The sequence below is a fragment of the Silene latifolia genome, chromosome 3, assembly GCF_048544455.1.
Source record: "Silene latifolia isolate original U9 population chromosome 3, ASM4854445v1, whole genome shotgun sequence".
NCBI lineage: Eukaryota > Viridiplantae > Streptophyta > Magnoliopsida > Caryophyllales > Caryophyllaceae > Silene > Silene latifolia.
Window position 1 is genome coordinate 148054788 of NC_133528.1, and position 134529 is coordinate 148189316.

At 40.2% G+C, this 134529-nt stretch overlaps 14 protein-coding genes across 20 annotated transcripts; 10 read left to right on the plus strand and 4 right to left on the minus strand.

The window, feature by feature from the left end:
- Positions 1 to 382: 382 nt before the first annotated feature.
- Positions 383 to 1916, plus strand: LOC141648375 (putative acetyltransferase At3g50280). The gene has a single exon (XM_074456981.1). It carries the CDS (start codon positions 464 to 466, stop codon positions 1766 to 1768), a length of 1305 nt encoding a protein of 434 aa, XP_074313082.1. The 5' UTR covers positions 383 to 463; the 3' UTR covers positions 1769 to 1916.
- Positions 1917 to 5191: 3275 nt separating this feature from the next.
- On the minus strand, positions 5192 to 9285 carry LOC141648376 (putative disease resistance protein RGA1). Of its 2 annotated transcripts, none has more exons than XM_074456983.1 (2): positions 5761 to 9285; positions 5192 to 5650 (listed from the first exon to the last, which is right to left on the minus strand). In XM_074456983.1, exon 1 carries the CDS (start codon positions 9062 to 9064, stop codon positions 5771 to 5773), a length of 3294 nt encoding a protein of 1097 aa, XP_074313084.1. In that variant the 5' UTR covers positions 9065 to 9285; the 3' UTR covers positions 5192 to 5650; positions 5761 to 5770. The 2 variants fall into 2 exon arrangements, with proteins under 2 accessions (XP_074313084.1, XP_074313083.1); XM_074456982.1 differs by having other exon boundaries at positions 5192 to 5668.
- A 93-nt stretch (positions 9286 to 9378) lies between these two features.
- Positions 9379 to 12833, minus strand: LOC141648377 (uncharacterized). The gene is made up of 6 exons (XM_074456984.1): positions 12327 to 12833; positions 11500 to 11575; positions 10600 to 10730; positions 10429 to 10499; positions 9789 to 9870; positions 9379 to 9621 (listed from the first exon to the last, which is right to left on the minus strand). The coding sequence occupies exons 1-6, from the start codon at positions 12738 to 12740 to the stop codon at positions 9601 to 9603; spliced, it is 795 nt and encodes a 264-aa protein (XP_074313085.1). The 5' UTR covers positions 12741 to 12833; the 3' UTR covers positions 9379 to 9600.
- A 12239-nt stretch (positions 12834 to 25072) lies between these two features.
- LOC141648379 (cysteine protease XCP2-like) lies at positions 25073 to 26762 on the plus strand. The gene is made up of 4 exons (XM_074456986.1): positions 25073 to 25582; positions 25659 to 25891; positions 26113 to 26250; positions 26353 to 26762. The coding sequence occupies exons 1-4, from the start codon at positions 25135 to 25137 to the stop codon at positions 26566 to 26568; spliced, it is 1035 nt and encodes a 344-aa protein (XP_074313087.1). The 5' UTR covers positions 25073 to 25134; the 3' UTR covers positions 26569 to 26762.
- A 14404-nt stretch (positions 26763 to 41166) lies between these two features.
- LOC141646441 (exopolygalacturonase) lies at positions 41167 to 43028 on the minus strand. Its single transcript, XM_074454328.1, has 6 exons — positions 42781 to 43028; positions 42559 to 42699; positions 42271 to 42447; positions 41890 to 42179; positions 41573 to 41801; positions 41167 to 41468 (listed from the first exon to the last, which is right to left on the minus strand). The coding sequence occupies exons 1-6, from the start codon at positions 42943 to 42945 to the stop codon at positions 41241 to 41243; spliced, it is 1230 nt and encodes a 409-aa protein (XP_074310429.1). The 5' UTR covers positions 42946 to 43028; the 3' UTR covers positions 41167 to 41240.
- Positions 43029 to 43430: 402 nt separating this feature from the next.
- LOC141648391 (uncharacterized) lies at positions 43431 to 47491 on the minus strand. Its single transcript, XM_074457013.1, has 2 exons — positions 47067 to 47491; positions 43431 to 43978 (listed from the first exon to the last, which is right to left on the minus strand). The coding sequence occupies exons 1-2, from the start codon at positions 47244 to 47246 to the stop codon at positions 43805 to 43807; spliced, it is 354 nt and encodes a 117-aa protein (XP_074313114.1). The 5' UTR covers positions 47247 to 47491; the 3' UTR covers positions 43431 to 43804.
- A 7281-nt stretch (positions 47492 to 54772) lies between these two features.
- LOC141648380 (pentatricopeptide repeat-containing protein At2g03880, mitochondrial) lies at positions 54773 to 59975 on the plus strand. The gene is made up of 4 exons (XM_074456987.1): positions 54773 to 57126; positions 57514 to 58461; positions 59041 to 59199; positions 59381 to 59975. Exon 1 carries the CDS (start codon positions 54818 to 54820, stop codon positions 56753 to 56755), a length of 1938 nt encoding a protein of 645 aa, XP_074313088.1. The 5' UTR covers positions 54773 to 54817; the 3' UTR covers positions 56756 to 57126; positions 57514 to 58461; positions 59041 to 59199; positions 59381 to 59975.
- Positions 57607 to 59729, plus strand: LOC141649928 (F-box/FBD/LRR-repeat protein At1g13570-like). The gene is made up of 5 exons (XM_074458595.1): positions 57607 to 58447; positions 59054 to 59199; positions 59337 to 59412; positions 59471 to 59586; positions 59691 to 59729. Exons 1-5 carry the CDS (start codon positions 57607 to 57609, stop codon positions 59727 to 59729), a joined length of 1218 nt encoding a protein of 405 aa, XP_074314696.1.
- Positions 59976 to 66841: 6866 nt separating the features above from the next.
- Positions 66842 to 67687, plus strand: LOC141649929 (uncharacterized). Its single transcript, XM_074458596.1, has one exon. The coding sequence runs from the start codon at positions 66842 to 66844 to the stop codon at positions 67685 to 67687; it is 846 nt and encodes a 281-aa protein (XP_074314697.1).
- Positions 67688 to 68698: 1011 nt separating this feature from the next.
- Positions 68699 to 91763, plus strand: LOC141648382 (F-box/FBD/LRR-repeat protein At1g13570-like). Of its 5 annotated transcripts, none has more exons than XM_074456989.1 (4): positions 68699 to 68892; positions 70264 to 71144; positions 71434 to 71592; positions 91361 to 91763. In XM_074456989.1, exons 2-4 carry the CDS (start codon positions 70269 to 70271, stop codon positions 91634 to 91636), a joined length of 1311 nt encoding a protein of 436 aa, XP_074313090.1. In that variant the 5' UTR covers positions 68699 to 68892; positions 70264 to 70268; the 3' UTR covers positions 91637 to 91763. The 5 variants fall into 5 exon arrangements, with proteins under 5 accessions (XP_074313090.1, XP_074313092.1, XP_074313094.1 ...); XM_074456991.1 differs by lacking the exons at positions 70264 to 71144; positions 71434 to 71592; positions 91361 to 91763 and adding exons at positions 80374 to 81242; positions 81521 to 81679; positions 81865 to 82395; XM_074456992.1 differs by lacking the exons at positions 68699 to 68892; positions 70264 to 71144; positions 71434 to 71592; positions 91361 to 91763 and adding exons at positions 79131 to 79358; positions 80346 to 81242; positions 81521 to 81679; positions 81865 to 82395.
- LOC141648381 (F-box/FBD/LRR-repeat protein At1g13570-like) lies at positions 71900 to 74043 on the plus strand. The gene is made up of 3 exons (XM_074456988.1): positions 71900 to 72892; positions 73172 to 73330; positions 73496 to 74043. Exons 1-3 carry the CDS (start codon positions 71900 to 71902, stop codon positions 73769 to 73771), a joined length of 1428 nt encoding a protein of 475 aa, XP_074313089.1. The 3' UTR covers positions 73772 to 74043.
- Positions 91764 to 101239: 9476 nt separating the features above from the next.
- LOC141646442 (F-box/FBD/LRR-repeat protein At1g13570-like) lies at positions 101240 to 104756 on the plus strand. Its single transcript, XM_074454329.1, has 4 exons — positions 101240 to 101695; positions 102709 to 103624; positions 103903 to 104061; positions 104246 to 104756. Exons 2-4 carry the CDS (start codon positions 102758 to 102760, stop codon positions 104519 to 104521), a joined length of 1302 nt encoding a protein of 433 aa, XP_074310430.1. The 5' UTR covers positions 101240 to 101695; positions 102709 to 102757; the 3' UTR covers positions 104522 to 104756.
- Positions 104757 to 109918: 5162 nt separating this feature from the next.
- LOC141648384 (F-box/FBD/LRR-repeat protein At1g13570-like) lies at positions 109919 to 113390 on the plus strand. 2 transcript variants are annotated; one of them, XM_074456996.1, is made up of 4 exons: positions 109919 to 110358; positions 111343 to 112239; positions 112518 to 112676; positions 112862 to 113390. In XM_074456996.1, the coding sequence occupies exons 2-4, from the start codon at positions 111376 to 111378 to the stop codon at positions 113135 to 113137; spliced, it is 1299 nt and encodes a 432-aa protein (XP_074313097.1). In that variant the 5' UTR covers positions 109919 to 110358; positions 111343 to 111375; the 3' UTR covers positions 113138 to 113390. The 2 variants fall into 2 exon arrangements, with proteins under 2 accessions (XP_074313097.1, XP_074313096.1); XM_074456995.1 differs by having other exon boundaries at positions 109922 to 110358; positions 111371 to 112239.
- A 5053-nt stretch (positions 113391 to 118443) lies between these two features.
- On the plus strand, positions 118444 to 121983 carry LOC141648388 (F-box/FBD/LRR-repeat protein At1g13570-like). Its single transcript, XM_074457010.1, has 4 exons — positions 118444 to 118640; positions 119655 to 120526; positions 121073 to 121231; positions 121419 to 121983. The coding sequence occupies exons 2-4, from the start codon at positions 119660 to 119662 to the stop codon at positions 121692 to 121694; spliced, it is 1302 nt and encodes a 433-aa protein (XP_074313111.1). The 5' UTR covers positions 118444 to 118640; positions 119655 to 119659; the 3' UTR covers positions 121695 to 121983.
- The last annotated feature ends 12546 nt before the right edge of the window (positions 121984 to 134529 follow it).

Here is a 134529-nt window from a genome sequence, read left to right on the forward strand (position 1 = left end):
ATATTTTAATAATATTCAATGCTAACATTAATTATATTGAAATAATTAGAGAAATTAAGTTATTTAATACTTATTCTATGATTAAAGGTAATATAAGTTATATAAAATTGATTTATTAATTATATTTATAATTTAAAGTACTAAAAACTAAAAAAAAAAATTAATTATTATTTCAAATATATAAATATAAATATTTTAATTACAAATTTCAATATTAACCGTTTATTTCAGGTTTGGGTCAAACGGGCACAGTTCGAGACTTCCCGGGAAAAAAACGACCCAGGTTTACGGGTCGGGGCAGATATGGACAAGTCTAGGAATATTAGTGCTATCATAAACCACGCTATAAATCACAAGTCATAAACTCACAATCATTAATCATATACATGTTAGATTGTTAGATTAGCCTAAATCTTAAAAAAAAATAAAAAAAAAATAAAAGCCTACAAACAAATTTGAAAGGATGAATTCAGCAAATGTTAAGCAAGTATCCCAAAGTTTCATCAAACCAAAGTATAATGTCCAAAACTCTAAAGAACCTTACTACTTGGCTCCAATGGACTTATCCATGCTATCCTTACAATACATTCAACAAGATTTAATGTTCCTTAAACCTTCACATTTCACTAATAATGGTCAACTATTTTCCATCTACAAATTCCTTGACACTCTCAAAGACTCACTTTCCCAAACATTGGTTCATTTCTCTCCATTAGCGGGTCGACTCGTTACACATGTAGACGAAAATCGACATGAAAGCGTAATCTTTGTGGATTGTGTCAAAGGACCTGGGGCTAGGTTCATTCATGCCACCCTAGACCTAACAATATCTCATGTACTTCCGGTAAGTAATGATATTCCGTCAGTGGTTCATTCATTTTTCGACCACAATGAGGCCGTGAACCATGACGGTCATGACCAACCTTTGTTATCGGTTCAAGTCACTGAACTCTTAGATGGCGTGTTTATTGGTTGCTCCATAAACCATACTATACTAGACGGAACCTCATATTGGCATTTCATGAACTTATGGTCTGAAATACATAATAATTATAATAAGGGTAGTAATAAAAGCGTGTTAAACTCGCACCTACCGGTCCATAACCGTTGGTTTCCTGACAATTGCGAGAAAATATTCAAATTTTCGTCTAGGGCCGTGGCAAGATTAAAATCGCAAGCTCGTAACCAAAGTGGAAACAATAAAATTTCGTCCTTACAGGCCTTAACAGCTTTGGTTTGGAGAACAATTGTTCGGTCCAAACCCGGTCTGACCCATGATCACCTCTTAAAATGCGTCTTTGTGGGAAATTACCGGTCTAGGTTAAACCCTAAATTACCCGAAAATTATTTTGGTAATTGCACAGGTGACATTGAGTGCAAAGTAACAGTAAAAGAAATGGTTGAGCAGGACTTAGGCTGGGTAGCTTCTTTGTTGAACCAAGCTGTAGGAAAGCATAACGACTCGTCGTGTTTTCGTGAAAGTATCAAGGCATGGTTGAACTCTCCGTCTGTATTACAAGCGGCTAACCTGTTTGATTCCAACAGCTTGACGATCACACATTCACCACGGTTTGATATGTATGGAAATGAATTCGGGTTGGGTAAGGCTGTAGCAGTTAGGAGTGGGTATGGTTATAAATTTGGAGGGGTTGTTGCTGCTTACCCAGGTTGTTATGGAGAAGGGTCTATTGATCTTGAGATTTGTTTACCTTTGAATACTATGATTGCAATCCAATCTGATGAGGAGTTCATGGATGCTGTCTCTTGATAATCACAACTAGGGGTGTTAATGAGACGAGACAGCTTGCGAGCTACTCGAGATCGGCTTGGCCAAAGCTCGACTCGGGCTCGACTCGGGTTTGGCTCGAGAGCTTAACGAGTTAAGCCGAGCAAAGGCTGACTCAACTCAAAAAACTCGCGAGCGGCTCGAACTTGTGTGATTACATAAGATATTGCTCATATTTTATAAAAAAAAAAAACATTTATCATGATTTTATTTTCGTATCACACATATCAAATGTCTCGCTGATTTGCCAAATATTTTTACATGTAACTTTCGAGCCTTGTTATTGAAAATATCGAAGAAAAAAATATAAAAAATAAACAGTTTTATATATAGGCTCGATTTGGACTCGAGTTTGGCTCGAGCTCGCGTTAAAACTCGCAAGCTTTATAACGAGCACATTTTTTTCAAGCTCGGGTAAGCTCGAGTTCGGCTCGAGCTCGAATTTTGGTTCTTGAGCACAAGCCGAGCAAGGCCAAGCTCGGGCTCGGCTCGTTAACACCCCTCACAACCTCCTCATATCATGTGAAAAAATATGAATGAATAAAAATGGAGAAAAACCGAGTTAAAGTATGTAATCTTTGATTTTGTGCAAGTCAAACTAAGAAGATTATTATGGAACGAAGGGAGTATCATAATAAATAGGAGTAGAACTAGCAAACAGGTCAACTCGGTCGGGTTTGGGTTTGCAAAATTTCGGGTTAGGTAATTTCGAATTCGTATATGTTATTTTTAAGTTATTTATGGATAATGGTCAGTTTATCATAATAAATATTTAGATCGGATTATACAGGCTTTGGGTCAAGTTCGGGAGTTGAATTGGGTTATTCAAGTCGAGTCATTATGATCGGGTTATTTTATTATTCAAGTCGAGACATTATAATTATACAATGATCAGTACTATATTTGGCGGTCCATTTATGAAGTCATGCTCATGACAAGGTTGTCCAAGGTTCATTGTGTCTTTTTTGCGTTTACGGGAGTACATTGTACTATTGTAGCAAGGCAAATTTGCTAGGTGTCAATTTTTTGTTGATCTTCTTACGTTTGTGCCAACCTATGAGTTCTAACACGACAAATTGATCAAGCCTAAAAATAACCGCTTTTTTCAACCTGAACTTGAAAAAGACAATATGATGATAACCGCCCATTTAGGGTCAAGTCCCACCCAATCTGTGGCCCAAATTGTGTAAATAGGTAAGTTTATTAAAAACTTGTATTTAAATAAGGTAAGAATAATATAAAACACAAATTCTTGTTTGTGACGGCACATATCCGTCACTCAAGAGTGACGGATACCATTTTACCTCACAAAGTACCCACTTTTTCTCTCTCTGCAACACTATTCATGTGGTCCCCTTCCTCCATTAACCCATTTTATTACCATTTTTACTCACAAAATATCCGCCACAAATGGTAACCCGTCACAAGGGAGACCAATTGAATATAAAATGATAAAAAAAAATATAGTCTGAATTTGTAGAATTTTGAAATAAAATGTACCCCCTTCTATTCTTAATAACCCTCCTCTTTCATGGAGGGCACGGGAATTAAGGGAGTGGAGTATTATATGGTAAAGTATTGTAGTGGGGTAGGAGATTAGAGAGAGGGAAGGTATTGTGTGATTAAAATAAGTATTGTTGTGGGTTAAGGTGATTAAAATAAGATAAAGTATGAGTATTGTGGGTATTGTTGTGGGGTGGGATGATTAAAATAAGTATAAAAGTTTGCCAAATAAGGAAATGAGGAGAGTATTGTGAATAGACGAAAAATGAAATAGGGAAAGTTATTTAGAATAAGAGGGAGTACTTATTTTTGTTTTAAAGCATGAGTATTAGTAGAACTTTATATAAAGTTTTTCACATGTCATGTCATAATACCACAGCCCCAATTTCTTACAATTTTTTTCACAATAGAAGAACTTTATTAGATGAAAAAAAAAACTATAGAATGAATAATGTTAAATGGTTTAACACATTTTACAAAGCTATATTTATTGTTGTACATTTTTCAATATTTATAAACTTAGTTCTTATTTTAGAACTTGGTTCTTAAAAATAAGAACGAACTTTTAAATCCAATAAAAGAACTTTTAAAATAAAATAAAATTCTTGATAACAAGACTAACAACTCCAAGTCTCCAATACTAAGAACTACTATTGTTATTGCTCAACCTCGTAAGTTTTTTAACAAATGCATGGGCAGGGCCACAGGGGGAAATTATTTTGTCCTTTAATTTCTCCTATTTTTTTGTGGTGCTTCCATTCTTTTTACTGTAGTCAAAACTTGAAAGTCAGAACAGGTGGCACGTTAAAATTGTTATCAGTAGAGAAATGAAAATGTTAACTGTTGATGATGTCTTTGTAATATTCAGTAATGAACATGGTCATGAGAGTCGATAACTCATACTCAAGGAGAAACTAATGAGGATTATTACTGTAAATGCAGAATTCATCAATTGTACCCATTTCTTGCATCTAATCGAAATACTTCGTATCAATGTTATACAAAGTACAATTTTTTGGACATGTAAAGAGTGACAAGTTCAGTTTTAGTGTTGACGGGTTCAAACCCGTTTCATGAATCATCAAATTTATACTTGTATATTTGCTTTCAATCTTGTAACAGACAAAAATGATCAACACCATTTTGAAGCATAAATAGTTTTTTTTTTTTTTTTTTTTTTTTTTTTTTGGCAGCTGTAAAAAAAGTGGATTACATGCTCATTGCCCTTTTAGCTAAGCAATGAGCTCGTTTATTAAGATTCCTAGGTACAAAACTAAAACATAAACAGTGAAAAGATGGGAGTAAGGTAGCAATATCTCCAAGCACCCCTTTAGCAAGATGATGTTCTTGTTCAATCCCTGCAATTTGGTAGAGCACCTGTAGACAGTCAGCCGAAATGTTCAAATGAAATATCCTATTACGGATGGCCCATTCGAGAACATTCCTGATACCAAGAGCTTGACTTGACTTTCGATTGACCTTGAACTTGCTTCTCCCCTCAAACAAAATACTTCCTTCATTACTATAAGCTACCCAACCGGCAGAAGCCTCCAAATTATCGAACCAACTAGCATCAACCTTAATGCGAGTTATCAGGCATGACGATTCCTTACCGATGAGATAGAAAGGGATAAAGTTTTTAATTTTATACCTGAGATCTTCCTTTGGACTTAGCTCATCCACCCTCCCCCCTTTTAAGTCAACATTACCCAGCTGAATTGCTTCTGAAGCATAGTAAGATGATTGTGAAACTAACTTGAAAAATACATCTGGAACTAGTCTCGCACCTCTAAAAATGATATTATTTCGTAGCACCAATATATTCCATATAATAGCCAGAAACTGAACAATTCTGTTAACCGCATCATCCATTTTCCCAAGGTAGCCAATCCAACTTATGATCCAATCATAAGTACTTTGAATTATATTAAAATAGACACAAATTTTTGCACCTTACGTTTACAAAAGGGCATTAATACCGTATCAGACTATCAGTATTCATACATTTAGGAATCATTACAATAACTTTATTGGATATTACCGAGTAATTTTAATTTTGCTTCACACACGAAAAAAAACGTCTACTGATATTCAATACCACGCAAATGTTCCATACAAACATCAATAGACGTGGCTGGAACACAAAATGAAACAGAGAATTCAAGTTGTCAGGTCCCTCACTTCCTCGTCAAAGTCAGTCGCCAAAACTTCCAGGGGAACGAGTAATTGCCTTGACTCAGCGCCTCACACATCTGCGCATATCCCACAACTTAACCAGCCGATGCCAACTGAACATCAATATCCTCCCAATGTTTATGACGAAGTCAGTCAAACACAAACCTCCCGAAATCAAATCTCATGCTGGAGGACGGACGAGAGCTATGCAGGTGAATATATCAGATTGAAAACCAAACATTTTTCATAAGAAGATTACACAATTAGTGAAGGGCAAACATCCATATGAAGATTACCTTTATTTATTCACTGCTCGGTGATGAAGACGTGCGGGATGTCTCGAATTTTTGGCCACTCCTTGCCGATTGGTTTTTGACATTCATTGCTTAGGCTTGTACAGTCTTTGATAGTAAGTTTCTGAAGGGAAGTGATGTATTGAATCGTGCCTAGTGATTTGAGCTCGGGGCAATAATCCAACGTGAGGCACTGAAGTGATGATAAGTATCTTATCCACTCCGGTAGTCTTTTCAACGAGTACCAATAACCAATATAGAGGTTTTCAAGGGCGGTTAAGTGCATCATCTCCTTGGGCAGATCTCGCAGGGTGCGAAAATACTTCAACTCGAGGGAACGGAGATTCTGATGTAGGAAGCTCCAAGGCATGTGACCTAAGTCCAATTCAGCATCTATATCTACAAGTGAAAGCGACTCCAGGGCAGTGAGATGCTCTAACGCTCCTAAAACACTTGTCAATCCTCTGCACTCATTGATCTTAAGGCTTCGTAAGGAAGAACAGTTCTTGATATCTAAGTTTCCATCTCCTTTTGATATGCTCAACAAATCTTTGATGTCCCTCATCTCAAGAAATTCTAGGGTCGGACAAGGAGGAAACGATGTCAACTTGGGGCACGAGTAGATTTTTAATGTTGAGAGGCGAGGAAATGGTGGTAGCCAATGTGACTTGCTACTGCTGCTATCACTTTTACCGACCCCTTTCCGCCATCCTTTCAACCTGTCCAAACTCCAAATATTGAGATACTCGAGGGATGGGAAAAATGGTATATTATTTGACCCGGAACCACCACTAATCTCCACATACTCCAAATTCAACTTGAAAAGAGACAATTCTTTAAGATGCTTCAAATTACTCAACAATGGGATTCCATGCAACTTCTTACACCAAATAAGCTCAATCTTGACAAGTTTGGGAAGAATAATCGCCCAGTCATCATGTGCTCTTCCCCACCTTGGAATTTCGGTACCATTATATCCGTTCAACTGCAACTGCATGAGATATTCACTTGGCTGCAGCTTTGCAATCAGAGTCTCTTGATTGGTTAGACGAGGTCTGGCAGGTATCCGTATAATTACCGCCTTCAGGTTCGTAATGTGCTTTAGATAACTGTCTTCACATTCACTTTCGTTCTCACTTGGAAGGTTTCCATGAATCGCCTCCAGGTTCTTAATGTGCTTTAGATAACTGTCTTCACTTTCATCTTCGTTCTCACTTGCACAGTTTCCACGAATTGCGATATTAATCTGGCCCCTTAAATTAATGAGGGATTTTAAATCTTTCAACTGCCCTCTATATTGCTCCTTGATTGAACTCACACCACCAACCTCGAAGTTGGTTAGGTCACGCAGGTTAATCAGTTTGTCTATACCAAAAGGCATGGACGTTAACTTTATACACTCGCGTATATCCAAGAGCCTAAGATTCACCAAATTGCAAAAATCTTTTGGCCACTCGCTAAACCCACGACAGTCACGCATAACTAAACACTGTAAATTATATAATTTACCAATTGAGTTTGGGAGTGTCTTGAGCTTCTTATTTTGAGAGAGATCGAGATATCTTAAGTGTAACAATTCCCCAATCGACTCCGATAAAAATTCAGAATCTGGCACAAATAAGCATAATGATCTTAGCCAATACCAATTAACTACTAGAGTTTTCACCATGTTTCTTTCATGAAAAGAGTTGCTGGTCCATTCTCTCCCATCAAGAAATAAATGGCGATTTTTTCTGCTTAAGATGTTTGGTAGACTATTTGCCGCAATTATCTCATCCTCGACGACTTCTAGAGCAAGATCATGCATTAAATCATGCATTTTAACTGATATGACATCACCACACACATTTCTTTCCACATTTTGGAAAAAACACCGTTTTAGTAAGACTAAAAAGTAGTCCTCACTCTTATCAGTGTAACCTTGTGCATACCAAAGACTAATTAAGTTCCGTTTGTCTATTTCAAAATCCTTGGGGAATAAAGCACAACACCTGAAACAATGTTTCATTGAAGGTTCAAGATTGTCATAACTGACCTTTAAGATGGACATAATTGGATTTTTGGTAGTTTCAATTTGAGGTAACCTATTCTTTTCAAATGATTCCCATCTATCTCTTTGACCATATAATAGAGTTCCTAGAACTTTTACAGCAAGGGGGACATTCGAGCATTTCTTAACAATATTTTTGCCAATCTTAATCAATTCATGGTCGTTTGCTTCATCGGGTTCTCGATCGAACGCAGTCAACAAAAACAAACGCCATGAATTTTCATCAGACAAACCTTTTAACATATACTTTTTAGAGTGAGTAGCTTTTCCTAATATAACTTCAGCCGTCTTTTCTGAACGGGTAGTAATGACAACTCTGCTGCCTCTTCTAGCAGTTGTCAAATATTTTTTCAGCTCCTTCCACTCATACGGATCTTCTGTCCATACATCATCTAATATAAGCAAATATGTCTTTTTTCCTAATTCCTCTTGAAGTCTGGCTTGCACAGATTGCATGGTCGGGACTGACGAGACATAAGAGGGCTTTTTAGTTAATGATTCTATCATGTTCCTTAAAATTTTTTTCACGGGTAATCCTTTTCCATGTTGGTCGGAGACACATACCCATAACTTGTTCTCAAACATAGTTTGGATCCTATTGTGACTATATACAAGTCGGGCAAGAGTGGTTTTCCCTAAGCCCCCTATTCCCACAATAACAACAAACCCAATATTTTCCTCAACATTAGGGTCAAGGAGCATATCTACAATAACCTTCATATCATCGTCTCTTCCAATTATATTCTCATCTAAAACGGAATCAGTGTCCGCTCTCCTTTCCAAATGGTTAACAAACTCATAATCACGAGACTGAGGGTCAGCATTAGACTTATACCTATCGTGATTACTGGCTATAACATTCAACTTTTGATGGACGCTCTTAACCTCTTGAGAAGTATTATAACTAAGAAGGATACGATTCTTAGACGAAAAGAAACGACTCACCTTATGTAAGACCTTCTTTAAGAACCAAGCTCTCTCATCATCAAGTTGTTTCATCTTGGCGATAGTGATAACCTTATCAAAAAGGTCATCAACTTCATACAGAACTTCCTTGAGCTCCTCAACCCAGGTTTGCTCTTCACGGGAGAGCTGCTGCTTCGCATCCAAGTCAAACAGCATTTTCTTGATGGAGGTGATTGACTTGTTCAGGATTCCGAGATCGGAATCCCTGTCTTTCATGTCTTTGATAACCAGAGTTTGTAAAAGTTGAAAGACCTTGTCCGCAATGCTAATCAAGGTTCCCAAATCAGCCATATTTTTGCAGAGATGAGAATGAAATGTGAGAGAATGAAATGTATAGAATGAAATATGATAAAATGAAAGGAGAGTCAAAGAGGGAATGAAATGTGATACAAGAATGATATGTGTATATATAACATGCCACCACTCAACTTGTAATTGTTCGACTGATTCAAGGATGATACGGAAGAAAGGAGCTCACATCTCCACTTCTACAATTATTTTACGATAATAATTGTAAGTAAACGGCAACACTGGCACCCGCAAAGCCGAGTATTTGTTAATGCGTTCGAATAATATGACCCTTCTAAAATCCATAGCAACTATTAGAACATGTCAACAATACTTCTGTTATTATAAATAATCTTGTACTGTATATTATATTATCCACTTGTATTAGTTAGAATTGTTATATGACTAGTTGCGAAATACTACTCCATCCAGTCAATTGTTATCATTTGCTTTTTAGACACAAATGAAGAGAATCTTCATCATAATTTCTAAAATATAACACTCTCTTTCACTAGATCGAAAGATCTCAAATTGCCTCGCTACTTGAGAGGCTTCATCCCCTGCAAATTCAGAGATAATATACATTTAATAACACGATCCGATCTTAGCAAAGTAGAAGGCAGAGATAATTTTTAAGAAAAAAAAAAAAAAAGTGGTGTGGAAATGCAAATTATTAGGGCCATTTGAATTTGGAAATGACATGAAAACAAGATTGAGTTGGTAGTACCTTGGAAGCTCGTAATTCGTTCACAGTTAATCGAAGGTTGTCATCAGAGAGTATGATCCGGGATAAAGCCCCTGTACTTAACCTACAAAAGCAACGAGAGTAAGGCTAGACTTGCAAATTGCTATTTAATATTCTCTCCGGCTCACTCATTTGTTTACGCTGTGCTTTTGGATAATTTTTTTATGCAAGTTGCAGAAGTACATAGAGGTTAGATTGAAATGATGGGCGGGTACACCAGTCACAGGGTATAACTCATAACAAAATGAGGGTAAAACAGTTTTGTTGACAAGAGGAAAAAAATAAATAAATAGGAAACATAAACAAATGCGAGTACTAGCCAAGAGTCTAAGATGGGCCAGAAAAATACAATTGGGTGAGACATAGGGGCATACAATTTCGAGATCCTCCTAAAGGCAGCCTAGTCTGCTATCATGAAATGCTTTATTACATCTTTACACAGGTTTTATGCCTTTCACACTATAAGAAATGATAAGAAAGGAGCACCAGAAGCACAACCAAGTGCCTCAAAAGGGAGTTGGTTGTGTGTTTGTTGTATGAATTGTTAAAGTCGCCCGTCACATAACAAATGGTGCAATTTAGGCATGAAGTTTAAGCGATAAAAATTATAATATGAAATTACCCCAAATATTTAGAAGCATCTGCTACTGAGCCGTTAACTGCATAGATTAAATCCAACAATGCTTGCATTCCCTGAACGTGAAAAGAGATCACTCCTCTTAGACTGTGAAATCAGTTTACATGTCGCACTGCAACATACATCGAATTGATGCTCAAAAGAAAGAGAAGTAACCTCAACAAATTTGGGATTTTTTGCTCTAATTTGTGAACCACTGTCTGAACCTCTGACTGTGGATTTTGGAGGAAGAATCTGAAGCAACTGCTTTGGAGGAGAATAAGCTTCGAGATCCACAGGTCTTCTCACTATAAACAATACCGACAACAACAATAAAGCATCTATTCAAAAAATATTGTCGGCTAACACGAACTCTCACTCTTAAGGTGGGTAAAACACAGATGGAAAACAGAAATACAGAGGCAACTTCAGTAAACTTAAATTCAGCTAAAACTTAGCATACGAGATCAATGTCATGGGATAAGGATTCTTCACACCGCCATTAACCATTTCCTAACCCAAATGAATGTCGTAACATAAGGGGAAATAAACTAATCCAAAATCAAATACTATAAAACTATAGACGGGGACAGAGGGTGTATTTTTTGGTTGTCAGACCTTCAAAGTAATGTAGACAAATAATATAACTGTACAAAGTAAAGCCTTCAAACAGTCACAGATTGCCATCCTTCATTACAGATATATGTCCGACTTATACGGGGTATAACCTAATCAGATGCATCTGTAGAGTCTACAATCACAAAAAGATGTCATGAAATACTATGGAGTCCAAACAGTCTGCTTTTCTCCATGTGAAGCTATAATTGGCATTTCTCCATGACTCGGTTACTATCATTCAAATTAAAACTCGAATCTCAACTAAAAGGAACAATACATAATCCAACAAGACCCAGTTCTCTGGACTTAATTTCAGCTCACTTCATTTCAATTCATTTTTGTTCAGTATTTCAGTTCAATTCATTTCCCCTCGACAAATTTCAGTCCAAAAGAACATGGCCAAAATCAATCAATGAAGAATACTTCAGTGCTTCCAGGTAAAAATTCTCAAGACTTTACCTTTAAGAGCTATAAGTACCCTTAATCGCGCCAATGCAGATGCCCTATTCATATGTTGGGACCTATCTTCAGAAGCCTAACATTCATCAAATTTCACACTTACATTCAAACCACCAAATCAATAACAATATGCACCCAACAACAACGACAACAACATTACCCCAGTGACTCAATATTCCCGCAAATTGCAGGACAATAGGTCAGATATACGCAACCTCACCCCTACCGGCTACAACCCCCTACTACCAACACAACAAACCATCTCCAAATGACCCGAAATGAAAATTAGGCCGAACAATAAACAACAAACCCAACAACAAAACACAAAGATAATACGCCTGACCAATAAATTACCCCAGTGACTCAATATTCCTGCAAATTGCAGGACAACAGGTCAGATATATGCAACCTTACCCCTATAACCCCCTAATTAGCAAGACCTGAGCAATAATTACCCCAGTTACTCAATACTCCTGCAAATTGCAGGACAACAGGTCAGATATACGCTACCTTAGCCCTACAACCCCCTAATTAGCAAGACCTGAGCAATAATTACCCCAGTTACTCAATATTCCTGCAAATTGCAGGACAACAGGTCAGATATACGCAACCTTACCCCTACAACCCCCTAATAGCAAGACCTGAGCAATAATTACCCCAGTGAATCAATATTCCTGCAAATTGCAGGACAACGGGTCAGATATACGCAACCTTACCCTGAAACCCCTAACAGCTACACCAAAAGACGGCTTCCAAATGACCCAAAATGAAAATTACGCAGAAAAACACACAACAAACCCAACAACAAAACACAAAAGATAATCAACCTGAGCAATAATACCAGTAGGACGATGCTTAAGACGAACAGCAGACTCTCTTTTATTCCTATGTTGACCACCTGGACCAGAAGTCTTAAATGTTCCCATTTCACATTCATTCAATAGTTCTTCATCTGATAATTCCAAAAACCCCTTTTTATAATCACCTTCATTAACATTATCATTACCAAAAGTTCCAATCTTTTCACTAGAAATCGATGAAAACAGCTTAAATCTTTGGTGGGTATGATTTAATTCTTGCAAATTTGTTCTAAATACTGGGATTGAGGATAAATTAGATGAAATTGAAAGTGGGTATGGTGATTTTTGGGTGATTATTGATAGTGATGATTGATTAAGAGGAAAATGTGTGGAATTTAAGAGATTAAGACCTAATTTTAAGCATATTGGTAATCTAATCATTATTTGGAATTGTAATTATTGAGAGAGAGTAATGAATTTGGGTTTTGATGAATGCAAATTGAATACTCCCTCCATTCAACTCCACTTTGCAAGTTTGCTTTATCACGTTTGTCAACGCAGCTTTTACGCGATAAATATCATTAGCTGCGTATTTGCAAAAATTATAAAAGTTAGATATTTTTAATGTACTCTTAAAGACGAATTAAATAAGATCCCACATGAATATATTTTCACTTATGTATCGAGAGAAAATTGAAGTTGAATGTCCGCTTGTGAATAGTGCGCAAAAGAGAAACTTGCAAAGTGGAGTTGAATGGAGGGAGTATGAATCAATTGATATACAAGGATTTCTGTTTTCAGGTGTGTAAAGAGAATGTTGTAGGAAATTAGGGAGAGATGATGAATGCTACAGTGAATGCTACAGTAAATGTCTGTATTTTTCTGGGACTGGGAGGACTCGCGGGAGTGAGCAGCTCTCGCCTCTCGGGGTTGCCTTGGAGAGTTGTACGCAATTGCGGATCCAGAAAAATTTGTTTACGAGATGTTATGGAAAGTATTTGAGTTATTATTGAAAAAATTAGAGATTATCGCGTCAAAATGAGGTAATATCTACGGAGTATAAATAATTTAGATTTAGGATGTCCCAAAATCTAACTGATGGGGCATATTCTGCACCCGCTGACCAGTCAACATATTGAACAAGGTCAAAGATATCCACAGCAAGTCAACGGCTTAGACAGCCTAACCTACGAGGCCTGTCGGCCCGTCAGATGGGTCCTACGGGCAACCAACCAAATGGGCACACATCAGCGAGCTCATATCCAAGACCCCTCGGCGGTGAGTCAACAGCCCGCCGGCCTGCCATAGGTCCCTCGGCCGAGGGGTAGATCAGTCTTTCCACCTGCTAGCCACTTGGCCACTTAGCCACTACGTGACAAAAGGTGAAAGCCTATAAATACTCCTCAACTCTCATTGAGTAAAGGATCCACAATTTAACCTAAGAATCACTATTCATCTGGTAATATTTTCCTTATCTCTCTACAATACGCACTTTGCTAAGTAACAACAACTTACCTCTCTAAGTTACTGACTTGAGCGTCGGAGTGAGTTCGCTCGGCCCAAAGCCGAGCCCTCAGTTTGTTCATCGTTTCAGGAGACCGCAAGGAGGATTCAACTAAGGACGTCATTCTACAAGCACGGGTGGTGACAAATAACTACTCTGGAATTACACCCGGAACAATTGGCGTCGTCTGTGGGGAAGAGTACTAGAAGCTAGTCACATTCATTCCCAAACAAAAAAAAAAAGAAACAAAACAAAAACCCACCCAAAAAGCTAAGAAGATGTCGAAACAACCAGAGAAGGTGTTGGTGGAAAACAAATTCTACCAAGACGACACATTCCACAACTCAGAAATCGGGCAGTCCCCCACCGGCCGTATCACTGATACGACGAACGGGACGCCAAAGGAACAAGATACGCCGCTGCCCGCCGACCAGGTCACCGTCATGGGACATGTGGTTAATGCAGCAAAGCTGAAGCTACTCCTGGACATAATTGCTAGTACGCCGGCTCACACTGTCACACCGACAAGAGCGGCGGAACCCGTCCAGGAGACCAGGGCCCAAAATGTGACTCCAAGAGACTTGAATGGAGCACTGGAAGAAGCCGGCCCTGTCAAGACGCCGGGGGAGCCCAGAGCGCTAGTGGTAGACCTTAGTCCTCCCCGCACTCGCGGGAGGATGGCGTCGCCGCAGCGCCGACGAGGCACCTCCCAGAGGAGTGAAAGAAGTCCCACTCACCAGAGTCGGAGAAGAAGCCTGACTCACCAGAGTCGGAGAAGAAGCCCTTCCCGCCACGGGGAGAGGAGCCGGACTAGGGATGCGAGGAGCCGATCGCCGCGTGGCATTCGACACGTGGTCAGACAGCCCCTCAGCGCCTTACGTCCTAGATACCCCGGTGCCGACTAAGCTGAAATTGCCACTTATAGCATACAAAGGAGAAGGCGACCCAACTGACCACGTCGAGGCTTACGAGTCTCACATGTCAGTATGGGAGCAACCCGATGAGGTTTGGTGCCGAATCTTCCCAACGACACTGCACGGGATGGCACAAAGTTGGTACAAGGGGCTACCCGACGGGTCGGTATCTTCGTTACGCCGACCTAAAGGACACGTTCCTAGCCCGGTATTCCGCAACAAGAGGAGGGCCGTGGAGACCTCGGACCTCCCGACTATCGACAGGAAGGAGGCGAATCTCTCCGGTTATGTGAAGAGGTTCGACGCCAAGGTTCAGCAGATTCGTGAGTGAGCAATGAACCGGGCGACCTTCGCGGCGATAAAAGGCCTCCCGAGAGGAGACCTAAAGAATGAGCTCATCAAGTGCGGCGGCGGAGATTAGACTCGCCGGGAAAATGGCCGATCAAGCCATTAAGGTGGAGGACTACCACAAAACACGGGCAGGCCCAGCCGAGGCCGAGCACTCGGAAAGAAAAAGGCGCCGGGAGGACAACCCGGATGAAAGACGCCGTGACGATAATAGGTCACGGTCTGACAGGTCCACCAGGAAGCAGAACTCGGCGGACGCGGGGGGGAGTTCGGGAACGAACCGCCAAAGGCGGTACAATGATCACACCCCCCTGGCCGTGTCTGCCGCTGAGGTTTTCGCCCTGAGCAAGAACGAGTGTCAGAAGTGGGAGAGGCCACCCAGGCCGAGGAGTGACGGTGACACGAGCCAGTACTGTGAGTACCACGGCCACACCGGTCACCTTACGGACAACTGCCGACATCTGAAAAATGCCATTGAAGAACTGATCCGGAAGGGGAGCCTCGTCAAGTATGTCGCCAAAGGCCAAAAGACTGATGTCGGCGGTTCAGATAAGAAGTCCGTCTTCGAACGGATAGGAGTAATACATGTTGTCATCGGGGGCAACGAGAACGGTGGGTCCGCTCATGGGCACAAACGACACCTGAACGAGCTGTATCAGGCCATCAACTTTGTGCCCAACACAGCGACTCCCACTTCCAGCATCCCCGATATAACTATTAGGAAGAGGGACTACGAAGGAGTCATCGCCCCTCACAGCGACCCACTCGTAGTTCACTTGAACATAGCCCACCACCTGGTGAAGAGGTGCCTGGTCGACACAGGCGCCTACACAAACATTATGTACAACGAATGCTTTCTCAACCTCGGTCTGAAGGTTGAAGACTTGAGCCCCTGCACCAACCCGTTGTACGGACTTTTTCCGGGGCCTACTGGTACTCCTAGGGTCAATCAGTGCTGCGGCGAGGTTCGGCGAGGGAAGTGCGGCCAAGAACGTTATGTCCGAGTTCGTGGTCATTGACGGCTCGTCCGCCTACAACGTTCTCATAGGCCGAGTCACCCCGAGCGAGGCCGATGCAGTAATGTCCATCCGGCTCGACATTGATGTACGTCTCGGACCGGGGAAGCGCATAAGCTCGTTTCAAAGAACGAAAAGGACGAAGTGGTCAATGTCCAAGTGTCCGCCAAAGGGTGCAACATGCAATCCTTCAAAGTGGCGAAGAAGTCGAAAGGGGAAGAGTCCGTCCTTGCAACAGGGGGCGAGCGCATGGATACCACCGTCGGCATGGTCGAAGGAGCGGAGACCGAAGAGGTAGAGATTGACCCAGGCCGCACCGTAACTATCGGTGTTAACCTGGAGCCAAAATTTGAGCCGCACTCCTAGATCTGCCGAGAAAGAACAAAGACGACTTCGCCTACTCGGCGGGCCGAGATGACGGGCGTGAGTCGGGAGGTAATTGTTCACAAGCCGAACGTACTCCCCACCGCTCGCCCTGTCAAGCAAAGGATGAGGAACTCCTCAACCGAGAAGGATGAGGCCATCAAAGCCGAGATAGATAAATTCTTTGCGCGCAGGTTTCATCATGCCTTGTACCTATCCCGAGTGGTTAGCTAATGTTGTAATGGTGAGGAAATCATCGGGGCATGGAGGATGTGCGTAGATTTTACCAATCTTAATAAAGCATGCCCCAAAGATTGCTATCCCTTGCCTCGAATAGATAGTTTAATCGACGCGACGGCAGCTACACTATCCGAGCCTGCCGGACGCCTTCTCGGGTACCATCGGTGTTCATGGCCGAGGAAGACATGCCCAAATGCGCATTCATCACGCTAACGGCACATACATGTACAAAATGATGCCGTTTGGTTTAAAGAACGCCGGTGCAACTTACACAAGACTGGTGGACAAAGTGTTCCAAAATCAAAAAGGGCGAAACATTGAGGCTTACGTCGACGATGCTATTGTAGAAAGCAAGTCCGACAGCGAGCACTTAGCCGATTTGCACGAGACATTTTGTTCACTAAGGAAGTACAAGATGAAGCTCAACCCAATGAAATGCAACTTGTCAGCGCCAGGGGAATTGACGCCAATCCAGACAAAGTCCAGGCGATCCTAGACCTGCCGGAGCCGAGGAATCGAAAAGAGGTCATGATGCTGACCGGGAGGATGGCGGCTCTAGCCCGTTTCATCTCTCGGTCAGCCGACAAGGGCACCCCATTCTTCAAGGTGTTGAAGGGAAATAAAGACTTGGTGGGGGAGGAGCAGAGCGCGACTTTTCAAACAACCGAAAGCTCATCTTCGGACTCTCCCAACCCCGTCGGCCGATGATGGGGGAAACACTATATCAGTACATAGCAGATTACCTCGGCCACGGTCGAAGGCCGTGATCGTCGAGAGAAGAGGACAAGCAACAAAGACCCAATCTACTTTGTCACCATACATTGTTGCCCGCCGAGAGAAATTACCCGCCGATTGAAAAAGCAGCCTTTCTTTGTCGTCGTCGCCGCTGCAAGGAAACCGAAACCCTACTTCGACGCACATCCCGTGACGGTCCTAACCGACCAGCCGTTGGAGAAAGCATTGGAAAAATTTGAGCAATCCGGCAGGCTCATCAAATGGGCAGTAGAGCTATCCGGCTTCGGCATTCAATACAAGCCGAGGCCCTCGATAAAAGGACAGTGCACCGCAGATTTCTGGCCGAATGCACATACCAAGAAGAGCAAAACCCGGAGTATGGGAGGTATACACCGACGGGTCCTCCACGACGAACAGCTCAGGAGCCGGCATACTTATCATCAGCCCAAACGGGGACGAGTTCGAGTACGCCTTGAAATTTACCTTCTCGGCCTCAAACAACGAATCCGAATACGAGGCGGTGATAATCGGAGTCGAGCTAGCTAGGGCCGCAGGGGCGGAGCACATCATTTTGAAAACAGATTCACTTTTGGTGGCTAATCAAATCAGAGGAGAGTACGAGACTCGAGACGACGGAATGGTAAGATACCCGGAAAGGGTAAAAGCGACACCTCAAAGTTAAAATCTTTTCGAGATACAATGCATTCCTGTGTCCGAGAACAACCGAGCCGACGCTCTCTCAAAACTCGCCACCAACCATCAAGAATGTCACCGAACCGTCTTTGGTGGACATCAGGAATGCCAAGAGCATTACTGAGGCCGTCGGCATGGTGGGTAACATAGAGACCGAGACAACGTGGATGACTCCGATAATGAAATACAAATTGACAAGTGAACTACCGGAGAACCGCAGTCTCTCGCAGAAAATAAAGAGGATCGCAGCAAGGTACTTGGTGTTTGAAGGGGAATTGTACAGGAGGTCCGTGACAAGGCCACTCTTAAAATGCGTCGGTCCAGCCGACGCGGAGCTAATACTGACAGAGATCCACGAAGGCATCTGCGGCCATCACATGAGGGCAAGAACACTAGCCCACAAAGCTCTCCGAGCCGGCTACTTCTGGCCCACCATGCTTGCGGATTCCAGAGCCAAGACCAAAAAATGCAACAACTGTCAAATGCATGCTCCGGTGATACATGCGCCTTCCCGAGACCTGCAACCGGTACTTAATCCCCTTCCTTTCGCACAGTGGGGGATGGATCTGCTAGGGCCATTTCCAACGGCATCCGACGGAAGAAAGTTCTTGATTGTCGCCGTTGACTACTTCACCAAATGGGTTGAAGCTGTAGCAGTACCTGCAAAGACGACGGCAGCCGTAAGAAAGGTAATCTGGGAAAATGTCATAACTCGTTTTGGGCTACCCCAAGTCATGGTATTCGACCACGGCCGGGAGTTTTGGAGTGACACAATAATGAGCTGGCTGGAAGAACTCGGTATTAAATTTGCATACTCCTCCGTCTATCACCCACAGAGCAACGGACAGGCGGAGGCAGCCAATAAAACAATCCTCAATGGTTTGAAGAAGACAGTTGAAGATCTAAAGGGAAGATGGGCCGATGAACTACCCGGCGTCCTATGGTCCCTGCGAACCACGGAGAAGGAAGCAACGGGGTACAGTCCGTTCCACTTAGTCTATGGGTCCGAAGCAGTCCTGCCAATTGAAGCAACGGTGCCGACATTCAGAACGACCACCTTTAACCCGGTTGAAAATGAGGAAGGCTTAAGAACCTCCCTAGACCTAGTTGAAGAAAGCCGAGATACAAAGACGCCTCAACTTGGCGGTATACCAAAACCGAATGAGAAGAGCTTACAACCGAAGAGTCCACAAAAGGGACTTGAAAGTAGGGGATCTAGTCCTAAGAAAGTCGGCCGCCACCAACAAGGGAAACGTTCATGGTAAACTAACGGCCAACTGGGAGGGTCCCTACAAAGTGGTTGAAGAGATGAGGCTGGGTACATACCGGCCGACCGACATGGAGGGTATGCCTCGATGAGCCATTGGAACACCGACAATCTCGGGAAATACTTTGTGTAGCGGCGGAGGTGTCCAAAACAATTGTTGGCACCCCAACGCATGTTTACATCTAATGAAGAATCACCCAATCTTTCCATCAAAGTGTTTACCCCCCCCCCCCCCCCCCGCGGTCATATCGAGGTAGACGCCCCGACCCAAGCCGGGCAGTCACCCCAAGAATGCTGTCGCGTCGTAACCCCTAGTCGCCTCGGTCCGCCGAAGGCCTGGCAAGGGACACAACGATCGATACGCCAACTTACGCTGTCGCGTCGTAACCCCTAGTCGCCTCGGTCCACCGAAGGCCTGGCAGGGGACACAACGATCGATACGCCAACTTACGCTGTCGCGTCGTAACCCCTAGTCGCCTCGGTCCGCCGAAGGCCTGGCAGGGGACACAACGATCGATACACCAACTTACGCTGTCGCGTCGTAACCCCTAGTCGCCTCGGTCCGCCGAAGGCCTGGTAGGGGACACAACGATCGATACGCCGACTTACGCTGTCGCGTCGTAACCCCTAGTCACCTCGGTCCGCCGAAGGCCTGGCAGGGGACACAACGATCGATACGCTAACATGTTCACAACGGCGGTTGGGAAGCACAAATCCGACACCTCGGTCAGACCGAGAGTGAAAGAGGAAGCGGCCAACGCGCTAACATGTTCAAAGAAAAAGACGTTAAACGCAGTTGAGATACGCATTCTAGCTGCCTCGGCTAGGCTGAAGGTAAAAATGAAAAAGCGCTCAATTAATAACACAAGAAGACAAGAAAAGACCTCGGCCAAGCCAGAGGCAAAACAAGCAAACTTTCATTAATGACAACAGGTTACAAACGAGAAGAATGCAGACGACGACCGTCCCCATAGGGATAAGCCAAAACGCAACCTACCAAAGTCTTACATAAACAAGGAAAAGAAAAGCAAAAGATTACAGACATGATATTTGAAACGCCAAAAGGTGGCAGGGAGGAAAGGCTCAGTAGTTGGCCCCCGAACAGCTAAAGCTATCCGAGATGCCGGGTGAGTCTGGTGACGACCGCCCGTCTCCCTACGCTGATCCGCCTACCATCGGCAAGCAGCAGCAGCGTCAACTTCGTGGCCCGCCCCAGGAAAGCTTGCCATCTCCACATGCCTTGACCTTTCGACCTCCTCCTCGGCCTCCTTCACCTTTGCATCATAGGCCGCCTTGGCCTCGGCTATCTGAGCCGCCTTCGCCGCCTCCTCTTTTTCCGCAACCGCCTTTTCCGCGGCATCTGCCATCTCGTCCAGAAGCTGTTCAAATTTCTCCCACGGAAAGGAGTCTTCAGGAATGAGCCTCTTGATTGCCTCCCTGGTCGCTTCCTCGGCTTGATCCCGGAATTGAGCGCACAGGTCAGGGAAGATCTTATATTGAAGCACCTCAATGTCCTTCTCCCTTTGGGCAAGAACAGCCCTAGTGTCCGCGAGAGCCTCCGACTGAGCCTCATACATCCCCCTCCATTCTTCCCTTTTGGCAACAACGGCGTCATAGCCACCCTTATACCTGTCCCGCTCCTCCAGCAACCGAGCAGAGGTGGCATCAGCAGCCTCAACTTTGGCCTTCTCGGCCGATGAGTCGCTTCTCAACTTCCTCTCGCACGCTTCCGAGCAGCCGGGAGGTCAAGCTTAGCCTTCCGGCTTCTCCCTTTGCAGCGGAGAGATCAAGCTTGAGCCGTTGGATCGTGGCCCACACGGGCCATGGCCTGTTCTTGCTCCATAATGTAGGAGTCGGCCAGTTGAGTCCACTTCGACCTCTTGGATATTTTTGTACCCTCCGCCACAAGCTCGGCGGGGGAACCTTCGGGAGTGCGGAGTCAACGGTGACATTCCTATCACCCGCCTTCTCAGTCGCTTCTCTAATTGCCGATCGAAGAACGGCGGCCGCCGACGGCGGATCTACAAAAAATTTACACAGCGCATCCATGTCAACATTCATCGACACATCGAGAGTCGTCATCGGGAATGCATAATGAACCAGCTAAGTCGAACCACGAGTTAGGTCCGTACCAGTCTGGACCCTCTTAGTTGGAGGACCGGGTGAATCGGTCTTTTCAAAGCGAAATGCAGGAAGCAATGGCTCTTTTCTCTTCTTGGGAGAAGGAGGGCCCTTCGCAACGGTCACCATCTCCTCGGAGACATCGATGACCTCCACATGCTCCTTATGGACCGTTGGGGTTGAAGAGGGAGCTGGGATCGACAACGTCGCGCACTGGACCTTGCCTTTGATGTTCTCTTCGGCACACCCCCGAGAACCCGTGCTTGAGCCGCTCGATCCAGCGCCTTCACCGCTTGTCCATAAGTTCGTTGGGAGCCAATCTACGATCACGCGTGTCGACTGAAGGTGTCTTTGCTCAACGACGTTCCCGTCCTTATCAAGCCCCAACCTCTTCAAGGTCTCCTCAGACAGATCCTGGCCGAACCGGTCAAGCAAGAAACCGACAAGAGTTACATAAAAGAAGTAAAACAAAGCTCTAAAAAAAAGGAGCGTAATAGGCAAAGATGGGCCTCACACCGACCCTACTCACCCTGGTTGAGGGCCGGTATGAGGCCGACGCGGCAAAGCAGCTCATCCTGAAGAATAATCTGAGTCGGGGCACCCATCCCTTCTCAAAGCATCAAACAACAGACGCCGCTCCTCGTCAAAGACTAAGAGCAACCCCGCTGGCATCCATCTTGTGCTTACTCGGGAGACTCATTTTTCACGCTCCCTTTTACTACTCGCACCGTAAGGTGACTTGGTGCTGGAAGGACCGGGGCAACGGATAGTCATCCGGCACTTTGACATACACCCACCGCCCCTTCCAGTCCTTGCAAGAAGAAAGCTTATCAACGGAGAGGACGCCCGACTCCATCTGCACGCTGTACCACCCCACCTTACCGGGGGTCGATGCCCGAAGATGATGAAGCCGGCGGAATAAATTAACTGTAGGTACCTCCCCCTTGAAAAGACAGAGCCACACGAAGCCAACTATCGTCCTAACAGCCAACGGATGCGGTGAGCCACGCAACGTTCATAGCTTTGACGATGGCCGCGACGTATTTATTCAAAGGAAACCGGAGGCCATACTCCGGATGCCCGATATATACGCCGATATGCCCCGGAGGAGGGCAACAGACCGCCCTGACCCTTCCTGGGGATAACAATTTTGTACCCATCACCGAAGTAGAAATGACCCTCGAATAGAGTTCCACCGAACAATCGGCGAATTTATTGGTCCAGCACGGTCAGACCGATCGCGCACGCCTCGCCGTGGTCCAGGATATGCGGCCTCTCTCACCGGAAGGAATCCCTTCCTCACAGCCATCATCAACATCATCATCCTCCCCACCCTCCGGAGCTTTTGGATCGACTTCAGGAGACGGAGACCTAGGGCCCCCAAACCTTATCGGGATGGCGTTTAGTATCTCCTCCACGTCAAGACGCGACGGGGAACCCCCCGGCGCAGGCTTACTAGGTCCAGAACCAGCAGAAGACATGTTACAACAAAACTTACGAGTTAAAGAGAGAATTTAATTGTTTACCTTGAAGAAAACTGCCACGCCGGAGTAATGATTCTGAAAGCTAGAAAGAGGTTTCGTCACAAGGGCTAGAAAGAAGAAAATTTTTGAGAAAATGAAATTGGTGGCCAATTTCAGGGACTAAGTACCCTATTTATAGAGGAAAGCCCATGAAGAGGGACCAATCAGGGCACAGCCCATGAAACGTCAGCCAATCAGCAAACAGACACGTGTCGGACATGCAACCACGGAATGTCAATCGTTGCAACAGTTGAATGTCAATCAATGCAACAGTGACCAAGCGTCTTCAACACGCCCCTTCATATCTCTCTGCCTGTTCATCTTCCTCAACAAATTCCTAAGTATCCGTCTCTCCGCCGGCCACATGATCAACCAAGCCAGAAAGCACCGGCCAGGGGGCAATCAGAAACAACCGGCACTCTCAACCCTGGTCTCAGCCAGCGTCATTGCCTTTTCCACATCAGATGTCCATTGCACAACCATGTGGAGGGGGGATATGGTACGGCCTAAGCAGAGCCACGCCGAGGTAGAAGAAGCCGAGGCATATCCAAGACCCCTCGGCGGTGAGTCAACAGGGCCCGCCGGCCTGCCATAGGTCCCTCGGCCGAGGGGTAGATCAGTCTTTCCACCTGCTAGCCACTTGGCCACTACGTGACAAAAGGTGAAAGCCTATAAATACTCCTCAACTCTCATTGAGTAAAAGATCCACAATTTAACCTAAGAATCACTATTCATCTGGTAATATCTTCCTTATCTCTCTACAATACGCACTTTGCTAAGTAACAACAACTTACCTCTCTAAGTTACTGACTTGAGCGTCGGAGTGAGTTCGCTCGGCCCAAAGCCGAGCCCTCAGTTTGTTCATCGTTTCAGGAGACCGCAAGGAGGATTCAACTAAGGACGTCATTCTACAAGCACGGGTGGTGACAAATAACTGCTCTGGAATTACACCCGGAACACTAACTAATTTAGGGTATCCCGAGATCTAATTGGGTCTTGACATAGGATAACTCAACCACGACATGATATACCGTGCAAAGTTACATTTTCACGTTCTCATGAAAAGGGTATAACGGGTGGATATGTAGATTACTTATGAAACGGTCATTCATATAGTCATATGACACAAAAGTAGTAGTTATTTAGCGTTTTAAATGCTGATTTTAACATTATGGGGTCTTTGATGGATGCATATGAAGTAATGCACTTTTTAGATGTTTTTAGAGCGTGTGTCTGAATACGTTGAGAATTGTTAAAGAGCATTATTATGATGCAGATTCGTTGTCGTGCCAACGATGATCAAACGTCCATTAATAAAATCTTGTGTAAAGCCATATTTGACATATAGGTGGTAATAAATTCATTCTGGATCGAGATAATGATAGGTTGAAAAGACCAGGATTCCCGAGGTATAAAAGTAATCTTAAGGTCTCTATAAATAAGTGATTCTTAATTTCAACTCATTGTGATCGTGTATTGAAAATGGTTTACAATAGTCCAACCCGAGGATTACAATTTATAATTGATGCTCATGACGCTTTTTATAGGGTACAACACTAGAATAGATCAAAAATTTCGGGAAGCATTATTTAAGTGCATGACACTTTTTGGCTTCAGAATTATTAGTTCTTTTCATAATTTTTATATCCTTTGATTTAAATGAAAGAAATTTCATAAATTTGATGCTAAACTATAAAGCTTAATTTCTAACAATATACTTCCTCTATCCCTGTCAATAGTTATCATTTTCCATTTACAAGTGTATCAATCAATAAGTCTTTATGCTGAAATCAATTAATTAATGAGTGAGACGGAGGGAGTAATATTTAGTTAGACAAACTAAAATTAGAAGTAGAATCATTACACACCTCATTAAAAAAAAACCTTGTTAACGATATACCTTCCAACAACAATGAACAAACTTTGAACTTAAGATTAACAGAAAACATCCACCCTTAAAGATTTGTTCATCAAATATCTTAATCTCACTTTACTTCAAAGCAACCCAACTCAAAGTCTCATACCATACCATATAAATACATACCCTTCTTACATCTCCTTAATATCAATCAAAAACACAACTCTTCACATTACCAAACACATACAATAAAATGACAATGGTTCATTCCATGTACATCTTGAGTATACTTCTAGTAGTATATCAAGTCGCGGGTCATGACTTTTCAATCATCGGGTACTCCCCGGATGACTTAGGCTCGGAGGAACGACTCCATGACTTGTTTAACTCATGGATGTCGAAACATGAAAGAAGGTATAATAGCCTTGAAGAGAGGTTACTCAAGTTTGAAGTATTTATCGATAATTTGAAGCATATTGATCAAAGGAACAAAGAGATTAGTAACTATTGGCTTGGATTAAATGAGTTTGCGGATTTAACCCATGTCGAGTTTAAGAATAAGTATTTGGGATTGAAGGTTGCAGAAACAAGGAGGGAATTATCGGAAGATTTTGTCTACAGAGATGTTGCTAGCATTCCAAAGTCTGTTGATTGGAGGAAGAAAGGCGCTGTTGCGCCTGTTAAAAATCAAGGCCAATGTGGTAAGTCAGAAATTTTCATTTTTTTCGACAACAAAAATTATATGAGACAGTCTCGTAATTAATGATGTTATTACAGGAAGCTGTTGGGCATTTTCGACTGTGGCTGCAGTCGAGGGAATAAACCAGATTGTTACAGGAAACCTGACATCGCTCTCAGAGCAAGAGTTGGTAGACTGTGATATCAGTAACAATGGCTGCAGTGGAGGTCTTATGGACAATGCATTCGAATTCATTGTTGCTAATAATGGACTTCACAAAGAAGAGGACTACCCTTATCTCATGGAGGAAGGACGTTGCGAAGCCAAAAAAGTAAGAATCTTTTTCAGTCAATAAAATTCCTGAACTCAAATTATCATGGCACACCGCGTTCCATTATATGTAAGGGCCCCACAACTGGCGTGGTAAGGAGGTCAGATGTCTGCAGCCTTACCCTTATGTTAACAACACAAAGAGGTTGTTCCTAGATGACCATTGAAGAAGCGAAACCAATTAAATATCGAAGATTAACTGATAATTATGTACTTTTGTAGGACATAGAAGTTGTTACCATAAGTGGACACCAAGATGTCCCAGAGAACGATGAACGAAGCTTACTGAAGGCACTAGCTCACCAGCCAATTAGTGTTGCAATCGAGGCTTCCGGAAGAGATTTTCAGTTCTACAGTGGGGTAATCTTTCACATAAAAAGAGAGACTGTCTCGACTGTCGACAATTTTAGTCAAAAAAAGATTTCTAGATACTAACAGTACAGTGACATTGTGTTATTGCAGGGAGTTTTTGATGGGCATTGTGGAACAACCCTAGACCATGGAGTTGCAGCTGTAGGATACGGGTCGACAAAGGGATCAGACTACATCATTGTGAGGAATTCATGGGGGGCAAAATGGGGAGAGCAGGGATACATAAGGATGAAAAGAAACAATGGCCGTCCCGAAGGGATGTGTGGCATCTACAAGATGGCTTCTTTTCCTCTTAAGAAGAAATGAACTTGATGTCATAGATTTACTGTTAAACAGATGTTTTTTTTTTTACTTTGTTTTACCATTGCAGTCATCAAACATCGACAATAAAGACCGCTTTGTCCAAAAGTTTATCCATTGTAGCTTCACAGTGAAAAATGTAAGAGAAAGCTCTGTAAACATTTCCATCAAAATTACGAAAAAGAGTTTTTTCTGTTAAATGTTTTTCTTTTCTTGGACGCGTTCCAAATGGTATCCGTAAGCTTAGTTTAAAAAAGCACGCCTGGGATGAGGCACTAGCCAAAACGCCTCGGTCCATTTTAGGCGCGCCTTTTAGACACGGCTCACCTAACAAGGCTAACTAGTACGCACTTTCCATATCTTTTAGACAAGGCTCACCGTTTCTTTTCCTAAAAAGGCTATTGTTGCAAAAATTTTATTTAGAAATTAGAAATTTGATATAAAAAACAGGGCGCCTCATGTCAAAAAGGCGCTCGCTATAAGACAGTAGGTTTTAGATGAATGAAAGTTGTATATACTGTTGAGGTGAATGTACATATATATAGTGAGCTATACATTTTAAATAAGGGAAGGAGCCTAGGGTAATCATCTTAATTATAGTATACAATATGTAATTGCTAATTTTACAAATATATGACAGCTTGATTGATGCTTGATTGATTGTCTTGTGTAGATATTATTTTGTGGAAGATATGGGAATGGTAGTAGCTGTAATATTGTTAATACGCCCCCTCAAGTTGGACGATCTGGTGATGAGACCAAGCTTGTCGCGGAGTTCATGAAACTGCTGCTTGTGTAAAGGCTTTGTAAGGATGTCCGCTAGTTGATCCTTGCTTGCAATGTGAGAGATACGTACTTGGCCTTGTTGTAGTTGTTGCTTGACGTAGTGGAACGATATAGCCATGTGCTTCATTCGTGAGTGGAAGACTGGGTTCTTTGCGTAGAGTGTTGCAGAAATGTTGTCACAGAATATAGCGGGAGGCTTGGTAATTTGTATTTTGAGCTCAGAGAGAAGATTGCGAAGCCATAATGTTTCCGTTGTGACCGAAGCAATGGCGCGAAACTCGGCTTCAGTTGTAGAGAGAGCAATGCCCTTTTGTTTCTTGGAGGACCAGGTAATGGGGTTGCGCCCAAGATAGGCAATGTATCCCGTCGTCGAGAGGTAATTGTCTTTGTCACCGCCAAAGTCGGCATCACAGTAGGCATGAAGACATAGGGGTGTGTCTTTGTGTAGTTGGATACCATGGTGTGGGGTCCCTTGAAGGTAACGAAGAAGGCGTTTGAGGGCCATCCAATGGCTCGTGGTGGGATGATGAAGGAATTGGGCTAGGCGGTTGACAGAGAAGGCAATGTCGGGCCGTGTGAGAGATAAATATTGAAGACTCCCGACGATGGCGCGATAGTTGGTCTGGTCGTGAATGGGGTTTTGGTCTTCTCGGATGAGAGGTGGTGATGTAGCCATGGGCGTTGTATTTGGTTTAGCATCTGCCATTTTATATGTTGTAAGAAGGTCTTGAATATATTTTGATTGACTTAGGTGAATTCCTAGTGCATTCGGAGTGACTTCGATGCCTAGGAAGTAAGATAAGGGTCCAAGGTCTTTTAAGGAGAATCGTGTAGCGAGTTTGTTGATAAAGGTTTGTAGGTGCGATGAGTTAGGTCCTGTAATTATAATGTCATCGACATAAATGAGCATATAAATGACTTGTGTAGATGTTTGTAAAATAAATAGTGATGGGTCAGAAATGGATTGATGAAAACCGACAGTGGTAAGGTAGGTTTTTAGTTCGGTGTACCAAGCTCGAGGGGCTTGTTTTAGTCCGTAGATTGCTTTATTTAATTTGCATACAAATTCCGGATGGGTTTGGTTGACAAACCCAGGTGGTTGACTCATGAAAACGTTATCCGTAAGAGATCCTTGTAGAAATGCATTGTTAATATCGAGTTGTCGTAGTGACCAGTTTTTGGCTACGGCAAGTGACAATATAAGACGAACTGTGGTTGGTTTGATTACGGGACTAAAGGTTTCCGTGTAGTCAATACCGGGTCTTTGGTGGAAGCCTTTAGCAACGAGGCGTGCCTTATGTTGCTTAAGGGTTCCATCAGGATTGTATTTGTTTCTAAATACCCATTTGCAACCGACAATGTTTTGAGCAGTCGATTTTGGGACTAAGGTCCATGTATTGTTTCGACTTAAAGCATCATACTCGTCTTGCATGGCTTGTCGCCAATGAGGGAGAACGAGTGCTTGTTTGACGGTGTTGGGAAGAGCGGTGGTTAGGGAGGGTTTAAGTGCTAGCTTGGCATATTTTGGGTTTGGCTTGCGTATGTTGTTTTTGAGTCGAGTTGTGATGGTTTGGTTTGGTGGAGGTGGTGTGATTGTAGTGTGAGGGGGGTTTGAAGCGGGGATAGTGGTGGTAGAGGTGGCGTTGGGATTGTCAAATTGTGATGTAGTATTGGCTTCGGAGGGGATGTTTGGTGTAGTGGCCGTGGGTGTGTTGGTGGGTCGTCGTGTATAGACTTTCGTAATAGGTGGTCGAGGAGGAGGAGGTGGCGGAGGTGGGGCGGGTGAAGTGGCGGGTGTAGGTGTGAGAGGAGGAGGAAGGATATGAAGAGCGAAGGTGGTCCATTCCTCGGTGGTGGGAGATGGTAATGGTGTTGTTGGCATGGTAGCGAAAGGAAAGATATCCTCATAAAATTTTACATGGCGAGAGGTGTAGATACGATGGGTTTTCGGGTCAAGACAGTGAAAAGCGCTTTGTGTAGTTGAGTAACCAACAAAGACACATGGAATTGAGCGGTCTTCTAGTTTGTGTTTAGTGTAAGGTCGTAGCCATGGATAGCATAGGCAACCGAAATTGTGTAGATTTTTGTAATCGGGTTGTTTGTTATGAAGTACAAAGTAGGGTGACTTTCCTTGTAGTGATCGAGTAGGTAGCCGATTTATAAGGTAGGTGGCAGTACTAAAGGCAAATGGCCAATACTTAGAGGGTAGATGAGCATGTTTGAGAAGGGCTAGACCCGTTTCTACTATATGTCGATGTCGTCGTTCGGCATATCCGTTGTGTTCAGGAGTATGCGGGGGAGAAGTGGAGTGTGAAATTCCGTTATTAAGGAGGGTTGTATTTAATTTAATATATTCGCCTCCATTATCGGAGAAAAAATGTTTAATTGGTTTGTCGAAGTATTTTTCTACAATTGCTTTAAATTGAATAAAAACTTGGTTTGTGTCAGATTTACGTTTGAGTGGGTACATCCAAATGTATTTACTAAAGTGATCGACAAATATGACATAGTACTTGTAATGGTCGAATGAGGGTACGGGACTCGTCCAGAGGTCGGAAAACATTAGTTGGAGCGGGTCAGTGGTTCGAAAAGAAGAATGTGAAAATGGTAGTTTCTTGCTTTTTGCAATATTGCAAGATTCACAGTGCACAAAGTCTTGATTAACAGAATGCAAATTTTTATTAATAGTTCTCATTACATCGTAAGATGGGTGACCTAATCTATGATGTAACGAAAGTGGAGCGGGTCCTTTGTTGATGGTGTAGGCTCGCGGTTTTGGTGGACACCACTCGTAAATTCCGTCTTTAATTTTGCCCTGGAGGAGCGTTGTTCCCGTCGCCATCGCCTTAACAGAAAAACCATTTTGTGAGAAAATAACACAGGCTTGATTATCTCTACATAATTGAGATATCGAAATAATATTTCGCGAAATTTTAGGAACGTGAAGTACGTTATTTAAATTAATACCATGGAGATTAAGATTACCTGTATTAGCGATTGTGAGGCCGGAACCATCTCCTATGAGGAGCTCATCAAGACCGGAGTAAGGTGAGTGAAAGGCGAGCGTGTCCAAATCATGGGTCACGTGGTGACTAGCTCCGCTGTCCAGTAGGTAGCTTGGGTTGGGGACGGAGTAACCAGCGGGTATAGCTGCGGCATGGGCTTGAGGAGAAGGTTGGTGGTAGCGATTTGGTGGTGGGGCAGGGAAGGTGATGTGGGGAAAGAGCTTGCGGAAGATGGGGCAGTGAGCAATAACATGGCCTGTTTCGCGGCACCATTGGCACCTTCCTTTGAATGGTCGTGGGTTGGATTGGTGGTGTGGTGGAGCAACGGACTGGGACTGGTGGTTATAGGTATTGGTGGAGCGATTGGTGAAACGTTGTTGATTTTGGTTTTTGAAAGCAGGGTTGGCAGAAGGTTGGTAATGGTTTTGATTGGTGGATGGGTTATGTTGAATGAGCAATTCTTGCTGTAACAACTTTTCATGGAGCACTTCGAACGGGATTGGTGTGTCGCGGGCTCGAACTTGGTCAATAACTGATTTATAGAGTTCGTAATCGAGGCCATTAAGGACTCTCGAAATTACGTCTTCGGGATCAAGAATTTTGCCCATAAGAGCTAATTGATCCACGCATGCTTTTATCGAGTGAATATACTCGGTAATTGTTTGGTCTGTGGTTTTGGAAATTGAGTCGAATTTGGTTTTTATTTGTTGTATGTGAATGCGTGAGGGATTAGCATAGGTTTGGGCAAGTATGTCCCAAGCTTCCTTCGCGGATTTGGCCCTAACAATTAAGGTTTGAAGGGCCGAGGTTATGGTACCCATAAGGGCACCTAGTATGAGCCCGTCTTGTTTCAACCAAGACATATAGGCTGGGTTTGGTGATTCCTGGTTGTTAGCATCGACAATGGTGACGGCAGGCGCGGGTTGTGTGCCGTCGAGGAAGCCTAACAGGCTTAATCCAAATAAGATATTGGTAAGTTGAAATCTCCATGTGGTATAGTTTTGGGAGTTTAGTTTGACAACGTGGTTTAGGTTGGGTGCCGTCAAGGGTGCTGCGGCATCATGGGGGTTGGGAATGGTTGATTCAGTTTGAGTGGTGGCCATGGTAAAGGACGGGTGAGGGAGTTGGTGTTTTGAACGTTTGAAGGAGTTGCGTTTGGGTCGGAGATAGTTGGATCGATGTAGACTATTTGATACCATATAAGACAGTAGGTTTTAGATGAATGAAAGTTGTATATACTGTTGAGGTGAATGTACATATATATAGTGAGCTATACATTTTAAATAAGGGAAGGAGCCTAGGGTAATCATCTTAATTATAGTATACAATATGTAATTGCTAATTTTACAAATATATGACAGCTTGATTGATGCTTGATTGATTGTCTTGTGTAGATATTATTTTGTGGAAGATATGGGAATAGTAGTAGCTGTAATATTGTTAATACTCGCCTTCGCCTTGCGCTCGTCGCCTCGGCCCCTTAGCGCCTCGGTGCGTCTTGCGCATTTTTAAACTAAGTCAGTAAGTATGGTCAAGAATATGGATATGATCGGAAAATGAAAAGTCGCAGTAACATAGCATTTGAATTTCAATTAACCATTGAAATTGCATACAAAGTCATTGTTAGATATTGTATATGCACGAATAAGGATTGACAATAATGAAATCTGCACCGAATCGCTATGCTTTCCTAATAGAACAATTCGACCCTTACTTTAGTGCCTGGGTTGTATCGAACTTTCTATTGAGATAAGACGGTTGCCCTCTGTATTCGGCACAGAATACAGAGATATAATTAAGAAGTATTTTGTTGTAGAATGTTATATGTTCCTTGATGCAGTAGAAGATTTTGTTTCACTGTGTCTTTTCCTTCTCATCCCTTTGTCTATTTATAATAACAAAGGAGGGTATAGGGAGATGTATTTCTGAAGAGTCACAACTCTTCAGAAATTCTGGTTTCAATTAATTAAAACCCGAGTAATTTAATTACTATCAACCTCCGTCATAGTTATTCGAACCGAACAACTATACCGTAATTCCGTAAATAATTATGCGAGTGTACACTCCGTACTTCCCGAACTCACATTATATTATTTAGAAATTACCCATCTACGAACCAATCTTAATTACGCTAAATGAACCGGTAATTACTCTTAAATCACCAACATTCCTCCCCCATTTAAGCGTAATTCAAGAATTTAAATAACCTAACAAACATACCAATTTATGCATAAATGAAAATGTCACGAAGATTGAATTTTCACATAGTGAAATTACACATTCCAAATATTCGAGTATCGGGGTGTGACTAAGCATTGAACCCTTTCTACCCATTTTGAATACTTGAAGATAACTCACACATAAATTAATTTACTTCTAAAATTACATAAACCGACACTTAATTACAAGCCTAGTGTCCCATATCTATTCATGAACATATCGGAAGTCAAACCCATACTCCCTTGAAGCGGCTGTACTTCATGTTCATATAGGTTGATTCTTTTCATCGTGTCCTTGCAAACACACTTTTTCAAAAGATCGACCTTACAACATGCAAGTCTAAGCACACACCTCAGGATATAAATTATTGTGTGCTTCAATCTCTTAACTATAGGCCTTCCACATTGAATTCAGCCTCTAACGTTGTATTAGAGGGGAATTGGGTATCCTATCGCCAAGGATCTTATACGAGTTTTAGACCCATCCCGTCAACCGACTTAATAACCAAGTCCATAATTGACCCTTCATGCAAAGTGATCAACTAAAACTGAGATCTCACAAAAGACAACCAAGATCAATCCCCTTTTATGATAGTCCATAAACCGTGTTATAGCAAACACCGTGGTGCGCATCATTATTCACTATCAAAAAATCAATGATGAAATTGGTCTAATACTTTTAGTAATACCGTAGATTAATTTCCTTAGCTATGCCTTAACCGGCTATGCTAATACTACACATTCCAACTCCAATGCCAAACTCATAATGCAAATCTGCTTCTTGGAAATCCATATACTCATGGTACTTTCCCAAGTAAAATACATTACCAATAGTAGAAAATCACCTTCTACATTTGGTATTTCAATTTGCAAAATACTATTCCTCTAAAACCGAAGGAAAATTGACATAGGACAACCATAATTCATGGTTTACTTTATACATTGTCACACTTGCTTAATCCCTTGCCAAAGATGAGTACTAGCTATACTAGTATACTTACTCAACTTGTCAAACCGCAGTAATTAATTCCTTGTGAAAACCCGAGTCATGACTCCACTTTTACTGGATAAAACTGTCATACTCGACCCTTGGGAGTATTAACCAGACAATAATAATCATACTCTCCCCTTGATCCTAATACCAATGAGCATATTACCTCCCCTATGTCCTTCATAGAAGAGCACGATAACATAACCACCTTTTACAAGGTAAATCATCTTTGGTCTATCCCAAAGATCCACTTGTCAATAACTGTACATTCAATGTTATTGATGTACCTCTTACATGGTTAAACCACCATGACGCCATAATCTCACCATGGTTATCACAAACCATCATTCCCGAGATTATATGATAAAATTAATTAAATAATCAAACTTTTAAATAGCTTTACACAAGTTATTGACATGTTAAACAATCATTTCAAGATAGTTAGAACACTAACCACAATACTATATAACCGATCAAATGTTACTCAACTAAAACATAGTCAACCCACATGACTAAAAAGTAATAACCAATATTTAACATAATTATTAAAACATTTGATGATCAAACATCATAAATATAACATTAATCACTCTAATATTCATGAGATCATAAAGTTATTTGCATATTAACCACAACAATAACCATGATCATTTTTAAACCAATTGATCAAACAAACATATATGTTTACATAGATAGTCCACATGATATACATCATGCATGATCAAATAACAATTCTTATCAAAAGTTAATACAAAGAACCATCTCATTAAGCTTGCACCCCATAGAACTCGTGGTGACCGCCAATGAGACAAAAACTCGACAAAAAACCGTGTCACATTTTATGGGTGATACTCCAATTCTCTCCTTAAACAACCGTGTGTGTCTCAAGTCACTATAAACATTGACTATACACCACACAAACTTCAATACACTATGCTATTGAGCTATACGAGTACCCGTGTTTTACCACTCAATTCCGCCTGATCGTGTATTATGTTAAGGAAGATCTAGAAAAGATATCCACACCCACTTCTTATAGACAACAACCAAGTTGTTATTCTATACTAACTTGGGACAACCAAAGAGATACTCTCTTAACCATGTCATAAAATATGATCAATCTTTATAAGATATAAGTGCAAAAGAATCAATTTATAAATAACAGAATAGTTTTCTACCATTCTTAATTCCATGTCATTTCATCAAAATTTGACCAGCAAAATATCATGCAAATTCACTTTGATAAAAGGCCCTAAACGAATACCATAACAACCAAGGACCAAATGAATAATAAACCGTCATCACTATAAAGCAATGAGATTTCAGTGGAATGAAAGTGTGTATTGATGACTGAAAGTTACAGGGTATTTATAGTGCTAATGTACATCTAAAAAAGGAGAGGAGCCTATGTAATTAGCTAATTGATTTACAAGATTATAGAGTTGCTATATTTACAAAGATTACAAGATATGCTAGCTTGATTGATGGGATTGTGAGCTGTAGATATTATCATGGTAAGATATTGTTAATACGCCCCCTCAAGTTGGACGTTCTTGTGATAAGGCCAAGCTTGTCTCGTAGTTCATGGAACTGATGTTTGTGCAGCGGCTTGGTGAGAATGTCTGCTAGTTGGTCTTTGCTGGCAATGTGAGAGATACGTATCTGACCAAGTTGTAGTTGTTGCTTGACGTAATGGAAGGAGATGGCCATGTGCTTCATGCGCGAGTGAAAAACTGGATTTTGGGCATAGAGGGTAGCAGAGATGTTGTCGCAGAATATGGCAGGCGGTTTAATGACCTGTATGTTGAGTTCGGACAGGAGGTTACGAAGCCATAGCATTTCAGTGGTGACGGAGGCAATGGCACGAAACTCGGCTTCGGTGGTAGATAGAGCAATTCCTTTTTGTTTCTTGGAGGACCAGGCAATGGGGTTTCGTCCAAGATAAGCAAGGTAGCCAGTGGTTGATAGATAGTTGTCTTTGTCACCACCAAAGTCTGCATCACAATAGGCATGAAGACAGAGAGGTGTTTCTTTGTATAGTTGGATTCCATGTGATTGAGTACCTTGAAGATATCGGAGAAGACGTTTGAGTGCTATCCAGTGATTTGAGGTGGGATGATGAAGAAATTGGGCAAGGCGGTTGACAGAGAAGGCAATATCAGGTCGAGTGAGAGACAGATATTGGAGGCTCCCGACGATGGCCCGATAGTCAGAATGCTCGTGAATTGGGTGTTGGTCTTCTCGAAGAAGTGGTGGTGATGTGGCCATAGGTGTTGTATTTGGTTTAGCGTCTGCCATTTTGTATTTTGTAAGAAGGTCTTGAATATATTTTGATTGACTTAGGTGAATTCCGAGTGAATTCGGGGTGACTTCGATACCTAAAAAATAGGATAAAGGCCCAAGGTCTTTTAGAGAGAAACGAGTTGCTAGTTTTGTGATGAAGTCTTGTAGGTGTGTGGCGTTTGGTCCTGTAATTATAATATCGTCCACATAAATAAGCATGTAAAGAGTAAGAGTCTTAGTTTGTAAAATAAATAATGATGGGTCGGAAATGGATTGGGTAAAACCAACAGTAATGAGGTAATTTTTAAGTTCGGTGAACCAAGCTCGAGGAGCTTGCTTGAGTCCATAGATTGCTTTATTTAATTTACAAACGTAGTCGGGGTTAGTTTGGTTAATGAAGCCAGGAGGTTGCATCATAAACACACTGTCAGTAAGGGTACCTTGAAGAAATGCGTTATTGACATCGAGTTGCCTCAGAGGCCAATTTTTGGTTACAGCAATAGATAAGATTAGACGAACTGTGGTAGATTTTATCACGGGACTGAAGGTTTCGGAGTAGTCAATGCCAGGTCGTTGATGGAAGCCTTTCGCAACTAAACGTGCTTTATGTTGTTTAAGGGTGCCATCAGGATTAAACTTGTTGCGGTATACCCACTTGCATCCAACAACGTTGTGGGCTGACGAGCGGGGAACTAAGGTCCATGTATTGTTACGGGTTAGGGCATCATATTCATCCTGCATTGCTTGGCGCCAATGAGGAAGAACTAGAGCCTGTTTGACGGTGTTGGGAAGAGATGTGGGTAAGGTTGATTTGAGAGCGAGCTTTGCATATTTTGGGTTCGGCCTGCGGATGTTGTTGGCAAGTCGAGTTGTAATTGTTTTAACAGGTGGAGGAGGCTTAGTCTTGGGGCGAGGAATATTGGGAATGGAGGTAGTTTGGGTAGAATCGTTGGTGATGAGTGTGATGGAAATAGGGGATGTGGTGGCGGCGCTGTCGATGGGGGTAGAGGGCGAAGGTGTGGTAGTGCTAACTGGTGGAGCGGAGGATGATGGAGGTCGACGAGAGTAAACTTGTGTAATGGGGTGTTTAGGACGAGTAGATGGAGGATCGACGGGTGGAGGAACTGGTGGTGAGGCGGAAGCAGAGGGAGGAAGAATGTGAAGGGAGAAGGTGGTCCATTCTTCGGTGGTAGGCGAAGGAGAGATGGCAGAAGACATGGTGGCAAAAGGGTAGATGTCATCATAAAACTTGACATGACGAGAGGTGTAAATACGGTGTGTCTTTGGGTCAAGGCAATGAAAGGCACTTTGTGTGGTTGAGTAGCCTACAAAGACACATGGAATGGAGCGATCCTCCAGCTTATGTTTGGTGTAGGGCCGGAGCCAAGGGTAGCATAGACAGCCAAAGTTGTGGAAGTTAGTGTAATCGGGTTGCTTGTTGTGTAGCACAAAATATGGAGACTTTCCTTGAAGAGACCGAGTGGGAAGTCGATTAATGAGGTAAGTAGCGGTGCTAAAAGCAAATGGCCAGTATTTGGTTGGTAAGTTGGCATGTTTGAGGAGGGCTAAGCCCGTTTCTACTATATGACGGTGGCGTCTTTCGGCATATCCGTTGTGTTCGGGAGTATGCGGAGGGGATGTCGAGTGGGAAATTCCATTATTTAGCAAGGTTGTATTTAATTTAACATATTCTCCTCCATTGTCGGAGAAAAAATGTTTGATTTGTTTATTAAAATATTTTTCTACAATTGCTTTAAATTGAATAAAGACTTGGTTTGTATCGGATTTTCGTTTCAGCGGATACATCCATATATATTTACTAAAATGATCAACGAAAATAACATAGTATTTGTAATGGTCGAATGACGAGATTGGACTTGTCCAAAGGTCGGAAAACATAAGCTGTAGCGTTTCGGTTGTACGAAATGACGATTGCGAGAAGGGTAATTTCTTGCTTTTAATGACATTGCACGACTCACAGTGGACAAAATCAGAAATTGAAAATTGCAAATCTTTATTGATAGTTTTAATTACATCATAAGATGGATGCCCTAGCCTATGATGTAAAGAGAGTGGAGCGGGTCCTTTGGTAGCGTGGTAGACTGTTGGTTGCGGGGGACACCACTCATAGATTCCGTCTCTAGCTCGGCCCTGTAGGAGCGTGGTTCCCGTTGCCATCGCCTTAACAAAAAAACAATTGTGTGAGAAAACAACATATGCATTGTTGTCGCGACAGAGTTGCGATATAGAAACAATGTTACGGGAAATTTTAGGAACGTGAAGAACATTGGTTAATTTAATTCCACTTAAATTAATTGTACCTGTGTTGGCGATTGGCAGGCCTGAACCGTCTCCAATCAGGAGCTCGTCGAGACCGGAATAAGGTGAGTGAAAGGCAAGCGTGTCAAGATCATGGGTGACATGGTGACTTGCTCCACTGTCGAATAGATAATTAGGGTTGGGAGCCGAGTGATTTGCAGTCAGACCCACGGTGTTTGCTTGAGGTTGCTGCTGATGGTAGCGGTTTGGTGGTGGAGCAGGGAAGGTTATGTGAGGAAATAGTTTGCGGAAAACAGGGCAGTGAGCAATGACATGGCCCGTTTCGCGGCACCATTGGCACCTACCTTTGAAAGGGCGAGGGTTGGACTGTAGAGATGATGAAGCTTGAGGTTGGGAATGGTTGTTGTAGGCGGCAGAGGGTTGCGATTGGTTGTAGGAGTTGCGATTATTGGAACGATGGTGATGCTGGTTTTTGAAGGCGTGATTGGCAGAGGGTTGATAATGATTGGTGGTAGGGTTGTGTTGGATGAGAAGTTCTTGTTGCAGTAGCTTTTCATGCAGTGTTTCAAATGGAATTGGTGTGTCACGATTTCGGACTTGGTCAATGACAGATTGGTAGAGTTGGTAATCGAGTCCATTAAGAACCCGTGAGACTACATCTTCAGGGTCAATTATCTTGCCCATAAGAGCAAGTTGATCAACGCATGATTTGATCGAGTGAATATACTCGGTAATTGTTTGATCCGTAGTTTTGGTGATCGAATCAAATTTGGTTTTGATTTGTTGAATGTGAATTCGCGATGGATTAGCGTAGGTGTGGGCAAGTATGTCCCACGCTTCCTTCGTTGTTTTCGCCCTGACTATCAAGGTTTGGAGGGCAGCGGTTATGGTGCCCATAAGAGCACCGAGTATGAGCCCGTCTTGCTTTAACCAAGACATATGGGCGGGATTTGGGGTGTCTGGTTTGGCATCATCGAGGGTGGCGGCAGGAGCAGGGTTGCTGCCGTCGATGAAGCCTAATAGGCTGAGACCAAACAAGATGTTGGTTAATTGGAATCTCCATGTAGTATAGTTATGAGAGTTCAACTTTACTACATGGTTGAGATTTGGTGCCGTTAGTGGTTTTGCGGCATCATGAGGGTTGGGAATCACAGAATCGGTTTGTTGATCAGTCATGATTGAAGTCGGGTGAGAGAGGTGGTGCTTGGAGCGTTTAAAGGTGGTGCGTTTGGGTTTGAGAAGGTTGGATCGTTGTTGACTCGTGGATACCATATAAAGCAATGAGATTTCAGTGGAATGAAAGTGTGTATTGATGACTGAAAGTTACAGGGTATTTATAGTGCTAATGTACATCTAAAAAAGGAGAGGAGCCTATGTAATTAGCTAATTGATTTACAAGATTATAGAGTTGCTATATTTACAAAGATTACAAGATATGCTAGCTTGATTGATGGGATTGTGAGCTGTAGATATTATCATGGTAAGATATTGTTAATAATCACAACTCAAAATGATCTTAGGTTTTATGTAACATAACATGCACTGCACCATGCATTGATTAATCTTGAAAAGACATGATTAAATCAAACAAACATTTGTCGGTCATTAAACCAAATAACAAGATGTATGCACTTCAACTAAACAATAAAAATTGATAGTGCAATACCCACTGCACAAATACAACGGTTTCACGGAATACATTAAGTATACAATCAAAGTTTCAACAGCATATAAGCGATCATCAATACATACATGTAAATCATAATCGTTTATAAATTCCACATTGATATAATAACCATTGTTGATTCTTAAAACAAACATGTTGAAAATAGTTCATGATGCATTTGTTCATGGGTAGATAACTGACTTCAGGCCAAACATTATCATGCATCAACATCAGTAATAATTGATCAACAATGCAATACCACAACAAATGTAGTTAACATGCCACACATATTTAAGATGAATCAATTCACTTTTATCAAAACTCGATGCAATAGTGATTATTTATCCACTTTGATGCTTTTGGCAATCGAAGAAAACAATATACGAAACATAACTTTTGAAGATGGTGCACATCATAGATGACCAGAAAGTTGCAATTATTTATCAAACATTAAAGGTATATAATAAGTATAATGTACTTATCTGTGCAATGTTTGATCCAATAAAATATCCAACACACAATTATGATGCATTAACATCCATTCGCTCCGCACAGAGGACATAAAACACACGCATGATTTTAACAAATTTGTAGACAATACCATGCCCTGTTTGTCATATCATCAAGTAGAATCATCGGAGACAAATTCAGGAACCATAAATCAACTTCTCTGATTTTCTTCCAATACTGATGACTAGCGTAACGATACAACCATTATCACAAAACGATAAATACTTATAAGAATCCTCCATTGTCATTCCTAGACATTCGTCATCTTGACAGATTTCGAAATTGTTCTATTAGATTGTTAGATATTGTATATGCACGAATAAGGATTGACAATAATGAAATCCGCACCGAATCGCTATGCTTTCCTAATAGAACAATTCGACCCTTACTTTAGTGCCTGGGTTGTATCGAACTTTCTATTGAGATAAGACGGTTGCCCTCTGTATTCGGCACAGAATACAGAGATATAATTAAGAAGTATTTTGTTGTAGAATGTTATATGTTCCTTGATGCAGTAGAAGATTTTGTTTCACTGTGTCTTTTCCTTCTCATCCCTTTGTCTATTTATAATAACAAAGGAGGGTATATGGAGATGTATTTCTGAAGAGTCACAACTCTTCAGAAATTCTGGTTTCAATTAATTAAAACCCGAGTAATTTAATTACTATCAACCTCCGTCATAGTTATTCGAACCGAACAACTATACCGTAATTCCGTAAATAATTATGCGAGTGTACACTCCGTACTTCCCGAACTCACATTATATTATTTAGAAATTACCCATCTACGAACCAATCTTAATTACGCTAAATGAACCGGTAATTACTCTTAAATCACCAACAGTCATAACTTAGCACAAAATTGTTCAATGAAAATCAGAATTACTCTACCAGTAAAGTAATATCAGATGAAAGCTCTCCTCGAAAACTGAGGCAAAATTAAGGACATGGAGGTGGCATCTGGGTGCCAATGTACCTTGCTTCTACATTCTCACAAGTCGAAATTGGTCGTCTTGCCCCGGTTGCTAAATTCAACAGAACATTCTGCAAGAACACATTTTTGCATGGAAACCCTTTACTGCAGAAAAGTGACACTGCTACTTCAGACAGTGAAGTTCCCCTGATATTCTTGAAATAAATGTCGCTCAATCGCACTCCTGATGGTGCCTGTAAAATCATTAGTAAAATTTAGACCGTCTCATTGCCCACAGCGAAAAAAAAATGGTCTCATGATAATGTCATTGTGAGACCGTCATTCAAGAGACTTATACCTCAGATGAGCAAGACTCGAAGGGGCAATACGCTTGATTGATAATAATTGGATTTCTCACGTGCTTCATCAGTATGTTCTCGAAACTTATATTAGTTGCAGCACTTCTGCCAGGAGAATCAGCCCATGTCTTGATTCTAATCCCATTTGAAGTCCCGACCATGGTACAATTTCTCACGACCAGTCCGTTTACATCTTGCTCATTTGGGTACTTCCCCAAGCTTCCAACACTTTCGGAAAAATAAAATTAGCCAGTAAACAACTAAATAAGTCAGAAGAAGCGGTAATATTTATTTATGTTGAATAAATGTAGCTAACCTTATACCATGACCAGGTCCACAATTGATACTTGTGATAGTGATCTGAGAGTTTCCGGGGCCAACTGAGATGCAGTCATCCCCGGTACCAATATCTGACTTGTATATACGGACATTTGAGCTACGTTCAAGGTGTATGCCATCAGTGTTTGGACTATCACTTGGGGCAGAAATCTTAAGTCTATTTCCCTTGAAATCTCTGCAGTGTACGAGAGCAATATGGAAAAACTTGCTGTTTAACGAGGTTATTCGATGAATGGTTGTCCTGTTCATTCCCACAAACTTCAAATTCTGGCAGAAAATACACAAGATATTAGTTTAAGCTAATGAGACTAAATTGCACCCGATTTCTTGAAAATCGCGTAAAGATTAAGGGACATACAGTAGGAAGGAGGTCGCATTTTGAACTTGTAGGGCAGTTATTGGAAGGCCAAGCTTTGGCACCTTGGCCGTCAAAAACCCCGCCTCCTCTCAGTGTTAACCCCTCAATCCACGCAAACTCGATCCATCCAGATCCATGTTCATATTCAGATAAGTCTGTGGTTGCCTTCAAATAACCCTGTCAAATAAATTACTTGCTGCAGTTGATTAACGTTTCACCCAAGTAAAAAATGGATCAAAATTAGAAGCATTGCAGTTATTACTTATTACCGAGTAATCAGTTGATTACCTTCATTAGAACTGTAAGTGATGAAACTTTTTGACACGGTCCTCGAAACTTAAGAGGGCCAACCAGGTAAGTCCCTTTAGGGATCAACATAGTCACATTTCCGACAGAGTTACATGCCTTCTCCCAAGCTGCATTAAAAGCCTAACATCATACAACATAAAACTGAGATTAATGAATTACAACTCGTCTATGAATTTAGAGGAGAAAAGTGAAAAAAAATACCTGGCTGTCATCGGTTCTGCCATCGGCTCGGACTCCAAAACTTCTAACATTAACTGTGATCTGACTGCCCAGTTGAGAAGAACTCGCGCTCTTTGATATTCCATTAGCGAGTGTATTAGCGAAGATTAGATACGAAAGTAACCGTGTTATGTTACCTCTAAACATTTTTTGTGGTTCTTCTTGCAACTGAAGAACAGTTTTGTGCTAAAATAAGAGTCTTCTTCTGCTTGGTTCATTACTGCTAGTAGTTTACTGCTCAAGGAGGTTAAGTAAGAGCGGTTACAAACAGTTTTTACTTTTTTTTTGGAGGCAAAAATTAGTCAGTAAAAAGTTTGAATCTCAGTCAAACATTATTTACAGTTTTTATTAACTGACCATTAAATTAAAAAAAAAATAACAAAAAAAAAAAAAAAACTAAATCCCCACTAACTCCACTACTTTCTTTTGCTAGCCAAAAAAAAAAGACGTACATAATGAAACTGCATGTACAAAAATACAGTAGCCAAACTAGAGACACATCAGAAAAAATCAAATATCTTGTAAGGCGTTTTTATACTGCGATATCGCGGAACATGTTATTTACCAAACGCCCATATAAACGGTTTTAATCAATTGCTGTTTATAGGGTTATCTTGGTAAATAATACACAGTTTTACAATATTACTCGTATTAGTTAAGACCGCCTTACATAAATACTGAACATCATGAATTCAATGAAGGGAATAAATCGATTGCTTTTCATTCAGCGGACTAGAATGTTTTCTTTTCATTTTTGGGATACAAACTACAGAACAGTAACTACGAATACATCTTAATCAATGGGAATAACCGAATAAGACCTTACAAGACTTGTATCCAGATCATGTAGGAATGATAAGCCACTGTATGCACAAACAATAAATGACATGGACATAAACTAGCACTGCAGAGATCAGCGTGGTCGACATCAAGATGGAACACAATAAGCAGTGTCGGAACTTGAGAAATTTTGTTGTAGCAAGTGAGCCTCTTTAACCAAAAGCAGTCATTTCTTAGCCTTTGAGAATCTCAGGCAACGATACTTCTCTCCACTGACGGTGATTTCAAGCGCTCCATCCTGGTTATCTTGATTAGATGCAGTTCCCATCAGAACACTTTTCTCCTTCTCTAGGTTTTCTCTCTCCATCTTTAGTTTGGCTTCTTGACGAGCAATCTCGGCCTGCAACATTGGTCATATAACGAACAACTTTAGATGGAAATACCTCGAGTACAGAATAGCAATATCACCTCATTGGGTCCAGTGGTGAATCAATTACGCAAGCAGTGAAAAACTCGTCAATGCAACCCAAATTCTATATGAATACAGGCTATACAGCAAGAACTCGCTGTTGTTATTTCCAGATGTTAATTTTTATAAAGTTTACTAACTCAACTTTGCAAGTATAACACAGCTGCCGACTTCACAGTCATATTCATACACAAATTCTGAACTCTGAAGTCCTCTACTTCACACAATCTAACAGAAAGAGCACCAAAGGGTAACGTCATTTAACCTCCCCTGCACATATTCTAAAACTTGGCCAGTTTAATGTAAAAAAATATATCCGACTCCCTCAAGACAACAACAACAACAACAACATTACCCCAGTGCCTCAATGGCTCCCGCAAATTGCGGGGTAAGGGGGGGTCGGATGTACGCAGCCTTACCCTTGTGTTAGCAACACAAAGAGGCTGTTTCCGAATGACCCAAGATGAAAATTGCGTCGAGAACTGCATCGAAGGGCCACTACTTCACAAGAGAAAGAAGCGCAGCCACTTTAGTGAGCCATTTTGCTTTATTCCATCATAATCCAGAACCAAAGAGTAATGAATCTTTGGCTCCATTGGAAATATGGAAAAATCCGACTCCCTCAAGACGGAAGAAAAAAAAAAAAAAAAGGTAATGTCAAGGCATGTCATTTTTGCCACCATAGTAGAAGTAAACGAAACCTAGACATCTAGAATTATTGTACAAAGTTGTTTGACAATTATGATGGCATGTCATTTTTGCCACCATAGTAGAAGTAAACGAAACCTAGACATCTAGAATTATTGTACAAAGTTGTTTGACAATTATGAGTGACTTTTCCATCAAAACTGTAGCTCTAATTCCTTACTTCGCTTAAATGCAAAAGGTAGTGACCTCCAAAGGGATAGTTAAATACAAGCTAAAATTGATCAAAAGACATCACGATTCACGACAGGAAAAAAATGCAGGCAAGCTACTGTTCATTGCATTCACTTCTCTGAATAGGTTATCCACCCGACAGTTAACACTGGTAGCTTAACTAACATCACTCTTCAAACCATAATGATCGCGCTTAGCTAATTATGCTAGATCGCCTCTAAATAAGTACCGTCAATTGAAGCTTTCAGCTTCAATTACATCCAATTACTTCCATATGTCAAACAAAACAGAAACCTCTGATAGATTGACAAGGAAAACTTCTCACCCCATGTACTTGCCAGTTGCTATGCGAAGAATATGAATCCTATTAAACTGAACTCAAGTCTCAAGCCAAAAGCTTTGCCACAACTAAGCTCACAAAGTGGGGTAAATATTTGCATCAAACAGCAACACTAAGTATTCCCCGACATTCAATACCATAAGTTTCCAATTTCAGCAACAAAGATCCGAACCAACCCTCTTAAATCATTGTACAAAGTAATTTGTTAATTATCAGTGCGTGTGACTCCAATCAAAACTGTGGCTCCAACTAGCCCATTTGTGACTTCTTTCGAATGCAAAACGTAGTGACCACAAAAAGATAGTTATACAAGCTAAACATTGCCCAACGGCGTCACAATCCACCACAAAGAAATGCAGGCATGAAGCAGTCAGTTGGATCCACTTGCCCCGAGAAAATGAATAGATTATCCACCCGGACAATAAACACTGGTAGCTTAACTGACATTACTCTTTAAACGCTAATGATGCCACTTCGCTAATTAAAATTGACAGCTTAACTTCCTGCTTTGGAACAACTAAGCTAGTCAAAGGAAACAGCTTAACTAAATTCAAGCCTAAAACTTCCATATCATCCAATTACTTCACTAGTCAAAGGAAACATAACCTCAATAGATTGATGAGGGAAATGCATCATCCCAATGCTCATACTACGTGAAGAATATGAATCCTAATAAACTGAAATCAAGCCTAAAATTCGGAACAACTAAGCTGACAACGGGGATAAAAAAATTTGCATCAAAAAGCAATATTAAGCATTCCCCAGCATTCAATACCTTAAGTTCCCAAGTTCAGCAACAAAAACCAGAAATATAAGGCGCATTCTGACAGCTTTAGCAGGCGCAAGTAATACATTCATCCAAAATAGACAGTCTATTCATGTCTAACCGTAACTATTAATTTCACCATAAAAAGGGCAGCCCGGTGCACAATGGCATCCCCGCTAGGCGAGGGTCCGGGGAAGGATCCCACCACAAGGGTGTAATTGGGACAAGCCTTCCCTTGCCATTTTGGCAAGAGGCCGCTCCAAGGACTTGAACCCGTGACCTCATGGTCACAAAGCAACACCTTAACCGGTGCGCCAAGGCTCCCCTTCAACTATTAATTTCACCATATATATGTAAAATTTGTCCTAATTGATCAAACTAACTATTTTCATATAATGATTTTCTAAAACTCGCAACTATTTTAAATTATGAGAAAATATCAGTCAGTTCAACACCTCCACATAGCTCAGCTACTTGAGAGTCGATACTTTGATAAATCTTTACTGTTTTACCAATATATCTTTGGGACAGAACCCTTAGCTCGAAACACTCATACACTATATACATAAACTGAAAGAGAATTGGCAAACCCTCCAAATCCACAAACACCAGAATAAAAAGACGGTAACTTTGATAGCTCATTCACCACCACCAATAACACCATTACCCAAGTACCTCAATGGCTCCACAATGTACACAACCTCGCCACTTGTATTCTCCAAATTCACAAACCCCATGATAAAAAAAAAACCGGTAACTTTGATCACAATTTCTCATTTAAGACGGGTCAAATGCATACCAAATCACATGGCACGTTGCCTAGGAAATGCCAAAAATTTTGACCCGTCTCAAAATTTAAGACGGATACTCCATCTTAAGCAAGACGTATTAACTTTGTTTTAATTCGACCCCACTACTACTCGAATTAAACACGCCATTTTGTTTTATTCCATCATAGCACGAAACTTCGGAAACCAATCATTAATAGATTAGATTAAAATTAAGATAAAAGAAGGGGAATTGGAGAATTCGACCTCACGACGAGAGAGTTGAGCTTTCCAAGCAGCTTCACGTTCAGCAACTTCACGTTCACGTTCTTCAATATAACTTTGCATTTCTCTTTCTTTCATCATTCTATCTTGTATATCTGCTTCTAATGCTTCCTTTAATTCCTCTACAAATTTATCCACCACTGCTTTTATCCTCATTGACATTTTTTAATTTTACCCTCCTAATTATTACCAATCCCAACTTAATCAATCAATTAATTGATACAATTAATGATAAATTGTTATTATTATTTACTTGTTTTGTGTGAAGAAAATGAAGGATTTTGAGGGATTTATTGGGGTTTTCTTAATTTGATTGAAGAAATGAAAGAGGGAATTTTGGGGAATTTGATTTTTGGAAAAATGGTGGGGTTTGGTAATTTAATTTGGGGTTAAATTGGGTTAGTGGACTAGGATTTGTTTGGGAATTTTTGATGGAGCCCATTTTAAAAGAGGGAGAAGTTCTTTGTGTGTGATGTTGTATTTCATTTTTGGCCCACTTTTGTTGCTTTTTTCACAAGTGAGTATGATCTTGTTCTTTTTGGTCGAAAGAAGCTGAATTAGATTGAATGGAACTGAGCTGAATTGAAAGTGATGAGCTAAAATGAACTGCAATTAAGCCAGAAAGAATAAGGCGTGTATGATAAAAATTTTGTTGGTAAATTAAATAAGAAAAAATCACATTAGTTCAATTAAAGAGTATATATATTACTCCCTCCACATTTTAATATTCTTTCCATTTCATTAAAATATTACTCACATATAATAGAGAAATGGGAAGATTAAAGGGACTGACGGGGCTCGAACTCGCAGCTTCCGAGGCTCTCGGTGTTTTTATAGCCATTTTCTTTGGACTGTGGAGGGAGTAATATTTTTCGGGGATTATAGGTTTTGTATTTACAAATTTTAGTCATTTAATATTGTAGATACGTGGTGCTTATAGAATTGTTGAACAATTTCACACAATAATATTAAAATGTAGTATAAAAAGAAGTTGAATCATTTCAAATTGTTTGTTGACACAAATATACAACAAAAACCTTAAAACCCATTTTTTTTCCGAGTTTTCTGTTATAAGTTAGTTGGAGAGGGGATGAGAGCAGTTGTTGCGTACAAAAAATGATGTAAATAATTTGTAGGTTGAAAATAGGAAATTCTGAAGTCCACCGGATGCTATTATGTCATTGTACACTTAAATTAGTGAGAAAATTAAAATTTTTAACACTTGCCATTAATAGCAAAATAAATTTTAGTTAGAAATAATGAAAACGTTAAAATATTAATCAACCGTGATATTAATTTTACGGGTCAAATAACATATCACACTAGTATAGATAAGAAAAATAAAATGCTTAGATATTAGCAAATGACTTATCTTATCTATATAAATGATATGCTATTTGACGCGTTTTAATTTTACGATTGATATATCATATATCCGTTCGTATAAGATACTATTGTTAATTTAAGTTAAGATCCGTGCTTGGCGGAACCAGCCGCCAAGTTGTTTTTACCGCCAAATTCATAATCGATGGTGGTAACAAACTAACAACCGAGAAAATGACAAAAGAACGTAGCGGTGTAGAATGCGTACTAGATTATTACTGTTTACTGTCGTCTACTGCTTTCACCTTCAATCACGCTATGCCATACCTTTCCTACTAGACAAATTTTCATAAGCATTATACGGAGTATTTTTTTTTTTTTTTTGGTGTTGAGCAGGAGTATCCCCTAATGACAGCTGGGACAATCTCATTCGAGGTATTGAAGGCAATTTAATGGGCATTATACGGAGTATGTGGTTGGTTATGTACTTTCTTTGTTCCGCTTTTTTGTTTACTTATTCTATTTTTGAATATCTCAATTAATTATTTACCTTTTTTATTTTAGGAATATTTTTAATAGAAAATTGGATCCTTCATACTCAATTTGCTACCTATTTTTTCCTTGATCTTTGTGCCAAAACATAGACAAACAAATGAGCGGGACAAGTTGATGAGTACTTCATTTTATATTAAACCCTATATTTTACTCATCAAAATTGTAAATTAAATTTTCTTTTTATAGATTAAATAGGTAAAAATATCAAATATTTCATATTAGTGTTAGTTAAGTAAACATACATCTCATCGATGGTAGTCTTTGCTACACTTTTTTCCAGCTGGTCTTTTGTAAGCCAGTTATACGTTATAGAATAATTATATTTAAGTAAAGTAAGAACTTATGTATCTTATATAATAATAACAACAAATTATTTGTCATATAAATTATTATTAGTAAAACAATGTACGACATATAATGGTAGAAATTAGCGAAGTTAGCAAGCATAAATTAGAAATTTAAAATGTTTAGTTAACATTTTTTTATTTACTTGTTACAACATTATTTTGTCACCTCTCAGAAATCCTGTCGAGCATAGCTAAAACTTTGGAGAGACGGTCTCTCACTAAATTATTGAGAGACCAACTTTTCGTACCTTTTTATTTATATTTCGTACCCCCTTTTCTTGTTGATCGTATCATAGTACTTTCGTACCTATTTACATAATAAATGTACCCATTTTATCATTAATCATGATTTGTATCTATTTTATTACCTTTAGTACCACTTTTTCTTAAAATTGTACAATGGTCTCTCAATAAAGCTTATTAAAAGACCGTCTCTCAGGAGACCTACTCAATAATGATATTCTAAAATAGATAGTCAAAAGTTAGTTTTGTCATAGGCTTTGCACAAGATTTATTGATTGTCAATTGACTCAATTCAATAAAAAAAATATTCACCAACATTCAAATTTACATTAGAGGTATATATTTAATACGGATTTGAGCCGAACTCGTGAGAAATTCTCGTTAAATGTTTAGCCCACAAACAATTGAATTAGCTGGACGGTCGGATTACTTGTTTATGATACACATCTAAAAATAGCATGTACATTTCCTCAAAAAAAAAAAAAAAAAAAAAAAAAAAAAAAAAAATTGTACATCATACATTCAATTTGCAATAGATGTCGTATTCAATAGACGAGACGAACCGTAAACAACTCCGATTTACCGTTTAAGAATCTGTCATCTCATCCCATACTCTTATTTAAGAATCTCCAATTCCCCAAGCCATCTCTAAACTCCCTCCATCCACCAAAAAAACACACCTTACATTCAAACACCATGATCATCCAATACGACGTCGTACCGCCACCAATCCCAAATCTCTTCATAACAATCACCACACTAATAACCATAACCACCCAAATCGATTTCGCAACCTCCCGCGACCTCCGACCCTCAGAACACGGTCTACCATTCCAAACCGTCCCTACCCCGACCCCACAATCCCCCGAAATGTCCGTCTTTTTCGGCGAAACAACAGTTCCATCTCCGCCACACACGCCGCCGCAAACTCCACCGTCGACGGTGGACACCTGGTGGAGCGAGACGCCGGAGAAAAGAAAAGAGAGGAGAGTTAGGACTGCATTGGTTGTTGCCACGATGGCGTGTGGTGGTACAGGTGTCGTGTTGTTATTGGTTGCTGCTTTACTTTTTGCTGTTCGATTTTATAAAAGGCAAAGAAGATTGGTTTACCCGCCGTCATCTTTAGTTACTGTTCCTAATAATGGCGGTAATAATTCTGTTACTGCATTTACTGACACTGTCACTGCAGCTGTCCCTCCTAAGTAAAATTAAGATAAATTATTTTTTATTTTTTTTATTTTAAATTGTTTTATTGGTGCTTTTTTCTTTCTTGTGAGGTGAAAAATTGTTGTAATTATGCTAAAATTTAGTGTGATTTAAATTTTCGATATAATGTTATTCATACTCTTCAAAATCAAAATGGGGAACTATATAGAGGTATTTCATATTTGTATATAAATTTCTTCAATAATAACGTTAATTAAATGTTCGTTTCGTGAACATTTGATGAGTTTTGAATAATCATATCCCAATTAGATAATATCGCATAGTGTTATAGCTGATCTGATACAGGGTACATTGCGAACCTTGATTGATAGCATCAAATGTCGTTATTTATTCTCACTTTACATACAATAAAAGTATGTTTAATCAATGGTTCGTTTACTGCTACTCGTATGCAGAGGGGAGGTCAGAATTTTAATTTTGGTGTAGCAAAATATATACTCAAGATAAGTTTATACATAATTAGTGTGAAAACATTAAATATTGGTGTAGCAAATCACGAGATTCTAACCGAATTTTATACATAAATAGTGTGAAAACATTAAATATTGGTGTAGCAAATCACGAAATTCTAACCGAATTTTTTTGTTTTTGGTGTAGCAGCTGCTACACCGAAGCCGAGTGTGGCCTCGTCCCTGCTCGTATGTACAGTTAGGATGAAAAAAATTGTACAAAACAATAAAAGTAGTTATGTATGTATCGATCAATGTCATGTTGATCGAGTTTATATTCTAGCTCTTAAGTTGTTGAAGATATTACAGTATATTGTAATATATATACCGTAATCGAAATAATATTAGTATTATAGAATAAAGTATATTATGCTACTACTATTAAAAGATATGATTATTATCTAGTAGAAACATAACAATTACAATGATATCGCATTTATACTAGTCCAAAGATCTAAAGATAAAAATCGTATATTCTAATAGTAGTAGCATAATATACTTTATTCTATAATACTAATATTATTCCGATTACGGTGTATTACAATATACCGTAATGTCTTCAACATAAGTTCTTATGCAATTATCTACCGAGAATGTGATAATATAGACATGTAATACTTTGTAGTCTGTACCGAGTACTAAATAGTGAAAGTAGATTGAAGAATACCCATAATTCCTCCAAATGATGAACCAATCAACCATACTTTACAAGGGAAGGATAAAAGTTTGCCTTAAAATTGAAGGAAGAATATACAATATGATGCTAGAATAGAGTGTGAATTTGAAGGATGTTGGTGTGAATTATGTAATGCTTTAGGCTTTTTTTGGTACGTACAAACTTTGCTTTTATTTGTTGAATGTCTAGTCTTGTTTGTGGATAATTCAACAAGTATATGGCCCATTCTCACATGTTGCTACGACTTGTCTTTTATAATTCCCAAATTTTTGTTTTAAACGGACCATTTCCGTCTTATAGAAAAGACTATATTTTGTTTTTATATTCAAATATAACTATAATGATTTAGCTAATGACTAGTGTTACCAGTTTATGGTAACTTGTTTCTCAAAAGTGATCATATTTGTTTGTAAAATGGTCTCAAAATCTCGTTTTATTATTTCAGACTAAAATAACCTGTCTTATGAGAGACCAATTCTTTATAATTTCCATCTACTTCGTTACTTCAGTACACAAGTGATGGGTTTCATGTTAATTATGCATGTCCAACGTCATTAATGATACTAGTACCTCATTTGGTCATTATTTAGGTGTGTCTAAATCATTAAGCCAACTAATTTGTAGACTTATAAATTTAATGCTATGATCAGTAACCGTTTTTGTGTATGTTTTAAGGGCATATGATAAAAAAATCGTAACCAATTCATATACTCTTTTCATCTTACTTATTATTAAATGAGGTATTTACACTCTGCTAACTAGTATCCCTTTCCTACAACTTAAGGTTGCGATGATTAATGATTTGATTATTGATATTGCCTGATATTTTTCAAATTCTTATATAACTTGAAACAGTCGATCGTCAGAAGTACTCTTATCGAAGATTCACCTTATTACAAATTGACAATAGTTGAACGTAGTCGAACTTTGATGAGGTACTCCCTCTGTCCCGGTCATTTGTTGTCATTTTCTATTTTGGGGGTGTCTCAGTCATTTGTTGTCCTTTCTATTTTAAGAATGAATTTGATGAGTAATTTGATCATTCATACTCAATTTATTCCACTTGTCATTTAGTAATTGACCACCTCTTTTTTTCTTGGTCTTTGTGCCAAAACCAAAGGACAACAAATGACCGGGACGGAGGGAGTATTAGGTATGGACCAATGTACTTCATAACATTTAACACTTGATTAAATAATCACAATGTAATAAACGAAATTTCTACAATGTGATTTGACTTCAATTGGTTTTTACTTTCTACCTCTAGGCTATAGACAAAAACCTCAAACAAAGATGGGATTTATTACAAACACGTTATGGATGTTTTGATAGACAAGAACCCATTATTTTAGAAGATTAGATATGTTTTCTTGGATCAATAAGTTTGGAAGTCACCTTGCATTATTATTCTCAACATAAGCATGTACATTTATAACTCCAATATTCAATACAATATCAATGATTGGATCATAAATGAGTGATTATTCGAACAGGCGACTTCTAATCCGTAATAATTTATCCAATATCGAAACAAGGAATTAATGTTCGAATAAAAAATCTTAGTAGTAATGAACTAGTAACACATAAAGTAAATATCAGTTTATAGACTATAGATCTGAGGTAGTACCTCTTATTATTTATTTTCTGAGTTTTATTTTAAAGTGTTTAAGTTCTGATTTAGTATAAAGTTTTTGAGCACAGTTACTAAAATATTACGCTAAAAAAAATATAATATTGCTAAAAAACGATATTTATAAATGGTAATATGCTCAGAAAAAATGTGTATATGCTCAAAAACTAAAAGGTCTGAGGTACTACCTCAGATGCGTAATCCTTTTTCTCAGTAAATACACTAAAAGAACAAGAAACTTTTAGAAGTTTCAAAATTTTCGATATCCAATGTTGGAGTGACCTGACAAAATTAACCCGACGAATGACGAGACCTGATACCTGAACTGAGGACCTAATTTTTTTTTTTTTTTTTTTTTTTTTGGTACCACGAAGCAGGGGAAGCCCCAAAACTAGCTACGAAAACAGAACACAACAAACCAAAACAAAACAAAGAAACAAAGGTCCAAACAAAAACGAAAACAACTACATAAAGCTAAAAGGGACGTAGCGTGGCCATGCTACTCCTCTAGCGTCCAGTTCAATGAGCCTGCGCATATCTCTTGGCACCGAATCCGCCTCCACAATGCGTAGAGCTTGCTCCTGATCGACCCCCACATTTGCTAACCAATCTGCACAGAAGTTAGCCTCTCGATACACATGATTAACAAGCACTTGCCATTCCGAGTTTTGAATCAACGATTTGCAGATTTTAATGATATGAGAATGGGCCGTCGGTAGGAGTTCTTCACCGTCTTTCATGAAGCTTTCCACGACCCGAGAATCAGTTTGAATTATGAGGCGAGGAATCCTTCGCTCCCAAGCCAAAAGAAGCCCACGCCTAAGAGCCATGATCTCCGCTCTTGTCACCGTAGCGATATCCAATCTCTCCGCAAATGCCACAATACACCGTCCTGTGGGATCACGAAACAGGCCACCCACACCCGACCTGCCAGGATTACCTTTGGATGCCCCATCAATATTAAGAGTCAGCCACCCCGTCGGAGGAGCCAACCACCTAATCAACACCTCCCTCCTCCTCTCAGTAGTCCCGCAACTAATCCGAATGTTTATTGTTACTTGTTGTTTATTATCTTTAAATAATTTCATAATAAGTGACTTGAAAGTGACAAAAATCCAAAATTAATCTGTCCAACATCACTTGACCAGGATGTTGTCAAACCCGACCGTTTAACCCGTTTGACAAATCCATGACTAAATCTAAATCACTTAGATTAAGGGAACCTTGGCTTATCTTGCGACTAAAAACATAACTTCGCCACTTTCTCCAAAATCACAGAGAAAATGTACCAAAATTTCACCTCAGTAAAACCAAATGTCAGTAAAAGAGTATTTCTACAGTTATTACGTTCTTATTATTCACTCCCAGCAAATTCACCACAAAATGGATCAAAATTTACTCACATAATTGATGAATTTGGTAAATTTTGCTACCAAAAAGATTTACCCAAAGCTATAAATGCCATGAAATGTCTAGAAAACCATGGATTATGGGGTAGTTCTGTAGCTTACTCTGAATTAATAAAATGTTGCACTTATAATAAAGCAATTAAAGAGGGTAAAATTGTTCATAATCATTTAATCTCAAATGGGCATAAACCCAAATTGTTTTTACTAACCATGTTAATTAATATGTATGCAAAATTTAATCTTTTGGGTGATGCAGAGAAACTGTTTGATGAAATGCCTGAGAGAAATGTTGTAACTTGGACCACCATGATCTCTGCTTATTCCAATGCTAAGATTAGGCATAAGGCTTTGGAGTTTCTTGTTTTGATGCTTAGGGATCAGGTTGCGCCGAATATGTATACGTTTTCGTCGGTTTTGAGAGCGTGTGACGGGTTGTCGATGTTGAGGGAAGTACATTGTGGTATTGTTAAGTATGGGTTGGAGTCTGATGTTTTTGTTAGGAGTGCTTTGATTGATGCTTACGCGAAATGGGGTGAGTTAAGTGATGCAGTGACGGTTTTTGAGGAATTTGTAACAGGGGATATGGTTGTTTGGAACTCGATAATAGGGGCGTTTGCGCAGAATAGTGATGGGAATGAGGCGTTGAGTTTGTTTAAGAAGATGAAGAGGGCTGGTTTTCCGGCTAAGCAGGCGACTTTAACGAGCACTTTGAGAGCGGTTTCTGGTTTAACATTGTTAGAATTAGGAAGACAAATACATGTTCATGTGTTGAAGTATGATAAAGATTTGATCCTTAATAACGCGCTCCTTGATATGTATTGCAAATGTGGTGATTTGGATGCTGCACGCTTGGCTTTTAGTCAGATGGTTGATAGAGATGTTGTCTCGTGGAGCACTATGATTGCTGGGTTGGCTCAAAATGGTTTCAGCAAAGACGCGCTAGCTTTGTTCGAGAAGATGAAAGTTTCAGGGCCGACACCAAACTATATAACCATGGTTGGTGTCTTATTTGCTTGTAGTCATGCTGGTCTTTTAGATCAAGGATGGTGTTACTTTCGGTCAATGAAGAAGGTTTTCGGGATTGAACCAGGGAGGGAACATTATGGTTGTATGATTGATCTACTCAGTCGGGCAGGCAAGCTTGACGATGCTGTCAAATTACTCGATGAAATGAACGTAAAGAAGTGTGAACCGGATATAGTAACTTGGAGAACTCTTCTAGGTGCTTGTAGGGTTCATAGAAATAGTGATTTAGCCATTTATGCTGCTAAGCAAATCTTGGAGGTTGAACCCGATGATGTAGGGACATGCGTGTTATTATCGAACATTTATGAAAATTCTCAACGATGGGAAGATTCCATGGCTTTGAGAAAGACGATGAGAGAAAAAGGAATGAAGAAGGAACCGGGGTGTAGTTGGATTGAAGTAGACAAAAAGATTCATGCTTTCACTTTCAGAGATTTGTCACATCCTCGGATACAAGACATTATTGTGGAGCTAAATGAACTGATCATGAAACTTAGAGGGGCGGGTTATGTCCCCGACACAGAGTTCATCTTGCAGGATCTCGAAAGGGAACAAAAGGAAGACTCACTTCAATATCATAGCGAGAAATTGGCTATTGTATTTGGATTGATGAGCTTACCTAAGGAAAGTATCATTCGGGTAAAGAAGAACCTTAGGATATGTGGCGATTGCCACCTCTTTGCGAAACTTGTTGCAAAATTAGAGAAAAGAGTTATTGTGATTCGAGACCAAGTAAGATATCATCACTTTCAAAATGGAACTTGCTCCTGTGGCGATTATTGGTAGTAGGAAAACAATGTGAGCAAGGTTAAACCAAGCCTTAAGGTAGAGACGCGAGAAGCGTGGTGAATGTGAACCGTTCTTTCTAGTTTAGTTCAAAATTGAGGTGGGTGAGACCACAGGAGCGGCAAAGGCTCTCTCCTGATTTTTAAATTTTAACACTACTATATATTTCCGGAGGTAATCAATTTTGTAATGTGAAAGATCAAATGGGGGATGAAAGTGAATCCACGATATACCAACCGGGCTGGTCGCTTTGATGATATTGGGTGAAGTTTGAGTTGGGTATGGTTGATCAGTTGGTCTTGTCAATAAGCTAGTTGTTTGGGTTGATCAAAACTTAATATCGAGAGCCCAAACCCTAAATTGAGGAAGAGGTATGAATATCACTTAACAACGTGGTATATTAGGACTTTGCTAGCCTATTTCCTAATTGTGTTAAAGTTAGGGTTTCACTTCCTATTTGCTTTTCACTTTTTCTTTTCTATATTTTCGCATTATGAGGTGTGTGATCACTTCGAACGGATGATTCATGTCGGCCGACCCCATATCATAAGGCTCTGATGTTGTTGTCTACGCTAGGGTTTCTGTTTGGGCTTTCATAGTCTATTTCTTATTGATGTAGCAGTTATATTTCATCATAACAATCTGATTTTAGAGACTCAAAATTTCTGTCAAATAAATAAAATTCCTTCCTTCTGCCTATAATCTGTATGTCGTCTTATTTACGTTCTCTTTCGTCTGTTATAACAAACTTATTTCAGGAATTTAAGATCTATCTGGAAACTTTAGGCATATATCTTTCGAGGTTTTCCAGGTTTTCATATCGAATGGCTTCTTCTAAGTCCGTTGAAACAATGGCTTCTTCTAAGTCCGTTGAAACAAATGATGACTTGATCAGCAGCATGCCCGCGATTGTGACTGATAAGATCTTAAAACACTTGCCGCTTGCTATAGCGGCAAAGACGAGTATACTCTCAAGAACATGGAGGCGTAATTGGTTATCTTGTCCATATCTCGTGTTTGATGTAGCTTTCTGGGATGGGTTTTCCAAGTTAGATGATAGTGTTAATTGGCACAAGGGAAGTAACATAATGAGCAGCGTACTCTTCCATCACAATGGACGTGTAGATAGTTTTTATCTTGACCTCAGGCCCGCAGATCTACAGATCGATAAAAACGTGAGTCTAAGCCAGTGGCTTTCTTTATTATCAAGAAACTGTCCGAGAAAGATTACTCTGATTAGTTGGGCTGGAGAATGGTCGAGTCTTGTGATTATGCCTTCTTATATTTTCCACTGTAAAGAGTTGATGAAGCTTAAACTTCAGTGCTTTGTTCTATATGCTCCTCCATTAGACTTTAAGGGCTTTTCTCATCTAAAGCGCCTTGAGCTGCTTTACATGAAATTTAACAATGGTATTGATATGCTTTGGAGTTTGATTGCAAAGTGTCCCTGCCTCGTTTTCCTGAGGCTTGAGAATTGTCTTGGCATGAATATTCTTGATATTGATCATGCTCCGAGCCTTGAAAAGTTGATTATCAAAGGTCCATTTGACTCTCTTCGTCTCAAGAAAGTCCCTCGTCTTATTGATGTGTCACTATCTTCGACTAAATCGAAGATGAGTGACACTAAAACAGCAGTAGCCACCATCAACAGCCTTGCTAGCTCGTATAAACTGAAGTGCCTTGCAATTGAAGGTAAATTATCTAAGGTATGAGTTATGGGCTACGGAGCTAAATTATCTGTTATTTATTCATTCCCTCCAACGGTGTTTATTTATTTATTTGCTGGCATAAAGATTAAAGACCAAGGAAATGACCACTGGCCGCATCTTTTATTTGTTTTTGGCAGTCTAGTGGGTTACATTAGACCTGACAAAGTTGACCACACTAGAATGACCTGACCCGTATCCGACCTGAAACCCGAAAGGAGGGACCCGAGATTGACTCGTGACCCGAAATGACGTGATTAATATGACCCGACCCAAATGTTTATTGTTGCATACCGATCCATTATAGCTAGATGACTGATAATAACATACCCGAATGACCCAAACCGACCTGATTTCGGTTGAAAGACGGTTGATGCCAGGTCTAGGTTGTACTTTAAGCAAGTGAACACAAGAAGAAGATCACTTTACCCATTACAAAAAAATCACAAAAACAGAATGGTGAAACAGACACCCAAGATAGAATCGGTAGACAATAGTTCGGAAACGTGGGAGGCATGCTTTTTTTCCCTGAAAGTTTTTATGTCCATCAGCTGATCTTTTTACTGGTTGTTATGCAAGTTCTTGGCTGCAGGTGGGATAAATAAATCACTTCCGGTAGCATTTAACCACCTCGATAAACTATGTCTGACGGATCTGACTTTAACTGATACGGATGTATTTTGCTTCAGTCTTGGTATGCTTCAAAGCTGCCCCTTCATCAAGGATCTTGAAATTTCTGTGAGTATCTTCCTGTTAACAACTCTTAATTACCCTAGCTGACAGTAGTCACGATTTACACGCCGGTTATGTTCATCTACGCCATATATAGTTATTAAGCACACGTCATGACTATTCATGGGACTTAAAACATTCAGCACAATCGAAATTCTGAAGAGGCAGACCTATGTTCTCTTTGCAGATTACCTCAACCACCGATGTTGTTCAGGACAAGTACGAGTATCCCTTAAATGACTATAATTGGGCAGGCTACATATGGTGAAAATTAAAGGTATTACAGGATCTAATGCAGAGCTGAAACTGATCGAGTATTTGCTTGCTATATCTGTGGTGCTCGAGAACTTGTTTTTCAAGTGTGAAAAACTCGATGCTGCTTCCGAGCTTAAGGTATTAAGACAGCTGATAAGGCTCCCAAGAGCATCAACAAAGGCACAATTCATTAGTGTGGGAGAATAAAGATCTAAATCATCTAATGTTGTGTTTGGTAACAGGGAATTGCTTTAGAAAATCTCAGTAACTCCATTGATTAAATGCGACGACAATTGTTCATAAGTCGGCTCGCGGAGGTCTAGACCCGATCATCTTCACCAAGTGCTCCTTGTATTAATCAGGAAGCTTAAGGTGTTTAGTTCACAAGTGATTTATTTGTGTTTTTGGTAGAAATTTATTTTTAGTACAAGGTAAATGATAGTAGCAGTTTTAACTTTGTTGCTTGTTTTATGCCACAGTGAATAGTGATTTCATAGTTTTTTCTCAGTCTCGTGTTTTAAATTTTACTCCTGCAGCTCCGTACCAATTTTATTGTTCAATTTTACTTCTTAGCTTTGTTAAAACTAGGTGTGATGATTACGAATCGCAATGTAACAATCTTAACTGAAGCAGAAGACAATTGTACTATTGAATAATCATTGTCCTAAAAGACGATTTCACCGTGTTTGGTACTCGGTGTAACTGGCCGGCGTTCTCCAGGATAACACGCGGAGATAAGTAAACATGGACAACGGTGCGGGCCTACTCGACTCACACTGGACTGGCCTGGTGTCACGGTCCGGTACTTTAGCCGAACCGTGGCGCGCACCTTTGCCCGAATCAAGGCAAGATGCAAGCGACAAGGCTCTTCGTACTAGTGAAGGATCGCTCACTAGCACGATACTCGGGTCTCGGCAACACTCGACAGGATTGCAACGAGAGCGTCAAGCACTAGTGTTTGTCAAGCACTAGGCGTTCGTAATCGGTCTCGGGTGTGTGAGTCGGGATCCTAGTGTCGATCCCACAAACACGGCTTGTTAGAAAAGTGAAGGCTAAAAGTCGTTCACAACAAAGCAACAACAAGCAATACGAAGGCACAAGGTAGGAAGCAGATTTTCATTCACTAGTACTCCCTAAAGAGGGAAATTTGATTATTACATCCTGGTAGCAGGAGACATTGAATTTACAAGTTTAGTGTAGAATAGCGATATACCTATTTATGGAAACCTATTCTAAAACTACTAAGAAAATACTTACTACAAATGTACAAGGGAAATGAAATTACATAAGCATAAATAAATCTAAGGGTTCGAAGTGTGCGGATCGTTACACTCTCCCCCACCTAATCTGTTGCCGCCCTCGGCAACACAAAAATCTCGAACGGCGCTTCAGTGAGACATCCTCGGTGAGCTGTGGCCGTCCATGCTGCATTGAGATCTGGCTTTCTCTTGAGTCCGGCTTGTAGATACTTCTCGGTCCACACCATGATCGGATTCATCGTCCCTTCAAGAATAGAGTGCATTTCCTTGACGGCGAGACTCCCGAACATCATGTCCTCCAAGTTTATCACTCGCCTCTGATCATTCTGGAAAGTCCAAGTCCTCGTTGCTCGAGCGGAAATTTTACGAGATCGTTCAAGGTGCTCGCTCCATCGCACCTTCACCTTGTCCATCACCACTTCAGTACCTGCATTCAAGGGTAAGTGAGTTCTCCAGGACGCCGAATCAGCATTTCGGCGCGGCCCCCTGTTGGTACGAGGCCTTCTCTCTTGGGTCGACTGACCCGCAAACCAGGACGTCGATTCAGCATATCGACGCGGCCCCCTGATGGTACGAGGCCTATTTCTTTGGGCATTTCGGCCCTCATTGTCTACTCCTCGGTGAGGAGGTAGACTCTCTTTTCGTCTCCCAAGCCACTTAGCATCGTAGTTAGCCTGGGTCTTGTTCGCCCTCGGCTCCACCGAACCTTTAGGCATTCTCCAAGGTCGCACCCCTTGTTTCGGCGTCGGTATCACCCTCATAGCCGAAATTCGATGCTGCCCCTTGTCTTCATCGCTGTCTACCGTGTTCACTACGATAGACCCCATTAGTAGCATCGATCCGTCACTCGGTTTCAATACTACCAATGCTTTCTGAAAGAACTGCATCCCGAGTACTAACTTGAAGTCATCCAGCGGAACGGTGGTGAAGTCGAGCTCCCCTGCCCACTCACCCACTTGGACCGCGACCTTCTTAGCCACTCCTTGGACGCGTCTCATTTTCCCATTGACGGCTTCAGCAAACTGTTAGCATCCCTTGAACTAGCCCCAACCGATCGCTTCCTCTTTCGTAACAAAGTTGTGGGAGGCGCCCGAGTCGATCAAGGCTCGTGCTTGCTTCCCATTCACCATCAAGTCCACGTACATGAGCCCGTTGGATTTCTTGGCGGAGGAATCTTCGTACTTCCCCATCGCGCTGATCCTTTGAAGTGAGCCCATCCGTGGTTGGTCTTCACCATCACTCGAGTCTTCGTTACACTCTTGGTGATAGTCGGCCAACGCCCCATCAAGACGTTCTTGAGCCCCTTTCGGCATCTTCTTGAACATGGCATTGAACTCCGCTTTGTTCGGACAATCGACCATCTTGTGAGGACCCTTGCACACAAAACACGCGAACGGTCTCTTCGTTGTGGAAGCAGTAGAGTTTCCCGCCTTCGAAGACGAGCTTGAGGGCGAGTTTGTAGTGCTCGCCGATTGGGCTTGACTTCCTTGCGAGCGGAAACGACTGTTCCCAACTGAAATGGCGCTATTTTGTGGCCTTTGTCCATTGTACCCACTCTGTGACGCACCAGTATTCCCCGTTGGTGCCACCACTCTTGGTGCCTCTCGCTCCCCGTGAAAGTCGAGCAGGCGCTCCGCAGCCGATATGGCCGAAGACAGAGTTTTGGGATTCTGCCTCATGACCTCCTGTTGTGCCCACCTCTTCAACCCGTCAATGAATTCGAATGTCCTATCCGTCTCGGGCATTTCGGTAATCTCGAGCATGCATGCAGAGAATTCCCTCACATATTCTCGGATTGATTTGGTGTGCTTGATTTCCTTCAACTTCTTCCGAGCAACAAACTCCGTGTTCTCGGGGTAGAAGTGATCCTTCAAGATCCTCTTGAAGTCGGCCCACGATGTCACCGTAATCGTGCCCGCATCGATTTCCTTGTACCTAGCCCTCCATCACATCTTGGCATCGTCGACTAGATACATGCTTGCCGTGACAACTTCCGCGTCTTCGTCGAGCCCACTTACTCGGAAGTATTGCTCCATATCGAAGATAAAGTTATCGACCACTTTCGAATCCCTCGCCCCATCGTAGGCACGAGGTGGAGGTGCCTTCACCTTATGGCTCCCCACAGATTTCCCGTCATTGGCCACCGCTTTCACGAGCGTGGCGCAAGTGTTCTCTAACATCTCGACCTTTCGATGCAGATGATTGATCTCTTCCTCCCGATCATCGGGGATCGCATCACCGATCGCTTGGATGCGGGTATTCAACCCGTCCACCTTCGTCTCGAGTTCACAAACCGTCTTTTGCAACTCCTCGAGGCTCGCGGCCATCCGCCTAACGATGCCCTCGAGTTTGGGAAGCTTGACGTCGAATGATTCCTCTAAGGCACCCACTCGGTCCTCGATTGTATCGCCCATTTTCTCGATCTCGATGAACAAATGCGGCTTGCAGAAACCCGTCCGAAGACCGGGCTCTGATTCCAAATGTCACAGTCCGGTACTTTAGCCGAACCGTGGCGCGCACCCTTGCCCGAATCAAGGCAAGATGCAAGCGACAAGGCTCTTCGTACTAGTGAAGGATCGATCACTAGCACGATACTCGGGTCTCGGCAACACTCGACAGGATTGCAACGAGAGCGTCAAGCACTAGGCGTTCGTAATCGGTCTCGGGTGTGTGAGTCGGGATCCTAGTGTCGATCCCACAAACACGGCTTGTTAGAAAAGTGAAGGCTAAAAGTCGTTCACAACAAAGCAACAACAAGTAATACGAAGGCACAAGGTAGGAAGCAGATTTTCATTCACTAGTACTCCCTAAAGAGGGAAATTTGATTATTACATCCTGGTAGCAGGAGACATTGAATTTACAAGTTTAGTGTAGAATAGCGATATACCTATTTATGGAAACCTATTCTAAAACTACTAAGAAAATACTTACTACAAATGTACAAGGGAAATGAAATTACATAAGCATAAATAAATCTAAGGGTTCGAAGTGTGCGGATCGTCACACCTGGCCTGCCCATCGGGCCTCAGCCAACCTCAGCCACCATCCCGCAAAACTTGTGCTCTCTATCGGGACGGGATCTGGTTGTGAATAGCTGTGATGCTCGGACTCTTCACCTGACCCTGGGGATCCGGTGGACAGGATCCGGACACGGATCCGGACATGGATCCTTGACGGATCCTTCTATGAGAAATCGGTGTGAGAGTGTTTTATTCTTACCCTCTGTTTTGTAGAACAACCCTATATTAGGAGTGATCTTGACTTAAATTTAATGTTCTAATAAAGTCTTCATTCATGTTAAACATGAAGAAACTACTTTTCCTTTCTTTTCTTTGATTTTTTTAACTAATAATTTTTATTTTTTCAGAAAAAATAAAAATTAGCCGAGTCCAATTTTAAATTTGGATCCTCGTATCCGAGTCCTTGTTTTTGAGATTTCAAGGATCCGACACTCAGATCCGTACCCCGTATCGGATCCTCGTATCCAAGTCCGAGCATCACAGGTGAATAGTGTAGCCGGCCCGCAAAAACTCGAGCCCACATGCCCCAGGAGTCTACTCGGGCTGGTTCAGGGTCATCACACCCCTAGCCCGTGTTAGGGGGTGGAGCTCACTCCCCAACAACCCGACCAGCCCTAATCTAGCCTGGCCCGCGTGGCGCAATGTCCGCCTCTGACTTCTGAGACCTCTCTATAATAGAGTTACTAAGACTTTTTTTACAAAAATCTTTGACTGTTAATAACTCTCGGCCACGAGTTTAAAAAAAGGTAATTTGTTTTTCAAACTAATTATCTCGTAAAGGTCTTGAATATGGTAAAAAAAAAAACACTGCTTTCTAAACTCGTAGTATACTAACATAAATTTATTAATGGTCAAAATTTTTTGACGAATAAAGTTTGAATAAACTTTGATTGACCGTAAGTCGTGGGTACGACCTTAGACATTAGAGCATCCGCAAAGGTGGAAACGGACTTCCCCATTTACGCTCTCTCTCCTCATATGAGGCGCCTCCTTATTGCACTATGCTCCCCAACATTTGGGGTTCCTCTATTTTGGAGGAGCTTCCCAAATGAAAAAAGTGGGCCAATATGTACTTTCTTGCACATGGCTGATTATAATTAGAAAAAAGTAGCACTTTGAACTTAGCTTAATTAGAAAAAAGTAGTTGTTTGTAGTTAGCTTAATTAGAAAAAAGTAGTCGTTGGAAGTTTCAAAATAGCCGTTTGCACTTAGCTTGGCTACATATGCAGTATACAAATACCAAACAATCATCCACTCTCTAAATTATCTTATTTCTAAATTATTCACATACCCTCTAAATTGCTATTCTTTTAATTATGAATCCAAATAACTCTAATTATGGGAATATACCTTCAAAAAATCAAAACTTAACTCAAAATCCAAACAACAATATTACTTTTGATCCGGCTTTGCTTAATAATCCCGAATTCCTATCTTCTATCCAGTCTTTTCTTATTAATAATCAGAATGTTATGAATAATAACGATTGTTCTCGAAACAACAATATGTGTACTTCGTCATCTATGCATAATTCATCGCCAAGAGTTCTTTTTCCCACGTTTCAACATGTTGATCAGTATCCAACAACTCCGGGAGGAGATGGGAGTAGTAATAGAACACTAGTTGAAGAAAATAACCCATCGCAAGAATATGCTGAAGACGGTATTGGTGGGGAGGATGACGATGAAGATGAATCGACCCTAGGAAAGGGTAAAGGCAAGCCGACGACGAAAGAAAGATGGAATAAAGAAGAAGATAAAACTCTTGTATCCGGTTACTTGAATTGTGGTGGTGACCCGGAGGAAGGAACTGATCAAACAAAGGCAAAGTTATGGAAAGAAATAAAGCACATTTATGATTCGGAAGTTCAAAAGAGAAAAAATATTATTCATCCAAGAACCATGAAGGCGATTAGGAAACGGTGGGCGACTATTAACGAAGCTGTCACCTTATGGGTATCACAAATTGGGGAAGCCGACCGTATGCGCACAAGCGGGATGGCCATTGAAAATGTAGAGGAAAAAGCTCACGATCTCTACAATAAAAAAAAAGAAGGGTAAAAATTTTACATTTTATCATTGTTGGGTAGCAATGAAACACCTTCCAAGGTGGATGCCCGGTAAGGATGCTACTATTGTGAGTCGAGAAAGCTCAAAAAGATCAAGTGAGGAAGCCGGGATTCCACGTCCAGATGGTGTGAAAAAAGTAAAGGCTCAAAAGAAATTAAATGAAGCAACTACAAGTTTAGATAAATTCACAGCCACTTTGAGCGAATTGCAAGCCGATCGAGGAGCAATCAAGCAACACATATGGAACCTAATTGATTACCAGAAAGAACGAGATGAAAAAAAATTGAGATTTAAAATGTTTTCATTATTGTTGAACAAAACGTCTCTTGAACCATTTGAGGCAGAATACCTTCAAAGGCTCAAAGAGGAATTTATGAAGTAATTATTATCATTTGTAAGCTATTGAATCCGTTTGTAAGCTAATATCATTAAAGTGTCCTCGTCGTTAGCTTGTGTCTCATAAATTAGTTAGACTTGTAAGCTATCTCCGTCTCACTCGCTATTTATTGTACTCCTTCTGTCTCACTCATTAGTTATTTATTTTACTTTCTCCGTCTCACTCAATTAGTTACCGAATACAACTTGTAAGCTATCTCCATGGCACTCGTTATTTATTGTACTCCCTCCGTCTCGATCACTCATTAGTTATTTATTGTACTCTCTCCGTCTCATTCATTAGTTATTGAATAAAATTTTTATACTATCTCTGTTTCACTCATTACTAATTGAATTTCCTCTTTGACTTTGTTGAACAAAACATGATTATTGGTGTTGAACAAAAGTATAGCTCTGCAAAGTGATAAAAATAGTCTTTGTTTCATCATTTTTGAACGAATAAAACAACAAATAATGGCAGGGTGAATGTGTTAGTCTTTGTCCTCATTATTATGTATAGTCCAATCTCAAAATTTCTATACTTGTACATATTTGGAGCTCTTTGTCAGTATCTCGCTCATCTCACTGTAAAAAAGAAAATGAACTCAAATTCTAATTCCTCTTGTTCTAGTGATGATTTTTTGATGATATGGTGACTTCCATTATTACTATGAACGAGTATGTCGAGCAAGCAGAAGATTATATTATTGAGAATGTGGTTAGAACAAGTGTTTCTCCGCTTGTTACCGCTACATATGGGAGGCCTCCATCTGAAAAAAATAAGAGATGTTATATTGATCGAGATGTGGGTGGTGCAAACGAAAGGCTAATGAATGACTATTTCGTTGATCGTCCATTGTACCCTGAAGCTATGTTCCGGCGTAGATTTCGTATGCGACGTTCTCTTTTCCTTCGGATCGTTGAAGGTGTCGCTGCCGTAGAGCCATACTTTCAACATGAACCGGACTGCACCGGAAAACTACATGCTAGTCCTATCCAAGAATGCACAGCTGCCTTGAGACAGTTGGCATACGGAGTAGCAGCTGACTCAATGGATGAGTACATCAAAATTGGTGAATCTACTGCAAGGATGTGTTTAAAGAAATTTGTGGAAGGTGTTAGAAGAGCATTCACCGAACAGTACTTAAGAAGGCCGACAGTGGCAGATTCACAACGTCTCCTTCGCGATGGCGCGAGGCGAGGTTTTCCTGGCATGATGGGCAGTATCGATTGTATGCATTGGCAATGGAAAAATTGTCCACGAGCATGGAAAGGATTATACCAAGGAAGAAATAAGTCGACGACGGTAATCTTAGAAGCGGTAGCCTCGGGTGACTTGTGGATTTGGCATGCGTTTTTCGGAACGCCGGGAGCCTGCAATGACATTAATGTGTTGAATCGCTCTCCTGTATTTGATGATATCTATCAAGGCAAGGCTCCCGAGGTTACATATAATGTAAATGGCCATACATACAATATGGGATATTACCTCACAGATGGGATATATCCTAAATAGGCTGTGTTTATGCCTGCTATTCGACTCCCATTATCCGAGGAAGACGAGTTGTTCACTAAACGTCAAGAGTCGGTTAGAAAAGACGTCGAACGTGCTTTTGGTGTTTTACAAGCACGTTTCACAATAATACAAAGGGCGTCTCTAATAAAGAATGAAAATCTATTATGGGAAATAATGTTAACTTGTATTATTCTCCATAATATGATTGTGGAGGACGAGCGAGATACATACCAAAATTATCAAGATACAACGGAATTTGAGCAAGTAAATGTTGAACATATTGGTGAATCGTCTAATGGGGGTAGGACGCAATCATTTACCGTACAACCGGGTCGATACAATAACTTAAGTTTGCAATCGTATATGCAGAGAAGGGCTACAACGTGGGATAGAGATGTTCACAACACATTGCAGACAGACTTGGTTCAACACATATGGCAACATTGTAGGAGATCGTAAAACAATTGAAATAACGACTTACTTAATCAACATTGTGTTTGTAACTTCAAATCTATTTAGTGTGTTTGTTTTATCTTTCTCGTGTTTAAATTCAAGTTTAAAAAATTATCTTTCTTGTCTTATTTTCGGAATTAATCAACTTATTAACTCAATTACTTAAAAATAAAAAATACTTAACAATAATTAATTAACAATGTAATTTACTAATTAAAATTGTTAATTAAAATCTTAATAATCGATTTATTTAACAAATTCTAATCATCCATGTCCATTATTAAATATAAATATTTGTTGGGGAACCCCATTGTTGCATAGATGTAGTTATGAAATGGGGAGGGTAAATGGAAAAGTTAGTGGAAAATGAGGTGGACGAATAAGAAAAGGAAAGAGAAAATATGGGGAGCCTCACCTTTGCGGATGCTCTTAGTGAATTTATGTTGTCAAACATAAGATTTTCTAAAGACAATTAATTTAATTTTTTTTTTTTATAATTTTCTGAACTCGTAGCACGGTCAAAGTATTTTTAGGAAAAAAAGAGTACACTTTAGAAAACTCTTTAGAAAACTTGAAAGTTGAGGGGTATTAATTACCCTAATTTTTTCTTGAAAAACCGGCATAGTAATTAATCAATTTTCACTCTCTTCAACATACTGTATTATTTACTCTTTTATCAGTGCGTCCGAACCGATTCACCTTCCACTCCCTTGCTGAACGACTGTTTTTTACAGGAAGAAAGGGCAACATTGGTAATTTACTAAGACTTTGCTAACAATTATTTATTTATTTTTATTTTTTTTAATTTTTCTTAACTATGATTGCATTTCAGCAAGTTTGTTTGATTTATGGTAGGTTAATCCGAGACGTAATTTATATAATGATTAAGTTTCTCTGAATTTATGTGATTATGTTCTTGTTCCTCTTAGTTCGCTTTAGTTCAGTTCAGTTTAGTTCAGCTTAGAGCAACTCCAATGGACAACTACAATATGATGTAGCTTGATTTGTCAAATCAATTTTTCAAGCTACGCTGCTTTTCAGCTACGTACCGCTCCCATGACGGACTACAACATCTTGTAGCTTGCATGGGTCCAAATTCTTATTTCCCTCCAATAAAATAATTTAGTTTTTTTTCTTTAAAAACCAAGACAAAGCTACATACTTGCAAGCTACTCTTGAATTTTCCTACTCCAATGGTAAGCTACATGCTTATAATTTTGTAAATATTGCAAGCAAGTCCCCAAACATGAACCATTGGAGATGCTCTTAGGTTAAATCCTATCAGTCCGGTTCATTTCTGTTTAGTTTAGTTCGGTTCTGGTCAAGTCCCATCAGGCCGTTGTAACTTCTTATGATTCCATTTATTTTTGTTTTTTACTCCATTTTTATTTTCGCATTTTTGAGGTTTGCGATAGCTCTTGGACGTTTCTAAAGGATGATTTATGTCAGCCGATCCCAAATCATTCTCGGATTAAGGCTTTGTTGTTGTTGTTGTTGTTGTTTTGTTCAGGTTAAGTTGATTTAAATTAAGTTAAATTCCGTTTAATTGAGATTTTATAAGTTAAGCCGTCCAAAAGAACGAGGGTCTTAATTTTGCAAAACTAAATTCCACCAGAGATGGAGGAGTCATGCCTTTAAATTGGGATGTTGTTATTGTTGTTGTTTCGCAAAAAGAATTGTATGTATAAAAGCTTGTCCAAAAGAACATGGCCTTAATGTACAAGTATATTTGTAGCTTTGTTTAGAGTTCTCAATGTTCCTTATAGTTGGTTAATTTGCTTGGAAATTGAGTATTGGCCGGATTTGGCCCTTAACTTTAAATTCCGGGTCAAGAAAGGTTTTCTGAACAGTGGATTTGGACTTCGATTTTGAGTTCTTAGTTTTATTTATTCAATTAGTCTCTCTTAATACGGATTCTGTTATTGAAGTGATAATCCTACTAGAAGCAATGTAAAATACAAGGACATGCTAAATCATTAGCTGGTCCGTTGTTCTCATCTAAATGAAAACCTCAGCCATATTTCTGTTTGGTTATAACCTTGTCTGTGTAACGTTGTTCTCTTGGTTAATCAGTTTCAGGTTAAAGTTCTCTAAGGTTGACTTGACTGTTTCTGATTTTTCAGCTCAAATGGCTTCGTCCGAGTCTCTTGAAAGTGTTGAAACAAACAATGATTTGATCAGCACCATGCCTGTGATTGTGACAGATAAAATCCTAAAACTACTGCCGCTTACCATAGCGGCAAAGACCAGTATACTCTCAAGAACATGGAGGCGTAATTGGTTATCTTGTCCATATCTCGTGTTTGATGGAGCTTTCTGGGGCGGGTTTTCCAAGTTAGATGATAGTGTTAAATGGCACAAAGGAAGTAACATAATCAGCAGCGTACTCTTCCATCACAATGGACGTGTAGATAGTTTTTATCTTGCGCTCAGGCCACAAAATGCAAAAAATGCAGATCTAGTGGTCGCTAAAAATGCGAGTCTAAGCCAGTGGCTTTCTTTATTCTCAAGAACCTGTCCGAGAAAGATTGTTCTGCTTAATTGGGCTGGAAAATGGTCTAATCTTGTGATCATGCCTTCTTACCTTTTCCACTGCAACGAATTGGTAAAGCTTAAACTTCAGTGCTTTGTTTTAAATGCTCCTCCATTTGACTTTAAGGGCTTTCCTCACCTAAAGCGCCTTGAGCTGCTTTGCATGAAATTTAACAATGGCATTGATATGCTTTGGAGTTTGATTGCAAAGTGTCCCTGCCTCGTTTTTCTGAGGCTTGAGAATTGTCTTGGCATGGATATTCTTGATATTGATGCTCCGAGCCTTGAAAAGTTGATTATCAAAGGTGCATTTGACTCTCTTCGACTCAAGAAGGTCCCTCGTCTTATTACTGTGTTACTATGTTCGACTAATTTGGAGATGAGTGACACTGAAACAGCAGTAGCCTCCATCAACAGTCTTGCTAGCTCGTGTGAACTGCAATGCCTTGTAATTGAAGGTAACTTATCAAAGGTAATAGTTACGGGCTTATGGCTACTCAGCTAATATTGCAGGATTTTGGTATACTGGCCCATTTAAGTTATTTCTTTTCTCGGTCCCAATCATTTGTTTACATTTTATTGTTTATGAGAGTCACTTTAAATGATCGGTAATCAAATGATCGATAAGGAGGGAGTGTTTACTTTTGTTTTTGGCATAAAAGACCCGGAAGAGAAACAACTGGCTCACGAGCCTGACGGATCTTTTCCCCCTGAAACTTATTATGTCCATCATCTGATCTTTTTACTGGTTGTTATGCAAGTTCTTGGCTGCAGGTGGGATAAACAAATCACTTCCGTTAGCATTTAACCACCTGGATAAACTATGTCTGACGGACTTGACTTTAGCCGATACTGATGTATTTTGCTTCACTGTTGGCATGGTTCAAAGCTGCCCCTTCATCAAGGATCTTGAAATTTCTGTGAGTATCTTCCTTTTAACAAACTTTTAATTCACCTAGCTGACAGTAGTCGCGATTTACACCCCAATTATGTTCATTTTCGCCATAGTTATTAAGCACATCTTCTGTCATGGTCATGACTATTCATGGGACTTAAACATTCAGCGCAATCGAAATTCTCAAGAGGCAGATATTGAGTTTCTTAGTTTTATTTATTCAATTAGTCTCTCTTAAGACGGATTCTGTTATTGAAGTGATAATCCTACTAGAAGCAATGTAAAATTCAAGGACTTGCTAAATCATTAGCTGGTCCGTTGCTCTCATCTAAATGAAAACCTCAGGCATATTTCTGTTTGGTTATAATCTTGTCTGCATAATGTCGTTCTTCTGGTTAATCATTTTCAGGTTAAACTTCTCCAAGGTTGACTTGACCTCTTGCGATTTTTCAGCTCAAATGGCTTCGTCCGAGTCTCTTGAAAGTGTTGAAACAAACAATGATTTGATCAGCACCATGCCTGTGATTGTGACAGATAAAATCCTAAAACTACTGCCGCTTACCATAGCGGCAAAGACTAGTATACTCTCAAGAACATGGAGGCGTAATTGGTTATCTTGTCCATATCTCGCGTTTGATAGAGCTTTCTGGGATGGGTTTTGCAAGTTAGATGATAGTGTTAACTGGCACAAGGGAAGTAACATAATCAGCAATGTACTCTGCCATCACAATGGACGTATTCAAAGTATTGATATTGACCTCAGGCTGGGTGATGTGGATCTACTAGTCGATAAAAGTGCGAGTCTAAGCCAGTGGCTTTCTTTATTATCAAGAACTTATCAGAGAAAGATCGTTCTGATCAATTGGGCTAAGGAGTGGTCTGACGTTGTGATCATGCCATCTTACATTTTCCTTTGCACCGAGTTGATAAATCTTAAACTTGACTGCTTTATTCTAAATGCTCCTCCATTTGACTTTAAGGGCTTTCCTCACCTAAAGTGCCTTGAGCTGCTTTACTTGAAATTTAACAATGGCATTGATATGCTTTGGAGTTTGATTGCAAAGTGTCCCTGCCTTGTTTTTCTGAGGCTTGAGAATTGTCTTGGCATGGATATTCTTGATATTGATGCTCCAAGCCTTGAAAAGTTGATTATCAAAGGTGCATTTGACTCTCTTCGTCTTAAGAAAGTTCCTCGTCTTATTGATGTGTCATTATGCTCAACTAAATCGAAGATGAGTGACACTGAAACAGCAGTAGCCTCCATCAGTAGTCTTGCTAGTTCGTCTGAACTGCAATGCATTGTAATTGAAGGTAACTTATCAAAGGTAATAGTTACGGGCATATGCTACTCAGCTAATATTGAAGGATTGTGACGTACTCCCGCCATCTAAGTTATTTATTCCCTCTGTCCCAATCATTTGTTTATTTTTTTATTGTGTATGCGACTTACTTTAAGCAAGGGTAATCAAATGATCGGTAAGGAGGGAGTGTTTACCTTTGTTTTTGGCATAAAAGACCTTGGATAGAAACAATTGACTGAAGGTGTTTTTCCCCTGAAAGTTATTATGTCCATCTGCTGATCTTTTTACTGCTTGTCATGCAAGTTCTTGGCTGCAGGTGGGATAAACAAATCACTTCCGGTAGCATTTAACCACCTGCAAAAACTATGTCTGACGGGCCTGATTTTAACGGATACTGATGTATTTTGCTTCACTCTTGGCATGATTCAAAGCGGCCCCTTCATGAAGAATCTTGAAATTTCTGTGAGTATCTTCCTAAACTTTTAATTAACCCCAGTTATGTTCCATTTTTGCCATTGATTATCAAGCACGTGATCATTCATGCGGTATGACTCATGACTCATGAGTGAGTTAAAACATTCGTCACAATCAAAATTTTCAAGTGTCAGACCTCTGTTATCTTTGCAGATGACCTCAACCACTGATGTTGTTCCGGACAAGTATGAGTATCCCATAAATGACTATAAGTTGGGCAGGCTACGTACGGTGAAAATTATGGATATTACTGGATCTAATGCAGAGCTGAAGTTAATCGAGTATGTGCTTGCTATATCACTGGTGCTCGAGAACTTGTTTTTCAAGTGTGAAAAACTCGATGCTGCTTCCGAGCTCAAGGTATTAAGACAGCTGATAAGGCTCCCGAGAGCATCAGCAAAGGCACAGTTTATTTGTTTGGGAGAATGAAGATCCAAATCATCTAATGGTGTGTTTGGTAACAGGGAATTGCTTTAGTCGGCTCGCGGAGGTGTAAAAACCCGATCATCTTTATTAACCAGGAAGCTTAAGGTGTTTAGTTCACAAGTGATTTATTTGTGTTCTTGGTAGAAATTTATTTTTAGTACAAGGTAAATGACAGTAGCAGTTTTAACTTCATGATCAAATTTGATTATCAATCTCTTTGAATCTAAAATACAATATCAATTAAATGTTTGGGCCAATTTGCTTCTTTTCCCTTACTATTTTGTTTGTACTCCCGTATTATCGCTTGACAACTTTGTTGCTTGTTCTACGCCGGCGATGAGTAAACTTAGACAATAGTGCGGACCTGCCGACCCACACTAGACTGTCCCGCTCTGCTTAACGGGCCTAACCCAACCTCAGCCGCCAGCCCGCAAAACCTGTGTTCTCTATCGGGACGGGATCGGGTTGTGAATAGTGTAGCCCGCCCGCCTACTTGGCCCACCGACCCCTCGTGTCTAGGCGTCTACTCGGGCTGGTTCAGGCCCATCAAACCCCCAGCCCGTGTTGGGTGCTTGAGCTCACTCCCCACCAACCCGATCAACCCTAACACAACCCGGCTTGTGCGGCCCTATGTCCGCTTTTTTTTTTAATTTTTTTTGTGATTTCCTCACTTATACAATTATACCCCAACTTTTATGTTTACCAAAATATATCCCCATTTTTTACAAAAAAAGTGACCGTCTATAACTCCCGGCCGCGAGTTCAAAAAAAGGTAATTTTTTTCTCCTTTCAAACCAATTATCTTGTAAAGGCCTTGAATTTGAAAAAAAAAAAAATTACCGCTTTCTGAACTCGTAACTGGGAGTTACAGACGGTCAAAGTTTTTTTAATGAATAATTTGACTATCCAAGTATCCATAAGTCCTGGCTACAAGTTTAGTCACATGTGCATTTTGTTTGGGTAGTGCTCATTCATGGACGGATTTTACTCGATCATGGACATAAATGACTATTATACCCTTGTCATTTTTGTGACATCATTTTCCATTTTGTTCCAATTCTAATTAGCCTTTCAATTACTCACTCCAAAAACCACCACCACCCACCAGCGATGTCAAGCTAAGCCATACACGCCTTCGTGCGACCGCAACACACCAAAACGCCCGCAACCAACCACACGCCGCCTTCCGACATCCGAGCTCTGCCCCTTACCCTTCCACCCCAGCAGCCTTATTGTGTTCCTAATTTTCATCAACTCAAAAGTTTATAAACTCTAATTCATTAACCTTAATTAACTAAATCTCTCTTATTTAATATGATTCATACGTAATTAATTAAATCATGACCATTACTTGAACAACATGAGTGTATATCCATAATTGAATTATTTGAATCGATTGATGAGTTTAGGGAGGAGGAGAGATGAGAGAATTTGGTTATTTTTTTTTTAGAAGGGTATAATATGGAAAACAAGTGACAAAAAAGTCCGTGAATGAGTAAAGTGCGTTCATGAATGAGCAACTACGTTTTGTTTTTCATACTAAAGATATTGTAAAGACGATCAATTTTAATTTTTTTTTTTCAGTTTTCTGAACTCGTAGCGAGAGTTAATAACGGACAAAAAATATTTTTGCTAAAAAAAATAAGAGTACATCTTAGATTACGTAAGAGTGTGGGTACAACTTACAAGTGAGAAAATCTCTACAGGTTGTGTTTGGATAACAAAAGGTGAAGGGAAATGGAGGGGAGGGGGGAAGGATGGAAGAGAAAGGGAGGTAAGGGAAGGGGATGGCAAATGGGATGTGGGTGTTTGATTATTTGGATACAATTTTCTTCCAAATTTTACCTATTGTGAAGAGATTGAAATATTACTTTGCCTTAGAGGAGAGAAAATTGATCTCTCCAAATCTCACTCATTCCATTTCCTTTCACCCTTATTTATTATCCAAACAAAAGATTTTAAATTTCCTATCCTCCTTTCCTTCCTTTTCCTCCAAATCACTCAATATAAATACACTCTTAGACCATTCTCAAGCAAAAGGTCACGCTAACTGGGTTACCGACATTTTAGCCCTTAATCTCTCCTTATTTATCTTGACTCACTCTCACCCTCTCAAGCAAATGTCACGACCTAGGTCATCAACCCAATCATTTTTCACTTTTCAATCATTTTCCACATTCTTACCCCACCAAAAATTCTCTTACATTTTTTCAATTATTATTTACTAACCAATAAGATGACGCCACCTAGCGGGTCACCAACAATCACCAATGTCTAAACTCAAGGTCACCAATTGCCCCTATCTAATTCAAGGTCATCCTAAACACCATCGATTTACTAACTAATTACGTCATTAGTACGACCCAACAAGGTCACGACTCGGTTAGTGACTTTATTTGGGCATGGTCTAAACTTTTCTTGATAACCGTCACAGTAATTAAGATTTTCCATTGTCCGCCTTTTTTTTAAAAAAATTTTGTGATTTCCTCACTTGTACAATTATACCCCAACTTTTATGTTTACTAAGATATATCCCCATTTATTACAAAAAAAGTTTGACCGTCAATAACTTTCGGCCGCGAGTTCAAAAAAGGTATTTTTTTTTCATTTCAAACCAATTAGGCCTTGAATTTGGAAAAAAAAAATCACCGCTTTCTAAACTCGTAACTAGGAGTTACATACGGTCAAAGTTTTTTTTAACGAATAATTTGACTATATAAGTGCCCATAAGTCCTGGCTACAAGTTTAAACACATGTGAATTTTGTTTGGATAGTGTTTGTTCATGGACGGATTTTACTCAATAATGGACATAAATTACTATTATACCCTTGTCATTTTTGTGACCTCATTTTGTTCCAATTCTAATTAGCCTTTCAATTACTCATTCCAAAAATCACCGCCACCCCACCAGCAATGTCAAGCTACGCCATACATATAGGTCGCGACTGCAACACACCAAAACACTAACAACCACACAAACATTATACCCTGAACACTGGCAATAACACGCATCCCTGCCGTCTCTCTGTCTCTTTCCCTCGCCTTCTGACGACGCCGGCCACCACACGCCGTCTTTCGACGTCCGAACTTTGCCCCTTCCCCTTCCACCCCAGCAGCCTTCCCGTGTTCCTAATTTTCATCAACTCAAAAGTTTATAAATCCTAATTCATTAACCTTAATTAACTAAATCTCTCTTATTTAATATGATTCATACATAATTAATTAAATTATGACCATTACTTAAACAACATGAGTGTATATCCATAATTGAATCATTTGAATCGATTGATGATTGATGAGTTTAGGGAGGAGGAGAGATAGAGAGAATTTGGTTATTTTTTTCAGAAGAGTATAATATGAAAAACAAGTGATAAAGAATCCGTGAATGACTAAGGTGCGCTTATGAATGAGCAACTACGTTTTGTTTTTCATACTGAAGATTTTGTAAAGACATCAGTTTTTTTTAATTTTTTTTTTTCAATTTTCTGAACTTGTAGCAAGAGTTATTAACGGACAAAAAGTATTTTTGCGTAAAAAATAAGAGTACATCTTAGATTACGTTAAAGTGTGGGTACAACTTACAAGTGAGAAAATCCCTGTAAGCCGTAAGGTGTGTCCGGATAGCAAAATTGGAGAGAAAGTGAGGGTGTGTTCGGATAGCAAAAGTGGAGAGAAAGGGAGGGGAGAGGGAATGAGGGAAGAGAAAGGGAGGTTTTGCACGAAGGGCAAATGGAATTAGTTAATGTATTATAGAACCTGTTGTATATACAACTTATTCAGTGCTATGAAGCTTTGTTACAAAGTTGTCGAGTTCTATTAACAAAATTATCGAGTTATGATACAAAGTTGTTGAGCTTAACAAAATAATTATTAAGCTCAATAATTTCGTAAAATAGCTTAATAATTTGAAAAATAACTCAACAACTTTTGTGTGACAGCTCGATAACTTTGACGCGGTTGTACATAACTCTTATACAACTAGTTGTAGGATAGTATTTGTGAAATGGAATGTAGGTGTTTTCTGTTTGGATATTATTTCCTTTCAAATTTACTTATTGTGAAAAGATTGAAATTTTACTTTGCAGAGGAGGGAAAATTAATCTCTCCAAATTTCTCCCTTTCCATTTGCCTCCATCATTATTAGGGATGTCATTGGGACGGGGCGGGGTAAATATAGGCTCCCCCGTACCCGTACCCACCAAGAAAAACTCGTATGTATCCCCGCCCCACCACCCGTGGCGGGTACAAGTTTACAAAACCATCCCCGCCCCAACGGGTGGAAATATAAAATCGTACCCGTCCCGCTTACCCATTAACCCGCTACACCATAATTTTATTCGATAAATGTTTTCGTAAAAGTTGATTTAATCACTATAAATTTCCATTATCCTTATAATTTTATTTTTTCACCAAATAAGTTACTAAAAAACTTTATAAAATAGTTAGTATTAACACTAGTATAGAGCCCGTGCGAATGCACGGTATTTTAGATTGTCGTGTGTAGAGAACTTAATAATTAGAGGTAATAATAATATATAAATGAACTTTGAATTTTATTTTTAATTATCTACGATTGTTAATGTGTAAAAATACTATTAAAATAGAGCGAAATTTACATTTTTACTCGCAATAAGTTTATGATTAAAAAATAAAATTGTTAGTTTAATTACAAAAACTTATGCTTATTTTTAAGCATTTGAAGCATATAACTATTTTTGTAATTTTTGTTACAATATACAGAGTAACAATTTAAATAGAGTAAAAATTTAAAGAATAGAAAAGTGAAAAGCACGCATTGACTTTAATAATATGAGTAAAATCTGCATACGTTTTAAATATAATATTTACGACATTTAAGATACATATATTGGACTAATGAGATAATGATGAATAAAATACATTTAGCCCAACTATAAAAGCTACCATGTTTGATAAGATACTATGACACATAAATGCCATATATTAGGTCCAATACATATCTAGATAAAGTTAGGCCCAATTTCTAGCTAAAAGCATTTAGGCGGGAAAATTTACAGTTTTCTTATTCTTTTAGTATAAGGGGGGATTATATCTTAATCATAACTAAATAAGATTTATAAAATTATCATAATCCTACTAGTTTTTTTAATGATTGGCGGGTAGGCGGGTATTAGGTGAGTAAGATGTAAAATCCATCCCCGCCCCATGACCCCTGGCGGGTACAATTTTCGTACCCGCACCCGCCCCACCACCCGCCAAAGCTCTACCTATCCCCGCCCCAACTGGGGCGGGTACGGGGTGGTACCCACTTGTACCCGCCTCGCTGACATCCCTAATCCTTATGTACTATCCAAATTAAAGATTTTAAATCCCCTATTTTAGCTCCCTTTCTTTTCTCTCTAAATCTCTCAATCTTAACACACACTTTAATCTTTTCTTGAAAAACCGCAACAGTAATTAATGAATTTTCACTCTCTTCAACACATCTTTTTTTGACAACAATCACTCTCTTCAACATATTATTTACTCTTTTATCAGTGCGTCTGAACCGATTCACATTCCACTCCCTTGCTGAACGACTGTTTCTTAAAGGAACAAAGGGCGACATTGGTAATTTACTTAGACTTTGCCAACAATTTATTTATTTTTATTTTTTCTTAATTCTGATTGCATTTCAGCAAGTTTGTTTGATTTATGGTAGGTTAATCGGAGACGTAATTTATATAATGATTAAGTTTCTCTGAATTTATTTGATTATGTTCTTGTTCCTTTTAGTTCGCTTTAGTTTAGTTCAGTTTAGGTTAAGTCAGTCCGGTTCATTTTACTTCATTTTTGTTTAGTTTAGCTCGGTCCTGGTCGAGTCCGATCAGGCCGTTGTAACTTCTTATAGATGATTCAAATGTCAGCCGACCCCAAATCATGATTTAAATTAAGCTATATTCTGTTTAATTCAGATTTTATAAGTTAAGCCGTCCAAAAGAGTTGTTGTTGTTGTTGTTGCTGTTGTTGTTGTTGTTGTTGATTTAGATTAAGTTAAATTCCATTTAATTCAGATTTTATAAGTTAAGCCGTCCAAAAGAACGAGGGTCTTAATTTTGCAAAACTAAATTCTACTAGAGATGGACGAGTCATGCCTCTAAATTGGGATGTTGTTGTTGTTGTTGATTCGTAAAAAGAATTGTATGTATCGTCTCTTATCCAAAAGAACGAGGCCTTAATCGTACAAGTATATTAGTAGCTTTGTTTAGAGTTCTCAATGTTCCTTATAGTTGGTTAATTTGCTTGGGAATTGAGTATTGGCCGGATTTGGCTCTTAACTTCAAATTCCGGGTCCAGAAAGGTTTTCTGAACAGTGGATTTGGACTTTGATTTTGAGTTTCTTAGTTTTATTTATTCAATTAGTCTCTCTTAAGACGGATTCTGTTATTGAAGTGATAATCCTACTTAGAAGCAATGTAAAATACAAGGACTTGCTAAATCATTAGCTGGTCCGTTGCTCATCTAAATGAAAACCTCAAACATATTTCTATTTGGTTATAACCTTGTCTGTGTAACATCGTTCTTTGGTTAATCAGTTTCGGGTTAAAGTGCTCTAAGGTTGACTTGACTTTTTCCGATTTTTCAGCTCAAATGGCTTCGTCTGAGTCTCTTGAAAGTGTTGAAACAAACAACGATTTGATCAGCCTCATGCCTCTGATTGTGACTGATAAGATCTTAAAACACTTGCCCCTTAAAATAGCAGCAAAGACTAGTGTACTCTCACGAACATGCAGGCGTATATGGCTATCTTGTCCGTATCTTAAATTTGATGAAGATTTCTGGGATGGGTTGCATAAAGCAGATTCAACTACTGATTGGCAAAAAGGAAGTCGCATTATAAGCAACATACTCTGCCATCACATTGGATGTGTGCATAGTTTTCATCTTGAGCTCAAGCCAAGTAATGCTGATCTACGATTCGATAAAATGGTGTGTCTAAGCCAGTGGCTTTCTTTACTCTCAAGAACCTGTCCGAGAAAGATTGCTCTGATTAATTGTGCTGAAGAATGGTCTAGTCTTGTGATCATGCCTTCTTACATTTTCCATTGTACCGAGTTGATGAAGCTTAAACTTATGCGCTTTGTTCTAAATGCTCCTCCATTTGACTTTAAGGGCTTTCCTTTCCTAAAGCGCCTTGAGTTGTTATGCATAAAATTTAACAATGGCATTGACATGCTTTGGAGTTTGATTCCAAAGTGTCCTTGCCTCGTTTCTCTGAGGCTTGAGAATTGTCTTGGCATGGATATTGTTGATATTGATGCTCCGAGCCTTAAAATGTTGGTTATCAGTGGTAAATTTGGCTCTCTTCGGCTGAAGCTCCCTCGTCTTCTTTGTGTGTTACTATATTCGACTAAATCGGAGATGAGTGACACTGAAACAGCAGTAGCCTCCATCAACAGTCTTGCTAGCTCGTCTGAACTGCAATGCCTTGTAATTGAAGGTAACTTATCTAAGGTAATAGTTACGGGCCTATGCTACTCAGCTAATATTGAAGGATTGTGACGTACTCCCTCCATCTAAGTTATTTATTCCCTCCGTCCCAATCATTTGTTTCTTTTTTATTGTGTATGCGACTTACTTTAAGCAAGGGTAATCAAATGATCGGTAAGGAGGGAGTGTTAACCTTTGTTTTTGGCATAAAAGACCTTGGAGAGAAACAATTGGCTGAAGATCTTTTTCCCCTGAAAGTTATTATGTCCATCTGCTGATCTTTTCACTGCTTGTCATGCAAGCTCTTGGCTGGAGGTGGGATAAACAAATCACTTCCGGTAGCGTTTAACCACCTGCAAAAACTACGTCTGACTGGCCTGATTTTAACGGATACTGATGTATTTCGCTTCACTCTTGGCATGATTCAAAGCTGCCCCTTCATGAAGAATCTTGAAATTTCTGTGAGTATCTTCCTAAACTTTTAATTAACCTCGCTGACCGTAAGCGCTATATAGCCTCCAGTTATGTTCCATTTTTGCCATTGATTATCAAGCACGTGATCATTCACGCGGTATGACTCATGAGTGAGTTAAAACATTCGTCACAATCAAAATTTTCAAGTTGCCGACCTCTGTTATCTTTGCAGATGACCTCAACCACCGATGCTGTTCAGGATAAGTACGAGTATCCCATAAATGACTATAAGTTGGGCAGGCTACATAAGGTGAAAATTACAGGTATTACAGGATCTAATGCAGAGCTGAAGTTGATCGAGTATGTGCTTGCTATATCACTGGTGCTCGAGAACTTGTTTTTCAAGTGTGAAAAACTCGATGCTGCTTCCGAGCTCAAGGTATTAAGACAGCTGATAAGGCTCCCGAGAGCATCAGCAAAGGCACAGTTTATTTGTTTGGGAGAATGAAGATCCAAATCATCTAATGGTGTGTTTGGTAACATGGAATTGCTTTAGTCGGCTCGCGGAGGTGTAAAAACCCGATCATCTTTATTAACCAGGAAGCTTAAGGTGTTTAGTTCACAAGTGATTTATTTGTGTTCTTGGTAGAAATTTATTTTTAGTACAAGGTAAAATGATAGTAGCAGTTTTAACTTCATGATGAAATTTGATTATCAATCTCTTTGAATCTAAAATACAATATCAATTAAACGTTTGGGCCAATTTGCTTCTTTTGTTTGTACTCCGTATTATCGCTTGGCAACTTTGTTGCTTGTTCTACGCCGGCGATAAGTAAACTTAGACAATAGTGCGGACCTGCCCGACCCACACTGGACTGTTCCGCCCTGCTTAATGGGCCTAACCCAACCTCAGCCGCCAGCCCGCAAAACATGTGTTCTTTATCGGGACGGGATCGGGTTGTGAATAGTGTAGCCCGCCCGCCTACTTAGCCCACCGACCCCTCATGTCTAGGCGTCTACTCGGGCTGGTTCAGGGCCATCAAACCCCCAGCCCGTGTTGGGTGCTTGAGCTCACTCCCCACCAACCCGATCAACCCTAACACGGCCCGGCTTGCGCGGCCCTATGTCCGCTTTTTTTAAAAAAAAAATTGTGATTTCCTCACTTGTACAATTATACCCCAACTTTTATGTTTACTAAGATATATCCCCATTTGTTACAAAAAAGTTTGGCCGTCAATAACTCTTGGCCGCGAGTTCAAAAAAAGGTATTTTTTTTTCATTTCAAACCAATTAGGCCTTGAATTTGGAAAAAAAAAATGACCGCTTTCTGAACTCGTAACTAGGAGTTACAGACGGTCAAAGTTTTTTTAACGAATAATTTGACTATATAAGTGTCCATAAGTCCTGACTACAAGTTTAAACACATGCAAATTTTGTTTGGACAGTGTTTATTCATGGACGGATTTACTCAATCATGAACATAAATTACCATTATAACCTTGTCATTTTTGTGACCTGATTTTCCATTTTGTTCCAATTCTAATTAACCTTTCAATTACTCACTCCAAAAATCACTACCACCCACCAGCAATGTCAAGCTAAGCCATACAGGTCGCGACCGCAACACACCAAAACACTGACAACCACACAAGCATTATACCATAAACACTGGCAATAACACGCATCCCTGTCTGTCGTCTCTCTGTCTCTTTCCCTCGCCTTCTGACAACGCCGGCCACCACACGCCGCCTTTCAACGTCCGAACTTTGCCCCTTCCCCTTTCATCCCAGCAGCCTTCATGTGTTCCTAATTTTCATCAACTCAAAAGTTTATAAATCCTAATTCATTAGGGTAGTGTTTGGATACTCTAATTTGATTTGTAAATCATAATTTCAAATGCAAAATTTAAAATACAGAAACTTGAATCCAAATTTCTTGTTTAGGGAAACAAAGAATTTCAAATTTGAAATTCATAAGAAATAAAAAATAAAAAATATGGTAGTAAACGGGCAATATAGCAAATCACCCCCATAAGTTTGATACTATGTGCAAGTAAACCCCTTAACTTATAAATGTAGCAAACAGACCCCATAAATTTCTCTTAATGTGCAAACTAGTTGAGATCCCGTGCTAAAGCACGGCATTTGAGAGCTAAAGCAAGGCATTTGTGAGCTTCACTTATATAGTGGGAATTTAAGATATTTATATAAATGAGTTGTACTTATAATAAGTTTTAATGTACTGGTTATAATGTTAGTGATATTTTCAAAAAAAAATGTACCATTTAAAGGACTTTTAGATTAAATTATTTTTGTGCGAACCTTTTTTAATTATTTAAAAATAATGAAAGCCGACTATTATTCAAAAACATAATCTAATATAGGGTCATTACTTATAGGGGATATAAGCATTGAGTTAAAAAATAAATGTAAGTATATTGTAATGCGGAAAATTTCTGGTGTTACGTAAACACCACATCACTATAATGACGTGGTGTTACAAACCAATAAAAATGGCTCAAATTGCCATCCTAAAATATAGTAGCAAAGTCAACCGCATTTTAAGAAAGAAATAAATCCAGCATGTAACGTGATTCTATATACTCAGCATGTGTACTGTATATTACGTACAATATCAAAATTATATATGTAGTATATTGTAATGTGATTCTATAAATTATATTAATAATTTTTTGTATTTATTTTCAGTTTTTTTTTAGAAGAAGTTATTTGTTGGTGTATAATTTATATACTCAGCATAGAATAAAAATTGTATAGAATATTATGGGACCCACTTTCTTTTATTAGTCAATTATTAGTCAATCAATTGATCCACTTTATTTTGTACTTTATTTTGTACCCAGTTACAATGTAGTATAAAAGATTGTATAGAATAACATGGGGTCCCACTTCATTTTGTTAGTCAATCATAGCAATTATTATAATTTCAGCATGGCCCACCACTATGTCAATTAACTGGGCGGGAAAACTTTGAGAGTTTCTTATTCTTTTAGTTTAGTGGGGATTACCACATATCTTATTTTTAGTAATGAAATTAATGAAATTTACAAAATTAAATATATATACTATTATTAAAAGTCAAAAATATTGATCAAATATTAATCTTAATATTCCTAATTATTAGAAAGCATGTTTATTTTATTTTTATTTTTTTTGGTGAAAAATATTCATAATAGGCGAATTATTATTTTTTAGTGAAGTTACATTGAAAGTTACATGTCCAAATTTTTTTAATCTTATACTTGGTTCACATTTTTTGTTGAATATGTAAATATTATATTTAATTTTTAATAAATATATTTAAAATGATTTTTATAATAGAAAATAATAGATTTTAGTTAAAAAAAATGGTAGAAAAATTGATTTGGGCTTAATTGCACATTTTTGAAAACTTATGGGGGTAATTTGCTATAAGTGAAACTTAGGGGGATTGAATTGCACATAGTATATAAGTTATTGAGGTAATTTGCTACATCCCGGGTAATAAACTTAATTTTTACCAATTCAATAGGTAAAAATTGAGTAAATTGTACAGGAAAAAGGCGTATGATTACCAAATAATTATGATTATTCACTTCAAAAAAATAATTGAACAATTCTTATCAATAAATCAAAATCAACCCAATTATGATTCCAACAAGCATGATTTGATTCGACCAAGAACAAAATAAGATATTAGAATGTTAAAATCCTACACAAATTCTTGTTCACATCCGTTGTAAACAAGAATAATTTACAACGGAGGTATAAATCCATCCCAACCAACACCTTTTTTCGGGGTGATAGGGTGATACACCCCTTTTGTTATAATTTACAACGGTTATAAGCAAGACTAATTGAAAATCCTAATTATCCAAAACCCAATATTTTTAATTTTCTGGTAATTGGATCTTACCTGATCTTCATAATAATCAATCCTTCATCTCAATAGAGAAAAAATAGCAAACATTTTATATTTTATTTTATTAATTATTGGGGAAATGTGTAAATAAAACCGTGAAATTGTGGAAGCAAGCAAGAGTGAAGAGAAAGAGAGCGAGAAGCGGCTGGATAATGGAGTATGGATTAACAGTGTTTTGGGTGTGGGATTTTAGAATGACAGGTATAAAGGTCGTATTTGTCTTATGCCTATTTGAATCTCTTGCAAATTCTCCAGAATTTTGTTCAAATCCAAATGCAAATTTTGTGAAGTTGCCAAACAAAGGATTTTAGCCAAATTATGATTTAAGAATTAAATGTGTGTTCCCAAACAGGCTGTAACATTAATTAACTAAATCTCTCTTATTTAATATGATTCATACATAATTAATTAAATTATGACCATTACTTAAACAACATGAGTGTATATCCATAATTGAATCATTTGAATTGATTGATGATTGATGAGTTTAGGGAGGAGGAGAGATAGAGAGAATTTGGTTATTTTTTTTTTTTTGAAGGGAAAACGTTAGCTTTTTATTCAATTAAATCAAGATCCGCCAAACGAATGACGGAAGACGGGAAATCATTTACAAGGATTTGTTCCTCACCAGCACTCGAACAAAGTCTAGCACACCAATGAGCCACCGTATTACCCCCCCTCTTAACATGAGAAAAGCTTCCACAACCTATCGACTTTGCGAGGTTACCCACATCCCGAACACATAAACCAAACGGACTACGCAAATCAACTTCTTTACGAACAGCTCGTACCACATTCAGAGCATCGGTCTCCAAACTAACATTGCCCAACCCAATCCGCTGCACCACCTCAATGCCAAAGAGCAAGGCTTTTGCCTCCGCCATCTCCGCAGTCCACCTTGCCCTCACCCTCCGGCAGGCCACCACCTTCACCGTCCCTGCACAATCTCTGCCCACCACCCCCAAGCCCACTGTTGAGTCCTCCATGATTGCCGCATCCGTGTTAATTTTAAGAGCTCCATCACTCGGTGGTTCCCACCTATCTCTGCCCACCCCTTCCACGGTCCCCATGTGCTCCTTCGTCATACTAGCCAGGCCTTGATAATCCGCCACCATACGCTCAAAACCCATGATCACCACTTCTGGTTTGCACGGTTCCTCCTCGAAAATACGAGAATTCCGTATCGTCCACATTGCCCAAACAAGTGCCAGGAACCTCCCCCTTGCATCCCCATTAATATGCTGCAGCGCCCATATTAACCATTCTCGGAACGAAGATTGAGGTGCCTCACTCATTATCTCATCAAAGCCACTCGCAGCCCAGAAAACTCGTGTCCAACTACACAAGAACACCGCGTGGATGTCCGTTTCCACCCCTTCCTCACATAACGCGCACAACTCACTTGGGCAACAATGACGACGGTATAAATTTGCCTTGACCGCTAGCATACCCACACACCCCCTCCAGAGGAAATGGATAAGTTTTGGTGGTACCTGCAAACCCCATAGCACTTTCCACAAACCACCCCCCTCCTCCACAGCCTGGTACGAAGCCCTCATTGGCTCCATGCCCAGCCAATAACCCGTCTTGACCGTGTAATCCCCACTGCGACTAGGCCACCAATAGGGAGAATTTGGTTATTTTTTCAGAAGAGTATTGTTAAAACAATATGAGGGAAAAGGATGATCTCATTAGCTTTGACAATTCGCCTTATATAACAATTACAATGCATGGATTCGGCTATAATATCGAGATATTATACGATATTTGATAACAATAATATCGTATGATATCGCATATAATCCCGTAAATATAGCTAACAATAATTATATTGATATATCTCTTAATACCCCCCTCAAGCTGGAGCATGAAGATCAAGAGTGCCCAGCTTGCGGAGAAGTCCAAGAAATTACGGGGCGTCCAATGCTTTGGTAAAAATATCCGCAAGTTGATTTGTGGTAGACACGTGAGTAGGAGTAATTAACCCTTCCGTAATCATGTCACGGACAAAGTGGCAAAGAAGTCCGTGAATGAGTAAGGTGCGCCTATGACTGAGCAACTACGTTTTGTTTTTCATACTGAAGATTTTGTAAAGAAATCAATTTTTTTTTTAAAAAAAAGTTTAAAGTTTTCTGAACTCGTAGGAAGAGTTAACGGATAAAAAGTATTTTTGCGTAAAAAAAATAAGAGTACATCTTAGATTATGTAAAAGTGTGGGTACAACTTACAAGTGAGAAAATCCCTATGTTCGGATAGCAAAAGTGGAAAGAAAGGGAGGGGAGAGGGAAGGAGGGAAGAGAAAGGGAGGTTTTGCGGGAAGGGCAAATGGAAGGTAGGTGTTTGACTGTTTGGATACCATTTACTTTCAAATTTTGCCTATTATGAAAAGATTGAAATTTTAATTTACTTTACCTCCCGTCCTCCACCCTTATTTACTATCCAAATCAAATTCCTTATTCTACCTCCCTTTCTTTTCTCTCCAAATCTCTGAGGGTGTGTTTGGTTCAATTCATAAAGGTATGAGGTATGAGTTTGGAATGAGCCAAACTCATACCAAGTGTTTGTTTGACAAAAATAGAGGTTTCATACCCATACCTCAAACCTTTGAGGTATGGGTTTCTCATACCCAAGGGGGAGGTGGGTATGAGATTGATACCCATGGGTATCAAGTACTCCCTCCATTTTTTAATATATGACGTTTTGCTTTTTCGAGGCGAGTCTTTGACTTTAATATTTACAAAAATATATTTGGTAAAAAATTATAAAAATTATACCATTAAATTCCTTATGATTTTTTTTTCATATGAATATACATATTACTATATTTAAGCATATAATTTGAGAGATATTGAAAAGAGAAGTGTGTGTCTCAAAATATGAGAAAGTCATATATAGAAAAATAGAGGGAGTAATAAAACAAAAAAACATGAAAAAAACTTAAATGGAATATTTTAAATGAATTTTTTTTACATTTATTTGATCAATTCTTCATTTTCACGATTTTTTAGTATAAAAAATAATTATTTTTAATGTTGTATTCTAGATTTTTTTAAACTTTGATGAAGTTCGATCTCATCCCACCCAAAATTGAAACAAACACATGATATGAGGAATCAAGTTCCAAACCCATACTACCCGGGTATGATTCCTGATTCCAAACCCATACCCACGCGCGAACCAAACACCCCTGAATCTAAACACACACTTTAATCTTTTCTTAAAAAACCGCCACAGTAATTAATGAATTTTCACTCTATTCAACACATCTTTTTTGACAACAATCACTCTCTTCAACATATTATTTACTCTTTTATCAGTGCGTCTGAACCGATTCACATTCCACTCCCTTGCTGAACGACTGTTTCTTAAAGGAACAAAGGGCGACATTGGTAATTTACTTAGACTATGCCAACAATTATTTATTTTTAATTTTTAATTTTTAATTTTTCTTAATTCTGATTGCATTTCAGCAAGTTTGTTTGATTTATGGTAGGTTAATCGGAGACGTAATTTATATAATGATTAAGTTTCTCTGAATTTATTTGATTATGTTCTTGTTCCTTTTAGTTCGCTTTAGTTTAGTTCAGTTTAGGTTAAGTCAGTCCGGTTCATTTTACTTCATTTTTGTTTAGTTTAGCTCGGTTCTGGTCGAGTCCGATCAGGCCGTTGTAACTTCTTATAGATGATTCAAATGTCAGCCGACCCCAAATCATGATTTAAATTAAGCTATATTCCGTTTAATTCAGATTTTATAAGTTAAGCTGTCCAAAAGAGTTGTTGTTGATTTAGATTAAGTTAAATTCCATTTAATTCAGATTTTATAAGTTAAAGCCGTCCAAAAGAACGAGGGTCTTAATTTTGCAAAACTAAATTCAACTAGAGATGGAGGAGTCATGCCTCTAAATTGGGATGTTGTTGTTCTTCTTGTTCCGTAAAAAGAATTGTATGTATAAAAGCTTGTCCAAAAGAACATGGCCTTAATGTACAAGTATATTAGTAGCTTTGTTTAGAGTTCTCAATGTTCCTTATAGTTGGTTAATTTGCTTGGAAATTGAGTATTGGCTGGATTTGGCCCTTAACTTCAAATTCCGGGTCAAGAAAGGTTTTCTGAACAGTGAATTTGGACTTCGATTTTGAATTCTTAGTTTTATATATTCAATTAGTCTCTCTTAAACGGATTCTGTTATTGAAGTGATAATCCTACTTAGAAGCAATGTAAAATACAAGGACTTGCTAAATCATTAGCTGGTCCGTTGCTCATCTAAATGAAAACCTCAAACATATTTCTATTTGGTTATAACCTTGTCTGTGTAACATCGTTCTTTGGTTAATCAGTTTCGGGTTAAAGTTCTCTAAGGTTGACTTGACTTTTTCCGATTTTTCAGCTCAAATGGCTTCGTCTGAGTCTCTTGAAAGTGTTGAAACAAACAACGATTTGATCAGCCTCATGCCTTTGATTGTGACTGATAAGATCTTAAAACACTTGCCCCTTAAAATAGCAGCAAAGACTAGTATACTCTCACGAACATGCAGGCGTATATGGCTATCTTGTCCGTATCTTAAATTTGATGAAGATTTCTGGGATGGGTTGCATAAAGCAGATTCAACTACTGATTGGCAAAAAGGAAGTCGCATTATAAGCAACATACTCTGCCATCACATTGGATGTGTGCATAGTTTTCATCTTGAGCTCAAGCCAAGTAATGCTGATCTACGATTCGATAAAATGGTGTGTCTAAGCCAGTGGCTTTCTTTACTCTCAAGAACCTGTCCGAGAAAGATTGCTCTGATTAATTGTGCTGAAGAATGGTCTAGTCTTGTGATCATGCCTTCTCATATTTTCCATTGTACCGAGTTGGTGAATCTTAAACTCAAGTGCTTTGTTCTAAATGCTCCTCCATTTGACTTTAAGGGCTTTCCTCACCTAAAGCGCCTTGAGCTGTTAAAACATAAAATTTCACAATGGAATTGACATGCTTTGGAGTTTGATTGCAAAGTGTCCTTGCCTCGTTTCACTGTGGCTTGTGAATTGTCTTGGCATGGATATTCTTGATATTGATGCTCCGAGCCTTGAACAATTGATTATCAGAGGTGAATTTGACTCTCTTCGGCTCAAGAATGTCCCTCGTCTTATTGGTGTGTTACTATGTTCAACTAAATCGGAGATGAGTGACACTAAAACAACAGTAGCCTCCATCAACAGTCTTGCTAGCTCGTGTGAACTACAATGCCTTTTAATTGAAGGTAACTTATCAAAGGTAATAGTTACGGGCCTATGGCTACTCAGCTAATATTGCAGGATTTTGATATACTTCCCCCATCTAAGTTATTTCTTCACTCGGTCCCAATCATTCGTTTATATTTTATTGTTTATGAGAGTTACTTTGATGATCGGTAATCAAATGACCGTTAAGGAGGGAGTGTTTACCTTTGATTTTGGCAGAAAAGACCTTGTCTGATTTTTTTACTGCTTGTTGTGCAAGTTCTTGGCTGCAGGTGGGATAAACAAATCACTTCCGGTAGCATTTAACCACCTGAATATACTACTACTGACGGGCCTGATTTTAACGGATACTGATGTATTTCGCTTCACTGTTGGCATGCTTCAAAGCTGCCCCTTCATCGAGAATCTTGAAATTTCAGTGAGTATCTTCCTGTTGACAACTTTTAATTCACCTAGCTGACAGTAGTCGCTATTTACACCCCAGTTATGCTCACCTTCGCCATAGTTATTAAGTACGTTATGACTTTCAGACTATTAATGACAAGTAAAATTCTCAAGAGGCGGACCTATGTTCTCTTTGCAGATTACCTCAACCACCGATGTTGTTCAGGACAAGTACGAGTATCCCTTAAATGACTATAAGTTGGGCAGGCTACGTATGGTGAAAATTAAAGGTATTACAGGATCTAATGCAGAGCTGAAACTGATCGAGTATTTGCTTGCTATATCTGTGGTGCTCGAGAACTTGTTTTTCGAGTGTGAAAAACTCGATGCTGCTTCCGAGCTTAAGGTATTAAGACAGCTGATAAGGCTCCCAAGAGCATCAACAAAGGCACAATTCATTAGTTTGGGAGAATAAAGATCTAAATCATATAATGGCGTGTTTGGTAACACAGAATCGCTTTTGGAAATCTCTGTAACTCCATTAAGTTAAATGTGACGACAATTGTTCATAAGTCTACTCGCGGAGGTCTAGACCCGATCATCTTCACTAAGTGTTCCTTGTATTTTTTTTTTTGAGGAAAAAAGCCAAAGGCCTATTTCATTAACGACAAATCAAAAAGAACAGCTGAGCTCGCAGTCGGCGGTAGGTTATCTGACCAATCCACACGACCAAACTCATTAACCAAAGCATGAGCTAACGCATGAGCGACCGTATTGTTTTTCCTACTAGTGTACGACCAAACCACTAAAGCAAACGAAGAACATAAATTTAAAATATCGTCTAGGACTAAATGAAATAAACTTCTGCCATGCTTATGTTTCCGGAGAGCGTCGATGACTTGCAAACAATCACTTTCAACCACCAGCTTATCTTGTCCCTTCCTTCTCGCCTCCTTCAACCCCTCGAGAATTGCCACCGCTTCCGCCATATGAGGTTCCAACATTTGAGCCTGCAAAATAGATAAACCCCACTCTACTCGCCCTCCATTGCTGCGACACACCAAACCCAAACCAACCCCTACTCCAGCCAAAATTCCCGCGTCTACATTGAGCTTGAACATACCCTCCTCTGCATCTTTCCACCCCTGCCTATCCCCTCTCTCCACTCCCGCATTGTCCTTAGCTTCCAGCCTACTCTCCTTACCACCAAAGCCTCCACTCGCTATTTCCTCCACCACATCACAAACCCGTTGCAGCACTCTCTTCGGGTTCACTTCCTTTCCTTCGAACAGAGCCTTGTTTCGACATTCCCATATTGCCCAACATCCCACCATGAATTTCCCATGTTCCATACCACCCATCGCCCTCCACCTCGCCTCTATCCAATCCCTCAGTCTCCCTCCCTCCTCCTCCTCCTCCCGCAGCAAACTCAAACCCTCCCACACCCGGTTAGCAACCCAACAATCTCTAAATAAATGGAGACTCGACTCAAGACAAGAATTACATAAAGGACATAAAAAGTTCTCACCTCTGACTCGGGAAGCAATGTTCGCACCTGTAGCTAGAGCCTCGCTGCACAGTTGCCAAAAGAATAGTTTGATTCGGGGCCACACCGGGACTTTCCATAAGCGATTCCAAAGCCATTTCTCTCTTTCCCATTCCGACATATCCCCATAATCAACGGACATTCTGGCACCGACAAGCAATTTATAGGCCGTCCTTACTGTGTACTCTCCATCTCGTTCAGGCTCCCAAAACCATAGATCACGCGTCCTAGTATCCCCAAGCCTTATATTCCATACGCGCTCTCTCTCGAAGGGAAGAAATGTCGCATTCACAAGCTCAACATTCCAGCTCCTACCATCGACATTTAGCAGCTCCGACACTCTCATCTCCTCACGACCTTGTTGGCAAGGTGATAGAACTCTTCCAGATTGCGTGCCCAATATCCAAGCATCTTTCCAAACGCTTGTCTCCAATCCATCCCCTATACGTCGTCGAAGGCCACACTCCATGACTTTCCTAGCCTCTATTAAACCTCGCCATGTGTAAATTTTACTCCTGCAGCTCCGTACCAATTTTATTGCACAAGCTTGTGACTGATACCGTTTCCTCTCACAAAAGACGCTTTGATTTTATTGTTCAATTTTACTTCTTAGCTTTGTTAAAACTAGGTGTGATGATTGTGAATCACTATGTAACGATCTTAACTGAAGCAGAAGACAATTGTACTATTGAATAATCATTGTCCTAAAAGACGATTTCCCCGTGTTTGGTACTCGGTGTAACTGGCCGGCGTTATCCAGGATAACACGTGGAGATGAGTAAACATGGACAATAGTGCGGGCCTGCCCGACTCACACTGGACTGGCCTGGCCTGCCCATTGGGCCTCACCCAACCTTTGCCGCCATCCCACAAAACCTGTGCTCTCTATCGGGACGGGATCGGGTTGTGAATAGTGTAGCCTGACCCGCAAAAACCCGAGCCCACATTCCCCACTTAGCCCTCCAACCCCTCATGTCTGTTAATAATATGAATACTAAAGTCGAAGTCAATACCGAAGTCAAGGCTACTTCACAGTCAGACGTACTATCAACTACAACTACCTAATTAGCACATGTTTTATTATAATCATTATCTTGTATTTAGTCAAATATAGTTGTTGTAACTATCCTATTTCCTAGCTTCTTGTTAGCATAGTTTTAGCTTACTGTTGGTGTAACTTAGTATATATTCTCCTCCTGTACACTTGTTTATTCATCAATGCAAATTATACTTTAACCCTATTCTTTACATGGTATCATTCCAACCTACGATCCTACCCTTTTTCCTTCTCATCACTATTGTATTTGACTCACACTCATCCATGGCAACCTCCAACAACCTCGTTCCAAACACTGACGAACCCAACAAACCCCTCATCTCCATTTCATTCCCAACCTGCTCAAAACTACTTCCGACAACATATCGCTCTTGGCGTTTCCAAATAACCCGACTCCTCCAAGGTTTCGGTTTATTTCACTTCCTCGATGGCTCCACCAACCCGCCTTCCCAGACCACCACACCCGCTGCCACCTCTGAAAAACCCAACCCTGAACCCGTCCCAAACCCAGCCTACAATACTTGGTTTAAGCAGGACCAACTTATTCTCGGTGCAATTGCTGGAACACTTCACGAGTCAGTTGCACCAATAATACTCGACTGCACCACATCGCATGATGCTTGGACTCTCCTTGCATCGACCTATGCCAACCCGTCCCGTGGCCACATTCTCCAACTCAAAAACCGACTGAAAAACATAGCCCATGGTGACAAATCGATATCCGATTATATGCTTGAAATAAAAAGCTGTGCCGCCACCCTTGCTCAACTCGGCAAACCCGTTGACAATGAAGACATCACAACCCAAATACTAGATGGCCTCGATCAAACCCTATATAAACCCGTCATCGATGCCGTCCGTGCTCGTGACGTACCCATAACATTTGATGCCCTCCATGAGAAACTTATCCATCAGGAACTCATTGTTGGCAAACAAACACCGAACACCACCACCTTCACACCTTCGGCCCATGCCGCCACCTACCGTCCTCACCCTAATCAGTCTCGGTCCACTCCATCACCAACCCATCACTCCAACTCACCACGACAACCATACTACAACAATAATAACAATAGCAACCAGCCCTACCACAATAACAACTCCAACCAGCCACGACCCTTTCGTGGGAAATGCCAATATTGTCGCGCTACGGGTCATGTCATTAGCGGCTGCCCCGATTTCAAACGTGACTATCCTAATGTTGTCTTTCCACCCCCACCTCGCCAGAATCGACCTTATGCCCATACTGCAACCGTGTCTCAACAGCCCTCCTCCTCTTATCTTATTGACAGTGGCGCTTCTCACCACGTCACTAACGATCTCCAAAATCTCTCTATGCATCAACCCTATGATGGACCTGATGACTTGATTATTGGGGATGGCTCGTCTCTTCCCATAACACACATTGGTTCATACTCTATCTCTACTCCTACTCATACTCTTATTTTTAATAATGTACTTGTTGTCCCAACTATTTCTCGCAATTTACTCTCCGTTTCTCAATTTTGCCTTGACAACCATGCTACTGCTATTTTCTCACAAACTTCTTTTGTTTTTAAGGACATCTCGACGGGGGCGAACCTTCTTCTAGGGCCATACCATGAAGGCTCCTATCAATGGCACCCGTCTCCACCAAAGCCTAGCGTGCACTCCGCCATCTCCACCCCTAGCAGCTTGTGGCACAACCGCTTAGGACATCCTTCCGTCGCTACTCTTAAATTACTTAATTCCGCATTTAATTTTCGCATTTCAAATTTCTTGCACTGTAATGCTTGTCTAATAAACAAAAGTCACAAGCTTTCTTTTTCCAATTCTACACTTTCGTCAACTGCTCCTCTAGACCTCATTTTTTCGGATGTTTGGTGTTCACCAGTACCTTCACACGATTCCTTTCGTTATTATATTATATTTGTCGATCACTATTCTCACTATTTTTGGCTTTATCCAATTAAAAACAAATCCGACTCCTTAACCATTTTTAATCAATTCAAAGCCGTTGTCGAGAATTATTTTCAGAAACCTATCAAACAATTTTACTCTGACAACGGCGGCGAATACAAAAAGATTACACCAACACTTCTTAACTCGGGAATAAACCATCTCACCTCTCCACCTCACACTCCCGAACACAATGGCTTTGCCGAACGCCGACATCGTCATGTTGTTGAAACGGGTCTTGCTCTCCTCACTCAATCTCATATGCCACTCACGTTTTGGCCTCTTGCCTTTTCCGCTGCCACTTACTTAATTAATCGTCTGCCATCCACCACCCTACAAAACGATTCTCCTTACAAAATTATTTTTAATCAGCACCCCAATTATCAGAAACTCCGACCTTTTGGATGCCTATGCTACCCATGGCTCCGACCCTATAACAACCATAAACTTGAACCCAAATCAAAACCATGTGTATTCGTTGGCTATTCTACGACCCAAAGTGCATATCTCTGTCTTGAACCCGTCTCTAAAAGAATCTACACCTCTCGTCATGTCCGCTTTGTTGAGACCGAATTCCCTTTTGTCGAGCTCACCCAGCTGCCTCCTTCTACCCTACCCTCTCCGGACAAATGGTGCACCTTAACCCTACCCATCCTACCTCCCTTTGCCGGCTCAACCTCTACTGCCACACTTCCTAACCCGAACCCCACGCCATCTCCCTCCTCACCTTTGTCACCACGCTCCCCTGCTCCCAATCCCGAACCCTCCTCCGGCCCTAATAACCCACCCACAACTCCCTCTCCTACTCGCACCTCCCCTGCCTCCTCTCCCCCTCCACCCCCACCACCCCCACCACCCCCTCGTGCTGTCACCCGGCTATGTAACAACATCATAAAACCAAACCCCAAGTATTTTAAAACCGCCAAAATGGCCACCCTTACCTCGGTTCATACCACTCCCACTACTACCAAACAAGCCCTTATTGACCCACGTTGGCGCCATGCCATGACCGAAGAACACAACGCTCTACTACGCAACCAAACCTGGACTCTTGTCCCAAAAACCCAAGCCCCCAATGTTGTTGGTTGTAAATGGGTGTTTCGAGTCAAATACAACGTTGATGGAAGCATTAAACAACACAAAGCAAGACTTGTTGCCAAAGGTTTTCACCAACGACCCGGAATCGACTACTCGGAAACCTTTAGTCCGGTAATTAAGCCTACAACTATTCGTCTTATTTTGACTATTGCAGTTACTCAGAAATGGCATCTTCATCAATTGGACATTAACAATGCCTTTCTCCAAGGTAAGTTACAAGAATCGGTTTTTATGACTCAACCACCCGGGTTTATTAACCCGGAAAAACCCGACTACGTATGCAAACTACAAAAAGCTATCTATGGTCTCAAACAAGCACCGAGAGCATGGTACACGTCGCTTAAAACTCACCTCGTCACACATGGTTTTCGAAACTCTGTTTCGGATCCGTCATTATTTATTTTAAATAATTCACAAATTAAGTTGTTTGTTCTTGTTTATGTTGACGATATCATCGTCACTGGACCTAACCGAGACCACATCACCAATTTTATTTCTCACCTGTCTAACACTTTTTCACTAAAGGACCTAGGTCCTCTTTCATATTTCCTCGGCATCGAGGTGACACCTACGAAAACTGGCCTTCACTTAAATCAAACCAAGTATTTGTCGGATCTTCTGCACAAATACAACTTTCAGGATTGTAAACCCGCCACCACCCCCATGGTCTCGCACCCACCTCTTCTGGCCGAGCCACTTCAACCCGTCGAAAACGAAACAGATTACCGGGCACTTATTGGCAGTCTCCAATATCTATCGTTGACACGACCCGATATTGCGTTTCCCGTTAATAAGTTAGCTCAATTTTTAACACATCCTACACATACTCACTGGCTTGCATTAAAAAGACTGTTACGTTATTTAAATGGCACTCTCAATCTTGGCATTCACTTTCATAATTCATCCCCACTCCGTCTTCACGCTTATTGTGATGCCGATTGGGGCGGTGATCCTTCGGATTATGTGTCAACCACTGGGTATCTTGTTTACTTGGGTGGAAATCCCATCTCTTGGTCTTCTAAAAAGCAGCGTGCTCTTTCTCAATCGTCCACGGAAGCGGAGTTCCGTGCTGTTGCTGCCACGACCACTGAATTAATATGGCTCCATTCGCTTCTTCAAGAACTTGGTATTACTACTGTCACGGCTCCGTCTATTTATTGTGACAACCTCAGTGCCACCCACTACTCCGCGAATCCGGTGTTTCATTCTCGAATGAAACATCTTGCCATGGCCTTTCATTTTGTCAAGGAACAAGTCCGTCACGGTACTGTTCGCATCCAGCATATTAAAGGAACGGACCAGCTCGCCGACACTCTTACGAAGCCCCTTCATAAACCTCGGTTCCTTGAGTTATCTTCCAAGATTGGTCTTCGTCTTCGACCGTCCATCTTGAGCGGGAATGTTAATAATATGAATACTAAAGTCGAAGTCAATACCGAAGTCAAGGCTACTTCACAGTCAGACGTACTATCAACTACAACTACCTAATTAGCACATGTTTTATTATAATCATTATCTTGTATTTAGTCAAATATAGTTGTTGTAACTATCCTATTTCCTAGCTTCTTGTTAGCATAGTTTTAGCTTACTGTTGGTGTAACTTAGTATATATTCTCCTCCTGTACACTTGTTTATTCATCAATGCAAATTATACTTTAACCCTATTCTTTACAATGTCTAGGCGTCTACTCGGGCCGGTTCAGGGCCATCACATCTCTAGCTCGTGTTTGGGGGCTCGAGCTCACTCCACACCAATCCGACCAGCCCCAACCTGGCCCGCCCCGTGCGGCACAATGTCCACCACTCTATAAGAGATTAGAGATTAATCTTTGGGATCTTGCAATTATACCGAGTTAAGTAAAGTATAAGGACCTCAACTTTGCATAAAACTAGCTATAAGGACCTAAGATATTAATAGGGAGCTTTAAGGACCCCAAATTCCTATTTCCGTCAAGTTTAACGGAGGTTTCTAACATTTCCATAGTTGCATGGTTGTCTACTTGTCTTCGTCGTTTTACTCATGATACAAGAACATCTCTTTTTCCCAAAAACTCTTCATTGCCACTTTATCAAATATGGTCACGTAAAATCCAATTCTTTCATTTTTTTCTTTTCATTCTTAGGTGTTCTAATTATAATCCTTGTACACCATGTTTTTTATTATGGAATTTTATTCTTTTAATATGTGCTCTTAAATATAATCTAACCAAGATTGCCAAATTCAGTTTTTCTTTTAGTTTAATCCGAGACATTTACTTCTCGTTCGGAAGTAAGAGAAATGAGTAAATATTATATGTTCTATTGTTTTTGTTTTCACATAAAAAATTTTGAACGTAAATATAACCGAAAAAATAAAGAATGAGAAGTCAATAAGCAAGAAGTAAGATAATGAAGAGGGAAGGGACATGAGTAGCAGTGTGGTTAGGGATGATTAAAAAAGTTATACGATACGATTTTGCTATATGCATAAGACACGATATACGATTTTAATTTTATGAATTTTCTTATATGCAATACGGTATTCACCAAAACCGAATCAGATAAGTATCGGCAATATTTAAAGATGGATAAGGATACTAAAAAATTGAGATCTCAAAATCGGATATCCAATACGGTTTTCCAGACCGTATATCCGTTGTCCGTATCAATATCCAGTTTTGCTCACTACTACGGCCCTAAGTGTAGTTTTGTGTACTAGTACTATTATTATCTTTGATTATCTAGAATTGCTTCATTTCTTTTAACAAGGATTAAGGTGGCGGATTTTACCAATAAAATAAGACGATTTTACTAACAAAAATATACTCAAAACGGAAATGGTGCAAGTGTGCAACTATAAATCTTACGTCAAAACGGAATAAATGGCATTTCCTGAAAATGAACGAAGTGAAAAGTTAAAGGCAAATTCTCATTTAAGAGGGGCATATTCATCTTAAGTTTAAAACGGATCAAATATACCTATGTAAGATAAATAAGACAGGAGCAAAATTCATAGGAAAAAGCAAAATATTTGTCCTATATAGTCATGTGGTATAATATTTGACATTTTTTTAATATCCGTCTCAAGAAAAACTTGTTGAAACTTGAAAGTCAAAGGCAAATGAGAGTCATTACCTATGTTTTTATATTAGAGTAAATTAGTAATTACTCACTTTAGATACCACTTAAAAAAAACTCTCTTTTTTATAAAATTACTCTCTCAAATCTACTCGGGTCAAATTTTGCAGCCATTTGCACTTTCAGGTGACATATTCCGTCAAAATTCAAATTTTTTGTTTAAATGCCTAATTTCATGACGAAACTGTCATTCTTTATGTTTTTATATACTTCATGTCTTCTCTCTCCCTTCTACCTCTCTTCAAGCTAATAAGACAGGAGCAAAATTCTCATTTAAGAGGGGCATATTCATCTTAAGTTTAAAACGGATCAAATATACTTATGTGAGATAAATAAGACAGGAGCAAAATTCATAGGAAAAAGCAAAATATTTGTCCTATATAGTCATGTGGTATAATATTTGACCTTTTTTTAATATCCGTCTCAAGAAAAACTTGTTGAAAGTCAAAGGCAAATGAGAGTCATTACACTTAATGCTTAGTGCTTGTTTTAATATAAAGTTGAATAATCATAAAGATTAATTAGGAAAGAAAACAACAAGAATATAAAGAAAGAAAAGAAAAAAAAACAAACAAAGACAAACCATGAGGTATGCAACTATGCAAATGCTAGAGACAACCGTTAAATTTGACGGAAATTGGAACATGAGGTCCTTAAAGCTTCCTATTAATATGTTAGATCCTTATAGCTAGTTTTATACAAAGTTTAGGTCCTTGTACTTTACTTTACTCCAATTATACCACTCAACTTTTACGTTTTCTAAGATATACCTTTTTTTTTTTAGAAAAAAACCATTGATCGTTAATAATTCTTGGCCACGATTTCAGAAAAAGGTAATTTTATTTTCAAATCAACGAGTTTAGAAAAAGGTAATTTTTTTTTTCAAACTAACTGTCTCGTAAAGGCCTTGCATTTGAAAAAAAAAACATCGGAACTCGTAACCCGAGTATTAACGGTCAATGTTTTTTATCGAATAAAATTTGACTGATCATAAGTCCCGGCTACGAGTTCAGATTCCAGTGAATTTTTTTTTTAAAGTGAAGATTTTGTAAAGACGATCAATTTGAAAAAAAAAAAATTTATAGTTTTCTAAACTTGTAGCACAGTAGAGTATTTTTGCGAAAAAGGAGTACACCCTAAAAAACGTAAAAAGTTGAGGGGAATAAATCTTTTCTTGAAAAACCGCAACAGTAGTTAATGAATTTTCACTCTCTTCAACATATTAGGGGGTGTTTGGTTCACCCAAAAAAGGTATGAGGTATGGGTTTGGAATGAACCAAACCCATACCAAGTGTTTGTTTGGCAAATATAAGGGTTTCATACCCATACCTCAAACCCATGAGGTATGGGTTTCTCATACCCAAGGAGGGTGGTGGGTATGAGATTGATACCCACGGGTATCAAACTAAATTGATCAAAAATATGAAAAAACAAATTATAGCATATTGTAAATCCAATTTTTTATATACTTATTTGATTAACTAATCATTTTCATGATTTTATAATATTGAAAATTATTATTTCTAATACTTTAATTTACGCATTTTAACCTTAATTGATGTTCAAACCCATACCACTCAAAAATGAACCAAACACAAGGTATGAGGAATCAAGTTCCAAACCCATACCACCCGGGTATGATTCCTGATTCCAACCCCATACCCGTGTACGAACCAAACGCCCCCTTATTACTCTGTTATCAGTGCGTCCGAACTCCGAACCGATTCACATTTCACTCCCTTCCTGAACGTCTGGTAAAGGAACAAAGGGCGACATTGGTAATTTACTTAGACTTTGCTAACAATTATTTATTTTTATTTTTTTATTTTTAATTTTTCTTAATTCCGATTGCATTTTAGTAAACCTGTTTGATTGATGGTAGGTTAATCCGAAACTTAATTTATATAATGAGTAAGTTTCTCTGAATTTATTTGATTATGTTCTTGTTGGACTTGTTCCTTTTAGTTCGCTTTAGTTCGGTTCAGTTTAGGTCAAGTCCTATCAGTCCGGTTCATTTTACTTCATTTTTGTTTAGTTTAGTCGGTTCTGGTCAAGTCCTATCAGGCCGTTGTAACTTCTTATGATTCCATTTGTTTTTGGTTTTTACTCCATTTGTATTTTCACATTTTAAGATGTGCGATCACCCATGAACGGTTCTAAAGGATGATTCATGTCAGCCGACCCCAAATTATTTTGGAATTCAGGCTCTGTTGTTGTTTTTGTTATTGTTGTTTTGTTAGGTTAAGTTGATTAAATTAAGTTAAATTCCGTTAAATTCAGATTTTATAAGTTAAGCAGTCCAAAAGAACGAGGTTTTAATTTTGCAATACTAAATTCTACTAGAGATGGACGATTCATGCCTCTAAATTGGGTTGTTGTTGTTGTTGTTGTTGTTTCGTAAAAAGAATTGTATGTATCGTCTCTTGTCCAAAAGAAAGAGGCCTTAATCGTACAAGTATATTAGTAGTTTTGTTTAGAGTTTTCAATATTCCTTATAGTTGGTTAATTTGCTTGGAAATTGAGACTACAAATTCCGGGTCAAGATAAGTTTTCTGAACAGTGGATTTGGACTTCGATTTTGAGTTCTTAATTTTTATTTATTCAATTAGTCTCTCTTAAGACGGATTCTGTTATTGAAGTGATAATCCTACTTAGAAGCAATGTAAAATACAAGGACTTGCTAAATCATTAGCTTGTCCATTGCTCTCATCTAAATGAAAACCTCAGGCATATTTCTGTTTGGTTATAATCTTGTCTGCATAATGTCGTTCTTCTGGTTAATCATTTTCAGGTTAAACTTCTCCAAGGTTGACTTGACCTCTTCCGATTTTTCAGCTCAAATGGCTTCGTCCGAGTCTCTTGAAAGTGTTGAAACAAACAATGATTTGATCAGCACCATGTCTGTGATTGTGACAGATAAAATCCTAAAACTACTGCCGCTTACCATAGCGGCAAAGACCAGTATACTCTCAAGAACATGGAGGCGTAATTGGTTATCTTGTCCATATCTCGCGTTTGATAGAGCTTTCTGGGATGGGTTTTGCAAGTTAGATGATAGTGTTAACTGGCACAAGGGAAGTAACATAATCAGCAATGTACTCTGCCATCACAATGGACGTATTCAAAGTATTGATATTGACCTCAGGCTGGGTGATGCGGATCTACTAGTCGATAAAAGTGCGAGTCTAAGCCAGTGGCTTTCTTTATTATCAAGAACTTATCCGAGAAAGATTGTTCTGATCAATTGGGCTAAGGAGTGGTCTGATGTTGTGATCATGCCATCTTACATTTTCCTTTGCACCGAGTTGATAAATCTTAAACTTGACTGCTTTATTCTAAATGCTCCTCCATTTGACTTTAAGGGCTTTCCTCACCTAAAGTGCCTTGAGCTGCTTTACTTGAAATTTAACAATGGCATTGATATGCTTTGGAGTTTGATTGCAAAGTGTCCCTGCCTTGTTTTTCTGAGGCTTGAGAATTGTCTTGGCATGGATATTCTTGATATTGATGCTCCAAGCCTTGAAAAGTTGATTATCAAAGGTGCATTTGACTCTCTTCGTCTTAAGAAAGTTCCTCGTCTTATTGATGTGTCATTATGCTCAACTAAATCGAAGATGAGTGACACTGAAACAGCAGTAGCCTCCATCAGTAGTCTTGCTAGCTCGTCTGAACTGCAATGCATTGTAATTGAAGGTAACTTATCAAAGGTAATAGTTACGGGCATATGCTACTCAGCTAATATTGAAGGATTGTGACGTACTCCCGCCATCTAAGTTATTTATTCCCTCCGTCCCAATCATTTGTTTATTTTTTATTGTGTATGCGGCTTACTTTAAGCAAGGGTAATCAAATGATCGGTAAGGAGGGAGTGTTTACCTTTGTTTTTGGCATAAAAGACCTTGGATAGAAACAATTGACTGAAGGTGTTTTTCCCCTGAAAGTTATTATGTCCATCTGCTGATCTTTTTACTGCTTGTCATGCAAGTTCTTGGCTGCAGGTGGGATAAACAAATCACTTCCGGTAGCATTTAACCACCTGCAAAATCTATGTCTGACGGGCCTGATTTTAACGGATACCGATGTATTTTGCTTCACTCTTGGCATGATTCAAAGCGGCCCCTTCATGAAGAATCTTGAAATTTCTGTGAGTATCTTCCTAAACTTTTAATTAACCTCAGTGAGCTATATAGCCTCCAGTTATGTTCCATTTTTGCCATTGATTATCAAGCACGTGATCATTCATGCGGTATGACTCATGACTCATGAGTGAGTTAAAACATTCGTCACAATCAAAATTTTCAAGTGTCAGACCTCTGTTATCTTTGCAGATGACCTCAACCACTGATGTTGTTCCGGACAAGTATGAGTATCCCATAAATGACTATAAGTTGGGCAGGCTACGTACGGTGAAAATTATGGGTATTACAGGATCTAATGCAGAGCTGAAGTTAATCGAGTATGTGCTTGCTATATCACTGGTGCTCGAGAACTTGTTTTTCAAGTGTGAAAAACTCGATGCTGCTTCCGAGCTCAAGGTATTAAGACAGCTGATAAGGCTCCCAAGAGCATCAGCCAAGGCACAGTTTATTTGTTTGGGAGAATGAAGATCCAAATCATCTAATGGTGTGTTTGGTAACATGGAATTGCTTTAGTCGGCTCGTGGAGGTGTAAAACCCAATCATCTTTATTAATCAGGAAGCTTAAGGCGTTTAGTTCACAAGTGATTTATTTGTGTTCTTGGTAGAAATTTATTTTTAGTACAAGGTAAAATGATAGTAGCAGTTTTAACTTCATGATCAAATTTGATTATCACTCTTTGAATCTAAAATACAATATCAATTAAACGTTTGGGCCAATTTGCTTCTTTTCCCTTACTATTTTGTTTGTACTCCGTATTATCGCTTGACAACTTTGTTGCTTGTTCTACGCCGGCGATGAGTAAACTTGGACAATAGTGCTGACCTGCCCGACCCACACTGGACTGTCCCGCCCTGCCTAACGGGCCTAACCCAACCTCAGCCTCCAGCCCACAAAACCTGTGTTCTTTATCGGGATGGGATTGGGTTGTGAATAGTGTAGCCCGCCCGCCTACTTGGCCCACCGACCCCTCATGTCTAGGCGTCTACTCGGGCTGGTTCAGGGCCATCACACCCCCAGCCCGTGTTGGGTGCTTGGGCTCACTCCCCACCAACCCGATCAGCCCTAACACGGCCCGGCTTGCGCGGCCCTATGTCCACTTTTTTTAAAAAAAATTTGTGATTAGCCCCATAACATTTTATACGTGCAAATTAACCCCATTAGTTATATCTGATGTGCAATTCGCCCTAATTAAAGATTTCCGAATAAATTTCTCGCCGGAAAATATCGACGTGTCACCGGAAAGATGACTAGGATAGATTAAATTAAATAATAAATTTTAAAAAAAAACATGATTTTAAATATTGGCAGATTTCAATTTATTGCTTCCTATCTTCTTCATCGCCATTGTTAATTTTTAGTTCTTATTTATTGCTTCTTATCTTCTTTCGCCTTTAGATTATAAATTAACCCTATTATTTTTATTTCTTACGTCTGTCTATTGCTTCCTATCTTCTTCATCGCCATTGTTAATTTTTAGTTCTTATTTATTGCTTCTTATCTTCTTTCGCCTTTAGATTATAAATTAACCCTATTATTTTTATTTCTTACGACTGTCTATTGCTTCCTATCTTCTTCATCGTCATTGTTAATTTTCGAGCTCAAACCGTGTAAAAATGGCGGTATAAGTGTACTGTGTATAAACTCAATTTTCCCCAAATTTCAATTTTTTTTTTCAGTTTTTGTGATACTTGCTAAACTTTAATTACAAAAATGGTGGATGATATATGAGAATTAGTGTAGGCTACAACAAACAACAAAATTGTGATGAAAAAAATAAAAAAAATGGATCAGATGGAAGGAGCTTAAAATATATGAGTGGGAGAGAAGAGGGAGGAAGTAACGAGTGATAAAAGTGACGGTGATAATTCTTGTTTTTTTTTTTTAATTTATTATTTATTTATTCTATCCTAGACGTCTTTCCGGTGCCATGTCAATGTTTTCCGGCGAGAAATTTACTCGGATATCTCTAATTGGGGTAAATTGCACATCGGGTATAACTAATGGGGTTAATTTACACGTATAAAATGTTATAGGGCTAATTTGCACGTAGTGGCAAACGTTTGGGGCTTATTTGCCACTTCCCCGCTTGTACAATTATACCCCCACTTTTATGTTTACTAAGATCTATCCCATTTGTTACAAAAAAGTTTGACCGTCAATAACTCTCGGCCGCGAGTTCAAAGAAAGGTATTTTTTTTTTCATTTCAAACCAATTAGGCCTTGAATTTGGAAAAAAATTCACCGCTTTCTAAACTTGTAACTAGGAGTTACAGACGGTCAAAGTTTTTTTAACGAATAATTTGACTATATAAGTGTCCATAAGTCCTGGCTTCAAGTTTAAACACATGTGAATTTTGTTTGAATAGTGTTTATTCATGGACGGATTTTACTCAATCATGGACATAAATTACTATTATACCCTTGTCATTTTTGTGACCTGATTTTCCATTTTGTTCTAATTCTAATTAGCCTTTCAATTACTCACTCCAAAAATCACCACCACCCACCAGCAATGTCAAGCTAAGCCATACAGGTCGCGACTGCAACACACCAAAACACCGACAACCACACAAGCATTATACCATAAACACTGGCAATAACACGCATCCTTGTCGTCTCTCTGTCTCTTTCCCTCTCCTTCTGACGACGCCAGCCACCACACGCCGCCTTTTGACGTCCGAACTTTGCCCCTTCCCCTTCCACCCCAGCAGCCTTTCTGTGTTCCTAATTTTCATCAACTCAAAAGTTTATAAATCCTAATTCATTAGGGTAGTGTTTGGATACTCTAATTTGATTTGTAAATCATAATTTCAAATGCAAAATTTAAAATACAGAAACATGAATCCAAATTTCTTGTTTGGGGAAACAAAGAATTTCAAATTCGAAATTCATAAGAAATAAAAAATAAAAAATATGGTAGTAAACGGGAAATATAGCAAATCACCCCCATAAGTTTGATACTATGTGCAATTAAGCCCCTTAACTTATAAATGTAGCAAACAGGCCCCATAAATTTCTCTGTGCAAATTACCACATATCTTATTTTTAGTAATGAAATTAATGAAATTTACAAAATTAAATAAATATACTATTATTAAAAGTCAAAAATATTGATCAAATATTAATCCTAATATTCCTAATTATTAGAAAGCATGTTTAATTTTTTTTTATTTTTTTTGGTGAAAAAATATTCATAATATGCGAATTATTATTTTTTAGTGAAGTTACAATGAAAGTTACATGTCCAAATTTTTTTAATCTTATATTTGGTTCACATTTTTTGTTGAATATGTAAATATTATATTTAATTTTTAATAAATATATTTAAAATGATTTTTATAATAGAAAATAATAGGTTTTAGTTAAAAAAAATGGTAGAAAAATTGATTTGGGCTTAATTACACATTTTTGAAAACTTATGGGGGTAATTTGCTATAAGTGAAATTTAGGGGATTGAATTGCACATAGTATATAAGTTATTGGGGTAATTTGCTACATCCTGGGTAATAAACTTAATTTTTACCAATTCAATAGGTAAAAATTGAGTAAATTGTACGGGAAAAAGGCGTCTAATTACCAAATAATTATGATTATTCACTTCAAAAAAAATAATTGAATAATTTTTATCAATAAATCAACGTAATTTATTTTTGCAGTACACATTTTACTCAACTGAGTACTTTTTACACATTATTTTCCATTTGCATACTCCTAACAAAAAAAACCAACCTATTGCTCTCTCAATTGATAACCCTACAACCTCTCAAATTAAACAAATTAATTCGATTATAACTGATAATTTGGGTGTTAAACAAGTTTTAAATTCCTTAATTGCATAATTATGAATCAAATTGATTCTTTTACTTCATTTTTTTGGACCTTTTGATTTAGGGTTTGTGATAATTACAAACTATTTCATGGGTAGTTTGATGGTGGTAGGAACGACGTGGGTGGAGCCATGGACGACAATAAGGGAGGACGGCACAGGCGAAGGGATTTGCACGGGGTTGCCGGATTAGACATTGTACTCGATCTTTGTTATACCTTCGTCGGAGGCAGGCGGACGCTGGAGATCGTCGGCAGTGGGAAGGGGAAGGGGAGGTCGCTCAAGGGGATGGGCGGTGGGGAGGCTGGTGGTGGTGGTGAAAGGTGGTTAACAATGGTGGTAGTGGTGTACTGGTGTGAGTTTGAATTTTTGGGTATTTTCTTTTATTGCTTTCTTCTCCAGGTAGTACGCAACACATTTGTGAAATGAATGAAAAATAAAAAGGGCAGAAATGTCAAAAGTGTACTATAGTGAGTAAAATATGTACTGCGAAAATCAACGCCCTAAATCAAAATCAACCCAATTATGATTCCAACAAGCATGATTTGATTTCGACCAAGAACAATATAAGATATTAGAATGTTAAAATCCTAATTATCCAAAACCCAATATTTTTAATTTTCTGGTAATTGGATCTTACCCGATCTTCATAATAATCAATCCTTCATCTCAATAGATAAAAAATAGCAAACATTTTATATTTTATTTTATTAATCATTGGGGAAATGTGTAAATAAAACCATGAAATTGGGGAAGCAAGCAAGAGTGAAGAGAAAGAGAGCGAGAAGCGGCTGGATAATGGAGTATGGACTAACAGTGTTTTGGGTGTGGGATTTTAGAATGACAGCCTGACAGGTATAGAGGTCGTATTTGTCTTATGCCTATTTGAATTTCTTGCAAATTCTCCAGAATTTTGTTCAAATCCAAATGCAAATTTTGTGAAGTTGCCAAATAGAGGATTTTAGCCAAATTATGATTTAAGAATCAAATGTGTGTTCCCAAACAGGATGTAACCTTAATTAACTAAATCTCTCTTATTTAATATGATTCATACATAATTAATTAAATTATGACCATTACTTAAACAACATGAGTGTATATTCATAATTGAATCATTTGAATCGATTGATGATTGATGAGTTTAGAGAGGAGGAGAGATAGAGAGAATTTGGTTATTTTTTTCAGAAGAGTATTGTTAAGACAATATGAGGGAAAAGGATGATCTCATTAGCTTTGGCAATTCGCCTTATATAACAATTACAATGCAAGGATCCGGCTATAATATCGAGATATTATACGATATTTGATAACAATAATATCGTATGATATCGCATATAATCCCGTAAATATAGCTAACAATAATTATATTGATATATTTCCTAATACCCCCTCAAGCTGGAGCATGAAGATCAAGAGTGCCTAGCTTGCGGAGAAGTCCAAGAAATTGCGCGGCGCCCAATGCTTTGGTAAGAATATCCGCAAGTTGATTTGTGGTAGACACGTGAGTAAGAGTAATATCGCGTCACGGACAAAGTGGCAAAGAAGTCCGTGAATGAGTAAGGTGCGCCTATGAATGAGCAACTACGTTTTGTTTTTCATACTGAAGATTTTGTAAAGACATCAATTTTTTTTAAAAAAAGTTTACAGTTTTTTGAACTCGTAGCAAGAGTTATTAATGGACAAAAAGTATTTTTGCGTAAAAAATATGAGAACATCTTAGATTACGTAAAAGTGTGGGTAGAACTTACAAGTGAGAAAATCCCTGTAAGGTGTGTTCGAATAGCAAAAGTGGAAAGAAAGGGAGGGGAGAGGGGAGGAGGGAAGAGAAAGGGAGGTTTTGCGAGAAGGGCAAATGGAATGTAAGTGATTAACTGTTTGGATACCATTTTCTTTCAAATTTTGCCTATTGTGAAAAAATTAAAATTTTAATTTGCAGAGGAGGGAATATTAATCCCTCCAAATTTCTCCCATTTCATTTGCCTCCCGTCCTCCACCCTTATTTACTATCCCAAATCAAAGATTTTAAATCCCTTATTCTGCCTCCCTTTCTTTTCTCTACAAATCTCTGAATCTAAAAGACACACTTTAATCTTTTCTTGAAAAACCGCCACAGTAATTAATGAATTTTCACTCTCTTCAACACATCTTTTTTTGACCACAAATTCTTGTTTGTGACGGCACATATCCGTCACTCTTGAGTGACGGATACCATTTTACCTCACAAAGTACCCACTTTTTCTCTCTCTGCAACACTATTCATGTGGTCCCCTTTCTCCACTAACCCATTTTGTTACCATTTTAACTCACAAAATATCCGCCACAAATGGTAACCCGTCACAAGGGAGACCAATTGTTTTTTGACAACAATCACTCTCTTCAACATATTATTTACTCTTTTATCAGTGCGTCTGAACCGATTCACATTCCACTCCCTTGCTGAACGACTGTTTCTTAAAGGAACAAAGGGCGACATTGGTAATTTACTTAGACTTTGCTCACAATTATTTATTTTTATTTTTTTATTTTTAATTTTTCTTAATTCCGATTGCATTTTAGTAAACCTGTTTGATTGATGGTAGGTTAATCCGAAACTTAATTTATATAATGATTAAGTTTCTCTGAATTTATTTGATTATGTTCTTGTTCCTTTTAGTTCGCTTTAGTTTAGTTCAGTTTAGGTTAAGTCAGTCCGGTTCATTTTACTTCATTTTTGTTTAGTTTAGCTCGGTCCTGGTCGAGTCCGATCAGGCCGTTGTAACTTCTTATAGATGATTCAAATGTCAGCCGACGCCAAATCATGATTTAAATTAAGCTGAATTCCGTTTAATTCAGATTTTATAAGTTAAGCCGTCCAAAAGAGTTGTTGTTGTTGTTGTTGATGATGATTTAGATTAAGTTAAATTCCATTTAATTCAGATTTTATAAGTTAAGCCGTCCAAAAGAACGAGGGTCTTAATTTTGCAAAACTAAATTCTACTAGAGATGGAGGAGTCATGCCTCTAAATTGGGATGTTGTTGTTCTTCTTGTTCCGTAAAAAGAATTGTATGTATAAAAGCTTGTCCAAAAGAACATGGCCTTAATGTACAAGTATATTTGTAGCTTTGTTTAGAGTTCTCAATGTTCCTTATAGTTGGTTAATTTGCTTGGAAATTGAGTATTGGCCGGATTTGGCCCTTAACTTCAAATTCCGGGTCCAGAAAGGTTTTCTGAACAGTGGATTTGGACTTTGATTTTGAGTTTCTTAGTTTTATATATTCAATTAGTCTCTCTTAAGACGGATTCTGTTATTGAAGTGATAATCCTACTTAGAAGCAATGTAAAATACAAGGACTTGCTAAATCATTAGCTGGTCCGTTGCTCATCTAAATGAAAACCTCAAACATATTTCTATTTGGTTATAACCTTGTCTGTGTAACATCGTTCTTTGGTTAATAAGTTTCGGGTTAAAGTTCTCTAAGGTTGACTTGACTTTTTCCGATTTTTCAGCTCAAATGGCTTCGTCTGAGTCTCTTGAAAGTGTTGAAACAAACAACGATTTGATCAGCCTCATGCCTTTGATTGTGACTGATAAGATCTTAAAACACTTGCCCCTTAAAATAGCAGCAAAGACTAGTATACTCTCACGAACATGGAGGCGTATATGGCTATCTTGTCCGTATCTTAAATTTGATGAAGATTTCTGGGATGGGTTGCATAAAGCAGATTCAACTACTGATTGGCAAAAAGGAAGTCGCATTATAAGCAACATACTCTGCCATCACATTGGATGTGTGCATAGTTTTCATCTTGAGCTCAAGCCAAGTAATGCTGATCTACGATTCGATAAAATGGTGAGTCTAAGCCAGTGGCTTTCTTTACTCTCAAGAACCTGTCCGAGAAAGATTGCTCTGATTAATTGTGCTGAAGAATGGTCTAGTCTTGTGATCATGCCTTCTTACATTTTCCATTGTACCGAGTTGATGAAGCTTAAACTTATGCGCTTTGTTCTAAATGCTCCTCCATTTGACTTTAAGGGCTTTCCTTTCCTAAAGCGCCTTGAGTTGTTATGCATAAAATTTAACAATGGCATTGACATGCTTTGGAGTTTGATTCCAAAGTGTCCTTGCCTCGTTTCTCTGAGGCTTGAGAATTGTCTTGGCATGGATATTGTTGATATTGATGCTCCGAGCCTTAAAATGTTGGTTATCAGTGGTAAATTTGGCTCTCTTCGGCTGAAGCTCCCTCGTCTTCTTTGTGTGTTACTATATTCGACTAAATCGGAGATGAGTGACACTGAAACAGCAGTAGCCTCCATCAACAGTCTTGCTAGCTCGTCTGAACTGCAATGCCTTGTAATTGAAGGTAACTTATCTAAGGTAATAGTTACGGGCCTATGCTACTCAGCTAATATTGAAGGATTGTGACGTACTCCCTCCATCTAAGTTATTTATTCCCTCCGTCCCAATCATTTGTTTCTTTTTTATTGTGTATGCGACTTACTTTAAGCAAGGGTAATCAAATGATCGGTAAGGAGGGAGTGTTAACCTTTGTTTTTGGCATAAAAGACCTTGGAGAGAAACAATTGGCTGAAGATCTTTTTCCCCTGAAAGTTATTATGTCCATCTGCTGATCTTTTCACTGCTTGTCATGCAAGCTCTTGGCTGGAGGTGGGATAAACAAATCACTTCCGGTAGCGTTTAACCACCTGCAAAAACTACGTCTGACTGGCCTGATTTTAACGGATACTGATGTATTTCGCTTCACTCTTGGCATGATTCAAAGCTGCCCCTTCATGAAGAATCTTGAAATTTCTGTGAGTATCTTCCTAAACTTTTAATTAACCTCGCTGACCGTAAGCGCTATATAGCCTCCAGTTATGTTCCATTTTTGCCATTGATTATCAAGCACGTGATCATTCACGCGGTATGACTCATGAGTGAGTTAAAACATTCGTCACAATCAAAATTTTCAAGTTGCCGACCTCTGTTATCTTTGCAGATGACCTCAACCACCGATGCTGTTCAGGACAAGTATGAGTATCCCATAAATGACTATAAGTTGGGTAGGCTACGTACGGTGAAAATTATGGGTATTACAGGATCGAATGCAGAGCTGAAGTTAATCGAGTATGTGCTTGCTATATCACTGGTGCTCGAGAACTTGTTTTTCAAGTGTGAAAAACTCGATGCTGCTTCCGAGCTCAAGGTATTAAGACAGCTGATAAGGCTCCCGAGAGCATCAGCAAAGGCACAGTTTATTTGTTTGGGAGAATGAAGATCCAAATCATCTAATGGTGTGTTTGGTAACAGGGAATTGCTTTAGTCGGCTCGCGGAGGTGTAAAAACCCGATCATCTTTATTAACCAGGAAGCTTAAGGTGTTTAGTTCACAAGTGATTTATTTGTGTTCTTGGTAGAAATTTATTTTTAGTACAAGGTAAAATGATAGTAGCAGTTTTAACTTCATGATGAAATTTGATTATCAATCTCTTTGAATCTAAAATACAATATCAATTAAACGTTTGGGCCAATTTGCTTCTTTTGTTTGTACTCCGTATTATCGCTTGGCAACTTTGTTGCTTGTTCTACGCCGGCGATAAGTAAACTTAGACAATAGTGCGGACCTGCCCGACCCACACTGGACTGTTCCGCCCTGCTTAATGGGCCTAACCCAACCTCAGCCGCCAGCCCGCAAAACATGTGTTCTTTATTGGGACGGGATCGGGTTGCGAATAGTGTAGCCCGCCCGCCTACTTAGCCCACCGACCCCTCATGTCTAGGCGTCTACTCGGGCTGGTTCAGGGCCATCAAACCCCCAGCCCGTGTTGGGTGCTTGAGCTCACTCCCCACCAACCCGATCAACCCTAACACGGCCCGGCTTGCGCGGCCCTATGTCCGCTTTTAAAAAAAAAAAAAAATTGTGATTTCCTCACTTGTACAATTATACCCCAACTTTTATGTTTACTAAGATATATCCCCATTTGTTACAAAAAAGTTTGGCCGTCAATAACTCTTGGCCGCGAGTTCAAAAAAAGGTATTTTTTTTTCATTTCAAACCAATTAGGCCTTGAATTTGGAAAAAAAAAATGACCGCTTTCTTAACTCGTAACTAGGAGTTACAGACGGTCAAAATTTTTTTAACGAATAATTTGACTATATAAGTGTCCATAAGTCCTTACTACAAGTTTAAACACATGCAAATTTTGTTTGGACAGTGTTTATTCATGGACGGATTTTACTCAATCATGGACATAAATTACCATTATAACCTTGTCATTTTTGTGACCTGATTTTCCATTTTGTTCCAATTCTAATTAGCCTTTCAATTACTCACTCCAAAAATCACTACCACCCACCAGCAATGTCAAGCTAAGCCATACAGGTCGCGACCGCAACACACCAAAACACTGACAACCACACAAGCATTATACCATAAACACTGGCAATAACACGCATGCCTGTCTGTCGTCTCTCTGTCTCTTTCCCTCCCCTTCTGACAACGCCGGCCACCACACGCCGCCTTTCAACGTCCGAACTTTGCCCCTTCCCCTTTCATCCCAGCAGCCTTCATGTGTTCCTAATTTTCATCAACTCAAAAGTTTATAAATCCTAATTCATTAGGGTAGTGTTTGGATACTCTAATTTGATTTGTAAATCATAATTTCAAATGCAAAATTTCAAATACAGAAACATGAATCCAAATTTCTTGTTTAGGGAAACAAAGAATTTCAAATTTGAAATTCATAAGAAATAAAAAATAAAAAATATGGTAGTAAACGGGAAATATAGCAAATCACCCCCATAAGTTTGATACTATGTGCAAGTAAACCCCTTAACTTATAAATGTAGCAAACAGACCCCATAAATTTCTCTTAATGTGCAAACTAGTTGAGATCCCGTGCTTTTGAGAGCTAAAGCAAGGCATTTGTGAGCTTCACTTATATAGTGGGAATTTAAGATATTTATATAAATGAGTTGTACTTATAATAAGTTTTAATGTACTGGTTATAATGTTAGTAATATTTTCAAAAAAAAAAATGTACCATTTAAAGGACTTTTAGATTAAATTATTTTTGTGCGAACCTTTTTTAATTATTAAAAATAATGAAAGCCGACTATTATTCAAAAACATAATCTAATATAGGGTCATTACTTATAGGGGATATAAGCATTGAGTTAAAAAATAAATGTAAGTATATTGTAATGCGGAAAATTTCTGGTGTTACGTAAACACCACATCACTATAATGACGTGGTGTTACAAACCAATAAAAATGGCTCAAATTGCCATCCTAAAATATAGTAGCAAAGTCAACCGCATTTTAAGAAAGAAATAAATCCAGCATGTAACGTGATTCTATATACTCAGCATGTGTACTGTATATTACGTACAATATCAAAATTATATATGTAGTATATTGTAATGTGATTCTATAAATTATATTAATAATTTTTTGTATTTATTTTCAGTTTTTTTTTTAGAAGAAGTTATTTGTTGGTGTATAATTTATATACTCAGCATAGAATAAAAATTGTATAGAATATTATGGGACCCACTTTCTTTTATTAGTCAATTATTAGTCAATCAATTGATCCACTTTATTTTGTACCCAGTTACAATGTAGTATAAAAGATTGTATAGAATAACATGGGGTCCCACTTCATTTTGTTAGTCAATCATAGCAATTATTATAATTTCAGCATGGCCCACCACTATGTCAATTAACTGGGCGGGAAAACTTTGAGAGTTTCTAATTCTTTTAGTTTAGTGGGGATTACCACATATCTTATTTTTAGTAATGAAATTAATGAAATTTACAAAATTAAATATATATACTATTATTAAAAGTCAAAAATATTGATCAAATATTAATCTTAATATTCCTAATTATTAGAAAGCATGTTTAATTTTTTTTTATTTTTTTTGGTGAAAAATATTCATAATGGGCGAATTATTATTTTTTAGTGAAGTTACATTGAAAGTTACATGTCCAAATTTTTTTAATCTTATACTTGGTTCACATTTTTTGTTGAATATGTAAATATTATATTTAATTTTTAATAAATATATTTAAAATGATTTTTATAATAGAAAATAATACTTCCTCCATTTTTCTAAGTTTGCCCCATTTCATTAAAATATACCTCACATTTCATTATTTTATGGGGCAAACATAGAAAAATGGAGGGAGTAGATTTTAGTTAAAAAAATGGTAGAAAAATTGATTTGGGCTTAATTGCACATTTTTGAAAACTTATGGGGGTAATTTGCTATAAGTGAAACTTAGGGGGATTGAATTGCACATAGTATATAAGTTATTGAGGTAATTTGCTACATCCCGGGTAATAAACTTAATTTTTACCAATTCAATAGGTAAAAATTGAGTAAATTGTACAGGAAAAAGGCGTATAATTACCAAATAATTATGATTATTCACTTCAAAAAAATAATTGAACAATTCTTATCAATAAATCAAAATCAACCCAATTATGATTCCAACAAGCATGATTTGATTCGACCAAGAACAAAATAAGATATTAGAATGTTAAAATCCTACACAAATTCTTGTTCACATCCGTTGTAAACAAGAATAATTTACAACGGAGGTATAAATCCATCCCAACCAACACCTTTTTCCGGGGTGATAGGGTGATACACCCCTTTTGTTATAATTTACAACGGTTATAAGCAAGACTAATTGAAAATCCTAATTATCCAAAACCCAATATTTTTAATTTTCTGGTAATTGGATCTTACCTGATCTTCATAATAATCAATCCTTCATCTCAATAGAGAAAAAATAGCAAACATTTTATATTTTATTTTATTAATTATTGGGGAAATGTGTAAATAAAACCGTGAAATTGGGGAAGCAAGCAAGAGTGAAGAGAAAGAGAGCGAGAAGCGGCTGGATAATGGAGTATGGATTAACAGTGTTTTGGGTGTGGGATTTTAGAATGACAGGTATAAAGGTCGTATTTGTCTTATGCCTATTTGAATCTCTTGCAAATTCTCCAGAATTTTGTTCAAATCCAAATGCAAATTTTGTGAAGTTGCCAAACAAAGGATTTTAGCCAAATTATGATTTAAGAATTAAATGTGTGTTCCCAAACAGGCTGTAACATTAATTAACTAAATCTCTCTTATTTAATATGATTCATACATAATTAATTAAATTATGACCATTACTTAAACAACATGAGTGTATATCCATAATTGAATCATTTGAATTGATTGATGATTGATGAGTTTAGGGAGGAGGAGAGATAGAGAGAATTTGGTTATTTTTTCAGAAGAGTATTGTTAAAACAATATGAGGGAAAAGGATGATCTCATTAGCTTTGACAATTCGCCTTATATAACAATTACAATGCATGGATTCAGCTATAATATCGAGATATTATACGATATTTGATAACAATAATATCGTATGATATCGCATATAATCCCGTAAATATAGCTAACAATAATTATATTGATATATCTCTTAATACCCCCTCAAGCTGGAGCATGAAGATCAAGAGTGCCCAGCTTGCGGAGAAGTCCAAGAAATTACGGGGCGTCCAATGCTTTGGTAAAAATATCCGCAAGTTGATTTGTGGTAGACACGTGAGTAGGAGTAATTAACCCTTCCGTAATCATGTCACGGACAAAGTGGCAAAGAAGTCCGTGAATGAGTAAGGTGCGCCTATGACTGAGCAACTACGTTTTGTTTTTCATACTGAAGATTTTGTAAAGAAATCAATTTTTTTTAAAAAAAAAAGTTTAAAGTTTTCTGAACTCGTAGGAAGAGTTAACGGATAAAAAGTATTTTTGCGTAAAAAAAATAAGAGTACATCTTAGATTATGTAAAAGTGTGGGTACAACTTACAAGTGAGAAAATCCCTATGTTCGGATAGCAAAAGTGGAAAGAAAGGGAGGGGAGAGGGAAGGAGGGAAGAGAAAGGGAGGTTTTGCGGGAAGGGCAAATGAAAGGTAGGTGTTTGACTGTTTGGATACCATTTTCTTTCAAATTTTGCCTATTATGAAAAGATTGAAATTTTAATTTACTTTACCTCCCGTCCTCCACCCTTATTTACTATCCAAATCAAATTCCTTATTCTACCTCCCTTTCTAGTCTCTCCAAATCTCTGAGGGTGTGTTTGGTTCAATTCATAAAGGTATGAGGTATGAGTTTGGAACCAAGTGTTTGTTTGACAAAAATAGAGGTTTCATACCCATACCTCAAACCCTTGAGGTATGGGTTTCTCATACCCAAGGGGGGAGGTGGGTATGAGATTGATACCTATGGGTATCAAGTAATAAAACAAAAAAACATGAAAAAAACTTAAATGGAATATTTTAAATGAATTTTTTTTAAATTTATTTGATCAATTCTTCATTTTCACGATTTTTTAGTATAAAAAATAATTATTTTTAATGTTGTATTCTAGATTTTTTTAAACTTTGATAAAGTTCGATCTCATCCCACCCAAAATTGAAACAAACACATGATATAAGGAATCAAGTTCCAAACCCATACTACCTGGGTATGATTCCTGATTCCAAACCCATACCCACGCGCGAACCAAACACCCCTGAATCTAAACACACACTTTAATCTTTTCTTAAAAAACCGCCACAGTAATTAATGAATTTTCACTCTCTTCAACACATCTTTTTTGACAACAATCACTCTCTTCAACATATTATTTACTCTTTTATCAGTGCGTCTGAACCGATTCACATTCCACTCCCTTGCTGAACGACTGTTTCTTAAAGGAACAAAGGGCGACATTGGTAATTTACTTAGACTTTGCTCACAATTATTTATTTTTATTTTTTTATTTTTAATTTTTCTTAATTCCGATTGCATTTTAGTAAACCTGTTTGATTGATGGTAGGTTAATCCGAAACTTAATTTATATAATGATTAAGTTTCTCTGAATTTATTTGATTATGTTCTTGTTCCTTTTAGTTCGCTTTAGTTTAGTTCAGTTTAGGTTAAGTCAGTCCGGTTCATTTTACTTCATTTTTGTTTAGTTTAGCTCGGTCCTGGTCGAGTCCGATCAGGCCGTTGTAACTTCTTATAGATGATTCAAATGTCAGCCGACCCCAAATCATGATTTAAATTAAGCTGAATTCCGTTTAATTCAGATTTTATAAGTTAAGCTGTCCAAAAGAGTTGTTGTTGTTGTTGTTGTTGTTGATTTAGATTAAGTTAAATTCCATTTAATTCAGATTTTATAAGTTAAGCCGTCCAAAAGAACGAGGGTCTTAATTTTGCAAAACTAAATTCAACTAGAGATGGAGGAGTCATGCCTCTAAATTGGGATGTTGTTGTTCTTCTTGTTCCGTAAAAAGAATTGTATGTATAGAAGCTTGTCCAAAAGAACGAGGCCTTAATCGTACAAGTATATTAGTAGCTTTGTTTAGAGTTCTCAATGTTCCTTATAGTTGGTTAATTTGCTTGGAAATTGAGTATTGGCTGGATTTGGCCCTTAACTTTAAATTCCGGGTCAAGAAAGGTTTTCTGAACAGTGAATTTGGACTTCGATTTTGAATTCTTAGTTTTATTTATTCAATTAGTCTCTCTTAATACGGATTCTGTTATTGAAGTGATAATCTTACTAGAAGCAATGTAAAATACAAGGACATGCTAAATCATTAGCTGGTCCGTTGTTCTCATCTAAATGAAAACCTCAGCCATATTTCTGTTTGGTTATAACCTTGTCTGTGTAACGTTGTTCTCTTGGTTAATCAGTTTCAGGTTAAATTTCTCTAAGGTTGACTTGACTGTTTCTGATTTTTCAGCTCAAATGGCTTCGTCTGAGTCTCTTGAAAGTGTTGAAACAAACAACGATTTGATCAGCACCATGCCTGTGATTGTGACTGATAAAATCCTAAAACTACTGCCGCTTACCATAGCGGCAAAGACCAGTATACTCTCAAGAACATGGAGGCGTAATTGGTTATCTTGTCCATATCTTGCGTTTGATAGAGCTTTCTGGGATGGGGTTTCCAAGTTAGATGATAGTGTTAATTGGCACAAAGGAAGTAACATAATCAGCAGCGTACTCTTCCATCACAATGGACGTGTAGATAGTTTTTATCTTGAGCTCAGGCCACAAAATGCAGATCTACTAGTCGATAAAAACGTGAGTCTAAGCCAGTGGCTTTCTTTATTCTCAAGAACCTGTCCGAGAAAGATTGCTCTGATTAATTGGGCTGGAGAATGGTCGAGGCTTGTGATCATGCCTTCTTATATTTTCCATTGTTCCGAGTTGGTGAAGCTTAAACTTAATTGCTTTGTTCTAAATGCTCCTCCATATGACTTTAAAGGCTTTTCTTGTCTAAAGCGCCTTGAGCTGCTTTACATGAAATTTAACAATGGCATTGATATGCTTTGGAGTTTGACAGCAAAGTGTCCCTGCCTCGTTTTTTTGAGGCTTGAGAATTGTCTTGGCATGGATATTCTTGATATTGATGCTCCGAGCCTTGAAAAGTTGATTATCAAAGGTGCATTTGACTCTCTTCGTCTCAAGAAAGTCCCTCGTCTTATTGATGTGTCACTATGTTCGACTAAATCGGAGATGACTGAAACTAAAACAGCTCTGGCCACCATCAACAGTCTTGCTAGCTCGTATAAACTGAAGTGCCTTGCAATTGAAGGTAAATTATCTAAGGTAAGAGTTATGGGCTACGCAGCTAAATTATTTGTTATTTATTCATTCCCTCCGACTGTGTTTATTTTTTTATTTATTTTGTTGGCCTAAAGACCAAGGAAATGACCACTGGCCGGCTGGCCACATTTTTTATTTGTTTTTGGCAGTCTAGTGGGTTAGATTAGACCTGACAAAATTGACCACACCAGAATGACCTGACCCGTACCCGATCAAACACCCGAAAGGAGGGACCCGAGATTGACTCGTGACCCGAAGTGACATGATCAATATGCTCTGACCCAAATGTTTATCGTTGCATACGGTCCATTATATAGCTAAATAACTTGATAATAACATACCCGAATGACCCAACCCGACCCATTTTCTGTTGAAACACGGTTGATGACAGGTCTAGGTTGTACTTTAAGCAAGTGAACACAAGAATTGGTGAAACAGACACCTGAAATAGAATCGGTAGACAATAGTTCGGGAAGGTGGGAGGCATGTTTATTTTCCCTGAAAGTTTTTATGTCCACCAGCTGATCTTTTTACTGGTTGTTATGCAAGTTCTTGGCTGCAGGTGGGATAAACAAATCACTTCCGATAGCATTTAACCACCTGGATAAACTATGTCTGACGGATCTGACTTTAACTGATACGGATGTATTTTGCTTCAGTCTTGGTATGCTTCAAAGCTGCCCCTTCATCAAGGATCTTGAAATTTCTGTGAGTATCTTCCTGTTAACAACTCTTAATTACCCTAGCTGACAGTAGTCACGATTTACACCCCAGTTATGTTCATCTTCGCCATAGTTATTAAGCACATCTTCGTTCATCGTCATGACTATTCATGGGCTTAAAACATTCAGCACAATCGAAATTTTCAAGAGGCAGACCTATGTTCTCTTTGCAGATTACCTCAACCACCGATGCTGTTCAGGACAAGTACGAGTATCCCATAAATGACTATAAGTTGGGCAGGCTACATAAGGTGAAAATTACAGGTATTACAGGATCTAATGCAGAGCTGAAGTTGATCGAGTATGTGCTTGCTATATCACTGGTGCTCGAGAACTTGTTTTTCAAGTGTGAAAAACTCGATGCTGCTTCCGAGCTCAAGGTATTAAGACAGCTCATAAGGCTCCCAAGAGCATCAACAAAGGCACAATTCATTAGTTTGGGAGAATAAAGATCTAAATCATATAGCTTTAGTAAATCTCTTTAGTAAATCTCAGTAACTCCATTAAGTTAAATGTGACGACAATTGTTCATAAGTCTACTCGTGGAGGTCTAGACCCGATTATCTTCACCAAGTGGTCCTTGTATTAATCAGGAAGCTTAAGGTGTTTAGTTCACAAGTGATTTATTTGTGTTCTTGGTAAAATTTATTTTTAGTACAAGGTAAAATGATAGTAGCAGTTTTAACTTTGTTGCTCTTGTTTTATTGCCACAGTGAATAGTGATTTCATAGTTTTTTCTCAGTCTCATGTTTTAAATTTTACTCCTGCAGCTCCGTACCAATTTTATTGTTCAATTTTACTTCTTAGCTGTGTTAAAACTAGGTGTGATGATTGTGAATCGCTATGTAACGATCTTAACTGAAGCAGAAGACATTTGTACTATTGAATAATCATTGTCCTAAAAGACGATTTCACTGTGTTTGGTACTCGGTGTAACTGGCCGGCGTTCTCGAGGATAACACGTGGAGATAAGTAAACATGGACAATAGTGCGGGCATGCCCGACTCACACTGGACTGGCCTGGCCTGCCCATCGGGCCTCATCCAACCTCTGCCGCCATCCCACAAAACCTGTGCTCTCTATCGGGACGGGATCGGGTTGTGAATAAGGTAGCCGGCCCGCAAAAACCCGAGCCCACATACCCCAGGCGTCTACTCGGGCCGGTTCAGGGCCATCACACCCCTAGCCCGTGTTGGGGGTCGAGCTCACTCCCCAACAACCCGACCAGCCCCAACCTGGCCCGGCCCGCAAAAACCCGAGCCCACATACCCCAGGCGTCTACTCGGGCCGGTTCAGGGCCATCACACCCCTAGCCCGTGTTGGGGGTCGAGCTCACTCCCCAACAATCCGACCAGCCCCAACCTGGCCCGGCCCGTGTGGCGCAATGTCCATCTCTAACTTCTGAGACTTCCCTATAAGAGAGTTACTGAGGCTTTTTTTACAAAAACTTTGACGGTTAATAACTCTCGGCCACGAGTTAAAAAAAAAAGGTAGTATTATTATCCGCAAAGGTGAGGTGCCCCATATTTTATCTTTCCTTTTCTTATTCGTCCACCTCATTTTCCACTAACTTTTTCATTTACCCTCCCCATTTTATAATTACATCTCCGCAACAATGAGGTTCCCCAACAATTCTAATATACATGTAATATTTTGGGAGCCTCCCCAAAAGAACACAAAATTTGCCTTGTATTTTGTTGAGGACCTTCCCTAAAAGTAGTGGAACCCCATATTATGGGAAGGTGTGTGCAACAATGAGGTGCCTCATATGAGGAGAGAGATGGTATATGGGGAGCTAAAATCTCACCTTTGCGGATGCTCTAAAGGCCTTGAATATGGTAAAAAAAAGTGCTTTCTGAACTCGTAACATACTAACATAGAATTATTAATGGTCAAATTTTTTTTAACGAATAAAGTTTGAATAAACTTTGATTGACCGGAATTCGTGGGCACGACCTTAGACATCTGTGAATTTGTATTGTCAAACATAAGATTTTGTAAAGACAATCAATTTTTTTTTTTTTTTTTTTTTTTTTTATAATTTTCTGAACTCGTAGCACGGTCAAAGTATTTTTAGGGGAAAAAAAGAGTACACTTTAGGGGGTGTTTGGTTCACATGAAGGTATCGGTATGGAATCAGGAATCAAACCAGGGTGGTATGAGTTTGGAACTCTATTCCTGATACCTTGTGTTTGGTTCAACTCCGGGATGAGGAATGAACTTTTTTTTTGTATGTCTATATTATTGATTGTACCATTTACTTATGTATTTTTCTCCTTTAAATTTTCATATATTAATTAGTTAAAAACTTGAATATAGTTTTTTTTTTACATATTTTAATCTTTTTTTAATATCTTATTATTTCTATTCTTAAATATTATTAAAAATGTTCAAGAAAAATCATCGTTTGTGTTCCGGGTGTAATTCCGAAGCAGGTATTGTTACCACTCGTGGCTTGTAGAATGATGTCTTTGACTGAATCCTCCTTTTGGCCTCTCCTGAAACAATGAACAAACTGAGGGCTCGGCTTTGGCCGAGCGTACTCACTCCGACGCCCAAGTCAGTGAACTTAAAGAGATAAGTTATGTGTTACTTGGCTAAGTATATATTGTAGAGAGATAAGGAAGATATTACCAGATTATAGGGTATTTAGGTTATGATTTTGAGATCATTTCCTCAATGAGGGTTGAGGAGTATTTATAGACTTTCACCTTTTGTCACGTAGGGGCCAAGTGGCCAAGTGGCTAGCAGGTGGAAAGACCGTTCTGCCCTCGGCCGATGGACCCATGGCGGGCCGGCCAAGGGGTCTTGGATATGAGTACGCGGATATGTGCTCCGGCTGGCTAGTTGCCTGGCCGAGACCCAAGAGACAGGCCGACAGGCTGCGTCGGTTAGGCTGTCTAAGTCGTTGACTTGCTGTTGGTATCTTTGACCTTGCTCAATATGTTGACTCGGTCAGCGGGTGCAGAATATGCCCCATCAATTTGCCCCCAGCGTAGTCTATGCCGTGGTATGGGCTCCGATGTATGTTGAGCGTATATTCTGCGTAAGTAAAAATTTTCTTTCTCGGCTTGGTTCTGCTTAGGCCGTACCATATCCCCCCTCCACATGGATGTGTAAAGGGTATCCGATGTGGAAAAGAGAGTGACGCTGGCCGAGACCAGGGTTGAGAGTGCCGGTTGTTTTTGATTGCCCCCGGCCGGTGCTACCTAGCTTGGTTGATCATGTGGCCGGCGGAGAACAGATACTTAGGAATTTGTTGAGGAAGATGAATAGGCAAAGAGATATGAAGGGGCGTGTTGAAGACGCTTGGTCACTGTTGCGTTGATTGACGTTCAACTGTTGCAACGATTGACATTCCGTGGTTGCATGTCTGACACGTGTCGTTGTTGATTGGTCGACGTTTCATGGGCTGTGCCCTGATTAGTCCTTCTTCATGGGCTTTCCCCTATAAATAGGGCAGTTAGTCCCTGAAATTGGCCACCAATTTCATTTTCTCTAAAATTTTCTTCTCTCTAAACTTTCAAGGGCTTCTTTCTCTTCTAATCTTCAGAGTCGTTACTTCGGCTAGTGCTTTTCTTCAAGGTAAACAAACAAATTTTTCTCAATCTTTTATTTTGTTAAGTAATTGTTGCTACCATGTCTTCTGCTGATGCCGGACCTAGTAACCGTGCGCCGGGGGGTTCCCCGTCGCGTCTTGATGAAGAGGAGGCACTGGCCGCCATCCCGCTAAGGTCCGGGGGTCCTAGGTCTCCTTCTCCCGAAGTTGATCCAAAAGTTTTGGAGGATTGGGAGGATGATGACGAAGCTGATGAAGACTTTGATGATGACGGTGAGGAAAGGACTCCTTCTGGTGATGAGAGGCCGCATCTCCTGGATCACGGCGAGGCCTGTATGATCTGGTCTTGATCGTGCCCGGACCAATAAATTCGCCAGTTGTTCCGGTGAAACTCTTTTCGAGGGTCATTTCTCCTTCGGTGAGGGGTACAAAATTGTTATCCCCGAGGAGGGTCAGGCGGTCTGTTGCCCTCCCCCGGGCCATATCGGCGTATACATTAGGCACCTGGAGTATGGGCTCCGGTTTCCTTTGAATGAATACGTCACGGCCATCATCAAAGCAATGAACGTCGCTGTGGCTCAACTGCATCCGTTGGCCATTAGGACGATAGTCGGCTTCGTGTGGCTCTGTCTCTTTAAGGGGGAGGTCCCAACAGTTAACTTATTCCGACGGCTTCATCATCTTAGGCCATCAACTTCCGGTAAAGTGGGGTGGTACAGCGTGCAGATGGAGCCGGGCTACGTTTCCGTGTCCAAGATTACTTCTTGTAAGGACTGGAAACGGCGGTGGGTGTACGTCCAAGTGCCGGAGGACTACCCATTGCCTCGGTCTTTCCAGAGCCTTGTTCACTTGCGGTGCGAGAACCGGGGAGAATATGAGAAATATATCTCCCGGGGTAAGCTTACGATGGACGCTTCGAAGGTCTATCTTAATGCGGATGAGAAGCGGGCGATGCAGCTGTTTGATGCTGAGAAGGGATGGATGCCCCCGACTCAGATTATTCTTCAGGATGAGCTGCTTTGCTGCGTCGGCCTCATACCGGCCCTCAACCGGGGTGAGTAGGGTCGGTGTGAGGCCCATCTTTGTCTGTTATGCTTCTGTTTTTAGAGCTTTGTTTTATTTCTTCTACTTAACTCTTGCTTCGTTTCCTTTGCAGACCGTTTTGGCCCGGATCTGTCGGAGGATATCCTTGAGAGAATAGGGCTTGATAAGGACAAGAACGTTGTCAATTTGCATCCTAAGGCCCAGACTCGTGATCGCAGACCGACTCCCACCGACCTCATGGATCAGCAGCTGAAGGCACTGGATCCGGCGGTGGCTCAAGCACGAGTTCTCGGAGGCATGCCGAAGAGAAAACCAAAGGCAGCGTCTAGGTCGGCGACGGCGTCAATCCCAACTCCCTCTTCGATCCCGGCGGTCCAGACGGAGCCGGTGGAGGTCGTCGATATTACCGATGAGGAGGCAACTGTTGCGAAGGGCCCTCCTCCTCCCAAAAAGAGAAAAGAGCCACTGCCTGCTTCCACCGTTGCCGGGGAGAAGAATGACTCAGCCGGCCCTCCATTTAAGAAGGTCCAGACTGGTACGGATCTAACCTGTGGTTCAGACTTAACTGGTTCATTAGGCATTCCCAATGACAGACTATCTGACGTGTCAATGAACGTTGACATGGATGCTCTGTGTGAATTTTTTGTAGATCCGCCGTCGACAGTCGCCGTTCTTACTGAGCGGCAATTAGAGAAGCGGCCTGAGAAGGCGGGTGATAGAAATGTCACCGTTGACTCCTCACTTCAGAAGGTTCCCCCCACCGAGCTTGTGGCAGAGGGCACGAGAATATACAAGAGGCTGGCGAAGTGGACTCAATTGGTCGGCTCCCATATTTTGGAGCAAGAAAAGGTCGTGGCTCAAGCTGGGCCACTGATCGAACGGCTTAAGCTTGATCTTTCCGCTGCGAAGGGGGAAGCCGGGAAGGCTAAACTGGACCTCCTTGCTGCCCGAAAGCGTGAGGAGGAAGCTGAGAAGCTGCTCTTGGCCGAAAGGGCCAAAGTTGAGGCTGCTGATGCCGCCGTTGCCAAGCTTCTGGAGGAGCGGGACAGGTATAAGGGCGGTTATGACGCCGTGGTTGCCAAGAGGGAAGAATGGAAGGATCTGTACTTGGCCCAGTCGGAGGCACATAGGGGCACAAGGGCTATCCTTGCCCAAAGGGAGAAAGATATTGAGATGCTTCAAACTGAGCTCATCCCTAACATGTGCGCCCAATTCCGGGACCAGGCCGAGGAAGCGACCAGGGAGGCAATCAAGAAGCTCGTTCCTGAAGGCTCTTTCCCGTGGCAAGAATTTGACCAGCTTCTGGATGAGATGGCCGATGCTGCGGAAAAAGCGGCTGCGGAGAAGGCGGAAGCGGCGAAGGCGGCTCAGATAGCTGAGGCCAAGGCGGCCTACGATGCAAAGGTGAAGGAGGCCAGAGAGGAGGCTGAAAGGGCAAAGGCGCTTGAAACTGTCGAGCCTTCTTCTGGGCCGGCCACCAAAGATGATGCTGCTGCTGCCGATGGAGGGCAACAACAGGCATAGGGAGACGGGCGGTCGTCACCAGACTCACCTGGCATCTCGGACAGCTTCAGCTGTTCGGGGGCTAATTATTAAGCATTTCCTCCCTGCCATCTTTTGGCGCTTCAAATGATATGTCTGTAACCTTTTGCTTTTCTTTTCCTTGTTTTTTGTAAAACTTTGGTAGGTTGTGTTTTGGCTTATCCCTATGGGGACGGCCGTCGTCTGTATTTTCTTTACTTGTAATCATTTTTAATAAAGCTTGTTTATTGGCCCTCGTCTTGGCCGGGGTTTTGATCACAGTTCTTCACTTGTCTTCTTGCGTTATTAATTGAGCGCTTTTTCGTTTTTACCTTCGGCCTGGCCGAGTGTGACGATCCGCACACTTGAGCCCTTAGATTTATTTTATGCTTATGTAATTTCATTTCCATTGTACATTTGTAGTAAGTATTTTCTTAGTAGTTTTAGAATAGGTTTCCATAAATAGGTATATCGCTATTCTGAACTAAACTTGTAAATTCAATGTATCCTGCTACCAGGACCAAATAATCAAATTTGCCTCTATGAGAGGTCCTAGTCAATGAAAAACCGCTTCTCATCCAAAAGCTTGTTGTTGCTTGTTGCTTGCTTTCAATAATCGTATTGCTTACTTTTATTGCTTTCGTGTGTCGGACTTGATAATCGTGACTAGGATTCCCGACACACACCGACCCGAGACCCGAGTATCGTGCTAGTGGGCGATCCCTCACTAGTACGAAGATCCTTGTGCTTGCATCTTGCCTTGAGACGGGCAAGGGTGCGCGCCACGGTCCGACAAAAGTAGCGGACCGTGACACCGAGGCAGTTAGAATGCGTATCTCAACTGTGTTTAACGTCTTTTTTAAACATGTTGGCATGTTGGTCGCTTCCTCTTTCACTCTCGGTCTGGCCGAGGCGTCCGATTTGCGCTTTCCAACCGCCGCTGTGAACATGTTAGCGTATCTGTAGACATATTGATCGCTTCTCTGCCAGGCCTTCGGTTGGCCGAGGCGGCTAGAATTGCGTCTCAACTGCACTGAGTATACGTTTCTTTTAGCGTATCGGTCGTTGTGTCCCCGTCGGGGTTAACGACGCGACAACGTTCGTATCTGTAGACATATTGATCGCTTCCTCTGCCGGGCCTTCGGATGGCCGAGGCGGCTAGATTTGCGTCTCAACTGTACTGAGTATACGTTTCTTTTAGCGTATCGGTCGCTGTGTCCCCGTCGGGGTTAACGACGCGACAGCGTTCGTATCTGTAGACATATTGATCGCTTCCTCTGCCGGGCCTTCGGATGGCCGAGGCGGCTAGATTTGCGTCTCAACTGTACTGAGTATACGTTTCTTTTTCTTGGGGTGACTGCCCGGTGGCAACCGTCGGCGTCTACCTCGAAACGACTATGGAGGGGACAAGCACTTTGATGGAAAACTCGGGTGATTCTTCATTTGATATAATCATGCGTTGGGGTGCCCACAATGGGTTTGGATACCTCCGCCGCTATACAAAGTATTTTCTTAGGTTGTCGGTGTTCCAATGGCTCATCAAAGGCACACCCTCCATGTCTGTCAGCCGGTATGTACCTGGCCTCATCTCTTCAACCACTTTGTAGGGACCCTCCCAGTTGGCCGTCAATTTACCATGAATATTTCCTTTGTTGGTGGCGGCCGACTTTCTTAGGAATAGATCTCCTACTTTTAAGTCCCTTTTGTGGATTCTTCGGTTGTAGGCTCTTCTCATCCGGTTTTGGTATACTGCCAAGTTGAGGCGTGCCGTATCTTGGCTTTCTTCGACCAGGTCTAGGGAGACTCTCAGTCCTTCCTCATTTTCAGCCGGGTTAAAGGTGGCCGTTCTGAATGTCGGCACCGCTGCTTCAATTGGCGGGATCGCCTGGACCGTAGACTAAGTGGAATGGACTGTACCCCGTTGCTTCTTTCTCCGTGGTTCGAAGGGACCATAAGATGCCGGGTAGTTCATCGGCCCATCTTCCCTTTAGGTCTTCAACTTTCTTCTTTAAACCGTTGAGGATTGTTTTGTTGGCTGCCTCCGTCTGTCCGTTGCTCTGTGGGTGGCAGACGGAGGAGTATGACTTGGGGTAACCCAAAACGAGTTATGACATTTTCCCAGATTACCTTTCTTACGGCCGCCGTCGTCTTCGCATGTACCGCTACAGCTTCAATCCATTTGGTGAAGTAGTCAATGGCGACAATCAAGTAATTTCTTCCTCCGGATGCCGTTGGAAATGGCCCTAGTAGATCCATCCCCCACTGTGCAAAAGGAAGGGGATTAAGTGCGGCTGCGAGTCTCGGGAAGGTGCATGTATCACCGGAGCATGCATTTGACAGTTCGTACACTTCTTCGTTTTTGCCCTGGAATCTTCAAGCATGGTGGGCCAGAAATAGCCGGCTCAGAGAGCTTTGTGGGCTAGTGTTCTTGCCCCCATGTGGTGTCCACAGATGCCTTCATGAATTTACAAGTATTAGCTCGCGTCGGTACGGGTCGACACATTTCAAAAGTGGTCTTATTACGGACCTTCTGTATAGTTCTCCTTCGAACACCAAGTACCTGGCGGCGATCCTTTTTATCTTGGCCGAGAGATTGCGGTCCTCCGGCAACTCATTTGTAAGTTTGTATTTCATTATCGGAGTCATCCACGTCGTCTCGGCTTCCACGTCGCCCACCATGCCGACGGTCTCAGTGATGCTCTTCGCATTCCTGATATCTACCAGCACGGTTCGGCTGACATTCTTGATGGTTGAACTGGCAAGTTTTGAGAGAGCGTCGGCCCGGTTATTCTCGGACACTGGGACGCATTGGATCCTGGAAAGATTTCGGTTTTCTTTGTGTCGCTTTTACCCTTTCCAGGTATCTTACCATCCCGTCGTCCCGAGCCTTATACTCTCCTCTGATTTGGTTCGTCACCAATAGCGAGTCTGTTTTCAACACAATGTGTTCTGCTCCGGCGGCTCTAGCTAGCTCGACTCCGGTTATCACCGCCTCGTATTCGGATTCGTTGTTTGAGGCCGAGAAGGTAAATTTCAAGGCATACTCAAACTCGTCCCCGTTTGGGCTGATGATAAGGATGCCGGCCCCCGCGCTGTTCGTCGTGGAGGAGCCGTCGGTGTATACCTCCCATACACCTGGATTTGGCTCTTCTTGATATGTGCATTCGGCCAGGAACAAAGCCAGAGAGTTCCACTGCCCATTTGATAAGCCTACCAGATTGTTCGAATTTTTCCAATGCCTTCTCCAACGGCTGGTCGGTTAAGACCGTTACGGGATGTGCGTCGAAGTAGGGTTTTAACTTCCTTACGGCAACGACGACGGCGAAGGCTGCTTTTTCAATTAGTGGGTAGTTCCTCTCGGCGGCCAGTAGTGTATGGCTGATAAAGTAAATTGGGTGTTCTTTGCTTGTTCTCTTTCTCGACAATCACGAGACCGACCGTGGGCGAGGTAATTGCTAAGTATAGATATAGCATCTCCCCAAAGATCGGCCCGGACAGGGGTCGGCGGTGTCGAGAAGGTGAGCTTTCGGTTGCACGAAAGTGTGCTCTCTTGCTCCCCCAGTGAAGTCTTTATTCCTTTTAGCATCTTTGTAAAGAATGGAGTGCTCTTGTCGGCTGACCAAGAGATGAAACGGGCAAGAGCTGCCATCCTCCCGGTCAGCGTCATTACTTCTTTTCGGTTCCTTGGCTCCGGCAGGTCCAGTATTGCTTGGACTTTCTCTGGATTGGCATCAATTCCCCTGGCACTGACAAGTACGCCGAGGAACTTGCCGGCCCGGACACCGAAGTTGCACTTCTTTGGGTTTAGCTTCATCTTGTATTTCCTTAGTGAACAAAATGTGTCGTGTAAATCGGCTAGGTGCTCGCTGTCATACTTGCTCTTTACAATAGCATCGTCGACATAAGCCTCAACGTTTCGCCCTTTCTGATTTTGGAACACTTTGTCCACCAGTCTTGTGTAAGTTGCGCCGGCGTTTTTCAAACCGAACGGCATCATTTTATACATGAATGTGCCGTCTCTGGTGATGAATGCGCATTTAGGCATGTCTTCTTCGGCCATGAATACCTGATGATACCCTGAGAAGGCGTCCAGCAGGCTCAGCATAGTGTAGCCTGCCGTGGCGTCAATTAAACTATCTATCCGAGGCAAAGGATAACAATCTTTGGGGCATGCTTTATTAAGATTGGTAAAGTCTACACACATTCTCCATGCCCCCGATGATTTCCTCACCATTACAGCATTAGCTAGCCACTCAGGATAAGTACAAGGCATGATAAAGCCCGCCGCTAGTAATTTGTCTACTTCGGCTTTGATGGCTTCGTCCTTCTCGGCTGAGGAGTTCCCCATCTTCTGCTTGACAGGGCGAGCGGTGGAGAGTACGTTAAGCTTGTGAACAATCACCTCCCGGCTCACACCTGGCATCTCGGCCGCTGAGTAGGCGAAGACATCCTTATTCTTCCTCAGCAGGTCCAGGAGGTCGGCTCTGAATTTTGGTTCCAGGTTGACACCGACAGTTACGGTGCGGCCTGGGTCAATCTCCACCTCCTCGGTCTCTGCTCCTTCAACCATGCCGACGGTGGTATCCATGCGTTCGCCCTCCTGTTGCAAGGATGGGCTCTTCCCTTTCTCTGATTTCTTCGCCACTTTGAAGGATTGCATGTTGCACCCTCTGGCGGATACTTGGACATTGACTACCTCGTCCTTCTCGTTCTTCGAGACGAGCTTATGCGCTTCCCTCCGGTCCGAGACATACATCAATGTCAGGGCCCGGATGGACATCACAGCGTCGGCCTCACTCAAAGTGACTCGGCCTATGAGAACGTTGTAGGCGGACGAGCCGTCAATGACCACGAACTCAGACATAACATTCTTGGCCGCACTCCCCTCGCCGAACCTCACCGCGCACTGATTGACCCTGGGGTACCAGGCCGGCCCCAAAAAGTCTGTACAACGGGTTGGTGCGGGGCTCAAGTCTTCAACCTTCGGACCGAGGTTGAGAAAGCATTCTCTGTACATAATGTTTGTGTAGGCGCTGTTTCAATCGGGCACCTCTTCACCAGGTGGTTGGCTATGTCCAAGTGGACTACAAGCGGGTCATTTGTGAGGGGCGATGACTCCCTCGTAGTCCTTCTTCCCAATAGTTATATCGGGGATGTTGGAAGCGGGGTTCTTTGTGTTGGGCACAAAGTTGATGGCCCGATACGATTCATTCAGTGCCGTTTGTGCCCATGAGCGGACCCACCGTTCTCGTTGCCCCCGATGACAACATGGATTACTCCTATCCGTTCGAAGACGGATTTCTTATTTGACCCACCGGTATCAGTTTTTTGGCCTCCGGCAACATATTTGCCGAGGCTCCCCTTCCGGATCAGCTCTTCAATGGCACTCTTCGGATGCGGTAGTCGTTAGTTAAGTGGGCGGTGTGGCGTGGTACTCGCGATCGCTCGTGTCACCGTCCCCATCGCCTTGGGAGGCCTTTCCCACTTTTGACCCTCGTTTTGCTCGGGCGAAGACCTCGGCGGGGAGATACGACTAGGGGAGTGTGATCATTGTACCGCTTTTTGTAGTACGGTACCGAACTTCCCCCGGCGCCCGCCGAGTTCTGCTTCCTGGCGGATCTGTCGGGCCGTGACTTATTATTGTCACGGCGTCCTTCATCCGGGTTGTCATCCCGGTGGCTCTTCTTCTCTGAGTGCCCAGCCTCGCTGTGGCCTACCCAGGTCTTGTGATAGTCCTCCACCTTGATGGCTTGGTCGGCCATCTTCCTAGCGGCGTCTAAGCCCAGGCCTCCGTACTTGATGAGCTCGTTTTTTAAGTCTCCCCTTGGGAGGCCTTTCATCAGGGCGAAGGCCGCCAGCTCGGGATTCAGCTCTCGAATCTGCTGAACCTTGGCGTCGAACCTCTTCACATAACTTCGTAGAGACTCGCCCCCCTCCTGTCTGATAGTCAGGAGATCCGATGTCTCCACGACCCTCCTCTTATTGCAAGAGTACTGGGCTAAAAAGGCGTCCCTTAGGTCGGCGAATAAAGATATCGAGCCGTCGGGCAGCCCCTTGTACCAACTTTGAGCCATCCCATGCAAGGTCGTTGGGAAGACTCGGCACCAGACCTCATCGGGTTGTTCCCACACCGACATGTACGACTCAAAGGCCTCGGCATGGTCGATGGGGTCGCTATCCCCTTTGTATGTGAGCGCCGGCAACTTCAGCTTGGTTGGCACGGTGGTTTCAAGGACATAGGCACTGAGGGGCTGTCTGACCACGTGTCGAATGACACGCGGCGATCGGCTCCTCGCAACCCTAGTCCGGCTACTCTCCCCGTGGCGGGAAGGGCTCCTTCTCCGACTCGGGCTTCTTCTCCGGCTCGGGCTTCTTCTCCGGCTCTGCTGAGTCGGACTCCTCTGGCTCCTTTGGGGTAGGCCTCGTTGGTGTCGCGGCGGCGCTGTCCTCCCCTGAGTGCGGGAAGGACTTAGGTCTACCACTACCACTCTGGGCTCCTCCGGCGCCTTGACATGGTCAGCTTCCTCCAAGGCTTCGTTCAAGTTTCTCGGAGTCACATTTTGGGCCCTGGTCTCCGGTGGGGGTGCCGCCGCTCTTGTCGTTGTGACAGTGTGAGTCGGCGTGCCCCCCATTAGGTCCAGGAGTAACCGATTTATTTGCATCAACCACATGGCCCATGATGGTGACCTGGTCGGCGGGCAGCGGTGTATCTTGTTCCTTTGGCATCCCGTTCGTCGTATCGGTGATACGGCCGGTGGAGGACTGCCCGATTTCAGAGTTGTGGAATGTGTCATCCTGGTAGAATTCATTTTCCACCAGCACCTTCTCTGGTTGTTTGGACATCTTCTTAGCTTGATGGGTGGGTTTTGTTTTGTGTTTGTTTTTTTTTTTTTTTGTTTGGGAATGAATGTGACTAGCTTCTAGTATCTTCCCCACAGACGGCGCCAATTGTTCCGGGTGTAATTCCGAAGCAGGTATTGTTACCACTCGTGGCTTGTAGAATGATGTCTTTGACCGAATCCTCCTTTTGGCCTCTCCTGAAACAATGAACAAACTGAGGGCTCGGCTTTGGCCGAGCGTACTCACTCCGACGCCCAAGTCAGTGAACTTAAAGAGATAAGTTATGTGTTACTTGGCTAAGTATATATTGTAGAGAGATA

What these genes read in the sequence shown, in the direction of transcription:
- LOC141648382 (XM_074456989.1), top strand. Translation starts at nt 70,269, where the DNA reads ATGGCTTCGTCCGAGTCTCTTGAAAGTGTTGAAACAAACAATGATTTG. An exon ending in TTGAAGGTAACTTATCAAAG is followed by an intron (nt 71,145 to 71,433) that starts GTAATAGTTACG and finishes TTGTTATGCAAG; the next exon opens with TTCTTGGCTGCAGGTGGGAT. An exon ending in TCAAGGATCTTGAAATTTCT is followed by an intron (nt 71,593 to 91,360) that starts GTGAGTATCTTC and finishes TTCTCTTTGCAG; the next exon opens with ATTACCTCAACCACCGATGT.
- LOC141649928 (XM_074458595.1), top strand. Translation starts at nt 57,607, where the DNA reads ATGGCTTCTTCTAAGTCCGTTGAAACAAATGATGACTTGATCAGCAGC. An exon ending in TCAAGGATCTTGAAATTTCT is followed by an intron (nt 59,200 to 59,336) that starts GTGAGTATCTTC and finishes TAAAACATTCAG; the next exon opens with CACAATCGAAATTCTGAAGA. An exon ending in ACCGATGTTGTTCAGGACAA is followed by an intron (nt 59,413 to 59,470) that starts GTACGAGTATCC and finishes TGAAAATTAAAG; the next exon opens with GTATTACAGGATCTAATGCA.
- LOC141646442 (XM_074454329.1), top strand. Translation starts at nt 102,758, where the DNA reads ATGGCTTCGTCCGAGTCTCTTGAAAGTGTTGAAACAAACAATGATTTG. An exon ending in TTGAAGGTAACTTATCAAAG is followed by an intron (nt 103,625 to 103,902) that starts GTAATAGTTACG and finishes TTGTCATGCAAG; the next exon opens with TTCTTGGCTGCAGGTGGGAT. An exon ending in TGAAGAATCTTGAAATTTCT is followed by an intron (nt 104,062 to 104,245) that starts GTGAGTATCTTC and finishes TTATCTTTGCAG; the next exon opens with ATGACCTCAACCACTGATGT.
- LOC141648380 (XM_074456987.1), top strand. Translation starts at nt 54,818, where the DNA reads ATGTACCAAAATTTCACCTCAGTAAAACCAAATGTCAGTAAAAGAGTA.
- LOC141648384 (XM_074456996.1), top strand. Translation starts at nt 111,376, where the DNA reads ATGGCTTCGTCTGAGTCTCTTGAAAGTGTTGAAACAAACAACGATTTG. An exon ending in TTGAAGGTAACTTATCTAAG is followed by an intron (nt 112,240 to 112,517) that starts GTAATAGTTACG and finishes TTGTCATGCAAG; the next exon opens with CTCTTGGCTGGAGGTGGGAT. An exon ending in TGAAGAATCTTGAAATTTCT is followed by an intron (nt 112,677 to 112,861) that starts GTGAGTATCTTC and finishes TTATCTTTGCAG; the next exon opens with ATGACCTCAACCACCGATGC.
- LOC141648381 (XM_074456988.1), top strand. Translation starts at nt 71,900, where the DNA reads ATGAAAACCTCAGGCATATTTCTGTTTGGTTATAATCTTGTCTGCATA. An exon ending in TTGAAGGTAACTTATCAAAG is followed by an intron (nt 72,893 to 73,171) that starts GTAATAGTTACG and finishes TTGTCATGCAAG; the next exon opens with TTCTTGGCTGCAGGTGGGAT. An exon ending in TGAAGAATCTTGAAATTTCT is followed by an intron (nt 73,331 to 73,495) that starts GTGAGTATCTTC and finishes TTATCTTTGCAG; the next exon opens with ATGACCTCAACCACTGATGT.
- LOC141648377 (XM_074456984.1), bottom strand. Translation starts at nt 12,740, where the DNA reads ATGATTAGATTACCAATATGCTTAAAATTAGGTCTTAATCTCTTAAAT. An exon ending in GGTACTTATAGCTCTTAAAG is followed by an intron (nt 10,731 to 11,499) that starts GTAAAGTCTTGA and finishes TATTGTTTATAG; the next exon opens with TGAGAAGACCTGTGGATCTC. An exon ending in AAAATCCCAAATTTGTTGAG is followed by an intron (nt 10,500 to 10,599) that starts GTTACTTCTCTT and finishes TTTCACGTTCAG; the next exon opens with GGAATGCAAGCATTGTTGGA.
- LOC141648379 (XM_074456986.1), top strand. Translation starts at nt 25,135, where the DNA reads ATGACAATGGTTCATTCCATGTACATCTTGAGTATACTTCTAGTAGTA. An exon ending in TAAAAATCAAGGCCAATGTG is followed by an intron (nt 25,583 to 25,658) that starts GTAAGTCAGAAA and finishes ATGTTATTACAG; the next exon opens with GAAGCTGTTGGGCATTTTCG. An exon ending in GACGTTGCGAAGCCAAAAAA is followed by an intron (nt 25,892 to 26,112) that starts GTAAGAATCTTT and finishes GTACTTTTGTAG; the next exon opens with GACATAGAAGTTGTTACCAT.
- LOC141648391 (XM_074457013.1), bottom strand. Translation starts at nt 47,246, where the DNA reads ATGTCAATGAGGATAAAAGCAGTGGTGGATAAATTTGTAGAGGAATTA. An exon ending in CTCAACTCTCTCGTCGTGAG is followed by an intron (nt 43,979 to 47,066) that starts GTCGAATTCTCC and finishes CCAATGTTGCAG; the next exon opens with GCCGAGATTGCTCGTCAAGA.
- LOC141648375 (XM_074456981.1), top strand. Translation starts at nt 464, where the DNA reads ATGAATTCAGCAAATGTTAAGCAAGTATCCCAAAGTTTCATCAAACCA.
- LOC141649929 (XM_074458596.1), top strand. Translation starts at nt 66,842, where the DNA reads ATGAACGAGTATGTCGAGCAAGCAGAAGATTATATTATTGAGAATGTG.
- LOC141648376 (XM_074456983.1), bottom strand. Translation starts at nt 9,064, where the DNA reads ATGGCTGATTTGGGAACCTTGATTAGCATTGCGGACAAGGTCTTTCAA.
- LOC141646441 (XM_074454328.1), bottom strand. Translation starts at nt 42,945, where the DNA reads ATGTTTAGAGGTAACATAACACGGTTACTTTCGTATCTAATCTTCGCT. An exon ending in GGACCTGGTCATGGTATAAG is followed by an intron (nt 41,802 to 41,889) that starts GTTAGCTACATT and finishes TTTTTCCGAAAG; the next exon opens with TGTTGGAAGCTTGGGGAAGT. An exon ending in TCGAGTCTTGCTCATCTGAG is followed by an intron (nt 41,469 to 41,572) that starts GTATAAGTCTCT and finishes ATGATTTTACAG; the next exon opens with GCACCATCAGGAGTGCGATT.
- LOC141648388 (XM_074457010.1), top strand. Translation starts at nt 119,660, where the DNA reads ATGGCTTCGTCTGAGTCTCTTGAAAGTGTTGAAACAAACAACGATTTG. An exon ending in TTGAAGGTAAATTATCTAAG is followed by an intron (nt 120,527 to 121,072) that starts GTAAGAGTTATG and finishes TTGTTATGCAAG; the next exon opens with TTCTTGGCTGCAGGTGGGAT. An exon ending in TCAAGGATCTTGAAATTTCT is followed by an intron (nt 121,232 to 121,418) that starts GTGAGTATCTTC and finishes TTCTCTTTGCAG; the next exon opens with ATTACCTCAACCACCGATGC.